We start from the raw sequence: 106,368 nt of genomic DNA, 5'->3' as shown, positions 1-106,368 counted from the left end.
CTATAATACCAAAACTCAAAACCTTCTCCAAAAACCTTACCTCCATTCACGCAACTCACTTCTACCTTTTTGTCAAAGTTCACAAACTTATCCATCCAGTCCTTCCTGAAACTCAAAAGTCCTGACGCTCCCGAATCTATAATCCACTCGTCTTGATGAGTCTTCTCTCGATCTACACTAGTTAGTGCCGTCGCCATGTGATTCCTCTTCGATTGACGTGGGTTGTGTGGACAGTCACAAGCTTTATGCGGTTCCTCGCAAATGAAGCATTTAACTGTCTTCTTCTCTTTGTTCCTCTGAACAAGCTTCTTGTGATGCTTTGATGTAGTGAGCGCGGAGCTCGAGCTAGGCCTGCTACTTAGACCTGCATTCATTCTATTCTCATCCATTTGCAGCAGTTTTGTTTTCCGGTTTCGGTTTTTTTGCTAAAACCGTTGGAAAAACCGGTTTTTGCATTCCCTAGCCTTTAACCATCAAAATCGGGTGAAAAATAATTGGCGGCATATGAAACTTTTATTCAATGAAAAATCAGCAAAAACGTCCAGTTTTCTTGGAATACGTGTTGGTAGCTTACTTCAATGAACTGGCGAATAAGTACCTACAAGCCCAGCACGCTTCGGTGCAATTATTCGATGTTAAAACTGTAGGTAAGCCACCATTTTGAAAATTGTACTTTTACTGTTTTGACAAAAAAAAACTAATTTATAAGTTTTGTTTTTTCCTCGCAAGTGTGTTGAAAAACGTCGTATGAAACGCGTGTGCTATGGTCATAACACACATCGGCTTTCTTATTGCACGCTCGCTTACAGCTCGCGCGCACAATATCGCCTCGTGTGTAATCACCAACTTAGCACACTTGTATCATTATGTACTATTATCTAGATTCTTTACAGTGCGTATGTAGGCAAAAAATGAACAATTGTCATAACAGTTTCGCCTCTGGCTAGCTACGCGATTCTTTAGCTTAGTGACAGACGTCAAACGCCTAAAATGGCGGACACAATTTGTTCTCGATAGCGATAGCCTGTCTAGTACATTTATGTCAGTGTGTACTTATGATGATTGTTTTTTATTAGTCAATCAAATATGTTTTAGTAAGTAAGTAAATATTCTTTACAGTACATATGGTGCTACTTTACGGCATTAGTGTGAAAATTAGCATATTACGTTACTGTGTCGAACATTTAAAGGGCCATATGTAGGTACTGTAAAACGTTGTACGATACATGTGCGAATGGGTGATTCGCAAGTTTCGCAACTCGTGTCGTTCGGTCGTGTTTTAATATTTCGCCACTCGTTTCGAATTTCCTATTTTTCGCACTTGTATCGTAATATAAGTACTATTATTTTAGGTTTTTTATAACGATTATTTTCCCTTCTCGGAATTCTCTGTTATTAAATATTGTAGTTGAAAATATCCTAAATCGTGTAAATAATTTTAATAATACGGAAAACAGGAGCAAAGCAACGGAAAATCAACGGTTTTTAAAAGTTGTAATACAGTGCTACAAGGCCGATTCATTATGACTTGTCACAAATATTTAAAAATACTTTTTTATAACTCTTCAACATAATGATTAAACGTTTCAGGTGGGACAAACGGCAAATTTTCCTTAATTTTTGACTTTTACGCCCATCTAATGCACAATTTTCGGCATTTCGAAGCGTAAGCGCGGGAAATGTGCGGTGCAATGCGGTGCGAGCGCTCAGGCGGACGTTCGGTGGCCCTTTGTCGGTTGTATCGTCGACGATACGCCGAACGGTAGGCATATAGCGCGTGGCCTTGAGTGAGTGACGGAGGTCTGGCTAAGCTAGCTTGTCCTGACTCTAAAATGACCTTTGGTTAATTTTGTTGTTCGAACTTTCCCGAACGAAGCAGTTTAAGCGTCATCTAGTGGGAAATAGTTGTTCTACTACATGCCCATCCCTTTATGTATAAATAATTACAATTCACTGTAACAGTGATATACTGCGTAGGGCCAATATATTAAAAAGTTTTTTAAGTTTATTATACCGCTTAACTCTTGTCAATTAGGAGAGCTCATAAAAGAAAATTATTTCCTAAGTCAAAGTTGAACATTCTAGAAGCTTGCGCGCCATCTAGCGGGGGATAGTGTACATTTATTAGCTCGCTCATATCCTTCAATATGCGTCCAATTGAGCAGAAAGCGACATCTGACAAATAAACAAAAAACTACTTCTTGCAAATTAGAACAATTTAGTTACGTAATCGCCACGTATGCATTCACTTAAATGCAAAAGTGTGTCTGGCTGTGTGTTACCTCTTTACGCTTAGACCGCTGAACCGATTTACAACATTTGTAAATCGGTTAATTATTACGTAGTGATTATATTGTGCTCTTTGGTTGTAATTTGTTTTGGTATAGAAATAGTTTGAATTCCGGGGTGACAAAAGGTAGTTTTTATTAGGATTCCATAGCCAAATGGCAAAAAACGTAACCCTTATAGATTCGTCATGTCCGTCTGTCTGTCCGATTATGTCACAGCCACTTTTTTCCGAAACTGTAAGAGCTATACTGTTCAAACTTGGTAAGCAGAAGTATTCTATGAACCGCATTAAGATTTTTACACAAAAATAGAAAAAAAGCAATAAGTTTTGGGGGTTCCCCATACTTAGAAATGAAACTCAAAAATCTTTTTTCATCAAGCTCATACGTGTGGGGTATCTATGGATAGGTCTTTAAAAATGATATTGAGGTTTCTAATATAATTTTTTTCTAAACTGAATAGTTTGCGCGAGAGACACTTCCAAAGTGGTAAAATGTGTGTGTGTCCCCCCCCCCCCCCTGTAACTTCTAAAATAACAGAATTAAAAATCTAAAAAACATATATATTATACATTTCCATGAAAACTTCCACCGAAATTTGGTTTGAACGAGATCTAGTAAGTCGTTTTTTTAAATACGTCATAAAATAAAATTAAATAAAAAAATCATCAAACCCATACGTGTGGAGTATCTATGGATAGGTCTTCAAAAATGATATTGAGGTTTCTAATATCATTTTTTTCTAAACTGAATAGTTTGCGCGAGAGACACTTCCAAAGTGGTAAAATGTGTGCCCCCCGCCCTGTAACTTCTAAAATAACAGAATTAAAAATCTAAAAAAATATATGATATACATTACCATGCAAACTTCCACCGAAAATTGGTTAAAACGAGATCTAAGTAAGTAGTTTTTTTTAAGCGTCATAAAATTAAAAGAAAATGTTTTTCATCAAACCCATACTTGTGGGATGTCTATGGATAGGTCTTCAAAAATGATATTGAGGTTTCTAATATCATTTTTTTCTAAACTGAATACTTTGCGCGAGAGACACTTCCAAAGTGGATCCCTTCATGGCCGAGTCAGACTCGCACTTGGCCGCTTTTTTAGTTTTTCATTCTTTTATTTCAAATTATGTTTTATCATTTATAAAATTACAGTTTAAATTCATATTTTTATTTTGTGTGATATTCGTTTTCGATTTCCGACTGATCCGCTTCTGTCTGCGACATGGACGGAAAAAATTATATTAAATAGGCACGATGCAATATGGAAACCGACTAATCATAGTCGAATATGCTCTCGCCATTTTGATGAGCAAGATAAGTAAAATAAAGTCATTTTATTTGTGAAACACAGGTGTTACAGTTAATGTCTGTAAAAACGAAACGCAACTGTCACTGTCGCACTTATATGGAAGACTGATAGAAGAGACACAAAGCGTTTCGTTGTCGAAGCAATAGCGATTGTCACCTTGGCTAGGCAGGTACAATTACTAGTACTGACGATAAATACTTAGTTATTTGTTTTACAAGGGGGAAAGTTGTTGTTTAACCGCTGGTGCTAATATTGCTACTCGAGCTAGATAAAAATCCCAAAATGTCGAAAAATGGAATCTTTAGCGTTGCGAGGGTTTAACTCGTGGTTAAACAAATTTTGCCCCAAGTGAAACACAAAACTTTTCACCACACCAACCCGAAGAAAATATTAACTGTAAGATATCAAATAAAATCGAACCAAATCAAATCCAAATGATCGTCATTAAATATTTATCATTTAAAGTCAATTCTACCAGCTATTATTTGTGCACATTTGTAAAATAAGAAATAAACGTTTATTTATTTAAACATTATTTCACAAAGTACAGAAATGCAAAGTCCTTAAAAGAAACCTTGAAAGCTTTTGCTACAAATTTAACATCTACATACACACTTCCAAATGATTGATAGCCAAATATCAGGATGTGGTTAAAATCCATCTACTTTGAGGGGAATAAATTAACTCTGGCAACCCATTTTCGTATATGTTTGTGTCGCTGATCGTAAGACACGAGCGTCGCAAGCACACATCGATCGTGTTTCGGCTTCACTTTTGGCAGATTAGCCTTATGAGCAGTGTTGTCACATCTACCAACTTTTTGGTAGATCTACCTATTTTCCCTGCGTTTTACCTATCTACCTCCCTCGGCCTGAAATCTACCTATTTTTCAAAATGGTACAATTGTAAGTAATTTTCAATATATGTGACACAACTTAACATTACTTAATTTCTACCGAATTTTGATTCGATGTAATGAAAACTTGCCAAAGAAACAGATTATACAAGCAGGTTCATTACCTACAAACAATGGAAATCCTAATTTTTGTTTCGATTTCTTTAATAAACACGTGTACTAACATCACAATATTAAATAGGTACTAATAAATAATTTGAAACATTTTATACATATTTTTTTTAGCAGAGTTGAGAGCGCAGGAAGGTTTTCGTGGTGGCGGACACAAATCAAACAATCATCTTCATGTAGGAATTATATTGTATAATTCATTTGGTATTAGGTACACACAACGACTGTAGAGACTTCGTAATAGTATTTCAATTGTTTTAAAATCAATTAATGGACGACTCATATAACTTACAGCTACACAGGCTGCTTGTGAAAAATGAGAGAGAGAGAGAGAACTCTATGGTCACCTAGCTTTTTATAGGAAGGGAGCATAGACAACCATGAAATAGTACATTACTATAGAGGCCGGGAAACGTAGGGTTGCAGGCCAAGTAGATACAGAGATACGCGGCCGGCAACCCTGTTTCTCGCCGAGATATGTATAGTGCTTTTCTCAAACTTGCAATTAAAACAAAAAAATGTAGTCAATTGGTTTTGTCATGTGGCGACCTACTCGGCTCGCCACTCTACCAGCGGTGTACAACCTCACGCGCGTAAGTCCGCGCGCCTGCGCGATGCGCCACCGCCGTTGCCTATCAACGAATATGCACAACAAATCACCGTACCAAGCTAACTGAAGCTAGTTGATGGTTGGATGCCAAGACGTTGTGTCATAATTTGACGTTAAAAAACAAAAGAAGGTTGCTTTACAGTCCTAGGTGTGTAAGGCAGTATGAAATTCCTTTACATATCATCTTCAGTCATCGCACCTGATATGTAGTATTTCCGGACCTAATTTGACGTAAGTCATGTCATCATTTCATAGCAAGTTTGAGAAAAGTGTATTTTTCTAACACTCCTCCTTATATGCTCCTGTAATAAAAAGCTCTGTGATAGCTATTGGTACATACATGTTAATAAACTAAAAAAGGAAGAAGCAAAATTACAAATGTCAATGAATGCACTAACATTCTATACATTTCAATTTTAGACCCTTTACAAAACATGTATGTTTTTCAATACACAAAGGTTTAGTAAATATATCAGCATTTATTTTTTATTATTATGAGCCTTTTTGACAGATGCCGTTCAATACTCGTATATTTCATTCTTCTTCCACTGTTGCTCATCTGGTTGCCAAGTGGCAAAGGCCTCTTCCAGTGTTCTCCATTCTAGTCTGTCTGTGGCTACTCTGCACCAAGTTAAACCTGCCACCGCTCTTATGTCGTCAACCCATTTTTTTGGGGCCTGCATTGCTTTCTGTTTCCTATTCGTGGATACCATAGGCTGACTATTTTGCTCCACTTGTCTTTTCCTCGGACTATGTGATCTGCCCATTTCCACTTCTGCCTTTTGATCTTTCTGGTTATGTCCTGCACTTTTGTTTTCTTTCTGATGATGGTGTTTTTAACTTTGTCTGCTCGCCTTATTCCTGTCATACTCCTTTCCATCGCTCGTTGGCAAGTGGCCAGTTTTCCAGTGTTTTCTGTTGTTAACCTCCAAGTTTCGCTTCCATATACTAGAACTGGCAAAATGCAGGTGTTAAACAGTTTCGATTTTGTTGCGATGTGGAGACTTTTGTTTTTCATCACTTCTTTCAGGTTCCAGTACCTTTTCCATCCGTTTGTTACTCTTCTGTCTATAGGGTCTTTCATGGCCATTAACTGTCCGAGATAGATATATTCATCCACATAGCTTATTGGGGCTTCTGCCACTGTTATGGGTTTTTTTTTATTGTTGGTCATAATCTTTGTTTTATCAGGATTTAGCTTCAATCCAACCTTGATAATTTCTGCTGCTAGTTCGTTTATCATCTTTTCAAGTTCTTCTGATGTGTTAGCAAAAATCACAATATCGTCTGCAAATCGCAGATGGGTTAGTGTACGACCGTCAATTTTTAGCCCTAGGTTGTCCCATTGAAGATTCTTGAAGATAATTTCCAATGCAGCCAGAAAGAGTCTAGGGGAGAGTGGGTCTCCTTGCCTCACACCTTTTTGAATTCGAAATGTGCTTCCCTTCCTCTCTAGTTGGATGCATGCTGAGCTGTGCTTGTAGATGTTTCTTATTATTCGTATGTATTTGTGTTCTATTCCCTGTTCTTTTAAAGCTTTCCAAATTTGTGTATGTATAAGCAAATCAAAGGTTTTCCGATAGTCAATGAATGCCATATAGTATGTAAGTTGATATTCTTCGTATCTTTCCAATATTTGCCGTACTGTATGGATGTGGTCGAGGACTGAATAGTCTTTGCGGAAACCCGCCTGTTCTATTGGTTGTTGCTCGTTGAGTCTTTTTTCAATTCTTCTGAGAATGATCTTTGCAAATATTTTGTAAATGTTTGACATAAGGCTAATGGGTCGGTAGTTTCCAATGTCTAGATGGTTTCCCTTTTTGAATAAAAGAATTATGTGAGATTTGGTCCATTGTTTTGGGATGTGTTCCGTGTCTAATACTTTGTTGAATTTTTTTGTGAGAACAGGTGCTAGTGACATTTTAACAAGTTTAAGAACTTCATTGCTTATGCCGCCAGGGCCTGGAGATTTGTCTATTTTTTGCGTATTTATAGCCGCTTCCGTTTCTTCAGGCATGATGTGAGGTACAGATTGGGTCTCTTGAAGGTCAATTTCTATTTCACTCTCGTTCTGTTCCAGCGAATGAAAAAAACATAGAAGACTAACGTCAAACAAAATATCAGCGTAAAAATGGCCCCACTATTAAAACACGCCATACTAATAATGGACCAATTGCAACTCACCAAAGTTCAGGTCTTGTTTTCTTCGACGAAACTTCACTTGATCATGATTAGCCAATTTAAACCACCCGAACTACGATTGGTCTAATATAAAATGAGGCGCTGTGATTGGCTGTAGCGTCAATGGGAACCCGCTCTAGGTAGACGGTTTCATGCAATATAGACTAGTTTTCAATGCAATATTTTTGTATGATAATTTATTATTTTATTTTAAAGGCTTATTATTTGTTCGTTTATCGCACGTGTTTAAAGGCAATTAAACCTTGGAACCAATTAATACATTGTGTCGTTCATCTTACAGTTACAGGGCACCTGCGACGTTTAGTTAGGTGGCACAGAAATATGTCAGATGTAAATTAATGTAAATTTGATAGGTCAAAATTAGAAAAATACACCTGGCATTTGGAATTATGGATTTTACTCTGATCAAAATGAAAACCGATATCTGAGGATCCGAGAGGCCTTTTATTTACGAATTTGAGATCAAAATAAAAAAAATGCCGCGTGTTGAATTTTAGAATTTTTCGTCCGATCAAGGTGAAAATCCATATCTGAGGATCCAAGCGGCCCTTCATTATGATTCTGAAGTCATATTTGGTAAAAGCGCCCTCCATTTTGAATGAAATGCCCGACATCTTGAATATCTCTATTTTTTTTGGCTCTTATCATAATCATCATTCATCATACAAAAACAAACACGGAGAAATTTAAGATGTCGGGCGTTTTTGCCAACTTTGACCTCAGAATCATAATGAAGGGTCACTCGGATCCTTAGATATCGATTTTCATCTCGATCAGAGCCAAAATGCAGAAATACAAGATGGCGGGCATTTGTTTAATTTTGACATCATATTTATTATAAAGGTCCTCTAGGATCGTCAGATATCGATTTTCATCTTGATCAGAACAAACATGCAGAAATTCGTATTGAACACGTCGTCATAGGAACAGTTTGTATGGGAGTACATTACTATAGAGGACGGGAAACGAGCGTAGCGAGGTCGGCTAGGGATACGCGGCCGGCAACCCCGTTTCTTGCCGAGATTTGTATAGTGCTTTTCTCAAACTTGCAATCAAAAAAATAAATAATATAGGATGATGATGATGATTGTTATTATTACTTTCGGGTTACTAAAAGGGGAACGAAAATTTGATTATTTTTACGCTACGACGCACGGCTTAGGAGATACAGCCCTATAAAGATTTCTGCATGACTGAAAAAAAACCTAACCTTTGAATCCCTGAAATAATATTTAACAAACACAAAAAAGAAAAAAAAAAACAAAATGGCAGAACAGGCTGACGCAACTAGGAACAAAATAAGTTTTGTATGGAACTTGTTTCGCAAATCTTTGCCAACGAAGAAAAATAAAACGTCAGTGCTATTTATTCTGTCAAGTTTACATCAAGTCAACTGTCAGCCTAATTGTTTTGTTTGTTATGAAGGCTTCAATGTTTTGTTCGGGTATTTCGTGCAATTTCTTTAATATTTAGTGAAAATATCGAAAATAGTGAACCGTGATCAGAATAAAGAACGAGTTTGTTACAATGCCACCGAGAAAACGGTTTACTAAGTGTGAAATATGTGGCAAGCGAGTCACTCGAGAAAATCATGAAAAAAGGGATTTTATGGCGAAATTTCCCTTGGATAAAGACCGGTACGTATTGCTTTAGATACTTTTGACCTTATTTTGGTGCAGCAGGCTTTAAACACATCGAAAATTTGATATTTTATATTATTTTTAGTTGTGAACTAGGGATGTACTAAAACTATCGATAATTGTATGTTTATTTGTATATCAGTGTAAGTAATTAAATAAAATATGTGAAATTTCCTGAGAACTTGCATGCAATATGACACAAAATAAATTCGTCGAAGATTTTCAGTGGAAAATTATCTATCATCTATGCATTAATGGTCATTATTTAACATATTTGATTTGATTTATAGATGCATATTAGCGCTAAATAATCAGTTGATCATCTCATTAGCAAACACTTGGAATATAAACTGTACATAACCAAGGCTGTATGTTTTCAGATGCAGGCAGTGGGTTGAAATTGTTGGGAACGAAGACCTGATACATCTTCCCATAGAAAAGTTACATTTATTGAAACATGTATCTGCAGATCATTTTGAAAATAGTGCTTTTAATAAAAAAAAAATTAAGAAAAAAAATAGTGAAGGATTTATAATTACAATCTGAGTGTAACGAGGTATTCTAAAATAGAATCCTAGCGTAGTGAGGGATTCAAGTGTTAACGCCTATGGGTGGTATTCCACCTATGCAATTTCTTTGTCCAATGTGTATTGCGTCTCACATTTTGATTAATGACAGAGTGAGACGCAATAACATTGGACCAAGAAATTGGATAGGTGGAATACCACCCTAAGGTGGAAATATTTTTGCTACCACGTGATAAATTTACATACTGCTTTTCACATCACCTAAATATAAATAAATAAACTTAATTAATGGTAATTAAATTAAATAATTTAACCTAAGAAGTATGCAAAAAGAGGAAAAAAGTGATCCCTCCTAGTAGGGAAAAAAAGTGCTACTTTGATCCTTCCTAGTGGTGAAGAACAACAAGGTGTTCTAAAAAAAATCGAGTCCACATTAAGCTCGACCACGTATTAGTCCACTCATAGAACTATCCACTATATAACATACAACTTAAATGTGGACTCGATCCTAACTTGATTTCGAGTACAAAATTTGTAGACAAGAGTCTATATTTCCACCCTCCCCATTTTATCGATATCGATAAGAAACGCAAGCGTATAGCGTACTACACTATTTAAATTGCTTATGTTGGTACTATGGTTCTTTGACAGTTCTTTGTCGTACATTTTGGTAATGATTTGCGAAACAAAGGGATTCCACTCGCTAGTATGGAAGTCCCGTCTCTTAAAACGTAGTGATTATATGCTCTTTGTGGCAGAATTTTGCTTATAGGTTTTTTATGGTTGAATGCCAAGACGTGTCATAATTTGATGTTTAAAAACAAAAGAATGTTGCCTTACAGGCCTAGGTGTGTAAGGCTGTATGAAATTCCTTTACATATCATCTTCACTCATCGCACCTGATATGTAGTATTTCCGGACCTAATTTGAATTAAGTAATTTCAATATTTAATTACATTTTGAGAAAAATAGCATTATTTTGTATAAATGTGTATTTCTCTCGTATATTTTTGTATTATCTGTTTTTTTTTTGTCATTTTATTAATTGTATTTCCTGTGTGTATTGTGGCAAATAAATAAACGGATTATCTATGTATCTATCTATTGCTTTTACTATTTTCCTCGCATTCTTTCCATAATTTTTCACCGTTCAAACCTTCCCTGGACCTAGAAATGTTCCAATACCAAAATTAGCCAAATCGGTCCAGCCGTCCGCGAACTTAACGAAAAGTTATAAATAGCAGCGAGATACCGGGACTTAGTAAGAAAGTACATATAAAAAACCTCCACCTACAACGGCGATTACTATTTACTATCGCAAATATAAATTATTAACAACCTGAACAAATTAAAAATTAAAGTTTCTTAATATCAATGGTTGTTTAAAATGCATAACATCATCCCCATATAAAGCCAAAGGTTGTGATAAAGAGAAATCAAAATAATATGATCCTAGGTAAACTATACGTGGAAAGTAATCCCATATTTTTTCCAGTGTTTGTTGAACGACTAGCATATCATTTATCCGTACAATAAGGCATATTTCTTTCGTTAAAGATATAATTTGAATAGTTCTTATTATGACTGTCACAACGAGCCGCCATTTGCGAACTAAATAGCTCCGCGGCACAAAGTTGACGCCCCGCCCGCTTCGGCACAATGTTTGTGGGGTCATTTTGCAGAGCTAGTTCGATCGGGCGCGCGATGTGTCGACGGCGGTGGCGGCGCGCGGGGAGCGAGCGCGGGGAGGCGGGGACCCGATCAGCGAGTGGGGCGCGCTAACACGTGCATTTATAAAAGCGTGTTTTCTAGTGTTTTTAGGATATAGACGTGTGCCCCGAATGGAAAATTATCGGCGGCGGCATTTGCAAAAAAATATCATTAAATTGTTGTTTTTCTTGAAAATTTTATCAATTCAGTTCACTGGTCGGTGAATTACGTATAGTTTTGAATAGACTGTGAGTAAAATATGGTTTGTAAATGAATATAGGCTAGGTATAATAACAATACAATACAATACCTCTTTATTGAACACCTCACATAGTTGACAATAAATGATTGATGATGATAATAACTTGATTTCCCTAGTAACTGGCTTGCATTAAGGGGTTACTTGTTCCCAATGACCTTCGATCCGAACTGTAAGTCTATTCAGTCATATTCTCATGCTTCCCATTAAAAATGGGCACGTTTGCCATTCATTCGGCCTGAATTCATGTGTTTTTCCACATCATGCGTTGGAAACAGCACAATATGTCAAAAGAATCTAAGGGCTATCCATATTAGCTATCCAAGGTATAAGCAGCAGTCTTCGTTAACACCACATCTGAAAGCGACAACCTCCAAGATCTAGTAAGTAGTTTTTTTTAATACGTCATAAAATTAAAAAAAAAATGTTTTTCATCAAATTCATACGTGTGGGGTATCTATGGATAGGTCTTCAAAAATGATAGGTATTTAGGTTTCTAATATATTTTTTTTCTAAACTGAATAGTTTGCGCGAGAGACACTTCCAAAGTGGTAAAATGTGTCCCCCCCCCTGTAACTTCTAAAATAACAGAATGAAAAATCTAAAAAACATATATTATAAATTACCATGCAAACTTCCACCGAAAACTAGTTTGAACGAAATCTAGTAAGTAGTTTTTTTTAATACGTTATAAATGGTACGGAACCCTTCATGGGAGAGTCCGACTCTCACTTGGCCGCTTTTTTAAACTATTAATTTATTTATATTTAATACATATCAGTCAAAGAATAAGGATCAAATTCAAACGGTGTTCTAAAAGTTTTAATTTAGTGTAGCAAGATGGCAGTAAATTTACGTGGCTACAAAGTTTACTTTGACAATGGCAATACACCTCTATTTCAAATTCTCTTTGCTATAATTGTGAACAGCGCCATCTATCTGCAAACTGTATTACTAATTTGCGCGATGTAAAGCACGTATGTTGTTTTTCAAGTATAGTCTGTGCGGAAAGAGAAGAGTCGTGGAATGTATGGGGCCCAATACATTCCACGACTCCTCTATCTGAATAGACTCTAACACAAGCCTTATTGAGCTAAAAATGATATTAGAAACCTCAATATCATTTTTAAAGATCTATCCATAGACACGCCACACGTATGGGTTTTACGAAAAAAATTTTTTTTTGAGTTTTACTTCTAAGTATGGGGAACCCCTAAAATTTATTGTTATTTTTCTATTTTTGTTTTGAACACTATAGTTCTTATAGTTTCGGAAAAAAGTGGTTGTGACATAATCGGACAGACAGACATGACGAATCTATAATCCGTAGCCAAATGGCAAAAAACGGAACCCTAACTAGCTCCGATATAATTAAAACAACGTGGAAAGTAATTAATGTGGACACTGGTAGATCAAAGCAAAGGATGAAAGATATTAAACTAATGCATCACCCTAGTCTGCCGTTACACTGTTAGAAGAGAATGTCCCAGAATGTAATAGAAACCTTAATTTTGAACATGTGAGTGCCTCAGATATATTATGAACACACAGTACAGATGTCATATTATTGAGTATTGTCTAACCCCCTTACTCATCAAACTTAACAAGACTCGATTAGCTCATTTACTTTTTATTATCCGTTTCTTTCAAATACGTGAGTCAAAATGACCTACCGATTAATGTTATTGGGGCTAGTAGCACGTTTATGAATAACTTTACGTATCTTCTCATATCAGTAAATATTTGGTCATTAGAATATATAAAAACACCCATACGATTTAATAATACATTATTATTACATCTCTATGTCGTGACAAGTATAATAGTTAAACATAGCAATAAATTGTCAATTTCAATCACATTAATAATTACAATTCTACAACAGATTATATTATTAATAAAAAACAAACATTATACTTGTATAACTAGTCAAATTAATTATTACAGTTCAATGCATATTGTAACATAATTAAAAATGTACTGAAACAGTCATTATCGATTATTATCACTCTGGGAGATGGCTCAAGTAACCTGAGGTTCTTCACAATACCTTGAGGGACCATCATTGTCAATTTATTAAAACCTAAATTGATAATATTCATTTTCATGGCAATAATCTGCCATTCGTATTTATCACAGCACTTGTAAAGTAGTGGTGTCAGTATATATGAATATATTCGATATTACTTAAGTATTTCATCCGCATGGGTAATCCCAGAGAAAGGTACAGAGATTAAACAGAGGTTCAATTAGCAGTCACCTTATCAATTAGTCAATCTTATACTTTGAAATACTTAATATTAAATAAATGTAACATTCAATGGTAAATCAATATTTATCTACGATGACGGCGCTTCTTCTTGTTGCGGTTAGCGTTTTGCGGTTGCTGGCCGTTGGACGAGCCGCTCGCGGACGCGGCCGGGCCGGGCGCGGGCGCGGGCGGGGCCGCTGGCGCCGGGGTAGCGCGCTGCACAACGCCGCTTGCCTGTAAATTTCCGCCTCGTGCGGCTTGATTCTGTACTATAGCCAAACCAGTTTGAATTTGCACAGGAATGGTAGGGACATTTCTCTGCGAAGCCACGTTCGATTGCACATTTTGACGCGCGGCGGGAGCGGTAGATGGAGGCGATGGCTGTACAATAGCCAAACCCGTTTGGATACGTATTGGATTGTTCGGCGCGCTATTGTTCCGAGCATTGGAATTAGCGCTAGTGTTAGATTGTGCATTTGTGCGTTGTGCAGCAGGCGCCGGGACCACTTGTATATACCCGGTTGTTGCGTGTATAATATTATTCGGTACGTGTCCGTTGGATCTCTGAGCGGCAGCATTATTTTGAGCAGGAACACGTTCAGATACGTCCTGAGCCTCGTTCAATGTGGCTCGAAGTCTGTTTCGCATGCGTCTACGGGCGTTGCGAGATAAGGTGGGCGGGGCCGCCACGAGCCCGTGGGCATCCTGCGGTTCGGGCGCGGGCGGAGGCGCGACGGGCGGCGCGGCCGGCGTGTGGTCTCGTATCTCCCGGTCGAGCGCGCGAGACAGGCGGGCGACGTCGTTCTGCAGGTGCTGGATGAACGGGTCCAGCAGTTGGGCGGCGTCGCGGGCGAGGTCGCGCGGGCCGCCGCGGCTGGCGACGCGCAGCACGGCGCGCGGGTGCTGCAGGTGCTGGTGCGCGTCGTCGGGCCGCACGCGCGTCACCGACAGCTTGCCGCTGATCGTCGCGGGCGCGACTAGAGCGCGGGCGTCCAACCCTGTTACCACCAAACAACGGCCTCGTTTTTTAAGGAAACCTTCGCAGGATCGGACCGACCACACCTATAACAATGATAACACATTTGAAGATATTTATCATTCAGCAAGTTCATTAGTGGATAAACATTTATCCAAAATGACAAGTACCGAAATATGTTCATTAATAAAAACAAGTGCGAGTTGGACTCGCTCACCGAGGATTCTGTGCAGATTCATCTTTTTATTTTTTAACTATTTTTTGACGATATAACTTGCCAAATTTGATACTTCTAAGTCAGAAGAAAGAACCCTATAAATTGTGAATCCCTTGATAGTGTCGAAAGGTACGTTTTTGCGGCATAAATGGCCGTATCTTTTTTTTACATTTAACTTACAAGATTTTACTCAGCTTCAAGGGACTGTACACCTGAGTTTTCATTTCAACATGATACCTCCACGCGTTCCCGACATAATGGGTAGGGACAGACAGACAAACGGACAACAAAGTGATCCTATAAGGGTTCCGTAGCCAAATGGCAAAAAACGGAACCCTTATAGATTCGTCATGTCCGTCTGTCTGTCCGATTATGTCACAGCCACTTTTTTCCGAAACTAATATAAGAGCTATACTGTTCAAACTTGGTAAGCAGATGTATTCTATGAACCGCATTAAGATTTTTACACAAAAATAGAAAAAAAAAAACAATAAATGTTGGGGGTTCCCCATACTTAGAACTGAAACTCAAAAAATCTTTTTTCATGAAACCCATACGGTATCTATGGATAGGTCTTCAAAAATGATATTTAGGTTTCTAACATCATTTTTTTTTCTAAACTGAATAGTTTGCGCGAGAGACACTTCCAAAGTGAAAAAATGTGTCCCCCCCCCCCCGTAACTTCTAAAATAACAGAATGAAAAATCTAAAAAATATATATGATAAACATTACCATGTCCAAAATCCGCCGTGACCCAAGAGAACATCGACACTGAGACAACTGATCGTCGAAGATCGTCACGTGACATACCGTGAAATAGTGGAGGCACTTGTGGGCATTTCAGGGACAGCAATTAAAAAAAATCTTGCATGGAGAGCTCGGTGTAAGAAAGTTAATCTCGCAATGGATACCGCATTTGCTGAGCGATCGAAAAGTCAAAACACGTCTGCGATATGATCAGTGGTGATGAATTTTGGATTAATACCTATGATACAGATTCTAAGCAGCAGTCGACAGTTTGAATCTTCCAAGATGAGCCAAAAACGGATAAAGTCATACGCTTTACAAGCACTTCGAAGATAATGGTTGCGTCGTTCGTGGCAAAGGCTGGTCACTTTGCAAGTATCGTGCTACAATATCGTACAACGGTTAATACTGACCGGTATACGACAGTTTGCTTGCCACAAGTTATCGCAGAGTTCCCGAGAAAAAAAAAACCCGAAACGCTGAATGATACTGCACCACGAGAATGCAAGCTCTCACACTTCCAGGCTGACAAAAGCGTTTTTACACAAGAAAAACGTAAAAACTACTTAAACCCTAACGATTTTTTCACAATCCCAAAAATCAAACAGTATTCGTGGTCAACCTTATCGCACACCCGAATCGGCCATTTTGGCAACGCCCACTTCAGAGTGGAATAAGTGTTTCCAAAACTGGTTTGAGAAAAAGTGTATCAGATATCATGGTGAATTCTTTGAAAAACAATAAATGATAATTAATTCACTTCCAAATTGTCTATGGTTATTTCAAACGACACAATTTAAAAGGCAGGCCTATGCCTAGAAACAAGTTGCAACCTGCATCGAACTAAAGCAATCCTGCGATCTTATTGAATAAATTTGACAAAACTTTTAGCCTATTAGGATATTCGGCGGACCCAACGGCCGGATATCCGGTATCTAGTATCCGGCCAAACCACCTTTATGTACTGAACTTTACAATAGCCAATTTCAATGAATAAGAACAACGATACTTACACAATCGGAGAAAATAGCTTCCCGATCATTCCCCGATATGGTCACAGTATAACTAAATTCGTTTGTAACCCATGGGGCGGCAGCCATCGACAGCCATGCGTGAACAGATTCATCTGAAAAGAAGGATTAGTAAATCATTTGATTTTGTAACACCTTACAGTACTAATATCTGGTCTGGCCGATGAAACCTCGAAAGTCTTAGGTTGTGGCTCGTGGCATCCTCGGAAGTCTTAGGTTGTGGCTTGTGGCAGTGGTCTACTACTCGACTGTTAGAATGCGCTCATTTCTCGAACGATAGTGAACGAGGACAGCGTATTTTTGTGACCTTTCGCTGTCAAGCATCTATTCTGAGCTTGTGCTCATATGCACATTTTCCATTTATTTGTTTTAAAAATTAAGCCACTATAACTGCTATCAATATCATTAAATATAATAAGGGTTTTACTTGGGAATCGGTCTACAAATTTATTTATTGAACTATACTTGTTTATTATTAAACAAATAGTATAACCATAACGTACCTTTACAAGTACCTTTTAGCCAAGCTGGATATCCGTTAGCCGCAGGGATTGTCATTAGGCGGGTCCACACAGATCTACACTGGCCGTTTTGTGCGCGAAGAAATTGCTTGCTCTGTGTGGTCCCGCCCATTGTCTGGAAACCTCATACTTTTCGGCGGCCGCATTACGTGAAGAACCCACTGTAATTGCACCCTAAGCCATTTTGTTGAGGTGTTACCGCAGTTTTAGTGTTAAATTGAATTTTAACGTTTTAAACAAGGGCAATGCCATGAAAATATTCACACGGAAACTAAACTATATTTGCAGAGCAGCCTCAAACCTTAAAAGGTTGAAGTTAGTGTCCGACTGAAATGTTTTTTGCTGAACCCGATACCGAAACTTTTGTAGACATGTTAAAATTGTTTAAAAAAAAACATAAAACTGCATTTATACACATATTGAGACTGCGTCGACCGTCCAGTGGCGCCTTCATTAGGGGAATTATGTTTTCCAATAAACCAATTAATTTCTGTATACATAAATCAGTTTATTCATATTGTTGTCCTAACTTTTGGTCTTTGTCACATAGTTCAGTTTCATAGCAAGAAGTACCATTACGTAAGTTTCAGCCCGGCCTTTATTCGGCCGGTACCGAAACTACGGCCGCAACATGTTTTTTTGGGAAAAACCGAATCTTCAATCGGACACGAAAGTTGGCTCGATAGACTAAAATGACAAAATCTCATTCTCAGGGTGACGCAACGTTGGCGCAACTGCGCAGCAACGCCATTTTCCATAGCGCTGACTAGACGCCGACGCTCAAAATACACCAGTGTGGGGTGGCCCTTAAAAGAGCTGTAGCGTCGGACTGAAAGCAGAGGGCCTACCGCGAACCACGTTCGAAGTGTTGCCTCCCTGTCACACTTACGTACGAAATTACAAGTGCGACAGAGTAGTGCGTCGAACGTGGTTCGCGGTAGGCCCTCTGTTCAGCTACTTTCAAGTGAATCATAATACGGGAAAAAATGCAAAAGGGTGTAACATCGTTCATGGTTATAATAATATTGACGCGCCTCAACGGGATGGCCCAGACAGAACATCCAGCTTGAATAAAAGGTCCTTGGTATGGGATAAATAACATACATTAAAATAACGTCATACTCACTGCTAATTTCAATAATTAAAAAGAAAATGCCCATATCGGACACTCGCACTGCCGTGACAATCCTACCAGGAACAGTAGAAAATTGCCATGCTTGCACATATTCACCATTTTCAGATTGACCCTGCAAAGAACAGAAATAAACGTTTTTTTTTCGATATAAATATTTAAGACTTGAAAAGATTTTTACAGTACATATGGTGCTACTTTATAGCACTAGTGCGAAAATTAGCATATTACGTTACTGTGTCGAACATTTAAAGGGCCATATGTATTGTAAAACGTTGCACATACGTAGATTTCAACTAATTAGGCGGCCAAAACTCGCTATCCGAAAAAAAAACTAATGATAAGATAACCATTTACTCAGGTAGTAAACAGTTCCGGGAATACAATGGGCACCCCCTCCCACCCTTCGTAGATGCGCAAGAGCTTCCCTCAGGTAGTCGGAATTCGATAGTCGCTTAACGTGTACGTGTCTGTTCTCGGCGCTCCTAAACTTACAACTTTTGTAAAATTCATATTTGTTTTTTAACTACTTATTTTCGAGTGTCAGTGATGGATTGCAGTAATTCAGGTAAGAACCTATGTTTTTTAATAGTAACTTTTTTAGTTTCTACTGCCTTTGATAAACTTTTAATTTTTCAAAGATAGCTCTATCAATAAGTCAGATTTTTTGTTTCTTACAATTAAATATGTCTTTTAACTAACTTAAGGGTCCGTCCGAGCAATGTTTTCTTTATTTTTCTATACTTTACTTATTTTTCTATCATACCAGTAAAAAATTAGCCGCGGAAACCCGCGCGTTTCCCAAATAAGAGCATTTGAATCTTAGGGGTCGAAATTGAGAAAAATACCACGTTAGTGCTAAATTGTATTAAATCGAATTATTTTTTGTTTTAGGTCCGTCTGGTACCTCGGGTACTAAAATAGTGACTCGGAAGTACCTGTTTCAACAGGTACAAAGACAAAATTTACCAAGTTTAAGGGAAAAACTCGATTCGTATGAAGATTTTCTTTTGATACGTTATGGAGACACCGAAAATGCTAAAAAGTGTTTGAAGCAAAGGTATTCTTATATCAAGACCAAATTCATGAAAAGATGGATGAAAGCCAGTAAACACGAAGAAGTTTTCCTAAAAAACAACCGAGATTGGTTAGAAGGAACTTTCGAGATTCCGATAGAATCGGCCTCTCGTCAAGGTAGGCCAGCAAAATCTTTCGAAGATTTAAGTGAGCGAAGCAAAAGAAGAAAAACGGAAGAAGTCCGCGCGACTTTGAAGCATGACGTCATCATCCATGCCGCACAATCTGTTTTACAAAACACTGGGCAAAGGAATGCTTCAAAAGTTCTCAAAGAAATTACTAATTCGCCGACACGAGCCAGCAAATATAGATCTGCCTATTCTAAAGTGAATAACGACGACGACATGTTACCTCCACTGACGCCTCTGCAAGCACTTCAGATGTTCGTGGAAGCTGATCTTTCAAGACGGCAATATGACATAATAAGAGCAACAAACCCAAAACATTTCCCTTGCTACGACTTGTTGCTAAAGGCGAAACAAGAATGTTATCCACCAGAAGAATCCATGAATGTCACAGATACTTCGGCTTTTATTAACATCAGACCCCCTGATCAGCTCAAGCAGACAAATCAAGAAACCTTGTCACAAAGCATTCCTACCTGAAACTATAGAAATGTTGATGGCTGCCAAACCAAATACTTCTAGAGATAGCCAATAATCTTTGAACTCTCTCAAAGTAAAATATGTGTTTAAGTAGTTTTATTTGTAATAAGTATATATTTAAGATATAGATATATATGATATTTTACCATATTTATGCTTGTAACTAATAATTCATACGACGTTTTTATTTTGTTGGTATTTAAAAAATAATTTTTATTTTTTGTATTTTATCGATGTAAATATGTTGCATAATCAATAATTATATTTTTTTCGGATCAAGAGGAGTTTATTTTAATTTCCTATTGTACGTATAGCTATTTTCCAGAAAAAAATATTTTTGGCCGCCTAAATAATTGAAATCTACGTATGTGCGTTGTACGATACATGTGCGAATAGGTAATTCGCAACTCGTGTGGATTTAAAACACTCCCTTCGGTCGTGTTTTAATATATCGCCACTCGTTTCGAATTTCCTACTTTTCGCACTTGTATCGTAATGTACTATTCAAGTACATATGTACTGTGCTACTTTCCCGCACGCGTGCGGGAATGAGCACTTTCCGTGCATATGTCGAAACTTTAAAGAGCCATATGTACTGTAAAGCGTTGTACGATACACGTGCGAAAAGGTAATTCGCAACTCGAGTCGATTTAAAACAGTCCCTTCGGTCGTGTTTTAATTTATCACTACTCGCTGCGAAATTCCTATTTTCTGCACTTGTATCGTAAATAACTATTATTAACCACGAATATAAACTAAATGTGACTTAATACACAGTATCGGCCAATAATGTATCACCTTTGTGTTTTTTGCATGAGCATGTATTTCTATAGAGTAAACAATACAGGTTGGTTTCTAGATACGGCCGTCTAAATTAATGTAATTAAATCATTTTAAACATAAACAAAATTAAATTATAAACGTCAGGATTTCAAAAGTAAAACTCATTTATGCTATTTGGTTTTTGTGAATAAGTGACATCATTTAAAAAAAGCCATAACTCCCTAGGGAGTAGACTTATTTCACAATCCATAACTCCCGCGGCAACAATATAGGCCTTTATCTTTCAGTACACCTGCATGAAATAAAATCTTTTTCGAGAAAGTGTGATGCAAAAAATGAAGTTGACTATGTATTTAAAAAAAAATCTATGAAAAAACCATTACATGAGACCAATTTTTCTCATCGCTCGTACAAAAGACTACTACTAGACTACCTAAAGTTCTACCGTAAAAACATGGAAGTGATATATTACTGGCCGGTACGGTAGATATTGACGTAGTTAAATGTATCAATACTTCTTATAGTTAGTGATATACAATTAAGAGCATGCAGTTTCGATGAGATATCATGAAAACCAGCGTTGTAGTAGGTAAGCCTGCTGCAACACATGCTGAGGTACACTCCTTTTTAGCATTATAATTTTAAAAGTTTTTGATATCTACATGTAAACATTAATATGTGCCTACTTAAGTTTCATTTTAAGGCTTGTAATGTTTTGTAGCATTGTCTGTAAACATTTTTCAATGTGGTGTTGAATAAAAAAACTCTATGTCTAATTTCTATGTCATATCCTAATAGTACAAGCAATACATTCAACCAGTCTAGCGGCCAAGCAGTGGGAATATTTAACATTTGGAACAATTTTCATTTTATTTAAATTAGGCACGAAAAATATCTTTCGATCAACAATTGAAGTACATAATATGAACAGAACCAAAAATCAATTCTAATCATTTCGCTGATGTGCATACTCAATAATAAGTTTTTGCAAAAAAATCATTTTTGATACAACCTTTTATCGCTGACTGTACTTATCTTTCCACATGCAACTAATACTCATGGAAACCATTTTAAAAGCCCCAAACACAATTAAGGTGCGCTGTCTTTGCCACCTCCTGTCTCCATCATCAGATCAGCTCCATGTCATCATAATATTGCATTGTGATCTGATTTAGATATGTATGCAATATTTCAGTTCAATCGGATATCAGGAAGTGGTTGAAAAATGGTTATCAAGATTTGAAAAACAAGTTATTTACATATAAATGTGTCAAGTTAAATGAAAGCTTGTAAAAATAGCTGGATACCTTGTTACTTTCTAAAGGAATAGTTACTGTGACAAGATAGGTACTATAGTCTGTTTCACTTGGATCTGAAAATAATGTAATGGTGTTTAAAAGAGCCATGTAGATTTTTTGGTCAGGGTAATTTCAAAATCCAAAAGAAAAAGACTAGAGTGTGTACTGCGCAGATACTTCAGCTATACTATTCATATTTTATATCAATATCTGGGAGACCGAGCTGTGCTCGGAAAACATATAAAAACTCAAAAATGCGCATTATCCCAGAGATAAGACTTAGCTAGATCGATTTTTCGCCCCCAAAAACCCCAACATTACGGGTCGGCAACAGTCAAAGGTTTGCATAGATAGTGCCAACATAGGTTTTCGCTGTCTTTAGTTTTGTTGTATGATATGTTTAAAGCGTCCAAACCATATATTTCAAAAAAACATTACACAATTTTAGGGAATGACAGGAAAATCTATGGTGGCGGTAAAATACTTCAACCGGCAAACCCCAATGGAACAGAGTTGATTTTCTTGTTTAGTTCGATTTCAAAACAAAATAAATTCAACTCACTATTTATTTCAAATTCAACTATGCGCGTTTCGTGAAAGTGCAACTGACATTTGCAACACGGTCATGCCGCACCAATCTACAAGGCTTTTCCAAAAAAATGCAAATTTATTCCAATTAATCCAGGTTTGATGATTCAGAAGGTTGAAATTCTATTGACGCGTATGTGGTAAAAGGGTTAATTCAGCATCGCTTCTGCATCGATGCAAACGTCCGTCTGAATTGATTCAGCATTACTACTAACGTGCGGCTATTTCGCGCGACATCGGGTATAGGAAGAATGGAGGCGGGACATTCCACAGACATTCTGTAATCCACGACAGCATCGATTCTGCATCGCGTCTGAATGAATTCTACATCGCGACTGTAGCGATGCTGTATTGTGATAGCAGCGATGCGGATTCGTGTTTACTATGCGAGGGAACGAGTATATGACCAGCGACAGCATTGTGGCCTTTATGCGTCTACATCGCTGTCGCCACTAACGGTCACCGTCTGCTCCGTTAGGAGTATATAAGGGTAGCAATGCACGACGGAGGTTGTCATGCAGGATTGATCGTCAGAAAATTAAAACTAGCTGTAGCACTCAAACAAGTCCGTTAGAAAGATGCACATTGTTACAAATTATTCGCTCCGTGCATGACTGTGGTGCCGCTCTAGTGGGACATATTGCTTATTTGACAGTTGGCAGCTGCCAAATGAAGTTGCCGTCCCACGAAAGTTCATATTTCCACCAGGTGGTGCATTGGCGTCGCTTGTATTTCCCCCACCACCAATTTTGCACATAGCCAATATCGGGCGTTATTACAACCTATAATCTGTGATGTCATACTGAAAAACTTATGCATGAATTTAATTTTTCATACATTTGGGCCCATTGTTTACATGAAAGGCAATGTTTACAGGAAAAGTTACGGGTTGATCGAGTTGTATGAAGGGGTAAATAAAATTATGATATCCGATTTCGCATACACATTCAACTTCGCATTCAGGCATTTCTGAATTAGAACAAAGTAGCACGCATTCATTAATACTCATCTCTAATAATAATAACTACTCCCTGTACGTCTGTCACTACTAAACTACCTATCAGATTTTAATGAGTCAGTCACACAGGTTTATATTACTGGAGGTTAAGATTACATTCGCAAGAAAGCAACGTGTATTAATTGAGAATAATTGCGGAAGGCTTTCCACATTCGCAATGCATCGTCAACATTAGTTGACCATTGGCACTTATGTGGTGATATGTATATTAAGCAGTGATCGGGGTTTTGGTTGCCACTTGGGGTGAATGACCTCAATAACTGCTATTTAATGTATATTTTATAAATATGTTATCTACACTGAAAAAGCGTTTTTGCCGAGAGTTTAAAAGGTATCGCGCGCTTAAAAACATCTGATTTGCTTTACTTTATGTTGTTTTCCTCTTTTGAATTCCCGAGACCTCAATTAACTGGGCGTTTATGAATTAAGTGTTTCCGAACCTAGGGTTTCATGCATGTGTGTGTGCATCAGTGTTAGCATTACTTTTTAAGTATACTTTGTAATTACTTGTGAGTTCCTGTAATTGTCTTTCTGTATTAATCTTGTTGTCCTACTGTAAGTTTAAAGCTGTTGGTTCTCCTTAATATAAATAAATAAAAGCGTATCCATACTATTTTTTCTTGATATACCGCGGTGTGGCACCCAAACCCCCATTCACTGATAACAAGTACCTACTTATCGTCGGGGATAGTGCAATACCGCGTAAATAACAAATGCAGTAAGGTCCAATTACCTTGTACATTGTTTGAATTTCGAACTCTTTCGACTTTGTTAATTACGCGGTATTGCACTATCCCCGACGTTATGTGACTTTTCGTAGCTGGCTAGCCTAAGATGGTCGCACTTTTATTTGCAAGACACTTACCTCAATTAACTCCGGAGAGTGGAAATAACGAAGATGGTTCAGCAAACGCGCAGCTGGCAACCGAATTGAATTCCCATTCTTACAGCATAAACAACGGAATAGTCCCTTGCAAGCTTGAGGCGCCCTTAGAGGTGGAAGCTGAAAATAATGTTTATATATAAACACTGTGAAACGAAGTACCTTAGAGTGTAGCATATAAAAGATGCTTCTGCTCTCATAGTCATATAAAGATAGGCCTCACTAGTTCCTGTTCACAGTACAGTACATATTACAGACGGGGGGGGCGTGCTCAAATTTTACATACAATGTATGCCCCTCCTCTGCGATATCAACTTCCCCTCCTTCCCCTAGTTCACTGGCTGGCTACGCCCAGACAACCGGTCTGGCGTAGTGGGTAGTGACCCTGCCTATGAAGCCGATGGTCCCGGGTTCAAATCCTGGTAATGTTAGTTCCTGAGTCATGGGTGTTTCCTATGTGTATTTAAGTATTTGTATATTATATATATCTTTGTCTTAGTACCTACAACACGAGCCTTGATGAGCTTACTGTGAGACTTAGTCAATTTATATTTATTTATACAGACACCTGGGCACCCGGTTTTTTAAAGAAAACTTAACTTTATTATTTTATTAAGATTTAATCTACAATAGTCATGAATTTTAAGATGTGGCCGTATTGCAGGCTGCATACGATTAGTAGGTATAAATATTCAATGCTCATACTAAAGCAACCAAAGTGGCGAACAAAAACACTTAAAATTATGAATTTTGTATTGTCAAAACAAAGTCTTCATCTCAAGAGAACTTGAGAGTATGAATGCCTTTGCGACCAGAATTACTCATCGCGTCGATTCGATCGCATCAAATCGTAATTGATTGGATGTGGATTTGTTCTCGTATATGTGTACGATAATAATAGGCTAGATGATACTCGTAGATGACACGTTTTTATTAATAGTATCAGTCGATCAGGTTTGTTTTGAGGATCAAATATCTACGTCATACGGGACCCATTGCATTAAAGCGATACTAAACTGAGGAGACAAGCGAAGTCCCACGAACGCCCCTTACTACATGCCGAAACCATCTTGAATTATAGAAAACAAGAAAATTGCGATTTTGAGGATGAAATATTGCGTTTATGTATATAGTTGCTATAAAATTTACTTTTTAATAAAATGTAAGGAATCGAATGGTATAACTTTTTTTTCTTTTTTGGAAATTAAAAACAACACTATTATATTGGGTCCATATTGGGTTGCATAAAAGTTCAAGTCATATCTTTGATACGCATAACACTTGTGTCATAATCATCATTGCACATACAAATGAAAAGTCATATTATATTGTGTCATACATTTTTAGCCATAATATTTGATCAGTCTAAATGATGACATACATAGCAGTGTCATTTTTTTTTGCATACCTAACGAACCTAACCTAAAATTTTATGCGAATTAAATTTATGACTATAAAAGTAATGAAATAACTCATTTAAGACAAAAACCCAGTTATGCTCAGGAATAATCCCGATTAAAGATATTTATGACTTACAATTTTATGCGTAAAGTGTTAAGACAATTAAAAATATGACAAATGTTGTTATGCGACCAGAGTCGGGAGGGAGGGAGAGGGAGGTCTTGAATTTTATCATTTCCATTTATTTGTGTCCAATTTATTATGATAAATTGCACATTTACTATCTATTTAACTAGATTTTGTTGTAAAATTCAACATGTGTCGACATCCCTATTAGTTATAAACGCAAATTGGCAAAAACGAGAGTTTATAGTAGCTGCTAAAATAACAAATTCTGACCGAAAAGGCAGCACGAGTTGCGTCTATGTTGTAAATCTGTATGACGTCATCCGCATTACGCAGTATCACACTGATGTAGTTTCGCACTCCGCTCTGCCGTGTAAGCGAGACAACGCTATGCATTTAAATAGCGATGTTCCGTTGTCACATCGGACCGGCGTGCGTAACCAGTGGTAACCTCTGGATTTTTTTTTCTCACCTGTTGCCAGTGGTAACAACTGGAACAAAAACCAGTAGTTACTGCCAGTTAACTAACTTGGTGTTAACTAGTGGGAATTTTTATTCCCAGTTGTTACCACTAAAATATTTTTATGTTCTCAATACTAACAAAAATATCCAGATAAAGAAGTGCATCACGCAGCTGCCACAAATGCGGTCGCAAATGTCCTGCAACGACTTATACAGCCACGAGACGTTGTCCCTCGCATACAGACCTACGATGTTAAACGCCTCATGATGATGATTTTGGTTAGTATAGAATATTAAAATATTTTATAAAATTAATTTTAATTTAATAAGATTCCCACTTGTTACCACTGGAGACAGGTGGTGAAAAAATCCCAGTTATTACCACTGGTAACAACTTAATGGTAACTAGTGGGAATAACCTGTGAGGATCTGCATTAAATGTTAAGAAGACCCGCCTTAGTTACAATGCCATTAGTAATGCATCTAATAAAGCATACTGTGCAGAACAGTAGATGCAATTTGTACCATCAGGCGGACCGTATGCTTGTTTGCCACCGACGTGGTATAAAAAAAATTAAGGTATCAATTATTATAATTAATTGTGTATATAATGGTTTTTTAATGACAGATAAGTTTGAAAAAAAAGTGATTGAAATTGTAAATGCTGTTATAACAATACAGCTGCGAATAATGGCTTAGTAATTATATGAAAATAAGTTTTTATTTGCTTACATTCTGGTCCGAGGCATTATCCTCATCTTCACCAGTGTTATTATCTTGATCTCCCGCGGCTGCATCCTCTGCAGGTGTGTTACTGCCAGAGCCACTCGACCCTGTTGTTACTTTTCCACCTAATTTCTGTAAGTATTAAAAATATGTCTCTATATGCTTCCAGCGTAAGTTCATACAAATAATGTACTTAACACATATCTAGCCTGACAAGAGGATCCAAGTAGTGCTGAATCTATGTAAAAGTGAACTAGTACCCTTTACTGTGAAATTACCACGTCCATTTATGCTCGAGACTGCATAAACTTATGTCAGTGCATTTCACTCATACTGACGTATTAGTGCGAGTGAGATGAATTGGAAGTAAGCTTACATTGTCATTAGCAAATATTAAATATTATAAGGCTGCAGAAGTAAGATTAACTATTTGTATCATAAAATTGTTACAATAGTGTTATATTAATGGATACTTACAAAAGCTCTTAATTTTCTAACATTAGCAATGAGTTCTTCCATTGCATAATTCCTAGTTCCAAAGAAAAGAGCCCTACAGACAGGACACTGGCTGAGGCGCGCTTTGCAGCGACCACACACGTGGTGGCCTTCATTGCACTGAAATATCTGGCCTGAAGGGATTTCATAGCATACTGGACACTGCAGTAGGTCATCAAGGTCGGGCAAGGCCTCCGCCTGTAAAGAACAATATCAATAAAAAAAGTTGGAAATAAAGAAAATTACTTTAGAAAAACATCAAGTCAAATGATATATGAATTCTGACAGAAATTAGTGAAATATATAATATACCCAACATAGAGGTTCATCGGCAGCAGTATGCGTATTAAGTTTTATTTTTATGACATTTGGCATTATTGAAATAATATTAGTATTTCCAAGTATTGACAAATACCTGATAATATTACCTTTCTTTCTTGGTTAGCAGGTTGACTTAAAGCTGTTATTTATAACAGTTGGTCAACTCTATTTTAAATATTTTGTTTTAATAATGTATTTGTCCCTACTATCACATTGAAAATTGTAATTGTTAGAAATAACCAAACACCAATTGAACTAATAGACATTCACTTTTATAATTATGTAACAATCATATTCTGCTTTAACACCTGTAACTTTTACTTACTCAAGTATGTGTAAGAATGTAAGAACAATATTGGTCTCTCATTACAACAAATTCTGCAACCCAAATTATAACACTCTATAAAACAGTCCTCTTTGCGATAAACTCGACTATGATAAACTACTGAATGGATTTTCACCGATCAATAAAGTGATTCTTGAGGAAGGTTTAAGTGTATAATTAGTTAACCTGTGCGAAGTTGGGGCGGGTTGCTAGTATAAGTAAAACACACAAGTGTGAATCTTGGTTATGAGATGATGAATACTGGTTTCAAAGTTAATAAGTTATGAGCTCCATCTGATACACCAAGCAACAAATAGACAGTGATGGCCAAAGTAGCCAAATACATCATAAAACATCAGAATATCAATGATAAATATAAGGTGTGTTAGAATATATTTGGCAACTTTGGCTGACAATATCTATTTAATGGTGACTGTACTTGTAATTTATAAATTACTTTGTAGGTGTAGGGTACTTTCAAAACCTGAATAGAATATTAAAGAGGTTACTTGCATCTATCATCTATACCTCGTTTTTTTAGCATTGGAAAAAGGGTAATCAATCTTTGTGTCTTTTTAATGAAAATGCTTATAAAAAAATACAAATTATTGTACAGGTGTTACTTTTGAAACTATATAATTGTTAAATATTTGCTGTGACTAAATTTTCAAGTGTTTTTCATAAAAAGATATGTTAAGCTTGTTTACCATCTTTGTACAGCTAAAAAAACGAAGTATACATGCATTACACCTGTTTGGTTATTTCCTAATAAAAAAATCCAAGATACAAATCAATTAATAAAATTTAGTCTATATAAATATTTCACAGTATAGGTGAGGGTATATTTAAATCGTAATAGAGACTGATAAACAATTGTTCAATAAAACTAGCCCACTCTCAAAGTAAAAAAAAATACCATGCTGTTTGGTATTTTATTAGAAGAACAAAGGAAACTATCATTATATGGATATTATAGAAAATCTGTAGGCTGAACAAACATTATTTTAATTTTATGTAATAAAATAATTCCCAAGATGAATTATAAGACAAAATATATTAGTTTCAAATTTTACTTACTTATGTGTTAAATTTAATACCTATACAAGATCACCTGATCTCAGATATACAACAAACAATGCAATTACAAAGTTGGCCTATCACATAAATTATTCATATATTTTTGAAATAATAGCCGTTAATTGTTGTTTAAACAAGGGGGTAGGTTTTTTCAAGGTGTCACACCTAGCAAACTAAGCGAAATGGAGGATAAGGATATTTCAGAATAGGCATTCTATTACTTACTCTAGAACGCAAATTAAAACAATTTAAAAAGAATATTTTTAAAGAACTCTTGTCGTGTACTAAGAATACTAAGATTTATTTGACAATAACGTACCATAACCATACAATCGATCAACTGATGGAAGTTAAGATAGGTATATTTTTTGTTATAACGTATGCTATGCACAAACCTTGACGTCCGTTTTCTCAGCCATCGTGGAAGCCCTCTTCGTGTGCCAAAATCTTGAGAATGTATATTTCGAGAATATTTACTAAATTAACTATGTAAAAATAAACCAGCTCGGTGGCTTGTGCTAAACGCTAGCTTGCCGCAAACAATGTGGCCTGTCGCTTGATTTCTTCAATTGCGGAAAAAATGGCTGCCTGTTCTCCTCCCTCCAGGATTTTTATGTTGCCAGAGTTGTCAATGTCATGTACTATGTGGTGCTGCCATAATAATATTTTAAGGCTGTGGACATACGAGACGGAAAAGGGCTCTATAATTGTCACCCCACAAATCTTTTTTTTTTAATCTTATAGGGACCGTGCGCGTTGGAGGTTCTGCCATCTTGTGGGCTACATCGGAACAGTAAACATCACATTTACGCCTCGAGTCAAAAATCTGACAGCTCCTGTGCTGCCTCCTACAGTTCATGCACGCTCCCTATTTATTTTATAAGGATTTCGGAGCATTATATTGAGTGCTCCTAGTGAGTATTATATTCTTTGGTCATGCGTGTCCATTGTCACTAGGGCTACCAACAGTCCCGCTATACGCGGTACGTCCCGTTTCTACTTTCTAGAGCGCTAGAGTAGGCGTCCCGCGGTGGGCCCGCGATATTAGATAATAGTAAATTGCCAATTACATCCACACATTATCAGGGGGCCTACCGCGAAAACCGAAATTCGCAAATTGCGGGGATCTTTCTCTTTTACTCTTAGTAAGACGTCATTAGAGTGACAGAGAAAAATGCCCGCAATTGACGAATTTCGATTTTCCCAGTAGCCGCCCGTCTGATAACTGGAGGCCTACCGCGAAAATCGAAGTTGTCAATTGCGGGCATTTTTATCTTTTAATTTAATTACGTCTTACTGAGCTTAAAAGAGAAAGATCTATGCAATTTGCGAATTTCGGGTTTCCGGAATCGGGCTCAGGCAAGAGTAATCCGTTTCACCAAATATTAGCACATAGTTAACAATATTTGAAATGTAAAAAAATGGTTCATGTGCAAAAAATATCAAACATTGAACATTTTTAGCAATTAGAGACCAAGTGTTATTTACATTTGGAATATTGTTAACGATGCGCTGATATTCCGTGTAGATGTAATTAGCGCTTAAGTAATATGAGAGCGGGTGACGCGAATAACGCGTGAGGACACTGCACTTGCTCGCTCGGCATTACCCTGCCTCCTGTTTAGAAAGTTAACCTGGTTTAATTTTTCATGTCTTTCAATATATTGACGGCCAATATACCCAGTTAGGCCGGTGAAGGAGTCCCGCATTTTATATCCAAGTACCACCGTTTGATCGTAAAGGTACCGCAAATCTATGCACTAAGTTTGGCAACTCTAATTGTCACTGTCATCTCGAGAAATAATATCATTCATGATTCAAGTGTGTCTTTTGTCGGCAATCGAAATATTCGAAATTAGGGAAAGCTGTAATATATTATTAGTAATCATATAATTTTTTATTTCATAGTCTCGTGTGTTTCAATCACTAATGGAGATCACCGTATAATGTAATATAACAACTAATTAGCACTCTTTTTTTATGCAATGGGGTTTCATTTTCTTTTCCTTAGCCTGTGCTGTGTTATAATACAACGTAAGTAAATGTAGTCCACAATTTTTGGCCTTTAAACATGTACTATGTTACTATTTTAAAACTGAAACCATTTTTGCAGCTATTGTGGCTGAAAGACTCCATGGGCAAATATACTCCTCCATAGAAGGTGGTGCAGCATGTTTCAGGCGACTAAATGGGACTCATCAAGCTGGATGCTCATGTAAGTGGTTATACGATATCTCATGTCACATGGTTTCATCACGGTATATAAGATCAATATGAATGTCATTGCAGCATCAAACAAAGGAGCTATTGGGGTGGTGCATATGGTTAAGGATGTGATTGACGCCCAGTGGCTGGTGTTCAACGGCAGTGCGGGCCCTTACATGGCAGTGGTCAGTACAGCCACATTTCAGAATGTAATTGAATTATTTTTGGATAATTCAGACAATGTGGCTGGGATTCTTCTCTATGAAAATGCTACAGAGAGGTAAGCAGTTTACATTTATGCTTAATAGAGGCAGATCAAAGTTTTGTCTATTATATGACTTTGTTCAGTTTTAGTTTTGAATCAGTTTTTCTTTATTGTATTATTATTAAGAGTATAAAATAAGTCAGATGCCGATAAAAGATTATTATCGACTAGTTCCAAATGTTTTTCTATTTCAATTTTGTCCCCTGTATATCGAAATTAAGTGTATCGTGTTTTTACTAGATATTTTATATATCTTTTGCATAATTACCAGTGATCGGTTTTTTGGATTCGACATGGGGTGAACGACCTCAATCATTATGTTAGTATGGATATGCCCCGGGAATCCGGGCTTTATATTGTTAGAAAAGGCAAAAAAAATACAATGTGTTTATTTTATTACACTTTAAAACATTTAAGTAGCTGATAGACAAGTACTTATTCACCGTTCTTTTGTCTAAATCGAACAAATGAGCACAAGTGTTTACACTGACAGCTCATTTGCTGCCTCCAAAGCGGCACATTTTGTACCGTTTGGATATAAGTTCGGCGAGTAAGTACGCGTGTCTATCAGCTAATATATGGTTACTACGGGTTAATTGTTTGAATAAATGAATTCGTTATCAAAAAGTGAATTACACTTCTTTCAACCGAGAGGTAGTTTGAGAAAAACAATGTCCACAATGTCAAATGGTTTTATTGCTCACCAAAAATAATTAGAACTGAAATCCAGATAAAATAATGAAATGTCAATGTCAAGATTTTGAAGTATTTTTTCCATCATGACAGTTATATAAGCTAATACTTTGTGGAGGTTTTAATATATTTTGTTTTAAATAAAAATTAGGAAAAGAATAGAAGTTTTTGTCTCAACTGATGGCAACCAGAGTATGCAGTAAGAGTAAAAGAATTCCTTAGATATAATTTAAATTGTTTTATTTTTGTACGGTTTGTTCAGTATCGCGGGAAACTGTCGTATCTATATTAACTTTTCTACTTGATATCCCGCGAGGGAGAATCCAAATAACCGATCACTGATAATTACATTCTTACCTTTCAGGACCAATTCTTTTAGTCAAGAATCTGCATGTCCAAATGAATACTATTCAGCTCAGGGCAGCCAATGCTCTGCAAAAGATAAGACTGCCTGGAACCCTGTCGGTACGGGTCTCATCCGACAGGACATTCCCTTCCCAATATTTTTCTTGCCAGCTGCGCGGTTAGAGGAGATTGTAAAAATTCAACAATGTTATGAAAGGTAAAGTATTGAAAATATGTAAATGTAAAATGAATCCTTGAATAAATTGTACTTTTTATAAACTTTGATATATTACGAATGAGTTACTCTATCCAAATTTTGTACTCCACAATGTTACAGGCCAAATACAGCCAAAACTGAACCAATCTTATTACATTTTATTTCAATCCAACTTGATTGAACTCATGAACATTTTCTGTTTAGGTACAATCTTGATCTGGAGTCACAAGTGGGAAAACCCTTATGCTCCATTCAGTTGAATTCATTCATGTGGGCTGCGGTAAACAGTATTGTTTGTCGGAGGAGGTAAGCCATATTTTTTTTAAATACAGTGAAATCTCAATAATCTGGCACTTCAATAGTCTAGCACTAAAATAGAGGTACAAGTGATCATTCTATATCCAAGTTTACACACAGTAATGATTACATTTTTGCATAACTTGTTTTGCAAGTTATGCAAAAATATAAAGAGTTCAGAAAGCCTTTGTTCATAGCATTTATCGGACTACTCAAAAGCGTTCGATAGCCTTAACCACACCTGTATATGGACAAGCCTGAAACAACAAGGAGTACACGAAGTATACGTAGAGATCATCAGACGGATATATACCATTAGCAAAAGCAGAATTAGACTGGAATCGACTGGTAAAACATTCCCTATACAAAGAGGAGTCGGGCAAGGTGACCCACTATCACCAAAATTATTCTCTGCTATCTTAGAACCAGAGACATGTCAGTCGCTTCGCTTGACAGACAGATGAAGTGTGCGAAAGGGAAGCCATGACGTATATGAACAAGCCATAAGTGCGAAAGAGGCAGACTACATATGAGAAAACGTAACCAATTTTGAGTTCGAAGACGGCCGAGGCGGCCAAAATTATATTGCCGTATTTTTTAACGTAAAAAATATAAGAGAATCAAAAAGAAAAATATATATTAAGTAATTTAGTGACGATGGTGTCATGTTGTGTGCCGGGTTGTAGTGTTTCAGGGCCAAAAAACCCAGGAAAATACTCATTTCACAGGTAATTATGATATTCCTAGCGAAATTTTCGTAACGATATTTTATCAAATGAACAGCATAAAAAGTGTAAAAAAACCAATTCATACAGTTCATTATAAGTTTTTCTTCAATTGTGTGTTAATATTTCATCATATTAGTCAATATTTTAGAATATTTTGTGTAAAAACCTAAACTGTTACTTTACGCTAGGGCTTGACAAAATGTTCATATGACTGTATCGATAACTTGTCGGTATATAAGTAGGTATGGAATTAGTTGTTCACAAGATATCATTAAGATATTACCTTTACAACCGACTTAAAATAATAACGATTGTTATAATACCTTTTTTGAAGGTGCACATGTTTAGCGATAAATTTAAACTTCACTTTCCAACACAGTACTTACATTTTAAACACTTTTCCACGGCTTTGCCGCCAACACAAGGAAACACAAGACAGCGTATACTTGTACACAGCGTATACACACCCAACCCAACTTGTCAGCAGGAAAAGGCGCGAAATTCAAATCTTCTTTGGTAAGTCAACTCTTTGCGAACACATTTTCAAACCACTTCAACTTTATCATTTTCAACTTTTTCAAACACATTTGAAAAAGTAGTCGATAAAGCAGTTAAACATCGATAGATTATTAATATGTTGTAACATGACATCACTATTTTTGTTCGCACATAGACAATTTACGCACACACTTGCATTTCAGTTTTGGTCACACTTTCGAAGTTTGACAGTCGTTCTATACTATCCTATTTCTATGCTTAGAACAAATATTCAGGAAACTCGAATGGGAACACTTTGGCCTCAACATAAATGGCATACGCCTAAATCACCTAAGGTTTGCCGACGACATAGTCTTGTTTGAGGAAAACCCAAAAGAACTAGAATGCATGCTAACAGATCTAGCAAAACAGAGCAAGGCCGTGGGACTGGAGCTTAACTCAGACAAGACTAAATTGATGACAAATTCTAGGATTCAAGAAATCACAGTCAATGGATACATTTTAGATTACGCTGAGGAATACGTGTATCTAGGTCAAATAATATCTTTCAAGGACCAAATGGACAAAGAAATCGAAAAAAGAATATCATCCGGCTGGAGCAAATACTGGTCACTTAAAGAAATCATGAAAAGCAACCTAGGTATACGAATAAAAAGCAAAACTTTCAACACATGTGTCCTTCCGTGTCTAACTTATGGCTGCGAAACTTGGTCTCTTACTAAAAAACAACGAGATAAACTTGCAAAGTGCCAGAAAGCTATGGAGAGGAGCATGCTCGGGGTAAAACTACAGGATAGAAACCGCAGCTCTGACATAAGAGCTAGAACAAAAGTAGCAGATATCCTCACTCACATAGATATGCAAAAATGGAGGTGGACAGGTCACACTATAAGATGTAAGACAGAAAAGTGGAGCCAAAGAGTTCTCATGTGGCACCCTACAGACGGGTCAAGATCGCAAGGCCCTCAAGTAACAAGATGGGAAGACGAAATTATTCGTACAGTGGGACCACTCTGGACAAGGGTGGCAAGAGAGAGAAGATACTGGAAGGAGTTGGAGGAGGCCTTTGCCGACAGGCACACTGAACTAAGAGACTTCATATGATAATTCAAGACTATCAAAAAGAACAATCATGTTCAGAACAAAGGGCTATATAATAATAATAATGATTACATTATCACACTGCCTGCTCTTTAAAAGTAGCTAAAACCAGATAATGGACAAATTTTCTTTGAACTTGTTATTTTAGTACGAGGGCTGCTATTTATATATCCGGAAACCGGGATTACAATCTTCTTAAACAGTATATTTGACCTCCATGGTAAAATTTGAACTTTTTTAAGTTCTGGCTGGTATATTTTTTCTTTCTTATTAACGCTAGTGTTTTGTTTTTGACGGGTTTTAAATGTCATCTCGCTGCAAGAATGGAACTCACTCGTGAAAATATTCGTGCTATGATTTATTATGATTTTCGGCGTGGTTTAACGCAACAACAGTGCATAGATCAACTAACTTCAACTTTTGGTGATGAAGCTCCATCTAAAACTACTGTGTATCAATGGTTTAGTGAGTTCAATCGTGGACGTAGTATGCTTACGGATGAAGTTAAGGCAGGTCGCCCGAAATCGGTCGTTGTACCACAAAATATTGACGCTGTGCGAAAACTTATAATCAGGCCTCGGAGTATTTTTAGCACGGTAAGACTAAGGAGAGCTATGGAGTCTTTGTTAACATTAAAATTAAATTCATACTCATACTCATCCTCATTAATTAAGTTCGTCCGAATCGTTTTATAAATACTTAGACTACTTATATGTAATTAATTCTGTTTACATATATTTAATTAAATGTTATATTATAAAAAAGTAATAATATGTATATGTGTATGTTAATATTATTATATTACCCATATTGCAGTGTCATCGCTCCAATATTTTATTTAAGTACTTAACGTACCTACATACTATAATTACTGTTAAGATAAGGAACTATACGTTGTCACTGGCCGCTTTAGATAATGCACTTAATGACATCATATGTCATGTATCAACATATTAAGACGTATGATTTGTTACTTCAATATATTCATTTAAGGCAAATTTCGGAATAAATTGCTGATTTCATTATGACGGATCCACAAATATCTGAAATTTTGCACTGGATTGAACCGTACAAAGATCTTATATACGATCACGAAAAATGTGTAGTAATGTGTGTGTCTTGTGACGTACATCTCACGCAATTAAGACACACTTTTATATTAAAGCATGTCAACAGCATTCTACACAATACAAAATCTCGCCAACGTTCTTCGTTTATACAGCGCTGGATAGAACCCTATGAAGAGTTAGAGTATAATACCGATCAAGCAGTTATATACTGCACTGTGTGTGAAAGTTCTATAACTAGATTGAAAAAGGACAACGTTCTGAAACATGTTAATTCTGACAAGCACCAAAAGAAATGTGGAGCTATAAGCGACTTCTATATTGATCTCTGCTTGTTCCTGGTTACCTGCAACATTCCTTGGAACAGACTTAATCATCCCGAATTCCGAAAATTCATGGAAAAATATTGCTGCCCAATAACGAATAAAAGACTTCCACACGAATCAACTTTGAGAAAATTTTATCTCCAAAAAATTTACAACCCAGTTATGGACAAAATAAGGAACTCATTTAAAGATTGTTACCTGTGGCTTTCCGTGGACGAAACAGTAGATGTTATTGGTAATTGCGTTGTCAATGTTATAGTAAAGTCATTACAAGGATCCTCGTGTCGACCCTTCTTACTATCATGTAAGGTATTAGAAAAAGTCAATGGAAACTCGATCGCTGAAGTGGTAGAAAATAGTCTTATGTTTTTGTGGCAAGGTAATTTCGAAGGTAACATTGGCAAATTTTTAATATTTTGCACGGACAGCGCTGCATATATGCTTCTCGCAGGCAAAATTTTAAAACGGAAATTTATCAACATGAAACATGTTACTTGTTTAGCGCATGCCCTAAATCGTGTTGCTGAACAAATAAGATCAGAACATGAAGGAGTCAACGCCTTAATATCAAATGTAAAAAAGATATTTCTGAAATCGCCACAGAGAACACGAATATTTAAGACGATGGCCCCTGATGTGCCCCTACCGCCGCGGCCTGTAATAACCAGATGGGGGACATGGTTGAATGCTGCATTTTACTACGCGGATCATTATGAGCAAATAAAAAGTATTATTTTTGAATTTTCAAGAAAAGAAGCCATCTCTATAGCAAACGCCCAAACCGCATTGATGGATATGAACATGCCAAATGAGCTTAGTTTTATTAAAGACAATTATCAGGTTATTGTTGAATCTATTACAAAATTACAGTGTACAAATATTCCATTAAAGCAAGCGTTTCAAGTAATAGACGACATTACACAATTTTTTACATGTTTCGGCCCTGACACGATTAGAGATAAATTTGTAAAAGTTCTCCAAAGGAACCCAGATATTAATGAAATACGAACGATGGCAAGCTCACAACAATTTGAGGAAGTTCTAAAACATGCTACTTTAACTTCAGTCGATGTGGAAAGATCTTTTTCGTGTCATAAGTGGATTTTTGACCAACATAGAACATGTTTCACTCCAGAGAACATGGAAAAAGTCTCAATTATTTACACATTTTACAACTGGACTGATGAAATAAACAACGTACACGTACCATGTGAAGATTTTGAAGAACTCATTCCTATAGCTACGTGTTCTATGGATATTGATTGTTAATTCTATGGGGTTGTTTACCTTCATATTATTTGTTACTCGTCAATGAAGATGGTGGTGTATTTTTTATAGCTATTATTTATTTTATGAACTAAATTAATGAGGATGAGTATGAGTATGAACTTAATTTTAATGTTAACAAAGACTCCATAGCTCTCCTTAGTCTTACCGTGCTAAAAAAACTCCGAGGCCTGCTTATAATGTACGACCGACATGTTACGTACCGCGAGATAGAGGCGACTCTGGGTATTTCTATGACTAGCATTAATAGCATATTACATGATCATTTAGCTGTAAAAAAAATTTGTTCGCGTTGAATACCGCACAACTTAACTAAGGAGCAAAAAGATGTTCGCGTCGAATGGTGCAATAAAATGTTAAAAAAATATAACCGTGGTGACTCAAAGGCCGTTTATAACATCCATACAGGTGACGAATCCTGGATCTATACATACGATCCCGAAACGAAGCAACAATCAACGGTATGGGTGTTTCAAAATGAGCCGAACCCTACGAAAGTTACTCGTGCAAAAAGTACATTGAAACAAATGGTGGCCTGCTTCTTCGGTATTAATGGCCATGTAGCTACAGTGCCACTAGAAAACCGTAAAACGGTTAATTCAGATTGGTACATGACCATTTGCTTACCGGAAGTATTGGAACAAATTCGTAAAACTAACCAGCGATGAAGAATCATTCTTCATCATGACAATGCCAGCTGTCATACGTCACGCGAAACAACTCTATTTTTGGAAGGTCAAAATGTGGAATTAACGGGTCATCCGTCGTACAGCCCTGACTTGGCACCCAATGATTTTATTTATTTCCCAATATAAAAAATAAATTACGCGGTCTACGATTTTCGACCGCTGAAGATGCTGTCGACGCATTCAAACAACACGTTATGGAGGTACCTCAGGCGGAGTGGCAGAAGTGCTTCAAAAATTGGTTCACACGAATGCAAAAGTGCATAGATCATCAAGGGGAATACTTTGAAAAACAATAAAACCATTTTCAGCCGTGTACGTTTGTTTGTTTTTTGTTTCCTGATATATAAGTAGCAACCCTCGTATAGTATATTTATATGACATACTTTTTATAACCACTCTACTAATCTACTATTTATAAGACATATCAATATATGCAGATTTGCTCTAATTTCCAGTAATTCAAATTTTCTAATAATCCGGCTCTCTTGTGTCAGTGTTAGTGCTGGATTAACAGGATTGTACTATAATGTGATTATTATTAATCATTAAGATAATTCACATGTTGGCTAGTTTTTATAAGGCGATCTTGTAGGACATATGGAAACTACCCATAGTACTAATAACTTCAAGATTATTTAACCGATTTTTAATTGGAAGAGTGTTGCATTTCTTTTGTCCCCTTTCATTTAAAAACAGAAGAAATTCAACTATATTTCCTATTCCTACCCTATTAATTTTAAATTTTTTGTATTCTAAATATTTTTCGGTATTGATGTAATCAACTGTATCTCCGTGTTTCAGGTCGGCAGCAAGTGCTCTTTTAACGGCCACTAAAGTATGCGACCCATTAGGAGACAATAATGTGTACTATTCATTATTTCCTCGAGATAAGGTTAGATTTGTTATTTATAATCATGTAATTTAGGATCACATTAATATTGGGTTACTATATAACTATTTACTAAAAGGAGAATAACTTAAACATTTACCTTAACTTAACCATAAGTAACGGCGGCCGGCACAACGTCCCACTTTGTCGCTTGCTATAAGGACGAGATTTGTTTGTATCTTTAATCGAATAAACTGTCAAGGAGTCCTTATGGCAAGTGACAGTGGGATGTTTCGCCGGCCGCGGTCACATATTAGTGTTTGTTCACAGTGGCCTGTACGATTACCACCAGTTTGACATTGACATATTCGCTAGCTTCTCCGTAACTTACTTTCTTTGCATCTCGCTCGTACTCGCATATTAGTGAGAGCGAGATGTATAGAAGGTAAGTTATGCAAAAGTTTGCGAATATGTCAGCTTGACACTGTTAAGGTAGTTGTGGTTAGGCTACTGTAGACTACCTGTGGTCCTTGAAAGCACCTTACAATGTTCCACGAATTTCTCAATAGAACCTTTTATTCGTCATAGGTATTTACTTCAAAAGAGTTCTTTATCACTGAAAGCTTTAAAAACACTGGTTTATATAAAACACGCCAGTTTCATGAAATCAGTTTATGCGATTTTTTTTTGGCTTATAATTTTTATCAATTAAGGATTCATTTTTAATTAAATATTTTATCTATAAACCAAGATGGATATCACCTAATTCTTGTAGATAGAATAGACTTTTAATTGCCTTATCTGTTGACAAACCAAAAAAACTTTATATACTAATAGAATTTATGTTTTATCTCAACATCATCTTCCTTGCGTTATCCCGGCTTTGTGCGTGGCACATGGGATCCTGGGGTCCACCCACTTGGCAACTAATCCCAAAAATTGGCGTACACTCTAGGTTTTACGAAAGCGACTGCCATCTGACCGTCCAACACAAAGGGTACCTAAACTAGGCCTTATTTGGATTAGGCCGGTTTCCTCACGGTGTTTTCCTTTACTGAAAAGCGTCTGGCAAATATCAAATGATATTTCGTACATAAGTTCCGAAAAACTCGTTGGTACGGTACGAGGCAGGGTTTAAACCGATTGAAAGTCGCACGCTCTTACCGCTAGGCCACCAGCACTACTATGTTTTACCTCAACATATTTATTTATTTAGTTATCTTGTAAAATCTTTAATAGAATTATTATTTACAGGGCCAACAAAAGAAAAAGGAAGTTATACTAGTAACAGCTAGAATCGATACCGCGTCACTTTTCGACGGTGAGTTGGCAGGTAGAAAGAGGGACCTCCATGTCCCTCAGATTTACTGTGCACCTTTCGATATTTTACGAAAAGGTAGCTTCGTTACAAATACTAATTTAACTATTTTAATGTACAGCTCCTGTCGCCTTTCCCTTTCTAATTTTTTCTAATTTTAGATTTATTTATGAGTAGGTACAATATAACTATAGGCTTTATCATATAAATTCGCCGATATCCGAGGTGGATACCTGGTTGTGGGACAAAATATAGAATATTTCATACGACTAAAAAACAAAATAAATTAGTATGTTTTGGTTTCATTACACCTTAATTTCAGTTTACCCACAAAATACTTGGTATTAAAACATAATAGTGTCAAAATTTCTAATTCTCCGAATGCCTAGTTTTTTTTCTCAAACATTACATTCCTAAGATGCCTAAACTTCAAATCGAAGCGGTGTCATAATACGTTAATCTCAATTTACCTATATTAATGAGTGTTATATCCAATATTATCGTCTTTAGTTCCAGTAGACTATTACAAAATAATTGTTAATATGACAGAGGTTATGAAGTTGCACTTAGGACGTAGTTAAACTGAGTATATTTAAAAAAGAAGTCCCATCGGAAATTCGGCATTTGATGAAACATATTTTTTATCTGGACTATTCTACCTCGAAGATTCAATGATAGTTCAGAACATCAAGCGATTCCTCATTTGTAGGTATTCTGGAAACGTCTCTATGAAAAAAGAAAGTACGATGACTTGCAATAGCGGATTTTGCAAAAAGATTTCCATGCATTTTATGATAGTTTATTGCATGTATAGTTGAGAAAAAATAATTCGAGTCGATATTCTTTTTACAGACATGTTGTTGTTTAAGTTCGTCTATTGTTACTCTACGAGAGTCTACTTAGTTAATTTAATAAGCAGTACCTGGGCGACCGAGCTTTGCTCGGTTATAACTATTTATTGTAATATGGTGGTGTATAGGTGATAATCTTAACTACATTTTTTTACTAAATTAAACTTGTCTGAAACAATATAAATTAAAAAAATATATATAAATTTGAACATATATAAAAAAAACAAAAGTTAGTCACCGGGCGAGATTCGAACCCGTAACACTCGTTTCTTGCCGTCCGCGTCTTAACCCGCTGGGCCAAACGGACAGTGGCCCGCAACACGAAATTAGCGACCATATACTGCGTCGAAAGAAAAACATGAATAACCGGCCAAGAGCATGTCGGGCCACGCTCAGTGTAGGGTTCCGTAGTTACTCTTCCGTCACAATAAGCTAAACTGGAGCCTAAAGTATAGTACATTGTTAACCAAGGGGTGAAACGGTACCTTTCACCCGAGTTAAACAAATAGACAAATTTGCATAATCAGTACCTAATGAAAGTAAGTCTTTTTACTATGAAGGGAAAACTTTTTGCGATAACTCAAAAACAGCTAAGCTGATCATATCCGCTATAGTTTTCATTTAATGTCTTTCTTAAGCTCTACTTCCACAATTTTTTTCATATTTTTTGGACCTATGGTTCAAAAGTTAGAGGGGGGGGACACAATTTTTTTTTCTTTCGGAGCGATTATCTCCGAATATATTCACTTTATCAAAAAATGTTTCTTGAAAACCCCTATTAGTTTTGAAAGACCTTTCCAACGATACCCCACACTCTAGGGTTGAAGCGAAAAAAAAATTTCACCCCCACTTTACGTGTAGGGGAGGTACCCTAAAAAAAATTAAATTTTTAGATTTTATTGTACGACTTTGTCGGCTTTATTGATTTATATATCCATACCAAATTGCAGCTTTCTAGCACTAACGACCACGGAGCAAAGCCTCGGACAGACAGACAGACAGACAGACAGACAGACAGACGGACATGGCGAAACTATAAGGGTTCCTAGTTGACTACGGAACCCTAAAAAACGAAAACACGCGTTTTCCCAAACATAAGACTAATCTAGATCGATTGTATGCCCCCAAAAACCCCCATATACCAAATTTCAGCGAAATCGTTAGAGCCGTTTCTAAAAATACAAAATAATAAAAATTTAAAAATTACATATAAACTTGAACATATATATATATAAAAAAAACAAAAGTTAGTCACCGGGCGAGATTCGAACCCGTAACACTCGTTTCTAGCCGTCCGCGTCTTAACCCGCTGGACCAGACGGACAGTGGCTGGCAACACGAAATTAGCGACCATATTCTGCGTCGAAAGAAAAACGCATGGAAACTCGAAAACACGCGTTTTCCCAAACATAAGACTAATCTAGATCGATTGTATACCCCCAAAAAACCCCATATACCAAATTTCAGCGAAATCGTTAGAGCCGTTTCCGAGATCACAGAAATATTTATATATATATACAAGAATTGCTCGTGTAAAGGTATAAGATAAAAACATACCTTTCGTTTAATTTTGTAACAAATAAATTAAAGAAAAGTTATCGTAACTTAACAACTTTCAGTCAATACTAGAACAAAAATCTTGTATCTGACGAATAACTATTTTAGTAAAAAAATGTTTGCGTGAGTTATTCTTATATTTGTAAAATTAATTACTGGCTTTCAGAGTGTCTCATGAAACTAACAAGAACTTATTTGGTCCATCACAATAATTTACAAGGTGTTTATTGTTCCTCCTAGAAACTTAATGATTTTCCGATACGAGTTTTTTTTTCAAATTAGTGACTTTATTAAGGTACAATGAAACGAAAGCAAATAGTATTAGGGTTTATTGTACAGCTTAGCGAAAATTCTTGCTACTTTTGTGTCGACATATGTAGGTCCATACAGATTCAGTAAATAATTAACAAAAATTTGTAACTAATACATACTCGTACATTAATATATTTCATTCAGGCATAGCACCTGGAGCTGCCAGCTCAGTGGTCGGGATGGTGACCTTCATGTCGGCCGCTACCACTCTCAGCAAGATCATACCTGCAACCGACGCCTCCAAGTATGGTGGGTATAGTGTGTATTCCTCAGTTTTTATTTAGACAGTGGGACAAATGAACGCATTGTTATTCTTGACGTTATTTATTTAATCTTTATTGCACAATACATGAAGGTACAAATGGCGGACTTAATGCCTTAAGGCATTCTCTACCAGTCAACCAATGAGTTAAACCAGAAAGATTAAGTAGGTGCAGTGTCTTTTAAAGTAAATGAATTTGTAACCAAGACTATACAATATAAACTATATATTGATAAACATACACATATACTTCATACAAATAAACATACATATATTAATACATACATAATTATACCAAGTGTGAATCATTAAGTTGATGAAGACGTTATCTGTCCTTCTAAAGTTATACTTCACCATAATTGATGACCCTTCCTATGAAGCCGATGGTCCCGAATCGAATCCCGGCAAGGGCATTATTTGTGTGATTGATGAACACAGATATTTGTTTTTGAGTCATGGGTGTTTTCTATGTATATAAGTATGTAATTTATCTATATACGTATTTATAGGTAGGCTCGCGGGCTTGGTTTCCGCAACTCGACGACATATAATTGCGCCTATTTTGCGTGGTGGGTTGTCGGCACTTGTATTGCCAACCAAACTCTATCAAGAAGCCTAACAGACCCTTGATGTTGGCGACGACTTCTGGGAGAGACCCCGGCGAACCGAGGTGTTGTGCCCGGTACTGTACCACCCCTGGGCATTCGAGAATGACGTGGGTGACTGTCTCTTCTGCCTCCATGCACGCCCCGCAGAAAGGGCTATCTGTAGCACGTAGGGTTAACAGGGGCTTGTTTAGCGGGGCGTGGTCAGTTATGGCCCCAGTCAGAAGCCGGAGCTGTGGCCTCTTCCGCTGTCTCAGCCTCCTTGACAAACCGGGGTTGATTGCTGGGAGGGCTTCTTTCGCCTGCTTGCACCTGCCTAGGTTAGACCAGTACTGTTGGTGTTATTTCGCTGCATGTTTCGGAGCCAGGCATAAGTCGGAGGTAGAATTGGCTCAGGTCGTGCCATCTTCAGTTCCGAGCGTCCTCTCGCATATTAGCGAGAGGAGGCCGAAACATGCTGCGACATAACACTCAGGTAAAACAACAACAGTACTGGTCTAACCTAACATAGAGACCAATATGCTAAAAAGTTGCGCGTGTTTCAGGCAAAAATGTCCTCTGGACGCTGTTGAACGGTGAAGCGTTCGACTACATCGGTTCGCAGCGCGTCGCGTTCGACTTGGCGCGCGGCGCGTGGCCGCCCGACGCGCCGCTTGCACCTTCTGACATCGCCCTGCACGTCGAGATCGGACAGATTGGGGGCTCGCTGCCCGACCAGAAGGATAAAGAGGATTGGCCGCTCTACGCATATGCGCCCGAGGACCCGGGAACTTTGTTTAATGTGAGTCATTTCATGTTAAAAGTATATCGTAATTTTTACGGGATCGTTACGTTCAACCTGTCACGTCGTAGATAGGATGTAGGCTGTAACTCTCGTTGAGAGTCTTGGCAAAAACCGACCCAATCAGAGAAGACGAGACGAGAAGGGAGCAGGATGTTATCGACCTGTCTCTCGATGAGTGTGTACAGCCGGCAGGACAGATCGGGGACAAATGTGTCAAAGGACTAGGATTTCTAGCATCTTTAGAAAAATCAATAACTGTGCTCGCTGTACGTACGTAATGGTATTACAAATACACATTAAAAGTTAGATAAAGTCCAACGAAAAACATATTTCTTTTGTTCTAATTTAATCAGATATGGCATATGACTACCAAGTCATATGCCATATCTGATTAGATTATTGAGCTTAATTCCATTAGAGCACTGTTTGGTGCGTTATGTGTAAATAAACTTAGTTTTTTAGTGGGAAAACTGTAGCTGGTACGATTTAACCGGCAGTACGATATAGCCGGCTCTTCCCTACAATTGTAAATTTTTCGTATCACGATTTATTGTAATAAAACATAAAAGTGCAATGATGTTTGCAGATAACAAATTTCCTAAAGGATCTGAAGGAATACCTGAACAAGAACAACATTACAGTGACGGAGGCATTCTCGAACAATCTGCCGCCTTCATCGCTGCATTCATTCCGTCGTTTACTGCGCAACGCGACCAGCGCACTGCCGGAATTACTGCTCGCCGACCATAACGGGCCTTTCACTAATATGTTCTACAACTCGGCCATGGACGACTATGAGAAGATTAACTACAAATATCACAATATAACTATTGGAACGGACGGGGCTTGTAAGTACTATTATATTTTACTTTTAAAAAATCATATAAGGAAGTTTACCTATCAAAATTAACATCGTAGTTTTATTATCTGTATGTCACGTGACCGAAAACGCCGACCACCATTTTTTCACGTGAGTGAAGTCGCTCAGAAACATGTATTAAATAGGTAACAACGGCAAACAGTTTGCACATTTGACGTTTCTTTGTTACTGCACAGCTGTAATGACGTCACAAGAATGGCGGCTGCCTTTATGGCGCAAACATGTATTATTAAAAAAAATTATTAATTTTTCTTTGCGTAACTGATATTTTTTCAGGAAACAAAAATGTCAGTTGGTTACCGAAGCTATACGAACATTTATATGTAAATATATGAAAAAAAAATTGAATAGCCTGTTTACGACTATATTGAAAAAGTTTTCACAGAAATTAAACAGTCTTCTATAAGGACTATATTGAAGAAGTAGACAGCTAGTTGCCCTAACTCAGCAGTTCCATTTACATTTTTTTTATTGAAGCTATTACTTATTACCTAATACTTATTCAGTTGTACCAACGGACACTCTGGTGGGCACCGGTAACATGACGACGAGGGACCTCCAAGTGAAGATCTCTCGCGTGGCCACGGCGCTCGCCCACACGCTGTACCAACAGGTCACGGGCGAGCCTTACGCCGGGGACGTTACCGCTTCTGCACATTTGGTAAATGCCAATATCTTGTTCTCTTTCTATTATGTGAATTGCCGTTCGGGTCCAGATATTGAACGCAGAAACAACGTCATTTATAATTGATATGTCTTTATTGTCCAATACTTTGTGTGTGTGCACCTACGCTAAGTATAATAGTCCTAGATCTAAAAACACATTTGTTATCTTGTTACAATCCCTTCTTTGGCGACTTGTGTTCCTGTCCTCGGGCCGCCTATCATACTCGTGCCATACAAAATTATATCTCAGAAATTTTTAAATCTATTTGTATTTTTAGTTGGGTTGAATTGAATTTGTTCGAAATACTTACGAGACAAAAGAAATGCTAACTTGTGTATGAAAGTTGAAATGTCATTGAAACAGACTAATTCCGTTGGACTATTTGGGCGACACGTGACTAATTATGTATTTATGTATAAGTTAATACATAAAAGCTGGCGCGAGATTTATAGTATTTATTCTGCACTGTAAAAATTTTCAAATAAAAAGCGCGCCAGCTTTCGTGATTCACCATATACTAAGGAAGAGTTTTGGCCAATGGGTGTCAAGGTAACGCATCGCAGCCATATTGGGTTCTAATTTCAAACCATATCTTGTATACATATATATTAGTATTTGGGTATTTATAAAACGGATCCCTTTGTTTGTCATAATTTTTGAAAGTCATATAATGTAGTCGTAGTCATATTATCATTAGTCATAACTCTGAAACCGTTAACTTATCAGTAATTTCCTTAGATTATCCTATAGATAGGTTAGGTTAGGTTTGTTTTATGGCAATCCTGAGAAGTTACGCGTTTCTGAGAAAAACCAAATTATGTGTAACGAAAATGCCGACAAACAATACATTATGATTTAAAACTTTATGGGCAACAATAGAGACCCTTATAATTGCCAGATGATAAACACGAGTTTATTTCAAGGTGGACGAGCTCCTGTACTGTTTCATCCAAGACAAACTGTGTAAACTCCTATCTGCGGCTGACTTCGGCGGTCAGACGCCGCCGGCGCCGGGCGAGGAGCCGCCGCGCCCCGCGTCCTTGTACGTGGGAGTGGCCACGTACCTGTCGAGCGCTACTGCCTTTGCGGGCCACCTGATGGCGCTGCTCGCAGGCCAACACCTGCCGCTCAACAAGACCGAGTGCGACGCTGCCGTCAGCCCGGTCAGTACCCTTATTAAGTCACATAGACCATCTTCCAGTACAGCGAGGAGCTGCTGTATGTGGGGGTGGCTAATTACCTGTCGAGTGGTACGCCCTTCGCCGCCCACCTGCTTGCTCTGCTTGCTTGCCAACACCTGACACTCAACAAATGCTGGTTAGTACTCTTGTATGTTTCATAGAAATAGGAATTCTCTCTCCCCCTAGCGTTATCCTAGCTTCTTGTAATAGTTCAATAAAGGAGCCAGATGTTCATTCGGCGTTCTAATCCCAAGAATTGGTGCAAGCACTGAAATTATCAAATGGATTCGTATCGGAAGTGCCAATCTAGGGAGAGAAGTATTCTCAAGATGATTTCCTTGACAAAGATTTTCGTTATTTCATAAGACTTCACAGTAAAATGTAACAACCATTATGTGAACTTTAAATTTGTTTCAGAATTTCGCGTACTATTGGCTCCGTGGCTGGAACCACAGTGGAGTTTGCATAGAAACAAATATGAATTTCAGTGAAGCTATTAGTCCCGCCTTCATTGTTCCAGGTAAATAGCGTTTTAGAAGTAATTGTTAATGGTTTGATTATATATAATGTACTGTTTATCTGTTTATAAAATACTATTGTATCGGGAGGTTTATATTTCAAGTCTAAGTAAATCGGTCTGTCGATTGTGGTTGATGCAACCGGACCAAAGACACAGGCTTACGGCGCATTTAGCTTACAATGTATTTACACCTTGTACAAGCACACGCGAGCAACTAGTATATCAAGCCTAACCATACCCGCGCCAAAGAGAATTTGAAATAGAGGTGTATTGTCAAAGAAAACTTTGTAGCGACGTAAATTTACTGCCATCTTTCGACACATAATTAAAACTTAGAACGCCATTTGTCTTAGATCCTTATTCTTTCCCTAATAGAACAATAGATCGCCATCTAATAGATCAAGGTCCAAACGTTTTGAGCGATGGCGCCATAAGCTTTAGGTAGTGCACGGTAAGATGGCGTCACTTTATGATATTTAACAAATTGAACATATATCAGGGAAAAAATAAGGATCAAAGTCAAATGGCAGTAAATTCACGTTGCTACAAAGTTTTCTTGGACAATACACCTCTATTTAAAATTTTCTTTGTCCGCGCTATTCGGCCGTTGTGTACAGTTTGCGTACTTTGTATTTGTCAGAGTACGACTTCACCTCCGGCGAGTACTCGACGTGGACCGAGTCGGTGTGGCAGGCGATGTGGGCGCGCGTGTTCGTGTCGGCGGGCGGCGGCGGCGCGTCGGCCGCGCTGGCCGCCGGCGTCGTGCTCACCGTGTTCACCGCCTTGCTCACCTACTGGCTGCAGCGGAACGTGCGCCACGTGTTTGTAAACGCGCCCCGTCCTTCCATTCATAGCAGTGATGCTGTGCCTGGGTATGCCTTCCAACTAATTATAGTAAATCTTGGTAAACGTTCTAAACCTTAATTACATCGGCCAGAGAGCACGCTAAACACTCAGCTTACAAAAGACAGTTATTGATTCTGAAGATAGTATAGTCAGCCTTTGACACTTACATTTCTAAGCCAAGTCATGCTTGGCTTAGAAATGTAAGTGTCAATGCTTTCGAAATTGATGCACTGGTATAATGGAGCAGTTTTTTTTTTAAATATTTATTTTATTACGTACAATGATTCATTAAAAAACATTAATTTCCAGAATACTTCGCACTGTGAACTGTTAACCAGCGTCGGACAGCAGCGACGAAGCGCAGTGGAAAGGCTGTTCTACGTAACTTGGTAGACGTGCACTCTATAAGCATTCCATGCGAAATTATACAAATACTAGTAGTAGTATTACTCTCTCTCTCTCTCTTCAAATTCACTTTAGTAAAATTATAATTCCTTTTACTTAACTAATATTTATTAATGAATTAATTAAGTATAAATTTTGTAATTGCTTTTGCTAATTTATCAAATGTAGGTGGAGTAATTCGTTACCCCTGATTAAGTAGACCTTACAAAATAAATTTGCATCCAAGTTCCCAAATTATTAAATAAATTATTTTTTTACATTATGTTTTTTAATACCTCTCGACACATTTTTAAACAACGTGGATGTAACTAGATCCTACTGAGTAGGTATTATATTATTTATACTAGATTCAAGTTATTTAAAAGGATTTAAAGGAATTAACGATATTTCCTATTTTCAACTTCCCTATCGTATAAAATGCTTAAAAGAAATGAAAAATGAAGATGAGCCTCAACTTAGTTCTAAGGAATAATTGATCGCCGCCCAAATTACCATTTGGAACTAAAGCAACTTAGTTCGACGCACATTACAGGTCTTGTTTGAACTCGTGTAACTTGTGAAATGTTTTAAATAGGGCTATCATTTCGATGTCACCTTTTAGCTGATATCCTGTACTATCATTTAACAATAAAAAAGTACAGGTCAACAACCTCTGTTTCGAAAAAAAATGTAAAAAAAATTTTTGTAGACAATTTTTATCTTTGTTATTAATTCTCGAGTAATTGCGGAAAATTCGTGGTGTCATAAGCTTGAAATTTATACCCTAATTCATAAGCTATCGAATGATTACTTTTTAAATGTGCGTCAGGTAAATGGGCAGATAATGGAACATTAACCAAGTGCAGTCGTGTTTGGTGCCATAAAACTTTGAAGGGTGCATTTTTAAAATTGTTGAGAAAAAACATTGGTATTGGTATTTGTCGATAAAATTCATAGTACTATACGTGGTTAACGGCTCTATTGTACGTGTACAAACACAGTATACTTACTTTTCTCTTAGGTGGAGGGGATAGTTATGACGTCACAAAGATGGCGGCTCGTGGTATAAAATTTTGTCGACAACTCATTATGTTCACACATCATCACATGAAAACTATTACAATTTGTCACAAAACATAACTCAAAGGTTAAAGTCAACATGACTGTCCAACTGTAAAATATACCTAATTACTCAAAGTTGTTTCTTTTCAAAGTTAAAAAACTCACTAAATTATTCCACTTATGCTCGAAATAGTTCTAGTTACAATTGCTACATTATTCATCACTTTAAAAAAAATAATTGGAATAGGATCAGGTCGGGTAAATACATAAAACACTGGTAAAAATAAGACAAGTTTCTAACACTCAAAATCTTATTCTATTTCATTTTTGTTCCATTTAAAAATAAGTCTACATATAAGGCTTCTTTTTAAATGTGGTACCTAATTATTCTCCGACAATTATTTCGCCGATTATCGATTCGCGGACAACGATTCGCCGAATATCGTTTCGCAGAGTGATTCATTTGTAGATGTAAATTTTGGTCGACTAACGTTACGCAGACTATTGGGGTCAGTTCGCTTCTGTGTAAATTAGCAGAACTATTATTAGAAGATTTTCATTTGGCAGAGTAATCTTTTCGTTTAAGGAATGTTTAGTCGAATAACGATTCACGTTTTATAAATCGTTATTTTCTAAATCTATGTACAAAAAAAAGAAATCCGACTTCAAAAAGGATCAAATAAAATATTATCCTTTTTTAAGTATATGCGTTAATTATAGTTTAGGTTTGAATCAATTTTTTACTTAAATATGAATAAAAGCATAGGTATAGTACAAACAGCAACACTCTTAACTGCCCACTGGTGGACCTTATGCCTTTTATAATAAGGTCCACCGATGGACAGTTAACAGTGTGGGCGATGGTACCTATGCAATATAGGTTTTAAATATCTGGGAGTCCGAGCCTTGCTCGAAAAACGCATAAAACTTTCGATTTTATGCCCCGAAAACCCCTATATAACAAATTTTATCGAAATCGATAGAGCCAAAACTTATGAAATATATTATTCAGGGTTGGCGTATACAGAATACAATTTCTGCCAGATTTCTACATCTAGCAGCAAGCAATTTTTTCTCAAATGTATGTGTTGTTTAAACACGTTGTTTGCTCAATTGTTTGATAACTGAACCTCGACGACTCCTATATTTTTCGACATGAGCAAGGCGTTCGATTTGGAACATAATCTGCTTTTGTCCAAATGTGAAAACTGCGGATTACGTGGTAAAGTACTAGATTGGTTACAAAGCTATCTTAGTAACAGACAGCAATATGTGGAGATCAAGAAGATAATGAATATGTAAGCTACAAATCAGACTACATGACTCATACTGTCGGTGTGCCTCAGGGGAGTATCTTAGGGCCGTTACTGTTCCTGATATATATCAACGATTTGCCATTAAGCACTAATCATCATTGCATTCTCTTCACTGATGATGTATCTGTTATCGCATTCAGCGAAAACAAAACTAATGACAAAAATGATATTAATGCAGCACTTGCCAATATAATAGTATTAGATATTAAGGATATCTCGAACGATCTTTTAGTTTTATTCTGTCAAGTGTTTGACAAGTGACAGATAGTTTTGCCGCGGTTTTGGTAAAATGTGACATTGACAGTTAGATTACGACTTAGAGGAAAAACTCAAGCGATTGAAGGAAGGATTTGTATTGTTTTAATTGTAAAAACTCAAAGATAAATAAACTATTGTAAACTAATTCAGTATTTTAGTGAGACATCTAATAATAGGTTGGCTAAATAAAAATAGTCTGCAAGTCAACATTAGCAAGACCACATATTTGCAATTCTGGAATGGATATGGGGAAAAAGAAAAAATGTTAGTTTCATATACTTAATTAATGACCAACAAATTACAGAGTCAGAGCAAGTCAAATTTCTTGGGATTTTAGTTGATGATAGGTGTCACTGGACACATCATATTGAAAGCGCGTGTAAGAAACTAAACAGTTTTGCCTATGTCCTTTGGCATTTAACGAAAATTACTAGCCAAAAAACAGCAATCCAAGCGTATCATGGCTACGTGTCATCTAGTCTACGATATGATATAACTGTAGGTATGGGGTAACGGGTCAAATATAAATGGATTGGTTATAGCTCAAAAGCAGTGTATACGCGTGATTTGTGGTGTTCCGGTATTAACTTCATGCAGACCATTATTCAAAAAACTGAATCTTCTCACTGTTCCTTGCAATAAAAATCTATACACAAAAAATGACGAAATATGTAACTTTAATACGCGATACCCTAACAAACTGTACCCCTAGTGTAAATATTTTCGACAGCGAAACGTTACGTACGCGTTTGCGTTTCGAATCGACACGAATTGCGAATTACCTATTCGCACATGTATCGTACAACGTTTTACAGTACATATGGCCCTTTAAATGTTCGACACAGTAACGTAATATGCTACTTCTCGCACTAGTGCTATAAAGTAGCCCCATATGTACTGTAAACTTTCTTTTGGGTGCTAGTACTAGCGTAAGACAAAGACAGTATGATTCATGACAGTACTCTCCTCTGTATATATTTGAAATGCCACAGTTCCTTACTAAGCTATAGTCAGGCAAACCAGGGCAATCCCAATTTGTGAGTAAATAAAAAGAAAAAATATAGTACTCATCACTTTTTACTTTTTTACTAGCGTAAGACAAACACTCTCTATCTATTCTATGTTTGAAATGATGCTGGTCAAACTCCATTTGAACTATATATAGCCAGTCAAACAACTTAGTCAGTAGAAAAAAGGCGTGAAATTCAAATGGGACGATAACCCTTTGCGCCATTTTTTTTTAATTTGCTGCTATATTCTACTGACGGAAATGGCTTGACAGACAATATTTCATTTTAAGCCTCATAAGACAAGTGTGAGTGTGACAATAATAGTCGTAAACCGGAACGTAAACGTCAACGTCATGTCGAAATGCTCTAATCATGTTTCCCTCTCCTTTTATTTCAAAAGCCGTACGTGTTTGCATTGATAATAAATTGCCGACAATTGCTGTTGCTAGATTTAATCAGTGCCAGTTGGGCTACCGAAGGCAAAAGTATTCTGAATCTCTCAAGTCTCCCTTAAAAATGGCAACAGAAAAAACTCTGCCAGCAATATTTAAGCATGTAGATGCTAATATTACTACTTATAAGAACCTTTTGAAAGAAGCGGTTGCGATTCCTTCGATATCGTGTGATATAAAAAACCGGTATGATTGCGTACGCATGGTACACTGGATGCAGGATAAGTTGAAAGAGGTGGGCGCTCGCACGGAGCTCAGAGATGTCGGCTTCCAGACCATTGATCAAAAGGAAGTTAAACTACCCCCTGTTCTAGTTGGAGTCTTGGGAAACGTAAGTTACTGCATTAGAAAGTTAGTTGTAATTATGTTTCAACATTGCAAAAAAGTTGTTTCTCTGACAAATACCTATACTGTAATAAGATTAGAGAGGTTGGTCGTAAAGACCTTGTAACAAGATATACGAGGGTGGATTGAAAAATTCGCGGGCTGAATATTAAAAACAAAACAGAGGTTTTTTAATTTATTTTTATTTTCCTACATAGTCCCCGTCGAGTTGAATGCACTTGTTCCATCTGGATTCCAGAGCCATTACACCACTTTTGAAGAAGCTTTCCTCGAGACCTTCAAAATAGGCATCCACCTCAGCTTGGACCTTGTTGCTTGAAAATTATTACACCCATATGTTTTATAAATTGGGGAACAGATGAAAGCACCATCGGGTGCTAAATCGGGTGAATAGGGTAGGTGGGGCAATAATTCAAACCCACATTTGGCAATCTCCGCCATCGATTTTAGTGACGTGTGAACACGTGCATTGTCCTGGTGGAAGACAACTTTCTTTGTCAACATTCCAGGTCTTTTTATCTTCAGAGCCTCGCGTAATCTGCGTAATAACTCGCAATAATAGTCGGAATTTATAGTTTTTCCTCTCTGGAGATAGTCAACCATTATTATTCCCTTTGCATCCCAGAAAACAGATGCCATGACTTTATTGGCCGACACGATTGCTTTAGCTTTTTTGGGAGGCGGAGATCCAGGACGAACCCACTGCTTCGATTGCTGTTTGGTCTCTGGTGTATAGTGGTGGACCCACGTCTCGTCCATAGTTACAAATCTGTCCAAAAAGTCTCGAGTATCGGCTTCATACAGGTCTAGACATTCACGTGAATTAGTACGGCGAGCGATTTTTTGTTCCACTGAAAGAAGCCTCGGGACCCATCTTGCCGACACCTTGGAAAAACCTAATTCGTTGACTATAATATTTTGAGTTCTTTCATAAGAGATGCCTACAATGTCAGCTATTTCCCGCACCTTTAATCGCCGGTCTTTTATTATCATTTCGCATATAATTGCCACATTGTCCGTGTTAGTCACCTTGTTGGCCTCCCGGGATATCTACCGACACGTAACTTTAAATATGCCGTAAAATTGCTTTTAAATATAGACGCCAATTGAAATTTCGCTGGAAGACAGTTCAAAATGGCGGCAGAAAAAAGAAAATAGTTTTTTTTTTAATTGGCCAGGCCGCGAATTTTTCAATCAACCCTCGTAACCTATTTCATCTCCCAACAGGTTAAAGACTGTTTCAGCACCCTATTTTGTTTATCTCTTTTGCCTTGCTTTTACCTTTGTTTCTTTTATCTCGCCTAGGATCCCAATAAGAACACAATATGCATTTATGGGCATTTAGACGTGCAGCCTGCTTTAAAGTCGGATGGCTGGGACACTGAGCCATTTGAGTTAGTGGAATGTAATGACAAGCTATATGGCCGTGGCTCAACTGATGATAAAGGCCCTGTGCTTGGATGGCTACATGCAATTAATGCATACAAAGCTGTTGGGGAGGAGGTAAGATAGCACATATCTATACTCAAATGAATATCATTGTAATTAGCTATTTCCATGTTCAGTTCAGCTTCTTGGTGGGAATTTGTAATATTGAGTTAATGCTAGGTTCATTATAAAGGCTTCTGTTCTTGTAGTCCGGCTTACTCAACATATATTATAGTTAATGCACCACTGCTGCTGCCTTAATGGCTGCAGTTTTTAAGCTTTACCAAGTCCTGTTTCAAATGCCAGAATGTGTGGTACAAAATTACTCAATTTTGTCCCAATATTTTGAAAAATATAAATGATAGGTATTATATAGTATTTTATACTAATAAAATACAATTTGTATGGCTACTTGTAGAGTTTGTTGCCTATAACTTACTTACATGTAGTTATCCTGCAGTCCTTGTCCTGTGAGCACAAGATGGGATAAAGGGAGAAAGTGATGAATCATCACTTTCCTTTATCACTGATGATAGTGGAGTGAGTGATGAGTCTCTGCCTGGGAAATTGATACATGCATACAAATTATTTCAATATCTATATTCCATTGTGAAGTACTATACTTGCTGCAAAACTAACTAGCGACTGAGATCATAATGCTGTCTCCTTTACCCTTGTTAAGACTAACCTAGAGTGAAAGAGATGGCATTATGACCTAACTTGCCACTTAGTTTTGCGACAAATTTAGTAATAGTGTACTGAATATCTAGAAGGTCAGAGCAAATGGGGATACAGCAACAACTCTGTTGTATCTGACTCTCCCTTAGATACTCAATGGTTAACTAGAAGAATTTGTACAAATGTTATGTGTTATGTTAATATGTCTTTTGCTGTGTTATTGTATAATAAAGTGTTCAACTAATTGTAACACTGCATATATTTTTCCTTTATAGCTCCCAGTGAACTTGAAATTTGTATTTGAATGTATGGAAGAGTCTGGGTCAGAAGGTCTAGATGCTCTCTTAATTGAGCAATTAAAACCTGAGGGTTTCTTCGACACAGTGGACTATGTGTGCATATCTGACAACTACTGGTTAGGGACCACTAAGCCGTGTATCACATATGGCCTCCGTGGCATAAGCTACTATTTTTTGGAAGTTGAATGTGCCAAAATGGATCTGCACAGTGGTGTTTATGGTGGAACTGTACATGAAGGTATGTAAAATTAAACCACATGCTATTTGCACAGCATTCACTGATTTACTAAAGTTATGTGCAAATGGAGTGAGGCTGTTTGTTTATGTGTATAAATGATTGCTTTATGTTTGGCTGCATTTATTTATTACGTCAGATGATGAGATATTCCTATACGTATCTCCTACTACCATGGAAATAGTTTGCTTGTACCCATCTGAGCGGGCTCCTTTGCACTAATGAACACATCATAATTTATAGTTTATTAAATTTGTACATTTTACGTAAGAATTATAAAGATCCCCCCCCCCCCCCCCCTTGTAAGAAAAAATAAGAAATGGTCGACGTCTCTCCTCCTTGAAATGTCTTATGTAATAAACAGGTGGTGCAGCGCATATTTTGTGGTATATATTCATCACGAAAAGTAGCTAGACCCATTTGGAGATTTCTTTTTAGGGTTTGGTAGCCAAATGGAAAAAACGGAACCCTTATGGATTCGTCATGTGTGTCTGTCTGTCCGTCCGTATGTCAAAGGCACTTTTTTCCGAATTTATAAGAACTATACTGTTGAAACTTGGTAAGTAGGTGTATTCTGTGAACCGCATTAAGATTTTCACAGCAAAATAGAAAAAAAAACAATACATTTTGGGGGTTCCCCATACTTAGAACTGAAACTCAAACATTTTTTTCATCAAACCCATACGTGTGGGGTATCTATAGATAGGTCTTCAAAAATGATATTGAGGTTTCTAATATATTTTCTTTCTAAACTGAATATTTTGCGCGAGAGACACTTCCAAAGTGGTAAAATGTGTGTAACTTCTAAAATAAGGGAATGATGAAACTAAAAAAAAATATATGATGTACATTACCATGGAAATTTCCACCGAAAATTGGTTTGAACGAGATCCAGTAAGTAGTTTTTTTAATATGTCATAAATGGTACGGAACCCTTCATGGGCGAGTCCGACTCGCACTTGGCCGCTTTTTTGTTTGTACACAACTGGCTCCATTGTTACGATATTATAATTTTTGTCAGGGACTTAAATTTCAAGTATTTATACACATAAACTTTCTTTAAACCCTGCTTCTTTCATTGATTATTTTTAGAAACGAATTATGTTGCAACATTGTATTCCTAGCCATAAATGCCATAATACCTACATGTTGCTTAGGTATGTAGCAATAAATAACATCATTTCTGAGTAATGACTCAATTGTAGGTATTGTGGCTCGTAAGCAAGTATGGGCATGGGTATTGTGTCAATCAGAAAATTCCAGAAGTATTGCGAATTGTTAAATACAAACATTTGGTCTAAGATACGTTATAAGAAACGTCTACCCTCATCTGTTATTTATTTTGAATAAGAAATTAATGATAGATAATATTTACATTGACACATTGCAATTAGTTAAATTGAGTATGGACAGTTTTTTTTTACTTTGTTATTTCATCATATAGTACCTGGGCGACCGCGCAAAGCTCGGTTATAACTATTTATTGTAATATGTTGAAAATTGTAAAAAAAGAATGCCATTTTTTATTGTAAAAAAATATATCACATAAAATAAGTAAGTATGTTTTAAGTTACAGCCAAAAAAATGAGTGGCCCTTGTTTTCGTTTGAGGAGTATATATTGTTATCTCAAAAATTAACTACATTGTTTTAAACTTGTCTAAAAACAATAAAAATTTAAAAATTATATATACACTTGTACATATAAAAAAAAAACAAAAGTTTGTCATCGGGCGGGATTCGAACCCGTAACGCTGGTTGTTTCTTGCCGTCCGTGTCTTTACCCGCTGGACCAGACGGACAGTGGCCTGCAACATGAAATTAGCAACCATATTCTGTGTCGAAAGAAAAACGCATGAAAACTCGAAAACACGCGTTTTCCCAAACATAAGACTAATCTAGATCGATTGTTTACCCCCCAAAAACCCCCATATACCAAATTTCAGCGAAATCGTTAGAGCCGTTTCCGAGATCCCTGAAATATATATATATATATATATATATATATGTATATATATATATATATATATATACAAGAATTGCTCGTTTAAAGTTATAAGATAAGATTATATCAAACGAAAGCTTATTTTATATATAATCTGACTGTATACTGTAACTGTGTACTGTGTGTGGTTGCATTAGTAAAAAGTTGGTCCAGTCCATGGTTACCTAGACGGTATGGTTGTCTAGATTTTAGTTAACGAATAGAATCAGGCGTTACTATGCGGAAATCCATATTAATTAATACACAAAATATTATTTTGCTAATCCGCGAAAAGATAACGTGTTAGTCAATGCTGTGCGTGCTAGCAAGTGCTAACCCGTTATATTTATTTGCGTATTTTTTATAATGAATGTTCTCACCCTCCCACCGCAAAAATAAATTCGCAAATAAATATAACAATCCAGCACCGAAAGTACAAAACTCGACACGTGTTTCACACCACTGTATACAGGCTACAGTCAGTTTCAGTCGTCGGACTTCGGACCGTCAACATCTCCTGAGGATGCCTCGTAGAGAGGCGAAAGACGTGTCAAGTTTTGTACTTTCGGTGGCGGATTGTTGTATTTATTTGCGTATTTATTTTTGCGGTAGGAGGGTGGGAACATTAATTGCATGTAAAAATACGCAAATACGTATAACGGGTTAGCACTGATTGACTAGCACGTTATCTTTTCGCGGATTAGCAAATTAATATTTTGTGTTTCAATTAGATTTTAGTTACATTTTTAATTGGTTATATTTTTATCTAAAATCTAGGCAACTATAGACTTGAACAACTTTCTAATAAGGCAACCTATTACAGTTAGATTATATTATATATTTATAAAAGTAGCTTTCACTTGATATATTATACGATTAAATAACAAAAAAAGTAAAAAAAAAATCTAATTGTACGCAATTTTACTAGACAACCTATTTGCAATGGAACCATGTCTTGGCTTATCACAAATAAATAACAGATGAGGGTAGATATTCCCGCATCCATCATAAACGGTAGGCAACTATAGACTTGAACAACTTTCTAATAAGGCAACCTATTACAGTTAGATTATATAATATATAAAAGTAGCTTTCACTTGATATATTATACGATTAAATAACAAAAAAAGTAAAAAAAAAATCTAATTGTACGCAATTTTACTAGACAACCTATTTGCAATGGAACCATGTCTTGGCTTATCACAAATAAATAACAGATGAGGGTAGATATTCCTGCGAGTTTGGCCTCATAAACCTTATATTTGCATAACTCTCATGGAACTAACAAAACAAAAGTATCTTATATCACGTTGTATTCCGGATTGTAAATTATCTAGGTTCAAATTTCATCCAAATCGTTTTATATCAATGAAATTCAATATATGAATAGACTACTTACTTACTAAGCAATTAACTTGCAATACCTTTAAGTAGCGTCGTAAGCAGCTAAGCGGGCGGGGTAGTCAAAATGATCTCAACACGACTTTACCAAGAAAGATGAAGGAAAAGAAAAAAACCGGCCTCTTGCGTGTCGGACTCGCGCACGTAGGGCTCCCTCATTATCTATAAAAACGGCAAAGAAATCACGCTTGTTGTATGGGAGCTATTTATTTCATTCCGTTTTTTAGTATTTGTTGTTATAGCGACAAAAGAAATACATCATCTGTGAAAATTTCAACTGTCTTAACTACCACGGTTCATGAGATACAACCCGGTGACAGACGGAGTAATAGGGTCCTGTTTTACCCTTTGGGTACGGAACCCTAAAAAGTAAGAGTGTAAGAGTAAGTGAAAATAATTTCGAACACATCACCCGCTTAGCTATGTACTTCTGCTGCTCGTTGGAACACGAAATTTGGTACCTATCGCCAGAACAAACATTGCTATCTAATTACTTATTTGCCTACTTGTTTATCGAACTCGACAAACATTCCATCAGCCGCATATCGCAATTGAAACCACGTGTGCCTATCGCTTGAAGTTAATCCGATAAAGTTACTTCATGTTGCATTCATTGTTTCTAGGTACTTAGATGTATGTACAATGTTCAACCATTTATTACGTTATTGTCACAAAAACAATAAAACTGTACTTGATTTATGTAATGTGCAATAATTTTATCTCTAATTCACGCAAAGTAACTCGTTAAAGGTTAACAACAAATCACGATTAATCTATTTATAAAATTAGAAAAGTCGGAATAATTTCCATATATCGTATTTCCATGTAAAACTACTTATTCAGTCCATAAGTTCTGTCATAAATGTTGTCAAATTCCTTATTTTTCTTACATATGATTCAAAAGCTTAGTTAATAGTGAATTACTTACAATATAATTTAACGTAATTTGCTTACGCAGTGTTGCATAATTCATATAAAGTATGAGATTATCTTTATTTTAATATATAGTTCATGTGAATAGAACTGACAAGATTGCTACTGTATATGTTTTACCATACCTACTTATGGCAGTCAAATCAATAAAGCGTGTTACTGAAGAGTATCCTTTTAAGGGCATAAGGTTAAGTACAGACTTGTCGGAGAACTAAATGCTGGTGACGAAACGATAAAAAAAAATACAATTTTAACTATTTTATTAATGCGACTCTGAATTTTACTCCCTTTTGTATAGTAGTATAATTTTTCACAGTGCAGCCGCGTGCTCACGTCTAACGACAATACCAAAGTAAACTAGTAGTAAATAAAATCACGATCTAATTGAAACCTATTTTGTTCCGTTTTTGTTTGATTTACATAAAGCAAGCTATCGAATTATAACCACAGTTTTACATTATAAGCTTTGTAATTCATATTATCAGTTAAATTAAAATACCTTTGTGACAGGACTTATGGACTGACTAAGTAGTGCTTACTCTATTTAGTTTGAGATAATATGTTGCAGATTATGTTCTACAATTACATTACTTTATACAACACAAGTAGAATAGACGTCGAAGCGATGTCTAAGAAATCGAAAGAGATTGAATACCGGAATTATTTTCATACAAATTAACTGGTATTCGATTTCTCGATGTGTATATATGTATTATGTGTGTTTATTATAGCTCATCTGGTAACTTATGGTCAATCGGTGCAACAGATATTCGGTATTCGTCCAAATAGCAGGGAATAACTGTCCGAATACCGAATAGTTGCCGAATATTCGTGTCATCTCTAGTCCTTACCTAGATCCTAGATATTAGATTAAATTCGCGCACGAAAGACGTGTATTCGAGGACTGAGGAAGCGGATTGCTGCGGTCTCGCATCTAGCGGAGGCATGGGGAGTACCTAAACGGGGAATCCTTTGGCTTCCTCGTAATTCGTGCGCGAACTGTTCATTGTGTTTATTTAATACAACTTTTTTGCCGCCGGTACCTGATTATTAGATTACAATGGTTGACTGATAGAGAATGTCTTAAGGCATTTAGTACGCCATTTATACTTTTTTGTATTGTGCAATAAAGGTTAAATAAATAGTTAAATTATTCATTGTGACAAAGGCATCCTACCCTAAAATTGAATGTTTACAGCTTGCACAAATCTCGTAATAATTAATGTATAGTGCAATATGATACAGTAATACATTGTTAAGAACCCAAGAATTATATTTCAGCTATGTCTGATCTCATTTACCTGATGGACCAGTTGGTGGACAAGGATGGCAAAATCCTAGTCACGGATATCTACAAGTCTGTCGCTCCGTTGACGGAAGCCGAAAAGAAACTATACACTTCCATCGATTTCGATCCTGAGGCATACAGGTAATTTCCAGGGATCTAAATATGCCAACCAAAAAACGACCTTGACGTATTTAATTTAAAATGTAATTTTATACGCTTTGCTGACACGATATCTGAGCCGTCGGCGGGAAGCGAAGAGATAAATTAAAGTTTGCTAATGTTAAACATAGTAGACTCTATTCGAAAAATACTGAGCGGTCATTTTACGTTATTTTAAGAGAATTTTTACGATTAAATTGTAATGCGAGTTGAAAGTAGTTTGCATCCATACGAGAACTTTAAATGATAGAAAAAAATAGATGATTATAGTTTTTTACATGGTCTTATACGTCGTTTTTTTCAATAGAAGTTGAGTTTAAACTGTCAGTAACCATCGCTATTGGGTCAGAAACCGGGTTTATTATTGCGGACGAGATCCACGTAAAAGTGTTTTTTCTAAGGAATATCTACTAGTTGTCAACTATAGATTGTGACATTCACGAAGACGCTTGCCTTGCGTCGTATTGTCATGTTACTAAGGGTTAGATTTGACAAATCTGCGCGTCATCGTGGATCGTACTCGGTACTATACTTGTCAATTGATAATTTTTGATCTTGTCATGGGATAGTAAAAAACGTTTAATTTTACAGGAACACAATCGGAACCCCAAAACTGGCGCACAACGGTGTCAAAGAGCAGCTGCTTATGCACCGATGGAGGTACCCGACCTTGTCGTTGCATGGAATCGAAGGTACTTGTACTAAGAGTAACACTTGAATTACTATTTGTGGACTTCAAATCTTTGTACTAAGGTATAGGAATTGTCAGTTAACCCTTTGAATGCCACGCCTATTATGTATAACATTTTATACCCTCTTGGAATGTATGAAGGTTCATATTAAACTGTTACCGTTAGCCGTCTTAGTGGGGACGATGGTACAGTTAGCAAAGTTATTAGCTTAGCATCTCTCTATGCGGGTATCTTAACCGAATGGTTTTGCTGACTGTACATACCCAAATCATAATGTAATTGCCTATTACACGCGGTACTAGTGCACGCGGAGTTTTCGAAATCCTCAGGGCTATTAAGAGGCAACAGGAGTGGTCATTTCTCCATACAAACGTACTCGACTGTTTCCAACTTGGTTTTTGAAGCTAGAGCAATGATTTTCTTAACACCGATTATTACTATTAATATCTGTGTCGGATTGTTTTGCTTTTTTTTGATATTTTTGTTTCTTAAGGCGCTTGTGCACTTCAAATATTCGCAAAAACGGCCTAATTTAATAGGCCTAAAAGAGAAGCATGGTATTCAAAACTGACATCAATTAAACGAAAAAGCAAAACAGACCGACATAAATAATTTCATTATCATTTAAATCTCAAAATTTCGTTTTGGAGGAGGAAACAGTACAGTACGAAACATCGTTTTTTGATATTTTTTACGCAGGATTTTTCGTCTAACCTGGCGTTGTCCTTATCGCACTAGTTTTAGGAGCCGCTTCTGTTAGCGAGACGGGTATATTCACCTAAAATATTTAAATCTCAGCTCCAGCATCCCCTTAAGAATTGTGATACCTAATAATAATAATCATAAGCAGTGATCCAGAATAAAACTTTAAAACGGCTTCTCACTAATCTCACTCGATCGAAGCCTTTTCCGCGAAGTAAACAATAATTTTCTCGCGCAGCACTATCAACTAGGCTAGGTGGATGTCGAAACGTCGAAAAGTCAAACAGTGTCTTATAAGACCCACGAGACTGCACATATGTATTACAGTACAGTCACGTCCGAAAATATCGACACGATAGAAATGCCAAAAATATGTATAAGTACACGATTGTATGGCCCATATATTAGGGAAGTGTATACATATTTTTGGCACTTTAATCGTATCGATATTTTCAGACGTGACTGTACTGATTGTAGGAATCCGAGTTACTTACTTCTCGGGACTGTACTGTATGTAGATATTCTTTTTTTAACTTTCAGGAGCTGCATACCAGCCAGGCGCTAAGACGGTGATCCCAGGGAAGGTGATTGGAAAGTTCTCGCTGAGGATAGTGCCCAACCAGGAGCCCGAGGAAGTGGAGCAACTTGTGTTTGATTACATTCACAAGAAGGTTTGTGCCGTCCGTATACATATAAAACGTCCATGACTCCGGAACAAATGCATGTGCGAATGATGACTAAGTAACACGTCTGATTGAATAAAATATTGTAAGTTTTTTTTAAGGTAGGTACGTTTAAATACGTGCTAGTTATAGATCGTGTAATTTACGAAGACGCGTGCCTTGACTCGTATTGTCATGTTGTTAAAGGTTAGATTTGACAATTATGCGCGGGTACGTGGATGACACGAACTATATAGAGGGCCTTGCGAACTCATTTGTAAGATAATGTGGGTACTTTCAGTGGGCCGAGCGCGGCTCGCCGAACAAGATGAAGATATCCGCGCAGAGCGGGCGCGCGTGGACCGAGGACCCGCACCACCCGCATTACCAGGCCGCCGCGCGCGCCACTAGGCTCATCTACCAGGTACAACAATAATTAATACTATATGTACATATACGTTTACAGTATATGGAGCTTGCTTGAACTGTAGGGGGTAGCACAGGGCCGTCTTGTTTATTGGCGCGAAGTATAATGGCAAGGGTCAAATTTTCGATTCAGAGAGAATTTTACCTATTAACGCCGCCAAGCTGCCACCGGCAGTTCACGCACGCACCCTTGACATTATTGAGCTATGAGACGGCTGACCCTCCAGCGCGGACGGTCCCTATTCATACTATACATATACCATGCGTTAGACGGAATTTTGCCAGCAGCCAGCTTAGCTGGCTTCACTTCAATACAGAGTTTCACTTGTTGTATAAATATTTTTTTGTTTTAGTGGGGTCAGCCAGCTAGAGTCGCACCCAGCTAACTCTCCATGGCATTTGCTTTAGATGGGCTGTAGTGAGCTCTTTGAGAAGGTTATAAAACGAAAAAGTAGATCTTGCCATCAACTGAAAATATGCATGTAGTACTTTTTTGTATTTTTGTGCCGCGACAGCCACCGAGTCTAATTTTACGTTACGAAGTTATAAATGATCTGTAAGGTGACAGTTTTCATAGCACAAAAAATTACTAAAATGAGTAAATAGCGTCACCTGCAACAATTACGAGGCACGTTGTTTTGTATAGAGGTTACGAGTTACCACTATTGATTATTCTAATTACTGATTATACATACATTAGTTACCTTAGTTGGATAACGTGCTGCATCTTTAGGAGCGTACATTACAGGAGGATAGTGGGCGACCGCGTTTTCATACAAACGTTGTCCCCATTTTTCCTCTCTAGATATTATCATTAGGGAAAATATCTGTACACAGTTTGATGTATATACATACATACCAGTCATAGCGATATTATTCGTTTGACTCTTTTCGGTTTTTATTATTATTATAATTAGGAGCAAATAAAACATACAAATGTTTGATCGCTCCTAACTCTTATAAATAGTAATAATAAATAAATCGAGAATAAAATCGAACGAAGGGCTATAACTATGTTTAGTGTACATCAAATTGTGAAATATTTTCTAATCTAGAGAAGAAAAGGGAGCTTACGTTTGCATAAAGAAGCGGTTTCATGACTTTGTCCACTTTCTTAACATTTTGCACATTATAGGGTCATTGCACTTAGCAAATTAACAATGAAATATATTATTTGCTACTCCGTCAAGTGGAGGAAAACTAGAGCATGGACGGATACTAGCGACTATACTGTAAAGAGAGTTTTTTAACAGACTGAGCCAGACATGTCGCGCGAGGGCGGCTCCATCCCCGTGACCATCACGCTGCAGGAGGCGAGCGGCCGCAACGTGCTGCTGCTGCCCATGGGCGCCGGCGACGACATGGCGCACTCGCAGAACGAGAAGATCAACTGCAGGAACTACATCGAGGGCGTGAGTACCGACCACGTGTAGTGTGAACTTAGACCAGGAACCCGTCCACCCCTTTCCCTTTCCCTTGCTTTCCCTTTGAATAGATTACCCGTTAATTTTATCAAGTTTCTGCTGAAAATTATTAACCTCTACAACTTAACTAGTTTTTTAAACATTATTTGGGTTACATTATGTGGTCGCTAAGCATTGCATAAAGCTAAACCAAGGAAGTTTTTACTTTTAAAGAATTAACTACCAGTTTTGAACGGATAAATATTGACCAACATTGATATAATATAATTAACTGGATTCACAATCAGCCGAAAAAAATGGCCGCACAAAAGTAATGCTCGTACGGATTGGGCACGACTTTTGCTTCCAGTTTCGTTTCGGCCGTAAAAAAGGATGCCATAATTTTTTTTCAGTGGGTTATTGATATTATAACAGAACTACCGTAAAACTACCCAACTATAGTCCAATACTGCAACTATGGTCCACAAGTTCAAAAGGAAATTAAGTATCTATACCAATGTTCCTTGTGGTTTACTCCTAGTTTTACCTTCCATTTATAAACATACTTTGCCTTAGAACTACAAAAATATACTAAAATATACACCTGAACGAGAAAAATTGAGTTTATTTGTGGACCATAGTTGGGAGATTTGGACTATAGTTGGGTGGTTTTACGGTAATGTGATTTCGTTGTAATATCATGGTATTTAATTATTCATTTAGTTGATAACTAAATTAACGGCTATCACGGTGGTCACCGAACGAAAATCTATGAGTTTACTCATACAGTCCATCTGGTGATAAGCGGTCACCGTACCCTATGGACTCCTGAATTACTAGGGATATCACCTACGAATTGCTTGTCTTTGCTGTTTTTGTAGATGAAAATATTTTGAATCGAACTCGTAATCAATCTTTTGAACGCTTAACGTCATAAACAAAATCGTCACTTTACGCCAAGGTAAAAGGGCCACAAGCGAGCTAATGTTAATGTAAACCTTACTTGAAAGTGTCAAGGTTTCTTTGACAGCGTACGCCATCACACATATAGTTGTCCCTGGCGCTGTGAGCACGACTTGTAACGACGACTTTAGGTGTTCTTGGGGTTCGAAAGGTTCACATTACCATCTAACATAGCATAGGTTCATCTACCATAGCTCAAGATAGCCATGATGAACTTTTTAAGCCAAGCCAATCGTGGTTGATTGTAGAAAAGCGGACAGGTTATATCTAGCCAAAAGTAAATGTAGACCAAAAAGAAAATTATTCAACAAATTGAATTTATTTCAAGTAATCTAGGTATTTTTAAAGTCGTTTTATTTATTTATATGTACGTAATACAATGTTCTTCTAAAGTAGTATGTTCCTGCATGACAGTCGCATACTGCATGACGTCATGCAAAATGAAGACCATTCATATCTCTCTCTCACTCTAGTTATTAATAAAATATTTATATTCTATTTCCTATTTTGGTACTTTTATTTAAAGAAAATAATTTTAGAATAATTTGTGTACCTACATAGCGACTCCATTCCCTCGCTATTCATTTTGACGTTTATACAATGATCGATTGATCAACATACGAAAAAGTCATTCAACCATAAAGTTTTCAATGTTTTGAAATGTGCGTTTGCAATTTTGGCACTTAAACTTTTTTTATTAAGTTTTCTTTTCTATGAAATACTTTACTTGACTTAAATTATAAAGAAGCGTTACTGGTTAGCATTTATTACAACGTATTCTCTGTCAGTTTGCTCCATATAATTTGATATATTTCATTAGCATTGGGCGTCCATTTCTTTTAATATGTCAGCAATGTTCGTTTTCTTGGTTTCAGATCAAGTTGTTTGCCGCCTACCTGCACGAGGTTGGCAAACTCCCTAAGTAAAGGAGCAACGGTTATCGACCATCAAGTACCAAAAATGCATCTCATTTTGCATAATTAAAAAGTACATATTATATTCGTATACATAGAATAATAAAATGTTAATATTCAAATGGTGCCTTAGCATAATAAAGATAAATAATCGCTGTTACTTTATTACATATTGTATTTCGCGTTTGAAAGTGTGACACATTTATGAGTCATTTAATTAGTTAAGATTTATTTTGTAACTTTTTAATACATTTATTTGAAAATATTTAGTTTTTTTAATCCTCGTGCAATATGTATTTATTTTGTGTAAACATTACTTAAATATTATAAATAATAATATATTAGTTATTCGTTTTCACGAAAGTAATAATTGTTTTGTTTTAGTTATTTGGCATTGAAAGTATGGAGTATATACCTAGTATTACAATATCAGTGACATAGAAAACAACATTAATCTAAATGACTTATTCCGACCCAATCTGTTTGTAACAACGAACTAGATTAACCATAGAAGTAGTCTGACTAGAAAATCGTCTCCAGCGGGCTAAGCACGGTCGCATTTTTATCACCTGTCACTATGCCTGTCACGTTCTAATAAATATGTAAGTGCGAAAGTGAGAGGTGATAAATACAAACATGCTGCCACCGCAGGTGTATAGTTATCAGACAGAAGTTTTGGCGGCAGAATAAAGTGATTGAAAAAAGGAAATATCGAAATGTCCGTTATCGATGTTACCTTAACCTCATAGATATTTTTAACATTGTATGAGACGATAGCAACCGCGAAATACACAACACGTTCGATATCTTCTTTGATATATTGGTATTTTGCTATTCTTTTGGCATTGTATACTACAGTTTACGTTTTTTATTTTTAAGTGCTACATATATGTAGTTAATAAAGAAATGATGTACCGATTTCTAATTGATTTTCAATCTTGATATTTCTCGGTGATTTACAGCAAGTAAAAGTTACACCTTTTAATTATTAATCTATGACTGACTTATCGATAACAGATTAATTGATGTTTCATTTTGTTAAACACTCGTTTGTGCCACAAAAACTTCTGTCTGATAATTATGCCACGAGAGACTCAACTGTACAGTGTGCAGTAAACTATTATAACGCCGCGCAAGGGGCTTGACATTTTTAGTTTAGCCGATCAAAACTTATTGACCAACCACCATTTTTTTATAAAGTATTCTCCGGGCTCCACTCTGCACCCTAATCACATATTTCGAACCACCCTGTTCTACACCGTGTTTTAATGAATTCCTTTAACTTCGAGGTATGGGGAAGAACGTTTAAGGAAACTAAATGGCAGAGTTAATTTTTTTTTTATAAACGTAATTAAACGTTTTATATAGTGTTGTTGTAGAACGGGTATTACATTTAACTCAACCAAACAATTGAAAACTGTGACACATCAATGTTATTTACACGACCGGTCTGGCCTAGTGGGTAGTGACCCTGCCTATGAAGCCGAAGGTCATGGGTTCGCATCACGGTTAGGGCATTTATTTGTGTCATGAGCACAGATTCCTTAGTCATGGATGTTTTCTTTCTTTTCTTACCGTGGGACTTATTCAATGTGTGTAAGAATGTCCTTACTATTTTATATATATATATATATATATTTATAATCAAGCTTTACGATCTCGTACCTTACTTAGGCAACTCAGCAGTTTCATTGTCTAAACACGGTACTCGACTGATAAGCTCTATTAAATCACAATTGTATAAAATACTATTGTAATATAAGCGAGAGAACATGGCTATCAATGCAAATATTATAAATGCGAAAATTACTCGATCAGTCAAAGGTCAGTGGAAAGTCACTATGAAGAAAATTACACAGATCAGTTACAATATCTAACGCGGTTATTTCGCACGTCGCTCCGATGTACGAGCGTGACAGCGCTATGGGCATATATAGTGATGTCCTGCTTTCCAATGTGAGGACGTCTAAGGAAGTAGTATCTTGAAGCAAAGCTACAGGTCGCCTTGACATATCTTTTTTTTTCCATGCTCCTCGTGTTGTCTCTTTAGCCCAATGTTTAAAAGGTAGAATGTCTTTTGAAATTTGTGGTTTTTCTACCGTGAAATAAAATAAGAATAACCTCCCTTATTATTAATCTAATTAATTATATGTAGGTATGCTTACTTGCAGCAGACAGATTGAAATATTAAATAAGTCCATCCGGGTGCCGAACCCGGTCTAAATGAATTAAATAATCAGGGGTAGTTTTATTACAGAAATTAGAAGAGTAGGTACTTTACATTGCCTTTTACCTGCAGAACAGAACGCTAATATAGTGGATTAAATTACGCTAAAAAACCTTGGTGGTTTGAAAAAACAACTGAATGTCATTTTTGTATCTGTTTCCTTTATGACCAAACACCGGCTGAGGTGGGGTGGCCACGTCGTGCACATGGGCAATAACAGATTACCGAAAGCTGTATTCTGATTAGAATTCTCTAGTGGAGAGAGGAAACAGGGGGTCAGTACTTGCGCCATAAAGACGTCCTCAAGCGTCATCTAACCACTTGCGGTATACAGAGTGATTCCTGGAAGGAAATTGAGATGCGGAAAACGGAATGGCGCGCAACTGATCATAAAAGAGTAAAATAATACGAGTAGCGGCTGGCGCTTGGAAACCTGGATGCTAAGTGCCATCTCCGTAAGACGCGACCGAAGCCCTCGTAATTATACCTAAACCCAGCCGGCCAGCTTCATTGCGCACCATGTAATCGCATTTTCATAACCAAGTTTGGCTTCGCAAGTCACATTAGAGCGTTCCATGTTTTCGATTAAAAACAGTTGGAGAAGTCGCCGTCGTCGGACACGGCGAGGAGGACTACATTGAAAATTAACCTGACACTTTGTAGTTTCTGGTTTCTTCTCAATGCCCCATTTGGACTGACCTAGGTAAAAAAATCCAAACAATAGATTTAAAGACATACCTGCATAATTTGTCCCAGTCGATCTCGACAGCAGCCGCGACGTGAAGGTAGTGTAGAAGATGTAGGGTAATGAATGGGGTCTGTAAGTAACTGTTGTTTATCATAACGATATCATTCTCTCTTGTAATGTCCGGCGCGATTGAGAGCGCGGCATAAACCGCAGCATCCTTTGTAACAACACATTATCAATCCATCCGTCCAATGACCTCAGGTGAAATTTGTATTCAATTTCAATCGATCTGACTACCTTTCAAAAGCGACCCAGTTGTATGCTTTTATTGGCACCATGCAGCTTGTTTGTGTCATTATCCTCGAAAGAAATAAAGTAACTCACAATTGATTTTTTTGCCGCGTCTGAAAGTTTTGGCGTTTTACTAAAGGTAGGGTAGGGTACCTACTGTCTGGTAAAGGTCATTCTGTTAACTAAGTATACCTTCTCGTACGCGAGGATCAATATCAGAAAACGTTGTTTTAAGTGCCTCCTAATTTCTTTGGACACATTTTTTCTTTCCTTTCTGTACAAAGTCGGGTACTTACTCAAGCCACTTATTAGGAAAACCCATAATTACTGTTACATAATATAATTATATAGTTTTATAAAAAAAGTATCCAGTAGATGCAGTTGCTGTGGCCGAAATCGGCTCGGACTTCATCATCATTTTTGATTGTCTGATAGAGGTCTTTGGCTACTACCAAACAACCAGAAATATCATCTATAAGAGGAAAGGGGACGGCCACTTCTCCCTAGAAACGTATTCCCCGTTTTCCTCTGTGGATATTGAAATTATGGAAATATTTTTACGTAGGTAATTTGATGTATATTAACCATAGCTATTGTAAAAAAAATAGGCTATATTATATTTGTCTATGTTAGGCACTTTTCTAAAATTTAGTTTGTTGGTATAAAAAGTAGTCAAGAAAAATCCTGAATTTTAATTATCTACATACCAAGTAATATCATTACTTTGTGTACCACAGAAATTTTAGTATTCGTCATAGTTGATTTAGAAACTAAAATGTATTATTCTATTGCAAATTCGATAGGCGTTTAGTGTGTAACTGTATAAATAAAAACTGGAAAATATTACAAATCGTAATAAAACACTGTTCCATTATCTTAGTTTTGTATCCACACAATTTGCTGGTCATCTGGTAGTGGGTTAGGTTTTTGATGTTAGGTCAGTAGGTCTGTCAGTCAAACAGTCAGTCAGTGAGAAAAATCCCGATTTTTAGATGTTTGTATCTTATTAACCGGTTGAGCTATATTCATGAAATTTGGAGTTCTAGTTAGCCTTAAAGATCTCAATATATGAACCATTTTATGTTTCTGTTTTTTACATTTTGAGTTACGTAGGACGTAGGGGTCAAAAGGATTTGTTAGCCGTTCGTCCAATACGCAGTTCGTCCAAACGATATTTGAATTCGCATTTCGTCCAATACATATTTGGTCCAACATACATATCGCTCAACAGCAGCTCGTCCAAGACGTATTGTGTCAACACGTCTTTCGTCCATCCCATAGTTTGTCCAACAGGCGTTCAGTCTAATACGTATTACGTCAACACGTGCTTTGTCCAAGATGCAGTTAGTGCAACACGTAATACGGTCACGTTATAAAGTACATGTCTGATAAACTTTACACTGTCCTTATCTATTCGTTCGTTACGTAGATATGTCAGATAGTGTCCGTCCTACCAATAGTTTCCACAATCGTGCAAAGATTTCTGATATCTCACTACCCTTCATAACTGTTACTCCAAAAACTGACTACCTTGACAAGTTACGCACTTTTTTCAATCACAATGTAACAATGTTAAGCTATGCGGGTGCCATAATTCTACAGTTATTCTTATAAATTCATCCTCTTTCCATAACTATGTCATGTATCTGGCCTACTGCTAAAACTGACTTTTCGCATGTGACGTTATTTCATCGTAAAACAAATTAAATTCGATCTGGCTAAACGGTGGATTGAAATTATAAAAATGGATGAAAAATTCGATCTGACTTTTATAAAAAGTAAAAGAGGACATGATTTATTGTTGAGAAACGGGTTTAGATATCACTTAAACGCTCGAAAACCTGTAAATGTCGAAAATAGTAATACTTCATTGTGGCGGTGCAGCAACAGATATGAGTGCAGTGCGTCTGTTACATTAAATGAAGACCGTGATGTAGTGCTACGAGAAAGCCAGCATACCTGCGAACCTGATCATTCCAGAAATGCAATCGACATTGCATTCGACGCTTGCAAGATAAAAGTATCGGCTGATTTCGGTTCTGTACAGCAGATATACGAAGATACCATCCAGCAACTAGAGGACAGTGGCCTAGTAGAACCAGATGATATTCCCCCTTTTTATTCAAAACGAGACACGCTGTACAGAACAAAAAAGAAAAGCTTGGAAATCACTAGTTTATCATTTCGTCACCTAAGAAACGTCCAAATTCCAGAATGTTTAGCTGATGACTTTTTAGTTAAGGAATGTGGTGACGACGACAAAATTCTTGTGTTTTGCACAAAAGTAACACGAAAGTTGCTCGAAAAATCAAAAAACAAATCTCACAAATTTTATGGCGATGGCACTTACAAAAGAGCAGCAAAACCATTTAAACAGATATTCACTCTACATTTGGATTTGGACCGAGACACCAAATACCAAAATATTGTACCAGTTATTTACTGCTTGTTGCCAAACAAGACTGAAAATACCTACAAGAGATGCTTTACAATCATAAAAGAAGAACTGAATGTCGAAATCAAATATTACAAGGGTGATTTCGAACTTGCACAGTTGAACGCTGTCAAAAGTGTTTACCCGGATGTCTACGTAAGCGGATGCTTTTTCCACTATTACAAAGCAGTCAAAAGCATATGTGATAAACTCAACCTAGAACAGACACTCATTGGAAGAAATATTACGAAGCTGTGCTCATATATGACATTATTACCCACTAATCTTTTAATGGACGCGTGGGTAGAGATTAAAAAAATGGGAGAAGTGTGCCAAGACTCAGTTGCTTTTCAAGAGTTTTCCGTTTATTTTGAAAAACAGTGGGTACCCCTTTTTGCCATGTTAAGTGTAGCCGAAGAAAATAACCGCACGACAAATGCATTAGAAGGATGGCACAATCGACTGAACAAGAGAACTCCTCCGAAGCCCAATTTACTCAGACTGATTGAAATATTAAAAAAGGAGGGTCGTCACTATGATATTTTTATCAAAAGAACAATACCTATGAGCCGCAAACGACGACAAAAAGATATTCGGTTCAACGAATTTTTAAATAAAAAGCTAAAATCGCTGAAAACATTGAAAATAAGTGCCATGGAGTTTCTGCGAAAAGCTATTAGGGCAAAACTGCTATAAATTATCCTTAGAAATATAAATAAACTATAAGCAGGGCGGTTTTCGATAAACTGTACATGGGAAGGATTTTTTTGTTAATGAAATTTCACTACTTTTAATATACCGCTTATCGGAAACAACCCTGTACAGTGGTTTTGTCTTAACTTCCTACGACCCATGGGTTTGACGTAGGTTATTTTAGTTTTGTGTAAGTTTAATATTTTTTGTTATCTTGATGACTAGGCTGTTCTGTAAGTTAAAGAAGTTTTATTAATATATTTTGTCGAGTTCATTCAGCTTTTTATTCATTTTTGAGGCTAGAGGAGTCAATCTAGGGCAAATTTCACTTAAGTTTGGAACTGATTCTAGGCAGGGCTTGATAACGTTACTAAATTTAACGTTATAATATCGTTAGGTAACGTTAAAATCATAGATATACTTGACTACCGGTACAAAGTGATAACGTTACCTATATCATAACAAAAGGTAACGATACTTAGTTAACGTTACTTTTAACGTTTTTATTGCATAAAATCATCATCAATAAACTCTTGAAAATACTCACGGTTCGCTAGCTTATTCGATAAAATTTCATTATTTCGAGCGTAGGTAATTCTGTGTAGGTAGGGCCTATGGTCCTTGGTAGGGTAGGGCGTACTATACGTAAGGACGAATCGCGAAATGGACGAAATATGAAATGACAAATAGCGAAATGGTCGAACTGCGTCTTGACGAGTCGCGAAATGGACCAAATCTTGAATGTCAATCAGCGAAATGGACGACCTGCGTATTGACGAATCGCGAAATGGACGTATCATATTATGGACGAACTGCGTAGTTGGCAAACGGCAAAATGCGATTTGGACGAACTGCGTATTGGACAAACGGCTAACAAATCGTCAAAAGTGGCTCCAAATGGTCCTTGTAATATTAATAACACAAAGCTGCTGCGTCGCCAGTTATTTTCTTTTGAACTTGGCTTGACACGCTGCCGCGTGTCTGGATTGCTCAGTTCATACGAAGGTTCTGCTATAGTTCGTTTATAAATAACAAAACTAATGTTAAGTATAGAGACCGTGCGTATTGGAGGGCCTGTCATATCGAAACCGATAACAATTCACGCTTCTAAGCAGATGCTGCCCCCTACACTTAACGCTGGCACTATTTCCCATAGTAGGGTCTGCCACCTAGTGGCTTAAATCTAAAAGCGGCCAAGTGCGAGTCGGACTCGCCCATGAAGGGTTCCGTACCATTTATGACGTATTAAAAAAAACTACTTACTAGATCTGGTTCAAACCAATTTTCGTTGGAAGTTTGCATGGTAATGTATATCATATATTTTTTTTAGATTTTTCATTCTGTTATTTTAGAAGTTACAGGGGGGGGGGGGGACACACATTTTTTCACTTTGGAAGTGTCTCTCGCGCAAACTATTCAGTTTAGAAAAAAATGATATTAGAAACCTAAATATCATTTTTGAAGACCTATCCCTAGATACCCCACACGTATGGGTTGGATGAAAAAAATTTTTTATTTTTATTTTTATGACGTATAGTATGTAAAGAACCTTGACCATTCTAATATTCCCATTTCACGATACTTTTACCTCAATCGTTAATTGAAAGTACAGTATAAAAGTAGTAGTTAAAGTCATGTTTTTTTTTAAATACACGTGTACTTTACTTTCCTCGTATTCGAAATGAAAAGTAGAGAGTTTAACTCGGGTGAAAGGCACCATTTCAGTCTCGGATTATTGGTGAGGCTATAGGGGAGGCTACAATATCTGTATTTACCTACACCTTGATAGTTACGCCAAAGACTGGACCTAGTGCGTTGTCCTGATGTGTTGTGTCCATAGCGCAATTAAATTTCGTAGGTAGTTTATACAACAGTTACATAACAACTGTTCTGAATATTAAATATAGGGATTATAGGATGATACAAAACGAGGGGTAGTTTTGTAATAACAGACCGAGAATTTCAAGATGTGACTTACACAATACTTTCGATGACAGCAGAATAACTTATGACGGGTATTCATGACCCACTTAGAAATAAATAAATAAAACAGTGTTCTATTTAATGTAGGTACATAACAACACTTAATTAGTAGGTATTCTTATACAACATTACAACACTTTCTGTGGGTTAGGTACTAAAAATTTAAAAAGTTTATAGTTTGATTACCTACTGCTGTGGCAGAAGTGCCCGAGAGAAAAAAATCGGCCAGTAGAATGTCCGGCCATGCTCAGTGTAGGGTTTCGTAGTAACCATTCTGTCAGAACAGGCGAAACCGGGTCTAATGTTTACGTTTAGTAACTATCTTGTACATTACAAGCATAAGGGACTGACTAAGGGAGTACCTTCGCAGCGCTTTGTTACGTCTTTTTACCGAGTAGAGAAGATTTTTTGTAATTACTCAATAACGGCTGCACCGATCATGTTCGCTTTAGTTTTCATTGAAAGTATTTTTTAAGTTATTGTTTTGCATTTTTTTCATATTTTTTGTATCCATGGTTCAAAATATAGGGGGAGGAGGGACTCATATTTTTTCTTTCAGAGCGATTTTTTCCGAGAATATTAACTTTATCAAAGAATGGTTTTTCGACTCGTTTTCGTTTTGAAATACCTATTCAATAATACCCGACACTATTGGGTCAAAGAAAAAGAAAATCATTTTGTATAGGAGGTAGTACTTTATTTTTTATTTGTAGTTTTTATTTTACCGTTCGGTGGCCATGAATATTTCAGTCGTCTAATTTTGTTTGTAGTTTTTATTTTACCGTTCTATCGCCATGAATATTTCTGTCGTCTAATTTTTATTTGTAGTTTTTATTTTACCGTTCTGTCGCCATGAATACTCGTATTTCAGTCGTCTAATTTTTATTTGTAGTTTTTATTTTACCGTTCTGTCGCCATGAATATTTCTGTCGTCTAATTTTTATTTGTAGTTTTTATTTAACCGTTCTGTCGGCATGAATGATTTATGTATCCATGCCAAATTGTAGCTTTGTAGAACTAACGACCACGGAGCAGAGCCGCGGACGGACGGACAGACGGACATGGCGAAACTATAAAAATGTGCTTACTAACGATATACCAGAGGGCTTAGCCAAGATAACAATATCGTCTGACCGCGACAGAATAAGTCCGATTTGTGAAAAGATGTGATTTTTTCGACGGCGAAGTTATGAATATTGTAAGGGGGAAATTGAACGGGCTGGTGGGAGAAACGGTACAACGTTGCAGCCTGGCAATGTCGGGTTTCTAGAAGCCTATGAACACCACTATAAAGATAGAATTCAAACTGCGGTCTAATCTGTTCTAGAAACCCTGGTCTAGGTACCTAATACTCAAATCCAGAAGGTACCTAATACTTAAATCACGTGAACTGTGCGAAGTTTTTTTGCACCTTAACTTTTATTATCTACATACTTATACTACCATCGACTTCAGATTTCATGGTGGTCGTGTCCGTTTGCACATCAAATCTGGAACGGACTTTACTTGCGGACAAATAAAAAGGTTATCTGCCAAATAAAGGTATTGCCACACTGTGCGTACTGCATAGTACACAGTAGGTATTCACAATCCCTCTGCTGTTGCGGGTGTCCATGGGTGATAGTAATTGTTTACCATGAGGCGTTCCGTTTGCATTTAAAATGACACGACGTTTTTTAACAGTTCACACATTTCATTATTCGTTTATTTTGTTATAAAACACCTTGTAACCAGTGTATATATTAATAATTCTAGGTCAATTCAAAACATGTAACACATATGATTGCACCTTTTGATTGCATTGACTTTGAAACGCGACTTCAGAACACGACCTACACTTGCCTTCTAAAGAACCAATGACTGCTCTTAGTCGGTAATTTAAATTCCCGTGGGTAAAGTTATAAAATTAGTAGAGCTTTATTCGCCGTGGTCGGCAATCAATTTTGTGGCAGTTACAGTTAGGCAGCTGTCCGCTCGAACTAGTAAAGTAATTGTTAAGATTATATCGCACAATAGAGATTAATTTGGACGTTCTGCGTGGGCGGTGCAAAAACTTAAAGTTTTGTCCGGTTTCCTTTACCTGGTTGAATTGTCAGAAGTGGCTCTGCAAACGCATACCTACCAGTTTAACAACACTAACATAAAAGAGGATAGCGACTGGCCCTCATTCAGTCAGGCTTCGAGTCTCTCCACGAACCGACGTAGCGCGCCGCTGGCGACAACACACACCACTCGAAATTCTGTTTAAAACTCATATTATTTTAATTTAGTGACCATATACCACGTCCGTTCAGGCAAACCGCAGTTAGGCAACCAGACGACGAACGAGTTTCCAAAATACCATTTGTGCTTGCCATAAGGATTTCACGGACGGTGAGTTAAGTTATTTTTATTTAAGTAATCATCTTTATAAATGTTCCGTCTACTAACTGCGTGCTATGTTGTTATAAATTGTTGTATATAAATAAATGATCTTATTTTATCCTAATTAACCGGTAGCTTTATTATGATATTCTTCTTACTTTGTAAAGTAAGTAATGAACAGCGCTTGTTTAAATTTTCCGGACGCTGTTTTCACATAAAACTCGACCTGCTATTGTTTTAACCTGGTTGACTGCACATGAATTAACTGCCTGTTAGGTCAACTTGTGTAATACAAAAGTATATATAGTATATGGTTGTGTGTGTTACCGTTCGCTGCCACCAATCATCAACATCATGCGCGCTTTCTAATTTACTGTGAAGAATTTCCTAAAACGACACATTCATCACTAAGAATATGTAGCTTAAAAAAAATTATTTGATATAAATGGTAAGTTTAAAATTTAGTTGTTAATCACTGGTAGACTGCGTTTATGTCTCGCGCTTGCAAAACAAATATAGGTATACTTACCTATTGTTAAACTTATGTTTATATTGTGGTACCTACTTCATTCGTATTGAATACCTAAATACCTCTTTGGTCTCTATACTCAAGAGTATTTAAAACTTATCTCTTTGTATGGAAACATATTTTTTAAGTGACCCGTTTCTTTCGGTAAAAATTGGGTAACATATATTCTAAAATAAAATCGGATACATACCGTATTCTAACTCGCGACACCTAAGTCTACCGACTACAATAACATAACAAATATTATCTAACAGATACTCGTACGTATGCGGGTTCGGCTACGCACATCTTTGCACACATGTAATAAATTATAGCATCGCCTGCGTACTCATATCTTCATTAAAAATTCGTTCTGATCGTGAAACTCGCGTAGGTAACGGTCGTATTCGAACACTGCTTATATAAGATGTCACAGCGATACGATACCGATCTGTCAGTGTCATAATAAGTAACATTTCTTCAACCAAAAACGTCATTTTTGATACTGACAGATCGGTATCGTATCGCTGTGACATCTTATAAGCATTGTTCGAATAATTATAAGGGTTGATCACCAAGATACGCAATGCCGCGAAGATTTTCAGACAACTTAACAAGATCACGTTAATGTGGGTGAAATAAAAATTGTGGATTGAAAAGACGGCCTTTCACATACCGTGATAATAGTTCCTATCTCTGGATCAAATATGCTAAACAAGTAAATAAAAAAAAAACCGGTCAAGTGAGAGTTCCTTTACCTCGCGCACCAAGGGTTCCGTACAGACTTTCAGTTTTTTCATATAACTATAATCACGTAAGACGTTTGACCAGAAGTATACTATTAGCATAATTGTGTCCAGCGCCATCTATGAGCTAATTGGCTAACTAAGTGACTAGAACTAATATTTATGACATGTTTAATAATTTTAGTGTTACTGCTTTATTTTAATTGTAAGGAATTCCTAGTATTACGTGAATGCTATTTTGTGTTTGATTATGTATTTATTTTAGAAATTAGTATGTTGCTATGCCCTGACAGGGGACAGGGTAACCATGCATGCACTTAATACATGTTAACACCTTAATGTAACCATGGTTCTGCAATAAACGAAATGAAATGAAATGAAATTTGTGCGATCTGTATGTATGTTGGTTTTTCAGGATAATTCTTTATCATGTAAACCGATTTCAATTATTTTTGTTTTATTTGAAAGATGGTGCTTTTAGTGTAATCTCAGAGGAATTTAAACTATAAAAAACATCCGGAAACGGGATTAAATTGCAAAACTTATCAAGTAGAGGTCTGATTTTATTTTTCATGTAATCTTTATGATAATGTCATTATTATGTAAATATTTCATAATTTTTCATTCGTAAACTTCGGAGATAAGGGGGGGGGGGGGGGGTAATGGTATTTTTTTCACATTTTCCTATTGTGTTTCACTATGAACAAAAAAAAAAAACTGTTTTATCATGTTCAATTGACAACATTTCATTTTTATAACACCTGAAATATAATATAATTTTGCTTCCTGAACACAGCAATATTAAATATATTTATATAAATTTAATATCACTTATAACAAGACATACAAAAGAGTAAAAATAAAGTTGTAATTTTACCAATTCTACGGCACAATAGGTGAAATGCCAATGCCATTCACCACAAGGAAAAAATAGTTGTCACAATATTGGGTTTGACATTGTCCATTAAATACGACGTATTGATTAAAATTCAAAACAAAGAGAGATTTATTTACATAATTAAGTTACTATCCACTAATCGTTTTTAAAATGGACAGAGCCGTGTATGGATCGATGAGGTAATCATATACTCCACCAAAGTATATCAAATATTGTCTCGTCCGTTACCTACTGCAAAAATAATTCGTCGAAGATATCGGAAAAACCTTTAATTACATTACTTACATTCGTTAGTGTTTATCCGTCGGTCCGTTGTATCCGTATGAAAGCCAGGTGTCGTATTAACGTATCAGTATCCGTTATTATATCCAAAATCGTCGTAGAAATCTGATATTTTATCAAAATTGTTTTAAAACAACAACGGACCAGTTTAAAACATTGACAATGACAACGTCTTGTCAGTGAGTTTTTTTTTCGATGGAGACAAGACTAGCTTCTAGCGTTGAACTGGAGTTACGCCATTTTAGAGTGAGTACCCATTAAATAATTAATAATAAATTAAATACAATTCTTAGTGAAAAAAATACTATCAGCGTATTTCTCGTTGCAATTAAAATGTAGAGAAGCAATAAAATTACAGGGTCAGAAATATGAAATGTTATCAATTTGAGCTTTTTCAAATGATACCCCACTTGACCTAGTGACTAGACTTTAAAATTTTGCCCCCTGTTTATATTGGGATTTTTCCATAATTATATAAATAAAATAAAAAAGCGGCCAAGTGCGAGTCGGACTCGCCCATGAAGGGTTCCGTACCATTTATGACGTATTAAAAAAACTACTTACTAGATCTGGTTCAAACCAATTTTCGTTGGAAGTTTGCATGGTAATGTATATCATATATTTTTTTTAGATTTTTCATTCCGTTATTTTAGAAGTTACAGGGCCCCCCCTGGACACACTTTTTTTCACTTTGGAAGTGTCTCTCGCACAAACTATTCAGTTTAGAAAAAAATGATATTAGAAACCTAAATATCATTTTTGAAGACCTATCCTTAGATACCCCACACGTATGGGTTTTATGAAAAAAGATTTTTTGTGTTTCAGTTCTAAGTATGGGGAACCCCCAAAATTTATTATTTTTTTTCTATTTTTGTGTAAACATCATAATGCGGTTCATAGAATACATCTACTTACCAAGTTTGAACAGTATAGCTTTTATAGTTTCGGAAAAAAGTGGCTGTGACAGAATCGGACAGACAGACGGACATGACGAATCTATAAGGGTTCCGTTTTTTGCCATTTGGCTACGGAACCCTAAAAATATCACTTCCAATATGTCTGGGTTAGCGTTATTCGTTATTCATTACTATTCCAAATCGATAGCATAAGTACTTCTCGAGATATTTAGCAATGTGACAGACGGACGGACGGACAAAGTCCTGCCATGAGGGTTCCTTTTGTACCTTTTTGGTACGGAACCCTAAAAACAACAGCGTATCAAATATATAAACAAATTTTTAATAAAATTTAAATGAAAATAGTTGCTAACCAATATTAAATAGTTATAGATTCTTTAAGAAACCTTCGCAGAACAAAAAAACTTTGCAGAAGTAGGCCTGAGGTTCCCAATTGGGCACTTTTTGCGGTAAAATTTTGAAGTAAATTATAAGTAGGTATTGACCATGCTACATGAGATGATTCCATTGTTATGAACAATTATAGAGCCTAATAAAAACTGCACGCTTAGATCTATGGAGTTCTTTCTAATGCTAAAAACTACTTACTAGATCTCGTTCAAACCAATTTTCGGTGGAAGTTTGCATGGTAATGTACATCATATATTTTTTTTAGTTTCATCATTCTCTTATTTTAGAAGTTACAGACACACACACACACACACACACACACACACACACACACACACACACACACACACACACACACACACACACACACATTTTACCGCTTTGGAAGTGTCTCTCGCGCATACTATTCAGTTTAGAAAAATAATAATATTAGAAACCAATATCATTTTTGAAGACCTATCCATAGACACCCCACACGTATGGGTTTGATGAAAGTAAAATTTTGAGTTTCAGTTCTAAGTATGGGGTACCCCCAAAAATTATTGTTTTTTTTTTCTCTTTTTGTGTAAAAAATTTACTGCGGTTCACAGAATACATCTACTTACCAAGTTTCAACAGTATAGTTCTAATAGTTTCAGAAAACAGAACATACGGACGGGCAGACAGACAGACATGACGAATCCATAATTCCGTTTTTTGTCATTTGGCTACGGAACCCTAAAAATTAAGAATAATGCTTGTCTTCGTAAAACTACTATATTATATTTTTTATTTATGATATACATTATATACATACACTACACGTCCATCAATTGCTACCTATAGCGTCTATACCACTAAAACAAATTCCAATCGTAAACAATTGGTTCTTCTAACCACCTTGCAGACTTGTTATATGCCCTAAAGTATATAAATATGAGTATGCAGTTAAAACGTAAGTGCTGCATTTTTCGTTTTCGTTCCCTCGATTACTGCTGTTGAGTTGTATTTAATTGATATTCCGTTAACGCAGCACTGTCCGTGGAGGATCTTATGCAAACGTTACGTGTGTGTGGCCTCATTGTATCTTGAAAAACCATCCGCCTTGAGAGAATTCGCTACCCTCGAATAGGAATAATATATGTTTACAAAAAGTCCCGCAATATATTTGAAATGGTTAGCAACAACTAACGCAAATGTTAATATCTATTCTTGGAAAATCCATTGACCTTTGGAATATTATAATTTAGTCTGGATGGAAGATTATTGCGACTCATGTAAGGTAATTTTTTGGCTTAGCTTTGAAAAGATTTCTGCTATGGCTTAACCATAAATCTTAAAAAGAATTGCGAATTGTTTATTGCATTTTTCTACGGTACGAAGTGCAGTTGGAACAATATGCGAAGATTCTTTTAAAAACTGTTTCTAAGAATAACACTGACACTGTTTACGGTCCGGTATTGTGTAATATATGTGCCGGTGAGGCGGTGACGCGGCGGACTTTCTCTGCGAGAGTCGGCTCAGCTCACCGACGAGGGAAATCCGTGGCTCATGAACAGTATTGTTCGATTTTATATCTGCCCGAGAGCGGGATTTCCTCTGACGTACAACTGACCTTATCTCAGAAAACCAGTCTATCGACGTTGCGTTGTCTACATATATGAACTATGCTGTCATAAGTTTAATTGCTTATTTCAAATGCATATGGGTAGCATACATTAGCTAAACTTAGACCAGCCTCATATGACTCTCTGAATTATAATCTGAATTCAGATTCGTAATTTTTTTGCCTCACACATGTCTTAAACATTCCGATTGATCAGGTTGTCTCAGGAACGTCTGTCTTAATATTTCCGATGAATGTCAACTGGGGCAAATTCATATTAATGAATTTAATTAATTAATTTTCATTTTCTAAATTCTAAGCGCTCGTCAGTATCATTCTTACAGTACGATCTGAGAAATTCATAACTTGTAGGTCGGTAATTAAGGTTACAGGTTACTTTACTTTTACTACTATTACAATCCGTCCAAGTTATTTCGGATATGGGTAGAGTTAGACCAAACTAGGTTGGCAGAGATTTGAATAGCCCCAAACTACTTACTTAGCGTCAAACTTCTCTAAAATTATGACGTTTAAATAACACTTGCACAGTCTTTGCTATAAAAAATCATTTCCGTGTGTTCAGGACATCATACTGCACTGTTACCAAATATACCCATATAGATTTCTATGGGACTTTCTGATCTACTAAATCTGAAAAAACAGAATGTGTGTGGGGAACATAATGACTTAATGACATTGTATGGAATTCCGGGCTCAATGAATTAAGAATCTAAATTCAGATTATGAATTAAGAGAGACATTCCGGCTGCGTGTCCGGCCTTGAGATACTTAGATTAAGATACATTTTCCTTTGGTAATTTTGGTTTATTCATTTGAGGATGTCCGACGGGTCTACATCTAGAAAATCATCGTCATCGCCAAACCAGGTTTCAACAACCAATAAATTATTTAATGTAGATTTACAAGTATCTAGTTGTTACTTTTTTTTAATTTACCACATTATTTACACATATCAATTTCCGCGGTCGTGTTGTTGGTAGGTATTGATTTAGCCAGAAACGCTGGATATGGACAGATGTGAAGTTCGTCATTCATTATCGTTAGGTACATTTTTATTCTAGAACGTGTTTCTAATAGATATAATTTATGTAAAATATATGCTCTGCTTACTTTATACAGTCATCAGCAAGCGGGTGAAATGTTTAAAATTATTTCAGGATAATTTTATTAATAGGAGAACATTGTTGTGATAATTTTGAGCACTTTCAAATTCTACTAATGAGTATTTAAATGTTTAGTTCCCAGCTGTCCCGTGAATCACTCAATCAGATAAGATTAAGTAATAAAGTGGCGGATACAATTGACCTTGTTTATTAATCGTCTGTTCTGGAAAGTACTTTGCTGTGCAATATAGAATAAAGATACGTTAAAAAGAATATACCCTTATTGTGTACTTTCATTGTAGAATTCTGTTAACGCTGCAGTGCGTTAAAAAGGAGGCTCACGGTATGTGGTTTTTGCTGCAGAGAGCTCTCTTACAGACAGTCTACAAACGAGTTATTGATAAAATTGAACAATGATGCATGTATTTACAACAGACATTTACAAGATAAGATGACATCAAACGGTCGTCAAGACCGTTTGATGAGGGCGTGGTTGGAGGACGGTGCGCCGTGCGCCCCCCGCTGCGTGGGCCTCGCGGTGCTGCGCCGGCGCCGGCACTCGTCTCGCAGAGAAAGCGTGGTGAAAACCGCTCACCCGAGACACTAACCCCTGCCTCTCGATTGTCATTGTCCAGCTGAACGGTTACGAAGATACCTTACATGCTTCTCGTGTCAGCTGGAAGTGTGATGTGATGTGTTTCATGGTTATGATCAAAGATACCTACCTCAATATAAACTAACGGCAACTAACATGAATATACATTATATTTTGTCTTGTTTTCATTAATATTCACACCTTAATAAATAAATGATGTAGCCGTACGTTAGGTCAAACAGTGACATGTTAAAAAAATTAGGTAATTACCAATAGTGATAAGCCAGCTGGAGAACTATAACATTAGGTAATGATACATATAATTACATGCTCAGAGCATTAGTCAATGGTGAGTCAAGAATAATTCAGGATATACATTAATTATATTAAGATTCATAGTCATAGGGATAATGGGTTTTTAAGATAGCAATTTTCTCGGATAAAATGTAACAAAAATTAAACTCGTGACGATAATTTAAGAATGCTATACTTTTTACATTTGATTAATAATTAGGTAGAGCCAGCAAGCATATTCCTGACCAGGTCTGATCTTTGACGTATATTGGTCATATATCATACACTGAAAACATTTTTGTCTCTTCTATTCTCTAAAATTAACGATATAGCTTACAGGCTGTACATTAAGGATATAATTATAAGCTCGACCGAAGTCTGATATCTGGCTGACCTCAATATTTGCTAAACTGCCCCTGACGTATGTGTTGGCTTGGTGGTAGGAATATATAGCAATTGCATTTAATTCCATTTACTCAACTTTCGGGTAGGTATAGAAATCCCATAGTAGGTGTCTATTGCGTACACTAAAATTATTATCCATTGTTTCAGATCCAACATGTTCAAAATAGTAGCCCTCGGGTTGCTTATAATTGCGACGGTGACTGGTCAATGCTTCTATAAAGATGATTCAGCTAAGAAACTGGACCCTGAGGCTCGCACGTCTCTTTATAGGGGCCAATTGGAGTTCACCCTAAATTTGTTTAACTCCATTAATGACGCGTATCCCACCGACAATATATTCTTTTCGCCTTTCTCAGTATACCACTCTCTACTGCTAGCTTACTTTTCTGCTGGGGGCCAGACGGAAGCGTCTCTGAAGGAGTCACTACAGATAGAAAAATCTTTGGTAAGTATGACATTAGCTTCTATTATGTTAATCGCTTTACCTTAGATATATATGTCAATGTTTTACCTGTATTTTGTAACTAAATGTCATTTTCAGGTCTGATAAATAGTTATTTATTCATGTAATTATTAAATTCTGGTAAATAATGCCTTTATATAGTGAGTCAGCCATTTTTGTATCTACCTAATTGTACTTGCTAGTGGCTTTGTGAGCTGTAGATCTCGCGTTAAGATCCATAAGCTTGAAAGTGTAAAAACAAAAAACTCTATTTCTTTTTTTGTCATTATCACAGCGTACAGTCAAGTGTAAAAATATGGGTGTACGTCCTACTCAAAAATATGCCCCATAGCATCTTATTCCAGTGTAATAAGAGCGTAGTACCATATTTATGAGACGATTCTCTCAATCCTTATTTTTGCAGCTGACTGTACTCGCAATGGTGTTAAATGTCTTAGATGCCAATGACACTTAAGTCCTTTATGCAAATTACCACCATGTTTTCCGCTAACTAACGGTTGAGAATTGCGACCTATAGAGGAGAACATCCGGACATACGAAAGCGTTTGTTCGAGTCAAAACGGAGACCTTCGCTAACGCTTCGGTATTTTAAAAGAATAAAAACGTTGCGTGTTTGCTGCTCATGATAACGTGTTATAGGGAGACACAACGTTATACCTACTAGTAAAGTTCTTGATTGTTCTAGGATAAAATCAATTTGATATCAGCATACAAGGTAGACCGCCGGTCCCGCTTGACGAATAACAACAGCGCCAGCTATGAGTTCAACAGCGCCAACAAAATGTTCATCGATGAAACGCTCGACGTCAGGCAGTGCTTGCTCGACATCTTCGAGGACGAACTAGAGAGACTTGTAAGTAAATATGACTAAAGAGCTAAATAGGTCTGTTCTTTAGAGTGTTAGGAACGCTTACCGGTATTGTTAATCATGACTAAACTGTATGTAAATTTTTTAGCTTGGATTTTCCTGTGAAGTAATGTTTTATGTTTTAATTAGCTGGGTAACCAAAGCATACTTAATCGAAATTGTTACAGCTATAAACATTCCCCGCAAGTGCAACGCAATTATGCATGGTTTTTAGCAATAGTTGTTTACAATCTAGGTACATTGCCTTTGTAAATATTCATACATAAACGACGTAAATAATTGTAGTGGTTGTAATTTCCAGAATTTCCACGAAACGCCCTCGGAAGCACGCGAGCACATTAACAAGTGGGTGGCCGCGGCGACGAAGAACCATATCCAGGCGTTGATCCCGGAGGACGGCATCACGCACACCACGAAGCTGGTGCTCGCCAACGCCGCCTACTTCAAAGGCGTCTGGGCCTCTAAATTCCCCGCAGAAAGGACAAAGAAAGAGGCTTTCTTTGTTTCTGAAACTCGTCAAACGCTGGTACCGTTTATGAAGCAGAAAGGCACTTTCCATTTCAGTAAGTATTAAGTATTGTGCTGTTTAACGATTTCCCCAAACAGTAATGCATTATTATCTAATAATAAACACAATTAAAAAATAAATCGGGTTCTTTAGAATCCTAATGACGTTTATTCTAGTATACATGTATACCACGGCCCGTATTATATTGAAGTAAGTTATACTTATTTAATTTCTAGTGGTGAGCGAAGACCTCGGTGCACAGATTCTGGAGCTGCCCTACAAAGGCAACGACATCAGCATGTACATCCTCCTGCCGCCCTACTCTATGAAGGAAGGTTGGTATTTTTTTCTTTTACTAACAGCGTTGTAATGGTAATGCGGCTACTTTACTACTAAATTAGGGCTACTTGCGCGTTGCAGGGTTAGCCAACTAGCTCGGAGTAAGCCGTTTAAACCGGGTTGAACTGTACTGTATAACTCCCGGTTATACGATTAACTCGGAGTTAGTTGGCTATATAACCCTAGAAGGCGCAAATAACCTTTAGCATATTTAATTAATTCATACCTTAATGTATGAAATTAGCGATTCCGGGAGTTCTATTCCAAATTTGACATTAATGAAGACATTGTAACATCCGACAGACATGACAAATCGTTGCAAGCCATATGGAGAGTTTGCTTGGCCCTACTCTAGGCAAAATATATTAGTGTCAGATTTCCACAGGTCATACCTGATGTCTTCGTATTCTTATTTGTGCTGGTAAAAGTGTCCGAAGTTCGTGGTCAGCTGCAGTCCGTGGCGTGTGTAGTTTGTTGTTTTTCAAGGAATACAAAACAAATGACACAATACTTATGTCATAGCACAATCGGATTAGGACCAACCTCGAAATCTCTTGAACAGTCATGAAATTTGGTATGTATATAAATTAAAGGCCCCTTTTCATGCCCACACCATTTTACAATTGGGGACCTTGAGGAATCGCAGCCATCTTGGAAAATGTGTACCATCCAAGAGAAATTCGCGTTTTACTTGAAATTTACGGTCTTTACGAAAATATCGTGTAACTAGATGCAAATTTTGAGTTGTTTCCTCGTATTGGCTGGTGAAATTGACTTTTAAATGATGAATTTGAATGATAAATATTTAATAACATTCAATGGTGTCAAATTAAAATTTGTAATTTTTTGACATTTTTCTCGCGTTGGTGTGGTGTAATTTTTTTTGTTTCACTCGGTAGCAAAGTTTGTTGAGCCCCCGGGTCTTGAAATCCTTGCAACGAACGCTCAAAACGTTGGAATCTTTCGCTTGCTCTGGTATCAAGTAACAAATTGGGTCCCTTGTAAAAAAAATACTTATTTTTATTTTCATTTTTCTATGTATGAGACTGATGCATGAAACTTAACTTGTTTTTTGATTTGTTGCAGGTGTGAAGAACATCATAGCCAACCTGACACCCGAGCGACTAGCCGCCGTAGTGGAGGAAAGCTACATGGGCCGCGAGGTCATCGTCGAGATCCCCAAGTTCACCGTTGAGAAGAGCCTGCCCCTGAGGCCAGTAAGTATTGATATAAAGTAGGCAACGCGCATGTAATATATATCTGGTGTTGCAGGCGTCCATAGGCTACGGTGACTGCTTACCATCAGGCGGGCCGTATGCTTGTTTGCCACCGACGTGGTATAAAAAAAATAGGCTTCAATAGAAATGGCAAATAATGTAAACAAAACATTTACCTTCAATTTTTCATAATCTCTCACTTGTTGTGGACAACCATGATTTTATCAACCGTAACAGAATATAGGTACTGAAATATATTAATTATTAAAACATATTTCAATTTACAACAAAAATATCTTACAACTTATATATTCATATACGTCAAACGCAAATCTCTCATAAAAATCTATTTGTTCACATTATTTGGCAATTTTATTGAACTTGATATTTATATTTAACAACATTAATGTTGAATTGATTTCGTTTGATTTTGTTTATTATTTTACAGTTAGTATTTTCCTTGCGTTGCTTGATGTGGAGAAAAATTTAGTGTTGTACTCGGTGGCAAAATTTGTTCAACCCTTGTGCCTTACAACCCTCGCGACGCTTAAGATTCCTCTTTGCGAACCACTCGCTACGCTCGTAGTTCAATTTTAGAGTCTTTCGTTTGCTCGGTTTCGGGTATCAATATTAGCACGAGAGGTTAAACAACAACTTTGCCCTTTTGTATGTTCGTGTCATCCACGATGACGCGCAGATTTGTCAAATGCAACCTTTAATAACATGACAATACGAGTGAAGGCATGCGTCCTCGTGAATGATACGATCTATAACACAAACAACTATTATATGGCCTGTTATCAGAGCCGGTATTATGGTCTTTTTCTTTTTTTTGCTTAATGTCGTGCGCTTAAGTCAATTAATTCATTCAATACTGTTTGTGCGATTAGGTACGAGTAGTACTCTGTGTAGCTGTAAGATTACTTCAACTCTCCTGGCGACATCTATACGATACTTGCTATTAAACTTAAAAAAAAAAGAAATTTCAAGGATTGTATTGTTTAAATAAAGTAAGGACGGTATATAATGAATGCGGGACTAGGAATAAGTAAACAAGTTACATACCTTTTATGTGTGCTGTCACTTGCTCAATTTTAACTTAAATGCCCACCGAAAACTAGTGCCATAGCTTACCATATTGTGTTGTGTTTAGTATTAATATGAACAACTTTAATTGTTAGTACCTGGGCGACCGAGCTTTGCTCGGTTATAACTATTTATTGTAATATGGTGGTGTATAGGTGACATTCTTAACTACATTACTAAATTAAACTTGTCTAAAACAATAAAAATTAAAAAATTATAATTATATAAACTTGAACATATAAAAAAAATTAGTCACCGGGCGAGATTCGAACCCGTAACACTCGTTTCTAGCCGTCCGCGTCTTAACCCGCTGGACCAGACCGGACAGTGGCCGGCAACATGAAATTAGCGACCATATTCTGCGTCGAAAGAAAAACGCATGAAAACTCGAAAACACGCGTTTTCCCAAACATAAGACTAAATAATCTAGATCGATTGTATACCCCCAAAAACCCCCATATACCAAATTTCAGCGAAATCGTTAGAGCCGTTTCCGAGATCACAGAAATATATATATATATATATACAAGAATAGCTCGTTTAAAGGTATAAGATTTTGTGACGTCTAATAAATATATGTTCTTTCTAACCTTCTAAAATGGGTTTGTATTCGAAAATAGAACGCTTACGACATGTTGTTTGGTTTCAGATCTTGCAGTCTCTGGGAGTAGGCGACTTGTTCAACAGCACCTCCGACTTCACGACGCTGACGGAGGACCAAGTCAGCTTCGACGATGCCGTCCACAAGGCCAAGATCCAAATCGATGAAGAAGGTACAGAGACCTTGATAGCATACTTTCTGCCCACTCGTACAGTAAGGATTATCTGAAATGATTTTTGCCCTAAGCTGTTAAACAGAAGGCATTGTTTCTTTTGTGCATCGGGGTGGCTACTTAATTTGTCATTAAGTGAACATGGTCTCGCCCGTTTAAAAGGCAATTTTAGCGTTCTACTTATATGGTTCAAATTCAGGTAAAAGCATTCGGTGGTAACACTTTTGGGTAATGCAGAACGATAGGTAAGAATATTCGGATATAACAAAAAGCTGTTACATAAATTTGAGCCATATGTGTAGGATGCTAAAATTGCCTTTCAAACGGTCTTGATCCTTCTCACTAATTCGGTATTCGGTAGCCACCGCGGTGAACAAAAGAAACAATGCCTTTCGTTCAACAGCTTCGGGTTTCAGGGAAAAAATACTTTCGGATAATTTGTACTATACCGCTGCTACTCAAGCAGATGGCTCTTCACGTGTAATAGAGTTCGTCTAACCTATTTTTGCAACAATATAGCAGTAAATAAGTGAAACTATTAACATCATACTTTTGTAGGCGTTTAAGTGCCATCACTTTAAATGCCATACTCTGCCAATGCAGTGCGGAGTTAGCTTGGACTTACTGTGCTTACAACGTTTTTGCTTATAAAGGATGTCTCAGTAAGAGTCCACTTTTTAATGCAAAAACACGTATTTTTTAGTAAGTTATGATATTTATATTGCATTATAAAGGAGACATGTTCCGATTATGTATGGAATAAAATATGTAGCAAATAGGGCCCTCATGGTTCTGATGACAGGCCTTACCTACTTTCTTCTCTCTCTTTTCATGAAATTTTAAATGACTTTTTGACCAAAAGGTGGTTATCTAACTGATAACGCGTTGGATCTCGGCTATGAGTTCAGGAATTGTTTCTGGTTTATTCGCACAAACTCGAGATTTTACAAAACCCCAAGGAAAAAATCGCACGGCGTTAAATCGCATGATCTTTTGGACAGTCAACATCTGAATTTCGTGGGATGATCCGGTCTGGAAATTGTTACTTCAATAAATCGATTGCTTCATGGACGTTTTTCTGTAACGCTCCATTTTTAGGGTTCCGTAGCCAAATGGCATAAAACGGAACCCTTATAGTTTCGCCATGTCCGTCTGTCTGTCTGTCTGTCTGTCTGTCTGTCCGAGGCTTTGCTCCGTGGTCGTTAGTGCTAGAAAGCTGAAATTTGGCATGGATATATAAATCAATAAAGCCGACAAAGTCGTACAATGAAATCTAAAAAATTTTTTTTTTTTAGGTTACCTCCCCTACACGTAAAGTGGGGGTGAATTTTTTTTTTCGCTTCAACCCTAAAGTGTGGGATATCGTTGAAAAGGTCTTTCAAAACTAATAGGGGTTTTCAAGAAACATTTTTTGATAAAGTGAATATATTCGGAGATAATCGCTCCGAAAGAAAAAAAAAATGTGTCCCCCCCCCTCTAACTTTTGAACCATAGGTCCAAAAAATATGAAAAAAATCGTGGAAGTAGAGCTTAAGAAAGACATTAAATGAAAACTATAGCGGACATGATCAGTTTAGCTGTTTTTGAGTTATCGCAAAAAGTTTTCCCTTCATAGTAAAAAGACTTTGATTAGGTACTGATTATGCAAATTTGCCTATTTGTTTAACTCGGGTGAAAGGTACCATTTACTACACTTAAAGCTCCAGTTTAGCTTATTGTGACGGAAGAGTAACTACGGAACCCTACACTGAGCGTGGCCCGACATGCTCTTGGCCGGTTATTTTTATTAATCGGAATAATCATGGGTGACAGCTGGCAAATTTCAGAGTTGCCATATACATGAAAAAAAAAATAGATCGTGCACTCTTATTGAGACACCCTATATGTTATTGCCGAGCGAGATGATCGTATATGAGGGGGCGGACTGAAAATCAGCGCTGCGCAATCAATTTGTAATAAAATGGCTGACGCAGCGTACGCTGAGTCCGTTCCTTTTGCCGCGCATGCCTATTATTATTATTTTTAAGTGAAACATTGTATTTTGTGTGGCAATAAATGGTTTCTTATTCTTATTCTTATTCTTATATGAGCGGACGTGCATAGTGCTTCTGGGCATTTACCGCAAATCGACAACCATTGTGCCTATTTTGCGTGAAACGAGGTAGCACTACTCTAACCACCCCAGCTCCTCCACGAAGCCTAGCAAAGTTTTCAGGTTGCTAACTGCCTCTCCTAGTGTGCACGGAGTCCCTAGGTATTTGTTCCTGTATACTTTTACCTGTTTGCGGTCTAGGAGAATATGTTGTGTTGTTGCTTCTTCTTCCATGCACGCTCTGCACATGGGGCTGTCTGTTTTACCCATATTGTGTAGGTGTTTGTTAAGTGTGTTATGTCCTGTAATTAATCCCATTATTTTACGTAGTTGGTGTCTAGCTGTTTTCAGTAGTATTATGGTGAGCTTGTGGTTCAGTTCCGGTAAAAAATCCTTGGTCTGCCTGCATGCGCACGTGCATAATCGGTGACAGTTAATTCGGGCCAAGCTGACTCCGCATGGCATTTGCTAAGACAAAGTGTGGAAGGTCATAATAAACGTCATTCTCTATGATGTTTATAATGACACCATCCACAATTTGTTCTGTGAAATTTGGTGCATAGTTAGCTTGGACGGACTATATAAATGATCCATAACCAAGAGCAGTTTGTCTCTTGCAAACGACTAAGTTGTGTAATGATGTAATATAACTATTGATACTAGATAGGTTATACTCATACATAAGGATAAAAAATACTTCCATATTTATTTCATTACATATTAATGAATCTGTTTTTGATGATTAATTTTCGCATACCATTTATCGTTGTTAAACATAAGCTTGTCTCTTTCTCTTTCGGTGTGCGGCAGCTCGTTTGAACGTGCACAATTTTTATCGCTTGTCTAGGCGCGACTAAAGGCAACTTGCAAAATTTGTACAGTCTAAGCGTTTCAATTTTGGAACGCCTGGAGTTATAATACCTATATCATTAAGGTTAAGCAACGACTACTATACATGAAGCAAGCATTTCTAAATATAAGTAGGTACCTACATATATCATTCGCTTACCAAAGTGAAATGGCATCACATATTGCAGTGCGATTTTTAAAACGAATTAATTTATATTTAATTATAGATATCTAGTACTGTACATGTAGGCTGAATGGGAGACTCGATTTTTCAGCAGATCCAAATAATATTTTGTTGGAAATAATCTGCATAATTGCGGTTTAAGTATTTTTCTCTGTTTGATCTCTTTTAGCTGATTAGCTAGTTTCATTAAAAAAATGAATTATGGGGATGACATGTATTTACCAACCTGTATTATATTAATCATACAGTATCCGCAATTCCGCATGCCGCTCCGATGTGTGAGCGGGGTGGCGCTAATATGTCTGGTACATTCATAGCGCTGTCTTGGTCACACATCGAAGCGGTGCGCGGCAGCTTCATTTTAGAACCGCGTAATAGTACATTAATTAGAATACATAAAGTACTGAAGAGTATTGTACGAGGAGTAAGTGTTAAATAAAAAGTAAACCAAGCTTAGTGCTCGTCACTTTATTTTATTGATTGTATTAAGACCGCGTATACCAAACTGGCCGCGTAGCCAACACGCAAATCGCTTACGCTCCGTAGCGATCGAAACGCAATTGTCACTGTCGCACTAATATGGAAGAGTAATAGAGAGACACAAAGCGTTTCGTTCTCGTAGCGATAGCGGTTGTCACCTTGGCTAGGTCGGCCGTAATCACATTCTTTTCACTATGATCGCCCGAATCAACAATACGGTTTCGTGGGAATCTGCTGAATCCCGCACCGGAACAGGTGGCGCAACAAACATTGGCGTCGCCATAATGATTTTTAGATTTTAAGATTTTTATTATTGTTTGTATGTTCGTTTGTAAGGTATCTATGGGTCTTAGTGCTCATGTGCCTGAAATATATTCGGTGAAACAACTTTGTCAGTAGAAAAAGGCGCGAAATAGAAATGTTCTATGGGACGATAACCCCTTGTGCCTACATTTTTTAAATTTGCCGCTTTTTTCTACTGACAGAAATGGCTTGACCAGACTATTAATGATATTTAATTTAATTTAATTTATAATGACTTCTTGCGAAAGGCTTCAGATAAAAGTAGTAGTCAACCAATCACGTATCGCCTAAGGATAGAACAAAAGACATCAACGCGCTACTATTTAATTAATAAGAATTACGGTGATGCCTTTTTTGTACTATGTATCATTTTATGTACTAAGATACTAACCTAATTTTGTTTAATTATTTTATAGTTTTATAGTAGAAAACGTATTATTTTAGTTTACTAGTAGAACAAGTGTTGTATACAATACAATACTGATATAGTTAAGCTTTTCAATTTCGTACCTTACTTAGTCCACTCAGCGTGCTTCGTACGACTGAAAAATTATCTCTTATATCACGCTTCTTCTTCTCTGTCCTCGCCTTTGTCCCGCTATACGGGGTCGGCTTTCTTAACCATGCCGCGCCATTTGTTGCGGCATTCTAATGAGAGAATTTTCATGCCCCTTTGGACAGTGGCTAGCGGTCTACCGCTTCCCCTTTTTGCATGTTGCGATGGAAAGGCACGTCTTCATGACATAACATGGCTTATGGAGCTTCTCTATGTGTATGTTTTTAGCAGCCCATGTTTCAGTGCCATATAGTATTGCCGGTCTTATTGCAGTCTTATACACTTTGCCCTTGGTTCTTACTGGCAATTTGTTGACGTATGGCAACTTAACGATGTCTAATGTGAAATCAGTATCGGCTGTATGTACGGTACGCGGTTAAAGTGGCAGACCATGCAATTGCATTCTGTTTTTGTCCTACTTATTTTTAATCCATTATTTTCCAGGGCTTCCCTCCATTGGTCTAAATTTTGTTGAATGCTGTACTTACTGTCAGATATCAACACAACATCATCACCATATAATAAATTCCAAAGTGTAGGCTTTATATCATGATTGTATAAAATAATATTAATAAGTATATGTGTATCAAATTATCATATATTATTTACCTAGTATTTAAGTTAAGTTCGCTTGTCGCAGGAACCGTGGCTGCAGCGGCAACGGCCATCTTCGGGTTCCGGTCATCGCGGCCCGCGGAGCCCACCCGCTTCGTGGCCAACTTCCCCTTCGTGTACCTCGTGTACGAGCGGCCCACCAACTCTGTCCTCTTCATGGGCGTCTACAGGGACCCTAAGAAGTAAACAACACACTTGGTACAAAAGTGTTTATTTTTGCGTTTTTTAGACCTATAACTAGTAACTATTTCATTTTTATACTCAATTAATGAGCTCTATGCTGTAGATATGCATGGTGTTTTTCCAACCACTTGCAATTGAACTAACCATGATATTGTGAAATAAATGTATGTTCCATAGTAAACTTCGAGGTTTAATCGGCGGACATTATTTTGTATTTTTTTGCTGATATTGGGTTGGTTCATATCTATTTTTAATACCAGGCGTTGGAATTACGCACTGTGTTTTAGCAGCACACTGTACTGTTTATCACCAACATAAATTATACAGAATGATTTCTGGGTCGTGATCCAGAACCACTTTTTCTAAATCTATAAATGATTCACATTATCATACGGTAGTATTTGATTTAAAGATAATTAGTTTAATTTTTATTATTTATCAAGTAAAATTAATCTTATATGAAGTAATCATGGTCACCCTATGACTTTTGACATACGCTGTATGGATAGCGACAATACGTTACATTGAAGTAGGGTGACCAAATAGTATGCAAAAATGTTTTTTTCTACTTGTCATCTGAAAAATAATCATAATTATTGGTGATAAGATAATAAATAATGAGCAACATCATTAGATTTATCTTTGAGTTATGTGTGATGTCTTGTTTTCTTGCTCCACGACCCCGAAATCACCCTGTATAATCTGTTTTTCTAGTAAAGAATCAGGAAAAAATGCTATGAATGTTCAGAATATAAATAATGAATAAAGTATAGTGCCACTAGTGTTGGTAAAACTCCTGTACCGTCTAGACTTATTTAGGCATCATATTAACACTATTTCGACTACGCTGTCAGGAATTTGCAATCAGACCAGTGATTTATCTTCCTTATTAATTAGATACATCTGCATTAAAGTCTGCATAGACGTGTGATCCATGGCAGAGTCATTATTATCCACAGTATGAAAATACTCGCAATAGCACCATTACAGTATTTATCAAACTCGAAGGGTAGGCTGACACATGTCAAAAAGCAATTATAGGGTTGTGAATGTGTCAGTGGAAACTAGAAACAATTTGTTACGATTCTTGATTAAATCTGCAAAGGTAATATAATTCTATTGAGTTCCGTTTTACGTAATGAAACTCAACGATATTAAAATTTATCTTTTTATTTTTATAACATAATATATATTTTGGTGATTTGTGTCTGTTATAACGAGATATTCCAAGCTACGAAGATATGTATTTTGTCCTATTGGGATTCGAGTTATTTTTGTTAAAAAAGGACTGGTCTAAAATGTTAATGGCATGGAAAAAAAACATATGTCACCCTAATTTAACGTTTGAAAAAAACTATACCGGGTCGTATTTTAAAATAGTTAACCTACATTTGTGTAGAGTTAATGATTATAATGATAATAGATGTACAGAGATTGAAACACGTAAGTTCCTTTTTCTGTGTATTGTCACTAAGACAAAAGACATTAAGGTACAGGTATATATATTTCAATGTTCTTGTATGTACTCTGGGGCCGGATAGACATCTACGATAAATACGTTCTCGTAAAGACTATTAGCAGAGTTAGGCAAAAAAATACATAGTTTCACTTTATTCTTAATCACATCAATTTGATTGCGAATCCAATGACATTCCAAATAGATTGAATTCGCTATGATGAAATAAACTCATATAGTTCCTAGGCTAATACATTAATTAATAATACTTACATATATACCTTGTAGTAACTCATTTAAAGGAGATAATTCAATCAGAAATAGTTCAATCAAATTAAATAATCACAATTGGATTTAGTTGAGTGGCGAATCTTTAGTTTCATTCAGTACCTATCGGTAACGATTAATTACTCAAGAAATACTTTGATTGAATTTCATTTCGATTTAATCTTAATCACGAGTGCCCAATTCTGACTACTAGATAATATTAATAACCTATCGCTGTGACATACATGTTTATAAGCCTACAGATCGAGAAAGGAAGAAAAGACTTTATATCCGAGAATATAGCCACGATTTTTACCTACAACTCCGTTAGATACAACTTACTTCCTGATTTCTACAAAATTTGTAGAGTGACTAATTCTCGTCATCTAGTTTAAACGAATAAAAAAACTAATTTCTTAGTTGTATTAGGAATGTAATTAATAATATAGGTAGTTTTAAGTTTTATTATGTATACCATTATTTGTAATGAGTAAGAATTCAGGTGAGACGTAAGTTTAATGTAAAAATAATTTATTGGAAATTAATTGAATATTTTATTGAATACCCTACCCCACAGGCAGGTATTGTGAGTTGTGATTTCTGAATTACTGGTGACGTGAATCGTAAAGCGGTATTTTTTCTTCTTATTCCAGTTTTTTATTCAATATACCAAATAAATTACTATAGTTTTAGACATTTCGTGAAATCAGCGAGGGAGTCCAAAAAGGCAATTACTTATAACGAGTCTGTCTCAGTTGTCATTTTAGGAGGCCTCGGGCTTCTAGGACTCACTAATTTTCGACAAATGTGAACTCTAATTCATGTAGAAAAGCCTATTAGATTCCCGCACGCTTTAAAAATGGCACCGGCTATTTATGTATCTTTCTGACACCAAATTAAATTACGAGGCCCTCTCAGATTATCAGATATCTTTTTTTCAATTTCACATACCTAGCGAACTTTTAAAATACTAACCCCGATTAGTGTAGAAAACATAGTTTAAAAAAAGTCGTAGTGGTTTTTAGGGTTCTGTAGTCCCCTTATAGTTTCGCCATGTCCGTCCGTCTGTCCGTCCGCGGCCTTTCTCCGTGATAGTTAGTGCTAGAAAGCTGCAATTTGACATGAATACATAAATCCCGATAAAATAAAAACTACTTACAAGAAAAAAAAATGGTGTCTGTAGGGTTGTATGGACAGCAGCGGCAAATCGAATTAAAACTAATCTGCGCGACCTTAATGTATGTATGTTGGATTTTCAGGGATAATTCTTTATCATGTGAACCGATTTCATAAATTTTTCTTTTATTTGACAATTTAAAAGAAGGAGTTTCAGACTTATAGAAATTCAAGTATAATAAATATACACAAAGGCGGTTAAATTGCAAACTTAATTCGGAAAGGTGTTTATTGATAACAATATATACTTATATCAAAATAGAAATAGAGGTGTGATTATATTAAACGAGTGTCGCGACTGATCAAAAGTGTATTGCTCAACAATTTACAACTAATATTACAAGCAGGAGTTGAAAAATGAGTTCCGGTTAATACGGTTTTAATATTAGCTGAAAATTGTTAAGTAATAGACTTTTCGTTAGTCGCGATATCTATTATTAAGTAGCAGTACTGATAAATCTGCTACTTGACGCTAGATGCCAATTACGAAACTAAAAAGCGTTTTGGTAAGAAAACCGATGTATGGAATGATCACTATGCTAACTTATTTCTCTATGGTATTTGGAAATTTCGAAGGGAATTCCTTCTTCTGAGGTCGTCGAGATACTCGAGATCATTATTTTTTTTTAATGTATGCTCGACGATTTGTCAAGGACGAAGACTGCACTCATTGGGTAAACTATTTTTTTATTGCCTTACAGTTGGTCCCTTAGTCACCAAATCAGGATCTGCAGATGCTATCCTGAAAATATTGAGGGAACTATTCAAATATTGTAAGCACCCCCCACTTAGTGATACGGTATATTTTAGTACCTAATTTGTATTTTTATAGAATTTAATTATTTTAAGTACCGACATGGTATGAAGGATCCTACTTTGTTTATAGAACAACATTATAAATGTATAATGTAGGTAGTTGAAATACAATCAAACAAATAATTGTCAGTATGTTTCTCGGTGGTGCGAAGTGATTTTACTTGGATTATCTTTCGCATAAAAAGTGACTAACGACGCTTAATAACGCGTACCTAGTCATAATTTTTTTCATTGATAGAGGTGCGACTTTGCTAGGCACCTTACTCGCACTAATATTGCTACTATTCAGGCCTCGTTGCTAACGTTTATATTTAATAAACTTAGGACCAATATGTCATAAAATATCCAACCGTTTAGCGTCTCATAGTTTGCCAGAACTTACGAAATGCAATAACCTGCTTAAGATTTATGTCTCGAGTTGCAAGCTCGGAGATGCAAGGAACGAAGCAGTTTTAATTAAACATATTGCGCTTACATTTGTTAACGGAAAATGATTTTGGATAGACTAGGATTTGCATAAGCATTTAGCTATCGATGTATAAAGCACGAATAACCGGTTGTTAAATAATATTGGCTATGATCTACCGCATTGCTATGTTTCTCTCACGCATATTTGATTTACCTTACGCTCGCTATATATTCTAAATGATCTTGTATTAAACATTATGTTCATATCTCCACTCAATCATCGTTAGAATCATTACCATCACTCCTCGGAACGCGGAACATAAAGTCTGCGATGAATGGTAGTTAGTGCAGATCCTGCTGTATAACTGCTGGGAAATTTTAGTATTCACTGCATAATGATACAGACGTTTCAAAATCTTTGCTTTATCAATAGCTGGTAGTACCTAGTTGTATGTATAAATAAAGCTTAGTTAAGGTCTGGCTAACTTTGATTATATTTGATACTACAGTGTCACTATTTTGTAATGGTCGCACTTGAAACACAAAAAATAAACAGTACTCCTCCAAAAACCATACAATAACTATAGGCGCCCGCTAGGCGGGTTGGCGAGGCCACATAACTATCAATATAGTAGTGTACGCCGTGCGCCCACTACGTGGGCGCCAGGGCTGTGCCAAGTTTCGTAACAAACATCCTGACACTTTTTAACAGAGTTCAAAGAAGGAGGAGGTTATCAATGCGACGTATTTTTTTGTATGTTTGTTACATCAGAACTCCGTCATTTGTGGAAGGATTTGGAATAGTTCTTTTCACCACCAATTGGTAAATGCTCTCTTGATTATTCAAAAACGAATGAGAAAGTTACATTTTATCCACATGTGGGGCAAAGTAATCTGGGCGGCAACCGGAAAAATCGAAATTCGTCAATTGCGGGCATTTTTCTCTGTCACTCTGATTACGTCTTACTAAGAGTAAAAGAGAAAGATCCCCGCGATTTGCGAATTTCGGTTTTCGCGGTAGGCCCCCTGTATCTAAAAGTGATCAAAAACAGTCGGTCTTTGAAGGGACGTTATTTTGAATGGCGCTTACGCCATTATCAACGATGCTTCTATATGAATATTACGCTGCGCTATGCAGTGCGGTGTAAGCGCCCTCAACAAAAGATCCAGGTTTCATAGATAAACGTCACAATTAATTCAATTTACAATTAATAAGATAACTTTCACGTACATGTTAATTTCTCCTTAAATATTCATTTTTTTGCCAAGTGCAAACCGGTTTTAATAGTTCTGATCACTTAAGGCAGTAGGTTCTAATCAACTTATAATTATTTAATTAATCACTCTATATTTATACTATACTATTTGTACTGTTTTTATTAGTATTGAACTCTAATAACATTTTGGTGGTAACTAGTGGGAATAACCTCAATCAACCTTTATCAGCTGGTGTGGGGAAATAGAAGCTTGTTAACCAAGGGATGAAATGGTTTCACCCGAGTTAAACACTCTACTTTTCATTTCGAATACGAGGAAAGTAGAGTATATATGTATTAAAAAAACAACATGACTAAGTATAAACTTTAATTATATTTCTTGAGGGGTCTTTTTATTAAAAATGTAGGTAAAAGTGTGGATATTTATGGAATGGGGAGTTAAATATCATAATGGAAATTGTTTAATAAATCCATTTATAATCAAATTTTAATTGTTAATCGTAAATACTTGGAAATTCTAATGCTCTAGTAATTTTTTTAGAACAACAATGACCCACTTTTAGAGCTGACAAATGAAAAAATATATATTTTTTAAATATATTTACAGTTCCAAGCTGGACGTCAAATGCGTTCTGATGATATTACAATTGGAAAACGAATTACCTTCTTTTCATTAATGTTTATTTATTTATATTATTACAATGTTAGAAAATTAATATGTTGCAACTACCTTATTACGTGGCAAACTGATACAATACTACTTAAATGTATGTTTGTGATGTAAATTGTATAAGTACTTATGTAAACTGTACTTTATACTCGTAGAACTTTCATTAGCCAAGTGCCGCCACCTTCCTACCCAGTTGTTATTAGTGGTATCTGTGTGACTAGTGGTAGTGGTAGTGGTAAAAATATGCTGCGATTAACTGTTCCGAGAAACTCGAAAGTTAATAGAAAATACATCCAAAAGTGAGCGAATCTTACTTGACAAAACATTTCATGTGAAATGTTACCAACACTGAAGAATAGATAGACTATGTGCCTACTAGTTACGCACAAAATTACTATCGAAGTCTAACGAAACCAATTTGTTTTTGACAGCGGAAGGTCATGGCCACACGAATCATGTCATGCGTGACATTCGTCCCTAAAGCATGACACGTTCTCTTTCTCGCTCGCTCTTTAAGTTCCTTAATTACTGCTCTGGGGGTCTAGCCAAGTATAAAATCGTAGATAAAATGATGATAAAACATAAAATGTATCGGAATGACAGATGCTACAAAAAGCCACGTGATTATTTCCATACATTAATTAAGCTTCGATTGTCGTTTTCTATCAAAGATTGTCATCTTGGCTAGGCACCCTGAAATACCATATGCCACGACTAACAAGGGTGTAACTAAACCTGAAACTTTTACCGCTCACGTGGTACTTTTAACATTATAACCTACATTTACGAGTTCTAAAACTACACAACATCGTACAATTTGGCGAAACAATATGACTTGGCCTTTTCATGAAAATGTTTAGTGGCTATACTATTTCATACTAGTAATGTACCTACTAATGTTTTTGTTTTTGTTTGAATGTTTTTGTAATGTCAGTGGGACTGCATCGAAACGGCCAAGCCACATTGCTTGACCAAGAGTGACAACTTGTAATTCTTGTAAATGTAGGTCTTATCGAGTCAAATGCTTCGAAGTTGATACTATGAGATTTGATAACTTGAGTAAAAGCCATGTTTACGTTTTGTAGTCTTGGCAACACTTCATATTAAATGGTTGTGATAGATTACAATATTTGAGTCAGATTATTACCACGTAAATCGCAGTGAAGTCACAAAAGTATTAGATGTTCATTTTAAGGCTGCTTAAATAAATACTGTAAATGATGATAAGAGGAAGGTAAGGTAAGCCTTTTAACTAAAATGTATGATGATTGACGGCCATTCGCCAAGAGAAAGTTCTTGTACCTACTCACAAGATATTTAAGTCTCTTTCCAACAAGTAAAAAATAATTTGTGCTCTTACGTTGTGTTTATATTTGAAATTTATGGAAGATTCCGTAGGCGATTTGCAAAATGAAAATAGCTAATGAAGATACCGATCAAATCCGATCAAGAGCATGTTCATAGTAGGGTTCCGTAGGTGCCCAATCGTCACTTTTCATGGATTTTCGGAAATAATCGCTCCGAAGACCCATACTTAGTTGACAACTTACCGACGCGAGTAACCTACTTTATAAAAATCGGCCATAGTATGTTGGGCCATGCTCAGTAAGTATATTATAAGCATAAGGGAGTAAGGTAAGGGAGTAAGGTCGCTTGGTACGAGCTTTTACTAAATAGATAAAAGTTTTTGCAATAATTCAACAACCGATCATGTTCGCTGTAGTTTTCGTCGAAAGTACTTGAGCTTTTGTCGGTTCATGGTTTAAAGTTAGAGAAGGGGGGGCACATTTTTTTTCTTTCAGACCGATTATTTCCGGAAATATTCACTTTATCAAAAAATGGTTGTTATTCGGTTCAAAGATCTACCCAACGGTATTTTATTCTAAAAAAATCATTTTGTTTGGGAGGTACCCTAAAATATCGTTTTCCAGTTTTTATTTTACCGTTCTGTTGCCCTGCATTATTAATGTATCCATGCCAAATTGCAGCATTCTAGCACTAACGATCGGACAGATTGACATGGCGATACTACAAGGGTTCCTAGTTGACTACGGAACCCTAAAAAGACTTCACCACATCAGCTCGTAAAGGTTCTCTTTATTTATTTTTTCAGTTTTCTCATGTTGGCTGATTTTTAAGTGATGAATTGGAATGATACCTTTATATTGAATATTGCTCATATGATCGAAATTAAACTTTCATGAGACATATTCTAAAATATTTACATGACATGAAGAATTCAAGTAAGTGTAACCGTGGTATCTAAATATTTTATCGCTCATATGGATTTGATTTGTAATATTTTCCTTCCATTGCTGTTGTTAATTTGTTTGTGTTTTACTCGGTAGCAACGTTTGTTCAACCCTCGTGCCTTGAAATCATCACAACGATCAAGATACCACGTAACAATATTTTATTATAAAAAAATAATTATTTATTCAAGCTTTGCTTCGCTCA

The 106,368-nt window shown here is 36.6% G+C and overlaps 4 protein-coding genes and 1 long non-coding RNA gene across 5 annotated transcripts; 4 read left to right on the top strand and 1 right to left on the bottom strand.

The window, feature by feature from the left end:
- Positions 1-8,533: 8,533 nt before the first annotated feature.
- On the top strand, positions 8,534-9,600 carry LOC133522028 (uncharacterized). Its single transcript, XR_009799983.1, has 2 exons — positions 8,534-9,079; positions 9,463-9,600. It is a non-coding gene; the product is annotated as an uncharacterized LOC133522028 (long non-coding RNA).
- A 3,750-nt stretch (positions 9,601-13,350) lies between these two features.
- On the bottom strand, positions 13,351-30,370 carry LOC133521889 (uncharacterized). Its single transcript, XM_061857004.1, has 7 exons — positions 30,035-30,370; positions 27,899-28,114; positions 27,428-27,553; positions 24,689-24,826; positions 18,449-18,569; positions 16,784-16,896; positions 13,351-14,891 (listed from the first exon to the last, which is right to left on the bottom strand). The coding sequence occupies exons 1-7, from the start codon at positions 30,056-30,058 to the stop codon at positions 13,914-13,916; spliced, it is 1,716 nt and encodes a 571-aa protein (XP_061712988.1). The 5' UTR covers positions 30,059-30,370; the 3' UTR covers positions 13,351-13,913.
- A 1,060-nt stretch (positions 30,371-31,430) lies between these two features.
- On the top strand, positions 31,431-50,633 carry LOC133521854 (nicastrin). The gene is made up of 15 exons (XM_061856956.1): positions 31,431-31,673; positions 31,753-31,854; positions 31,929-32,124; positions 33,167-33,364; positions 33,569-33,670; positions 40,159-40,249; positions 41,441-41,507; positions 44,369-44,473; positions 45,637-45,872; positions 46,462-46,723; positions 47,262-47,416; positions 48,346-48,585; positions 49,021-49,123; positions 49,764-49,995; positions 50,279-50,633. The coding sequence occupies exons 1-15, from the start codon at positions 31,625-31,627 to the stop codon at positions 50,301-50,303; spliced, it is 2,163 nt and encodes a 720-aa protein (XP_061712940.1). The 5' UTR covers positions 31,431-31,624; the 3' UTR covers positions 50,304-50,633.
- A 3,734-nt stretch (positions 50,634-54,367) lies between these two features.
- On the top strand, positions 54,368-69,886 carry LOC133521757 (cytosolic non-specific dipeptidase). Its single transcript, XM_061856826.1, has 9 exons — positions 54,368-54,782; positions 56,102-56,299; positions 57,178-57,439; positions 63,034-63,181; positions 63,791-63,891; positions 65,134-65,264; positions 65,557-65,679; positions 66,935-67,093; positions 68,923-69,886. Exons 1-9 carry the CDS (start codon positions 54,372-54,374, stop codon positions 68,971-68,973), a joined length of 1,584 nt encoding a protein of 527 aa, XP_061712810.1. The 5' UTR covers positions 54,368-54,371; the 3' UTR covers positions 68,974-69,886.
- A 9,465-nt stretch (positions 69,887-79,351) lies between these two features.
- On the top strand, positions 79,352-100,169 carry LOC133521752 (serine protease inhibitor 88Ea-like). Its single transcript, XM_061856821.1, has 8 exons — positions 79,352-79,650; positions 87,533-87,830; positions 88,534-88,701; positions 89,018-89,279; positions 89,461-89,559; positions 90,650-90,780; positions 92,516-92,639; positions 97,744-100,169. Exons 2-8 carry the CDS (start codon positions 87,540-87,542, stop codon positions 97,902-97,904), a joined length of 1,236 nt encoding a protein of 411 aa, XP_061712805.1. The 5' UTR covers positions 79,352-79,650; positions 87,533-87,539; the 3' UTR covers positions 97,905-100,169.
- Positions 100,170-106,368: the final 6,199 nt, after the last annotated feature.

Source organism: Cydia pomonella, chromosome 1, assembly GCF_033807575.1.
Source record: "Cydia pomonella isolate Wapato2018A chromosome 1, ilCydPomo1, whole genome shotgun sequence".
Classification (NCBI taxonomy): Eukaryota; Metazoa; Arthropoda; class Insecta; order Lepidoptera; family Tortricidae; genus Cydia; species Cydia pomonella.
Note: the sequence above shows the minus strand (reverse complement) of the source record. Positions and strands in the feature narration are given on the sequence as shown.

Bases quoted from the DNA above. Each gene is read 5' to 3' on its own strand.
- LOC133521889 (XM_061857004.1), bottom strand. From the start codon at position 30,058: ATGGCTGAGAAAACGGACGTCAAG. The intron at 16,897-18,448 runs GTGAGTATGACG...CCTTCTTTTCAG, and splicing joins TTTAATTATTGAAATTAGCA to ATGAATCTGTTCACGCATGG. The intron at 14,892-16,783 runs GTAAGTATCGTT...TCATTGTTATAG, and splicing joins AAGCTATTTTCTCCGATTGT to GTGTGGTCGGTCCGATCCTG.
- LOC133521854 (XM_061856956.1), top strand. From the start codon at position 31,625: ATGGGGTTTCATTTTCTTTTCCTTAGCCTGTGCTGTGTTATAATACAA. The intron at 33,365-33,568 runs GTAAAGTATTGA...TTTTCTGTTTAG, and splicing joins ATTCAACAATGTTATGAAAG to GTACAATCTTGATCTGGAGT. The intron at 33,671-40,158 runs GTAAGCCATATT...TCCGTGTTTCAG, and splicing joins AGTATTGTTTGTCGGAGGAG to GTCGGCAGCAAGTGCTCTTT.
- LOC133521757 (XM_061856826.1), top strand. From the start codon at position 54,372: ATGTTTCCCTCTCCTTTTATTTCAAAAGCCGTACGTGTTTGCATTGAT. The intron at 65,680-66,934 runs GTACAACAATAA...GTTTTTTAACAG, and splicing joins CCACTAGGCTCATCTACCAG to ACTGAGCCAGACATGTCGCG. The intron at 67,094-68,922 runs GTGAGTACCGAC...TCTTGGTTTCAG, and splicing joins GCAGGAACTACATCGAGGGC to ATCAAGTTGTTTGCCGCCTA.
- LOC133521752 (XM_061856821.1), top strand. From the start codon at position 87,540: ATGTTCAAAATAGTAGCCCTCGGGTTGCTTATAATTGCGACGGTGACT. The intron at 87,831-88,533 runs GTAAGTATGACA...TGATTGTTCTAG, and splicing joins TACAGATAGAAAAATCTTTG to GATAAAATCAATTTGATATC. The intron at 89,280-89,460 runs GTAAGTATTAAG...TTTAATTTCTAG, and splicing joins GAAAGGCACTTTCCATTTCA to TGGTGAGCGAAGACCTCGGT.